Source organism: Phyllobates terribilis, unplaced genomic scaffold (assembly GCF_046119375.1).
Source record: "Phyllobates terribilis strain yellow unplaced genomic scaffold, ASM4611937v1 Scaffold_1__5_contigs__length_1240528914, whole genome shotgun sequence".
NCBI classification, from domain to species: domain Eukaryota; kingdom Metazoa; phylum Chordata; class Amphibia; order Anura; family Dendrobatidae; genus Phyllobates; species Phyllobates terribilis.
The window spans coordinates 486426002-486570180 of record NW_027362761.1 but is presented as its reverse complement, the minus strand read 5'-3'; positions in this window follow the sequence as shown (position 1 = coordinate 486570180).

Sequence of the window (144179 nt, the reverse complement as noted above, 5' to 3'; positions counted from 1 at the left end):
TGACACATGTCGCGCAGCCAAAGTTCTCTGGGTGCCGCTGCTACATTGCAGAGCACAAGTCAATGGGGTTACATTGCAACCCAAAGGGCACTGCGACTGAAACAAGTTGCAAAAAGACCAACCCTATTGACTGGTATTGTGGTGTGATGTCTAGCAAACTTTGGGCTAGAGTTACCTTGTAGCCCCAGCCTTACTGTAGGAGATTGCTGAAGGAGGTAATCTATCTCTAGATACACATACAATAGTTGCCATCTTTTAAAATTCTTTGAGGGAGATGAAACATAAGAAATGTTTGCTGTACATATGCCATGTCTCCACATGATGGGCATAGCCTTATGACATCCCAGTGCTCTAATACACAGTGCCACCAAGTAATGAGATATGAAGCACCAATAAGACTCTGATGACATGCACTTTTCCCTTCCATTGCCTTGGAAATGTTTTATTAGATCAAAATTGCAAACTCTCCTGGAGTGTCCTAGTGACTCGCAAAAAAAATAAAAAGAGAAATCTTCCAGACCCTCAGAGGAGCCATCAGATCCCTTTAAATCTCTCTAGTGCTGCACATACTTGCCTCTCCCACTTGCCTCTCAATATTTCTGCACCTCTATCCCATCCCACCCCATCCCAGACACCTCCACTGGCAACATCCTGCTGGTGACCACTAGCATGGGAACATTGCTTGCAGTGGCAACTAGGACTGAAAAAGCATAGAAATGGTTAGCAGAGAGTATCTGAAAGTTTGATATGAGCTCTTTAAAGTAACCACTTGACCCTCCCCCCCAGTGCACAGATCCCAGATGACAAATCCCAGACCAGACCTTCACACATTAAAAAACATTGATCAGTACATCATAGCATAAAATAACTGCACAGATTCAGGCTCTTCTACCTATATTGCAGTAACAAAAACATTTGTTGGCTGAGCTGAGTGCTCATGTATATGGGGTAGGCAGGAAAAATAGCTGTCTGCTAAACTAAAGGTCCATTTACACAGCAAGATTAGGAATGTAGAATACAAAAGTGTGGAAATGTGGTAGACTATAGGTAACTTACTAATATTTTACTCATTTGAAGTTCTGGGCTCTTCTCTCAGTCTTGAAAGTGATGTCTTTTCCCCCATCAGCAATGGCAGGAGATGGAAAGTCATGTGATAAAATGTGTCCACCAATAATAGTTTGTATTTAATTGTCTGTAAAAGCAATTTTTACAATATGTCCAAACACCATATTTACATCCAATCCTACGTCCGATGTGTTTAGAAATAGGCTATGGCATTCTTTCATATAAATTATTAAAGGAGTTGTCTGGGAATAGAAAAAAATGAAATAACAAAAAGAAATCTCATTATAAATAAATTCCTAAATGCATTTAATTAGCAAATCACAAGAGTTTTGTCAAGGGAGGTCATCCCTTTAGAATTAAAATGGCCTCCACCTTGTTTCACTGAGAGAAACCTGTCCTAGACTGTAACGACAGTTGCCAGTGAGCATGTGCAGCAGGAAGCTCCACCCTTACCTCTCCCTGTGCCTCCACAGCAGCAATGGTCTCTTCCGTGTCCTCTGACTCTGACGTCTCAGGTCAGAGGGCACGGTGAAGTCTTTCCACTGCGCCCTCTCCTGAGCTGTCACAGGCAACGAAGAGCGGGAAAACACCGGCAACGCTGGAGTCCAGAGCAGCGGCAGCAGGTTAAGAGAAGTGAGGTGAGTATTTGATTTTTTTTTTTAATGTATGGAGGCATGGAGCATTATATGGGGGGGAAGTGACATCCTGCATGAGGCATTATAAGGGAGGGGGGGTGACATTCTGCATGGGGCATTAAAAGGGGGGGAAGTGACATCCTACATGGGGCATTATAAGGGAGGGAAGTGACATCATGCATGGGGCATTAAAAGGAGGGGTGTGTGATATCCTACATGGGGCATTAAATGGGGGGGAGGTGACATTCTGCATGGGGCATTATATGGGGGGAGAGGTGACATCCTGCATGGGGCATTATATGGGGGGGGTAATGACATCCTGCATGGGGCATTATATGTGGGGGAGAGGTGACATCCTGCATGGGAAATTATATGGGGGGGGAGTGACATCCTGCATGGGGCATTATATGGGGGAGAGAGGTGACATCCTGCATGGGGCATTAAAAGGGGGGGAAGTGACATCCTGCATGGGGCATTATATGGGGGGAAGTGACATCCTGCATGGGGCATTATAAGGGGAGGGGGTGACATCCTGCATGGGGCATTATAAGGGGGGTGACATAATGCATGGGGCATTATAAGGGGGGGTGACATAATGCATGGGGCATTATAAGAGGGGTGACATCCTGCATGGGGCATTATATGGATGGAGCAGCCTGCATGGGGCATTATAAGGGGGGAACAGCCTGCATGGGGAATTATGTGGGGGGAACAGCCTGCATGAGGCATTATGTGGGGGGAACACCCTGCATGGAGCATTATGTGGGGTCACAGCCTGCATAGAGCGTTATATGGGGGTCAGTATTCTGTATGGAGCGTTATATGGGGGCCAGTATCCTGTATGGAGCATTTTATGGGGACCGGTATCCTGTATGGAGTGCTATATGGGGGCCAATATCCTGTATGGAGCGTTATATGGGGGCCAGTATTCTGCATGGAGCATTGTATGGGGTCCATTATTCTGTATGGAGCAATATATGGGGCCCATAATACTGTATGCAGGACTATACTGTCCGGTCTGCACTGTGTGCTGTGAGGACTCGCGGGTTTCTGAGCTATTGTAGAATTTACAATAGATATCACTCATGTAATGTAAGAAGTGAAATCTTTGGCCTTGTACTACACACTATACACTGCTCAAAAAAATAAAGGGAACACTTAAACAACAGAATATAACTCCAAGTAAATCAAACTTCTGTGAAATCAAACTGTCCACTTAGGAAGCAACACTGATTGACAATCAATTTCACATGCTGTTGTGCAAATGGAATAGACAATAGATGGAAATTATTGGCGATTATCAAGACACACTCAATAAAGGAGTGGTTCTGCAGGTGGGGACCACAGACCACATCTCAGTACCAATGCTTTCTGGCTGATGTTTTGGTCACTTTTGAATGTCGGTTGTGCTTTCACACTTGTAGCATGAGACGGACTCTACAACCCAAAGAAGTTGCTCAGGCAGTGCAGCTCATCCAGGATGGCACATCAATGCGAGCTGTGGCAAGAAGGTTTGCTGTGTTTGTCAGCGTAGTGTCCAGAGGCTGGAGGCGCTACCAGGAGACAGGCCAGTACACCAGGAGACGTGGAGGGGGCGGTAGGAGGGCCACAAATGTGCATGTGTCTGCACAAACGGTTAGAAACCGACTCCATGAGGGTGGTACGAGGGCCCGACGTCCACAGATGGGGGTTGTGCTCACAGCCCAACACCGTGCAGGACGCTTGGCATTTGCCACAGAACACCAGGATTGGAAAAGTCGCCACTGGCGCCCTGTGCTCTTCACAGATGAAAGCAGGTTCACACTGAGCACATGTGACAGACGTGATAGAGTCTGGAGACGCCATGGAGAGCGATCGGCTGCCTGCAACATCCTTCAGCATGACCGGTTTGGCAGTGGGTCAGTAATGGTGTGGGGTGGCATTTCTTTGGAGGGCTGCACAGCCCTCCATGTGCTCATCAGAGGTAGCCTGACTGCCATTAGGTACCGAGATGAGATCCTCAGACCCCTTGTGAGACCATATGCTCGTGCGGTTGGCCCTGGGTTCCTCCTAATGCAGGACAATGCCAGACCTCATGTGGCTGGAGTGTGTCAGCAGTTCCTGCAAGATGAAGGAATTGAAGCTATGGACTGGCCCGCCCGTTCCCCAGACCTGAATCCGATTGAGCACATCTGGGACATCATGTCTCGCTCCATCCACCAACGTCATGTTGCACCACAGACTGTCCAGGAGTTGGCGGATGCTTTAGTCTAGGTCTGGGAGGAGATTCCACAGGAGACCATCCGCAACCTCATCAGGAGCATGCCCAGGCATTGTAGGGAGGTCATACAGGCACGTGGAGGCCACACACAATACTGAGCCTCATTTTGACTTGTTTTAAGGACATTACATTAAAGTTGGATCAGCCTGTAGTGTGTTTTTCCACTCCAAATACAGGCCTCCATTGGTTAATAAATTTGATTTCCATTGATGATTTTTGTGTGATTTTGTTGTCAGCACATTCAACTTTGTACAGAACAAAGTATTCAATGAGAATATTTCATTCATTCAGATCTAGGATGTTTAATTTGAGTGTTCCCTTTATTTTTTTGAGCAGTGTATATATTTCTCTGCTGTATCTGTGCATCATGAATGATGGTATGTGTTAAAGGGGCCCACTGAGACTCTTTCGCCCGGGGCCCGCGAAAACCTGGAGCCAGCCCTGCTCTTAGTGTGACATTTTAATTCTGCAATGATGACCTCTTGAGACAAAACAATTGGGATTTGCTTATTAAATGTATTTATGAAATTATGCATAATGACATTTCCTTTAGTTATTTATTTTTTTCTATATCCGGAGAACGCTTTTAAAGGTAGAACGTGGCACTCCCAAAGGAGAGTCCAGGTGCACGAATAAAATACTAACCCTTAGACATTTATCAAAAAGACTCATCAGCAATCAACTTTCACTAGATTTGTTTGTTGATGTACAATCCAAAAATATGTGATATTTCGATCATGGCAGGTGAGCTTCGTCAGACATCAGATTATAGAGAACACTTTAGTCTGGTATGGCAAGCACAGTGCCAAGTCCTTTTTGATGAGTCAGATAAATTTAAAAATAATTGTAATTTTCACACAATAGCAGATTTAGCAAGTAACAAGTCATTTCAAAATCTCATAATTGCTGTATATAAATTATCTCCTTCACACAGATGGTACTTTGCTCCTACAGGTTTGCATCGACCATGGGAGTGGGAAATAATCCAAATATCTGAGAGAGGTGAGTGCAGAATTCCTCTGACCCATACTGTAATTACAAAGCCTCAAAAAGCAAAGTTCTGTCAAGTTCTCAACACTTAATAGGCCTCCATTAACTATGACAGCTATGGAAAATTATACGTAACTATGGCATTTTATAACTCACTTTGATGATCACCGAGTGAGATTATTATACCCAACTGATTATATATTTCTAAACACCAAAGTCATAAGACTGTAAAAACAATCATAACAAAAACAATCATAAAAATATAGAACATTTCTATCTACTTTCTGACTTTCATGTTTTTTAAAAGGGGCCCCAAATTTTTGTACAATGCTCTAAAATATATTGGAAAAATCCTCTTGAACTATCGTACATTGAACTCTACATTGAAATGTAACCAGTCCTAGAAACCACCAGTACTCCTCATTCTAATCCATTTCTTAATGCAAGATTTAAGGTAATTTCTTAGTTAATGATGTGTTAAAACAACAAACTATTTGCCAGTATGGTACATTTTTACTGTGAGATATACCAAAAATATTTGAGATGCCTGAAAACAATGTTCCTGTGACCTCCATTGCACTGTTAAACTTGCACGCCATGGCAGCAAGGGAGAGGAGAAGCCGGAGAGAGAGAGCTGCCAATGTTCTATATGAATAATGGAAAAAGTCAAGCTAGTGGAGATATCCATTTAGCTCCTGCTTCTCCTATCTGCCCTGGTTTCAGTGGCCAAGTTGCAGCTCAACTGGGGTCACTGGACCTTACAGTCTTCTTTATATTTTGGAGTTTCAGATATTATACTTCCATGTACCATTTTACACCCAAAAATAATACCTAACTTGAAAATAAGCCCTAGCATGAATTTTCAGAATTTTTGAGGATGCTTGATATATAAGCCCTACTCTAAAAATAAGCCCTATTACAATTCATTAAAAAGTCAATTCAAATAAAAGACCCCATGAAACCCAAAACAATAAGGATTGACAAGTGCCGGGCTCTCGCACAGAAATCAGGTAATTTCTCTAGCGTCACTCCACTCCCAAGTCCTTTATACTAGAGCGTTGTGGCTGCTTCTGGTCACCCGGTGGAGCCAAGTGTAGCAGTCTAACGTGGAAGAGAACAGCTGGAATGCCAAGGGACCTGACAGCACAAAGACAGGAGTGACGCATTATTGTTTAGGGTCTCGTGGATTCTTTTGAGTGAGATTTTTTTGGGGGTGTCTTCTTTTCTTGGTGAATGTCTATCCACCATTTACTATTGTACAGTACTATATGTAAACATATGAACAAGAAATATACTGTACTGGTATTTTGATCCCCAGACAATATAAGTGCAAAAAGAAAGCGCTATTCCGTCAAGGAAATAAGGCATCCCCTGAAAATATGCCCTAACACATCTTTTTGAGCAAAAATTAAGACCCGGTCTTATTTTAGGAAAACAGGGTATCAGACTTTTGTGACACTTGCTATGTCTGACTAACAAATAAAGATGCACTCTGTAACGCTATAGTATGCAAACATTATGACATTATGACATATACGAAATTGGAATTGCATTACTGCTCTTGAAAATAGGTTAAAATGAAGATACTTAGCACATAAATTGGCCAATTTATATGTGCCCAGTAGCCTACGACAAGGTGATTCTCTTTGCTGGGAACCTAACCTAATATGATACCTCTCCTGGGCTGCTAGTCCACAATTATATAGGTAGGTATGATTAAAACCACCATAGGCTGATGGGTGGAGTGGAACGGATCAGGTGATCTTACATCATAATTAATATGCTTATTGACCATAACCGGTCATTATTGATGGAATTGAAGGAGGATATCAAGTGTCGAGAATCCAAATTAAAGACATTTTATCCTGAGATGATAATTTACAATTTCAACAGCTACTTCAGGACATTATAGATCACTTTGAAAAAGACATTATTAGAGGCAAACAACAAAAATTATATTGGGATAAAATGGACTATGAAGATAAGAGGGTCTATAAGTGGTCACACTCAGGTAATAAGAGATCCAACAGACGGATTAACAAAGGCACAGATGTAGCCTCAGCCCCATTTGAACTTTTATCTAGCGATTTTATTGTCTTTAGAAATCAGCGACCACGAAAACCCACCAGGAAGGGAAAACGCAAATCCACAAAATCCAAGAAAACGCAATAGACCTTACAAAGAATGGTCACCATTTTACAACCGGGAGATGAGACACAACAAAAAACGATAGGAACAGCTCAGGAGCATCGTTCACAACCAAGTAATCCAAAAATGATCAGTTTATCTACATCTTTTTTTCTGATATAGATCATATCCAAAGGTCTTTCATTTTCATCAATGAACATTCTGGACAAATTTGAATTAACAAAGGATTTATACCTTTCTGCAGGCAACTTACATTTTAGCTTCTTAACACCAACCCTCCATAATTGATACCTTACCTTTGGATTACAGACAGGCTTTTCGGGACTAATTGAAATTATTGCAAGAGAATATGGATGAAGGAGGTAAGAAGACACCATTTACACAGAGATTACAATCACAAGCAACTCCCTCCTTTACACTTTTTCCAGTTGTTAAAATTACCTATGACACAACATGTCGGAATATTCAGTGAATGAGATTAGACACCAACAAACATGACAACATGAGTACCGAAGATTGAAAAGTACTGATGACACTCAAGAAGAATGACACTTTTCTAATAAAGGAGGCCAACAATGGGGAAATGTAGTACTCTGGCATGTTGACATGTACACCAAGGAAGCCAAAAGACAACTTGGGAACATTGATTGTTATTAGGCTTTACCTTCTGACCCAACAAAGAAAGGCATTAAACAACAAAGTAGATAGGCTTTTAACAACAGCATATGAATATTTAAGTACAAAACACTACTCCAAAAGCATATATGGTGCATATTAGCTAGAGATAAATATATCATATCTCCCCATGTAATCAACATAGGCAAAACTATGCAGTGGATCCCCAATCATAACACCTAAGCTTGGAATAATTCCAAATACCACTTGCAAATGTATAATAACATTCTTTATTGAAAAATAATAATTAAAAAATCATTGTTAGATGATCACAAAGTTTAAAAGAGATTTTTAGAGGAAAAAGGATGAATCAAAAAAATCATCAAGCACATATGGACAATGATGAATTCCCAGTGGACTCTAATTCCTATGGGTAAGTATTTATAGAAAAAGAACTATGTAGAGTAATAGTAATAACTAGTGTTGAGCGAACATGCTCGACACTGCTCGGTACTCGCCCGAGCATCACGCTACTCGGGATGTTCGGCGAGCACCGAGCATTTCCGGGTTACTCGGGTGGGAGCTCGGGTCTCCGCCCTGCATGTTTGGCGCTCTTTACAGAGCCAATGAACATGCAGGGATTGCCAGCCAGTCACTGTAATGCCGCAGCCATGTTGTTTGTGGGCATTACAGTGATTGGCTGGCCGCACAGCGTCACCTCGAGTATTTAAAACCGGGCGCCGCTATCTTGGACACAGTCGCTCCGGATCAGACAGTGTAGGGACAGCGCTGCTGATTTAGGGAGAGATATATCCTGCAAAATAGTTAGTGTAGGGTCTGTAAAGGCTGCCAGATCAAACAAACAGTCCTTCTCAGGACTAATATCCATCCCAGGTATATCAGGCAGGCAGGCAAGCTGTATAGGAGACGCAGTGGTTATACCAGCAAACGCTGCATTACAGTCCTGTGTGCTGCTCCTGTTGCTGAAATTGCTGGACTTAGCTCGAGGTCCCTGGGGCCAGGAAAAATCCTTTTAATGTACAAATACCCATCTTATTAACCTTTTGGTGCCCCCCCCCCCCCCCCACAAAAAAAAAGTGTGCCTCTGATTTTTCAGACACACATATATCTGTTGAAAATAGTCTGGTGTAGTCCAGAGAAATAGAAGTGTGGTTTTGCAGTTCTATGGGCCATTTGTATCTAAAAAAAACAGTTTGAATGTGTCGCTCACTGTTCAGCCGCAAATATATATATATTTTAAAAAGCCTGGTATACACCAGTAAATTATTACTGTGGTTTTGATGTTCCACGGTAAAACATCTCTATTATCCTGTTTTTGGCATTTTTTGCTGTATAAAAATAATAAGTGTCTCCCTGATTTTTCAGACACAAATATATCTGTTGAAAATAGTCTGGTGTAGGCCAGAGAGACAGAAGTGTGCTTTTGCTGTTCAACAGTAAAAAATCTCTATTATCCTGCTTTTTGCATTTTTTGCTGTAAAAAAAAAAAATAATAATAATGTCTCCCTGATTTTTCCGACACAAATATATCTGTTGAAAATAGTCTGGTGTAGGCCCGAGAAATACAAGTGTGGTATTGCAGTTCCACGGTACAAACCTCTGTATTATCCACTTTTGGGCCATTTGTATCTAAAAAAAACTGTTTGAGTGTGTCGCTCACTGTTCAGCCGCAAATATATATATATTTTAAAAAGCCTGGTATACACCAGTAAATTATAACTGTGGTTTTGCTGTTCCACGGTAAAAAATCTCTATTATTCAGGTTTTGGTAGTTTTTTCCGTAAAGGAAAACAGTAGTGTCTCCTGACTGTTGTGACACAAAAATATATCTGTTGAAAATAGTCTTGCGTAGGCCCGACATCCCAGTGTGGTTTCGCAGTTCCACGGGTCAAATCGCTGTACTATCCAGTTTTGGGCCTTTGGTATCTAAAAAAAAAGCAGTTTGAGTGTGTCGCTCACTGTTCAGCCGCAAATATCTCTATTTAAAAAAGTGTGGAATACCCCAGTAAACAATAACTGTGGTTTTCCTCTTCCACGGTTCTAATCTACTCTTTATTACCCTTTTTCCATTGATAGTGCAAGTGTAAGCTATTTTACTTCATTTACAATGGGCAAGGCGCGTGGCAAGGGATGTGGAAGTGGACGTTCTGGTGATGGTTCGTGCAGAGGACGGGGCCGTGGCCAAGGTGAAAATGTGCCACAACCAACAGCCACATCTTCTCGCTCCCACTTCTTGACCGAATTACTAGGGAAGCACAGAACAACACCAGTATTGAGAACTGATCAGTGTGAACAGGTTATTAATTGGATAGCAGACAATACTTCCAGTTACCTGGGCACCACCACCTCCGGTCTGTCTTCCACACGGTCAACTCTTAGTAGCCGTGAGTCTCGACCGCATACTCCTCCTCACCCTGATGCTCCTTCCTCCCACCATGCCGAGTGTCGTCAGACAGCAAGTGATCCCACACTTGGACACTCTGAAGAGCTGTTCACTGGTCGATTTCCATATTTGGGCCCCTCGCCTGATACGCTTGAAGTGGTGGAAGAGGAGATCCCATGTTGCGATGCCCAAATATTTGAACAGCCACGGCCACAGGAAGTCGACGTTGGCAATCTGTCACAAGAGGTGGACGATGACGAGACACAATTGCCAGGAAGTGAGGAGGAGGATCGTGGTGCGCAAGTGGAAGAGGAGGAGGTGGTGGATGATCTAGTAACTGACCCAACGTGGAAGGAGGACATGCAGAGTGAGGCCAGCAGCACACAGGGGGAGGGAGGCAGAGTACCCCAACAGGCAGGAAGAAGCAGTGTGGTGGCCGCAGACAGAAGGCAGGCAACTGTTCCCCGTAACACCAACACGAGGGACATTGCCAGTACAAGCGGTAGGTGTTCCAGAGTCTGGAATTTTTTTAAAGACTCTGCTGATAACCCCAAAAAGGCCATATGTTCCACCTGCCATGCCAGCATCAGCAGGGGTGACAAAACTACCAGCCTGACCACCACAAGCATAATCAGGCTCATGGCAGCAAAGCACCCGACTTTGTGGGGCGAAACCCAGGGTCCACGACCAGTGTCAGCGGGTGTCACCACTGCTTCTTCCACTGTTGTGCATGCAATAGAACCCCCTGTTGTGTGTGCAAGGCAATCCCCTGTCCATACTGCATGTAAAGATGCCCCCTCCTCTCAGTCTTTACTTGTTATGGCAGTTTCTCAAGAAACAGCATCAACGTCCACGTCCACGTCCCACCGCAGCGTTCAGTTGTCCATATCACAGACCTTTGAACGAAAGCGGAAATTCGCAGCCAACGCCCCACAGGCTACAGTCCTAAATTCGCACATTTCACGACTGCTTGCATTGGAAATGCTGCCTTTTAGGCTGGTGGAGACGGAATCCTTCCGCAATCTTATGGCGGTGGCCGTCCCTCGGTACTCGGTCCCCAGCCGACAATATTTTGCCCGGTGTGCCATCCCCGCACTACACAAGCACGTGTCCCAAAGCATCTGCCGTGCCCTCAACAACGCAGTTACTGGGAGAGTCCACCTGACAACGGACACGTGGACAAGTGCTTGTGGCCAGGGACGGTACATCTCTCTGACGGCACACTGGGTAAACATAGTGGAAGCCGGGACCCAGTCGGACCTTGGGACGGAACACATCCTCCCCACACCGAGGATTGCGGGCCCTATGTCAGTCAGAGTTGCCCCCACAGTGTACAGCTCCTGCGCATCCTCCTCCTCCTCCTCATGTTCAGCCTCCATCTCAAATATCACCACATCAGTTACAAGCTTGAAGCATTGCAGTACTGCCTCCGCCAAGCGGCAACAGGCTGTGCTGAAACTCATAAGCTTAGGTGATAAACCTCACACTGCTTGTGAGTTGTGGACAGCTGTGAAAGAGCAGGCAGATCTGTGGCTGAGACCGCTGAACCTACATCCCGGCATGGTCGTGTGTGACAATGGCCGTAACCTGGTGGCGGCTCTGAGGCGAGGTTCAGCGGTTTCTTAAATCGTACCCCGAGTTGCCAGATCTGCTCGTGAAAGTACGCCGCCTGTCAGCTCATTTTCGCAAGTCGGCTACAGCTTCCGCCGCCCTTGCTGTGTTGCAGCAGCGTTTGCAGCTTCCGGCACACCGACTGGTGTGTGATGTCCCCACACGTTGGAACTCTACCCTCCACATGTTGCAAAGGACTTGTGAGCAGAAGAGAGCAGCTGTGGAGTACCAGCTGCAACAAGGCCGTCGATATTCAGGTCAGACTCCACACATAAGACCTCAGGAGTGGACCTGGATGTCTGACATATGTACCATCCTGACAAACTTTGAGGAGGCCACCAAGATGGTGAGTGGCGATGACGCCATCATTAGTGTCAGCATCCCACTTGTCTGTCTTTTGCAACGCTCTCTGCACAGAATTAAAGAGGAGGCATTGCAGCCAGAGTATGATGAGATGGATCAAGAAGCCGTAGCGGGCGATTACACACAGCCCAGCCTCATCTCATCCCAACGTGCATTGGGGGACAATGAGGGAGAGGAGGAGGAGGAGGAGGAAGAACAGGAGCTGCTATCATGCGTTGTAGACGGTAGTACCTGTACAAGTGTCATACCGTCGGTTCAGCGTGGGTGGCCTGAGGACAGGGGGGAGGAGGAAGAGGAGGAGGAGAGCATGGTCAGTCGTCATCTTGGTGAGGACACGGAAATCTTGCCCGTTACCAGTCTGGCATGCATGGCTGACTTTATGTTACGCTGCCTTAACCGTGATCCTCGCGTTGTCAAAATGTTGGGTGACAGTCATTACTGGTTGGTGACACTTGTAGACCCCCGCTACAAGGAGAACTTTCACTCTCTTATTCCTGAGGTGGAGAGGTCTACAAAAATGGGGCAATACCAGAAGGCCCTTGCTGCAGAACTATTAAAAAAATTCCCATCTGAACACGCTAGCGGCAGAGGTCACAGTTCGTTGCCCAACCAAGGCATACAGGCGAGAGAGATGCAACTCCAATCCAGCAGAGGCAGGGGAACACTGTCAACGTTCTGGGACAGTTTTCTGACACCCGCCCAGCTTACAGGCCCTGAGGCGCGGGGTACTCTCACAAGGAGTGGAAAGTTTCAAAAGATGGTGAGGGAGTACCTTGCCGATCGTACCAGCGTCCTCCGTGATTCCACTGTGCCTTTTAATTATTGCGTATCCAAGCTGGACACTTGGAATGAACTCGCTCTGTACGCCTTGGAGGTCCTGGCCTGCCCTGCCGCTAGCGTGTTATCGGAGCGTGTTTTTAGTGCCGCTGGGGGAATTATAACTGATAAGCGCACTCGCCTGTCAACTGACAAAGCTGACAAGCTGACCCTTATCAAAATGAACAAGGGCTGGATTGGGCCAGACTTCTCATCACCAACAAATGACAGCAGAGTAACATAAAGTCAAATCCACTGTGTTATTTCGGGAAGTGTATTCACATGCACCGCTTCACACCCACACATGGGTATACGCTTCCTCGTTTCGGCTGTTTAATCTTCTTCTCCTTATCCTCAGCCTCCACCATCACTATACCACCAGGGTGCCAGCATTGCAAGTTCCTCCGTCCTAATTTTTGGCAGCTTTTGCTGGGAAAGCATAAGCAGATACCATGGGACACCCACTCCCCAATAATGGGACTTATGTTTGTAATATGCTGTACTGCATGGCTCTTGTAAGGGGCATTGCAAGTTGCTCCGTCCTAATTTTTGGCAGCTTTTGCTGGGAAAGCATAAGCAAATACTATGGGAGACCCACTCCCCAATAATGGGACTTATGTTTGTAATATGCTGTACTGCATGGCTCTTGTAAGGGGCATTGCAAGTTGCTCCGTCCTAATTTTTGGCAGCTTTTGCTGGGAAAGCATAAGCAAATACCATGGGACACCCACTCCCCAATAATGGGACTTATGTTTGTAATATGCTGTACTGCATGGCTCTTGTAAGGGGCATTGCAAGTTGCTCCGTTCTAATTTTTGGCAGCTTTTGCTGGGAAAGCATAAGCAAATACTATGGGAGACCCACTCCCCAATAATGGGACTTATGTTTGTAATATGCTGTACTGCATGGCTCTTGTAAGGGGCATTGCAAGTTGCTCCGTCCTAATTTTTGGCAGCTTTTGCTGGGAAAGCATAAGCAAATACCATGGGACACCCACTCCCCAATAATGGGACTTATGTTTGTAATATGCTGTACTGCATGGCTCTTGTAAGGGGCATTGCAAGTTGCTCCGTCCTAATTTTTGGCAGCTTTTGCTGGGAAAGCATAAGCAAATACTATGGGAGACCCACTCCCCAATAATGGGACTTATGTTTGTAATATGCTGTACTGCATGGCTCTTGTAAGGGGCATTGCAAGTTGCTCCGTCCTAATTTTTTGGCAGCTTTTGCTGGGAAAGCATAAGCAAATACTATGGGAGACCCACTCCCCAATAATGGGACTTATGTTTGTAATATGCTGTACTGCATGGCTCTTGTAAGGGGCATTGCAAGTTGCTCCGTCCTAATTTTTGGCAGCTTTTGCTTGCAAGGCATAAGCAAATACTATGGGACACCCACTCCCCAATAATGGGACTTATGTTTGTAATATGCTGTACTGCATGTGACGCGCCCCCTGGGCCGTGTGTACACGTGTGTGGGATACCCGGTGCCGGGTCTCTGGGGTCTGTAGTAGTGTTGAGCCACCCCCGTAGTGTTCGGGTTCGGTTCGGTTCGTCGAACACCGGGATGTTCGAGGAACTGTTCGTCGAACTGTTCGTCGAACACCTTAGAACACCGTCGAACACCGTTAAAACCAATGGCAGGCAAACAAAAACACATAGAAACACATAGAAAACACCTGCAAAGGTGTCCAAAAGCTGACAAACTGCTCAGAAGACACTCTCTTTAAAAAAGCCGGCCGGCAAATTCAGCAGCGGCATACACCGGTACCCGACAATTTAGACAAGAAGGAATAGAGCATCACACATAGATTAGATAGATAGAAACATGTCAGTCACACATATAAGAAGCACAGTGACAGTGTTGGTTACTGCACTTGTCATTTAGTGTAAAGGATTTATTAAAAAAAATATTAGTGTTTTCATGCACCGTCTCTTTAAAAAAGCCGGCCGGCAATTCAGCATCTGTACCCGACAATTTAGAACAGAAAGAATAGAGCTTCACACATAGATTAGATAGATAGAAACATGTCAGTCACATATATATGAAGTACAGTGATAGTGTTGCTTACTGTACTTGTCATTTAGTATTAAAATAAAGGATTTATTATTAAAAAAATTGGCGTGGGGTTCCCCTTAATTTTAGGCTCTAGCGGAGGTTAAGCAGTAGAGATGAGCGGTGTTCGACTAGAACTGTTCGCCAATCTCAAATTCGAGCTGTTTTGGGCGGTGTTCGAGTTGTTCGACGAACCCGAACGATTTGCAAAAAATTCGGCTGTTCGAGGTTATGTTCGATAACTGTTCGTGCACCAAAAGCGTGTCCTGCATGTCTGGCGCTATTTAGAGCACCAATCATGCAGGGATTGTCTGCCACTCACTGTAATGCCACAGCCATGGTGGTTGTGGCATTACAGTGATTGCCCAAATCGATGGGAACAGTGCCAACAGTGAAACATGAAAAGCCGGCAATTCAGCAGCGGCATACACCTGTACCCGACAATTTAGAACCGAAAGAATAGAGCTTCACACATAGATTAGATAGATATAAACATGTCAGCCACATATATACGAAGTACAGTGACAGTGTTGCTTACTGTACTTGTCATTTAGCGTAAAGGATTTATCAAAAAAAATAATAGTGTTTTCATGCACTGTCTCTTTAAAAAAGCCGGCCGGCAATTCAGCAGCGGTACCCGACAATTTATAACAGACAGAATAGAGCTTCACACATAGATTAGATAGATAGAAACATGTCAGTCACATATATATGAAGTACAGTGATAGTGTTGGTTACTGTACTTGTCATTTAGTATTAAAATAAAGGATTTATTATTAAAAAAATTGGCGTGGGGTTCCCCTTAATTTTAGGCTCTAGCGGAGGTTAAGCAGACGGCTGGGGCAGATGTTTGAAGCCTGGGAAGGGGGTAATACCCACGGAGCTTCCCAGGCTACTAATATCAGCCCCCAGCTGAATACATAGCCTTTACTAGCTATTAAAATGGGGGACACCCCCAAAAAAATGACGTGGGGTCCCCCCTAATTTAATAGCTAGCAAAGGCTAGGCAGACAGCTGGGGGCTGATATTAATAGCCCAGGAAGGGAGCCATGAATATTGGCCCCCTCCCAGGCTAGAAACACCAGCCGTCAGCCGCCCCAGAAATGGCGCATTCATAGGATGCGCCAATTCTGGCACTTAGCCTCGCTCTTCCACGCTGCCCTGGTGCAGTGGCAGGGGGTAATAGGGTTGGGGTTGATGTCAGCTTATAATGCCAGCTGACATCAAGCCCAGGTTAGTAATGGAGAGGCGTCTATAAGACACCCCCATTACTAACCCCATAGTCAAAGTTAAAAAAAACACAAACACCCAGAATAAAGTCCTTTAATTGAAATAAAGACACAATCCTTTATTGTTCTAAATTAAACCATACTTACTGTCACGCCCATTCCAGCTGAAGCCAACGATCTCCTGCAATAAAAGAAAAATAATAAAGCAACCTCATCCTTACCTTTCCATGGTTCCCACGACAGCTTCAGCTCTGCTACATCGAGATGACAGGCTGGACCGCAGCAGAACGCTGCCATCCAGCCTCTCATCCTGCAGACACTGAGAAGCGCAGGCTTGCTTGCGCTGCTCAGCGTCTCTCTGTGACGACATCCAGATGAGCCGAGTTCATGTCCAATGAACTCGGCTCACCTCATGCACGTCACTGACAGCGTGGGAAAATTCTCACGCTGAAGCGGTGAGTGCAGGAGAATTCTCCCACGCTGTCAGTGACGTGCATAAGGTGAGCTCATGTCCAATGAACTCAGCTCACCTCCTGCACGTCACTGACAGCGTGGGAGAATTCTCCTGCACTCAGCGCTTCAGCGTGAGAATTCTCCCACGCTGAAGCGCTGAGTGCAGGAGAATTTTCCCACGCTGTCAGTGACGTGCATAAGGTGAGCTCATGTCCAATGAACTCAGCTCACCTCCTGCACGTCACTGACAGCGTGGGAGAATTCTCCTGCACTCAGCGCTTCAGTGTGAGAATTCTCCCACGCTGAAGCGCTGAGTGCAGGAGAATTTTCCCACGCTGTCAGTGACGTGCATGAGGTGAGCCGAGTTCATTGGACATTAACTCGGCTCATCTGGATGCCCTCACAGAGAGACACTGTGGAGCGCAAGCAAGCCTGCGCTTCTCAGTGTCTGCGGGATGAGAGGCTGGATGGCAGCGTTCTGCTGCGGTCCAGCCTGTCATCTCGATGTAGCAGAGCTGAAGCTGTCATGGGAACCATGGAAAGGTAAGGATGATGTTGCTTTATTATTTTTCTTTTATTTCAGGAGATCGTTGGCTTCAGCTGGAATGGGCGTGATGGTAAGTATGGTTTAATTTAGAACAATAAAGAATTGTGTGTTTATTTCAATTAAAGGACTTTTCTGGGTGTTGTGTTTTTTTTAAATACTTTACTAGAAATTCATGGTGGTCATGTCTAATATTGGCGTGACCCCATGAATTTCGGGCTTAGGGCCAGCTGATAATGCCAAGCTGGCCCTAACCCCTTTATTACCCAGTGAGCCACCGCATCAGGGCCCTGGATGAGTTGGGTACAGCGCCAGAAGATGGCGCTTCTATGAACGCGCCATTTTCCGGGGTGGCTGCGGACTGCAATTTGCAGCGGGGGTGGCCCAGAAAGCTTGGGCCTCCCTGCGCTGCGGATTCCAGCCCCCAGCTGCCTAGTTGTACCTGGCTGGACACAAAAACAGGGCGAAGCCCCACGTCAATTTTCTTTAAATTATTTCATGAAATAATTAAGAAAAAAAGGGCTTCCCTATATTGTTGTGTCCGGCCAGGTACAAATAGGCAGCTGGTGGTTGGGGGCAGCCCGTTCCTGCCTGCTGTACCTGGCTGGACACAAATATAGTGCGAAGCCCCACGTCAATTTTTTTTAAATTATTTCATGAATTTCCTGAAATAATTTAAAAAAATTGAAGTGGGGCTTCGCACTATATTTGTGTCCAGCCAGGTACAGCAGGCAGGAACGGGCTGCCCCCATCCACCAGCTGCCTATTTGTACCTGGCCGGACACAACAATATAGGGAAGCCCTTTTTTTCTTAATTATTTCATGAATTTCATGAAATAATTAAAAAAAATTGAAGTGGGGCTTCGCACTATATTTGTGTCCAGCCAGGTACAGCAGGCAGGAACGGGCTGCCCCCAACCACCAGCTGCCTATTTGTACCTGGCCGGACACAACAATATAGGGAAGGCCTTTTTTTCTTAATTATTTCATGAATTTCATGAAATAATTAAAAAAAAAGTACGTGGGGCTTCGCCCTATTTTTGTGTCCAGCCAGGTACAACTAGGCAGCTGGGGGCTGGAATCTGCAGCGCAGGGAGAACCAAGCTTTCTGGGCCCCCCCCCGCTACAAATTGCAGTCCGCAGCCACCCCGGAAAATGGCGCGTTCATAGAAGCGCCATCTTCTGGCGCTGTACCCAACTCATCCAGGGCCCTGGTGCGGTGGCTCACTGGGTAATAAAGGGGTTAGGGCCAGCTTGGTATTATCAGCTGGCCCCAAGCCCAAAATTCATGGGGTCACTCCAGTATTAGACATGACCGCCATGAATTTCTAGTAAAGTATTTAAAAAAAACACAACACCCAGAATAAAGTCCTTTAATTGAAATAAAGACACAATTCTTTATTGTTCTAAATTAAACCATACTTACCATCACACCCATTCCAGCTGAAGCCAACGATCTCCTGCAATAAAAGAAAAATAATAAACCAACCTCATCCTTACCTTTCCATGGTTCCCACGACAGCTTCAGCTCTGCTACATCGAGATGACTGGCTGGACCGCAGCAGAACGCTGCCATCCAGTCTGTCATCCCGCAGACACTGAGAAGCGCAGGCATGCTTGCGCTCCTCACTGTCTCGCTGTGACGGCATCCAGATGAGCCGAGGTCATGTCCAATGAACTCGGCTCACCTCATGCACGTCACTGACAGCGTGGGAAAATTCTCACGCTGAAGTGCTGAGTGCAGGAGAATTCTCCCACGCTGTCAGTGATGTGCATGAGGTGAGCTCATGTCCAATGAACTCAGCTCACCTCCTGCACGTCACTGACAGCGTGGGAAAATTCTCCTGCAATCAGCGCTTCAGCGTGAGAATTTTCCCACGCTGTCAGTGACGTGCATGAGGTGAGCCGAGTTCATTGGACATGAACTCGGCTCATCTGGATGTCGTCACAAAGAGACGCTGAGCAGCGCAAGCAAGCCTGCGCTTCTCAGTGTCTGCGGGATGACAGGCTGGATGGCAGCGTTCTGCTGCGGTCCAGCCTGTCATCTCGATGTAGCAGAGCTGAAGCTGTCGTGGGAACCATGGAAAGGTAAGGATGAGGTTGCTTTATTATTTTTCTTTTATTGCAGGAGATCGTTGGCTTCAGCTGGAATGGGCGTGATGGTAAGTATGGTTTAATTTAGAACAATAAAGGATTGTGTCTTTATTTCAATTAAAGGACTTTATTCTGGGTGTTTGTGTTTTTTTTAACTTTGACTATGGGGTTAGTAATGGGGGTGTCTTATAGACGCCTCTCCATTACTAACCTGGGCTTGATGTCAGCTGGCATTATAAGCTGACATCAACCCCAACCCTATTACCCCCTGCCACCGCACCAGGGCAGCGTGGAAGAGCGAGGCTAAGTGCCAGAATTGGCGCATCCTATGAATGCGCCATTTCTGGGGCGGCTGACGGCTGGTGTTTCTAGCCTGGGAGGGGGCCAATATTCATGGCTCCCTTCCTGGGCTATTAATATCAGCCCCCAGCTGTCTGCCTAGCCTTTGCTAGCTATTAAATTAGGGGGGACCCCACGTCATTTTTTTTGGGGGGTCCCCCATTTTAATAGCTAGTAAAGGCTATGTATTCAGCTGGGGGCTGATATTAGTAGCCTGGGAAGCTCCGTGGGTATTACCCCCTTCCCAGGCTTCAAACATCTGCCCCAGCCGTCTGCTTAATAGTGTTGAGCCACCCCCGTAGTGTTCGGGTTCGGTTCGTCGAACACCGGGATGTTCGAGGAGCTGTTCGTCGAACTGTTCGTCGAACACCTTAGAACACCGTCGAACACCGTTAAAACCAATGGCAGGCAAACAAAAACACATAGTAACACATAGAAAACACCTGCAAAGGTGTCCAAAAGCTGACAAACTGCTCAGAAGACACTCTCTTTAAAAAATCCGGCCGGCAAATTCAGCAGCGGCATACACCGGTACCCGACAATTTAGACAAGAAGGAATAGAGCATCACACATAGATTAGATAGATAGAAACATGTCAGTCACACATATAAGAAGCACAGTGACAGTGTTGGTTACTGCACTTGTCATTTAGTGTAAAGGATTTATTAAAAAAAAATTAGTGTTTTCATGCACCGTCTCTTTAAAAAAGCCGGCCGGCAATTCAGCATCTGTACCCGACAATTTAGAACAGAAAGAATAGAGCTTCACACATAGATTAGATAGATAGAAACATGTCAGTCACATATATAATAAGTACAGTGATAGTGTTGCTTACTGTACTTGTCATTTAGTGTAAAGGATTTATTTAAAAAAATAATAGTGTTTTCATGCACTGTCTCTTTAAAAAAGCCGGCCGGCAATTCAGCAGCGGTACCCGACAATTTAGAACAGAAAGATAGAGCATCACACATAGATTAGATAGATAGAAACATGTCAGTCACATATATATGAAGTACAGTGATAGTGTTGGTTACTGTACTTGTCATTTAGTATTAAAATAAAGGATTTATTATTAAAAAAATTGGCGTGGGGTTCCCCTTAATTTTAGGCTCTAGCGGAGGTTAAGCAGACGGCTGGGGCAGATGTTTGAAGCCTGGGAAGGGGGTAATACCCACGGAGCTTCCCAGGCTACTAATATCAGCCCCCAGCTGAATACATAGCCTTTACTAGCTATTAAAATGGGGGACCCCCCAAAAAAAATGACGTGGGGTCCCCCCTAATTTAATAGCTAGCAAAGGCTAGGCAGACAGCTGGGGGCTGATATTAATAGCCCAGGAAGGGAGCCATGAATATTGGCCCCCTCCCAGGCTAGAAACACCAGCCGTCAGCCGCCCCAGAAATGGCGCATTCATAGGATGCGCCAATTCTGGCACTTAGCCTCGCTCTTCCACGCTGCCCTGGTGCGGTGGCAGGGGGTAATAGGGTTGGGGTTGATGTCAGCTTATAATGCCAGCTGACATCAAGCCCAGGTTAGTAATGGAGAGGCGTCTATAAGACACCCCCATTACTAACCCCATAGTCAAAGTTAAAAAAAACACAAACACCCAGAATAAAGTCCTTTAATTGAAATAAAGACACAATCCTTTATTGTTCTAAATTAAACCATACTTACCATCACGCCCATTCCAGCTGAAGCCAACGATCTCCTGCAATAAAAGAAAAATAATAAAGCAACCTCATCCTTACCTTTCCATGGTTCCCACGACAGCTTCAGCTCTGCTACATCGAGATGACAGGCTGGACCGCAGCAGAACGCTGCCATCCAGCCTGTCATCCCGCAGACACTGAGAAGCGCAGGCTTGCTTGCGCTGCTCAGCGTCTCTCTGTGACGACATCCAGATGAGCCGAGTTCATGTCCAATGAACTCGGCTCACCTCATGCACGTCACTGACAGCGTGGGAAAATTCTCACGCTGAAGCGCTGATTGCAGGAGAATTTTCCCACGCTGTCAGTGACGTGCAGGAGGTGAGCTGAGTTCATTGGACATGAGCTCACCTCATGCACATCACTGACAGCGTGGGAGAATTCTCCTGCACTCAGCACTTCAGCGTGAGAATTTTCCCACGCTGTCAGTGACGTGCATGAGGTGAGCCGAGTTCATTGGACATGACCTCGGCTCATCTGGATGCCGTCACAGCGAGACAGTGAGGAGCGCAAGCATGCCTGCGCTTCTCAGTGTCTGCGGGATGACAGACTGGATGGCAGCGTTCTGCTGCGGTCCAGCCAGTCATCTCGATGTAGCAGAGCTGAAGCTGTCGTGGGAACCATGGAAAGGTAAGGATGAGGTTGGTTTATTATTTTTCTTTTATTGCAGGAGATCGTTGGCTTCAGCTGCAATGGGTGTGATGGTAAGTATGGTTTAATTTAGAACAATAAAGAATTGTGTCTTTATTTCAATTAAAGGACTTTATTCTGGGTGTTGTGTTTTTTTTAAATACTTTACTAGAAATTCATGGCGGTCATGTCTAATACTGGAGTGACCCCATGAATTTTGGGCTTGGGGCCAGCTGATAATACCAAGCTGGCCCTAACCCCTTTATTACCCAGTGAGCCACCGCACCAGGGCCCTGGATGAGTTGGGTACAGCGCCAGAAGATGGCGCTTCTATGAACGCGCCATTTTCCGGGGTGGCTGCGGACTGCAATTTGTAGCGGGGGGGGGCCCAGAAAGCTTGGTTCTCCCTGCGCTGCAGATTCCAGCCCCCAGCTGCCTAGTTGTACCTGGCTGGACACAAAAATAGGGCGAAGCCCCACGTACTTTTTTTTTAATTATTTCATGAAATTCATGAAATAATTAAGAAAAAAAGGCCTTCCCTATATTGTTGTGTCCGGCCAGGTACAAATAGGCAGCTGGTGGTTGGGGGCAGCCCGTTCCTGCCTGCTGTACCTGGCTGGACACAAATATAGTGCGAAGCCCCACTTCAATTTTTTTTAATTATTTCATGAAATTCATGAAATAATTAAGAAAAAAAGGGCTTCCCTATATTGTTGTGTCCGGCCAGGTACAAATAGGCAGCTGGTGGATGGGGGCAGCCCGTTCCTGCCTGCTGTACCTGGCTGGACACAAATATAGTGCGAAGCCCCACTTCAATTTTTTTAAATTATTTCAGGAAATTCATGAAATAATTTAAAAAAAATTGACGTGGGGCTTCGCACTATATTTGTGTCCAGCCAGGTACAGCAGGCAGGAACGGGCTGCCCCCAACCACCAGCTGCCTATTTGTACCTGGCCGGACACAACAATATAGGGAAGCCCTTTTTTTCTTAATTATTTCATGAAATAATTTAAAGAAAATTGACGTGGGGCTTCGCCCTGTTTTTGTGTCCAGCCAGGTACAACTAGGCAGCTGGGGGCTGGAATCCGCAGCGCAGGGAGGCCCAAGCTTTCTGGGCCACCCCCGCTGCAAATTGCAGTCCGCAGCCACCCCGGAAAATGGCGCGTTCATAGAAGCGCTATCTTCTGGCGCTGTACCCAACTCATCCAGGGCCCTGATGCGGTGGCTCACTGGGTAATAAAGGGGTTAGGGCCAGCTTGGCATTATCAGCTGGCCCTAAGCCCGAAATTCATGGGGTCACGCCAATATTAGACATGACCACCATGAATTTCTAGTAAAGTATTTAAAAAAAACACAACACCCAGAAAAAAGTCCTTTAATTGAAATAAACACACAATTCTTTATTGTTCTAAATTAAACTATACTTACCATCACGCCCATTCCAGCTGAAGCCAACGATCTCCTGAAATAAAAGAAAAATAATAAAGCAACATCATCCTTACCTTTCCATGGTTCCCATGACAGCTTCAGCTCTGCTACATCGAGATGACAGGCTGGACCGCAGCAGAACGCTGCCATCCAGCCTCTCATCCCGCAGACACTGAGAAGCGCAGGCTTGCTTGCGCTCCACAGTGTCTCTCTGTGAGGGCATCCAGATGAGCCGAGTTAATGTCCAATGAACTCGGCTCACCTCATGCACGTCACTGACAGCGTGGGAAAATTCTCCTGCACTCAGCGCTTCAGCGTGGGAGAATTCTCACACTGAAGCGCTGAGTGCAGGAGAATTCTCCCACGCTGTCAGTGACGTGCAGGAGGTGAGCTGAGTTCATTGGACATGAGCTCACCTTATGCACGTCACTGACAGCGTGGGAGAATTCTCCTGCACTCACCGCTTCAGCGTGAGAATTTTCCCACGCTGTCAGTGACGTGCATGAGGTGAGCCGAGTTCATTGGACATGAACTCGGCTCATCTGGATGTCGTCACAGAGAGACGCTGAGCAGCGCAAGCAAGCCTGCGCTTCTCAGTGTCTGCGGGATGAGAGGCTGGATGGCAGCGTTCTGCTGCGGTCCAGCCTGTCATCTCGATGTAGCAGAGCTGAAGCTGTCGTGGGAACCATGGAAAGGTAAGGATGAGGTTGCTTTATTATTTTTCTTTTATTGCAGGAGATCGTTGGCTTCAGCTGGAATGGGCGTGACAGTAAGTATGGTTTAATTTAGAACAATAAAGGATTGTGTCTTTATTTCAATTAAAGGACTTTATTCTGGGTGTTTGTGTTTTTTTTAACTTTGACTATGGGGTTAGTAATGGGGGTGTCTTATAGACGCCTCTCCATTACTAACCTGGGCTTGATGTCAGCTGGCATTATAAGCTGACATCAACCCCAACCCTATTACCCCCTGCCACCGCACCAGGGCAGCGTGGAAGAGCGAGGCTAAGTGCCAGAATTGGCGCATCCTATGAATGCGCCATTTCTGGGGCGGCTGACGGCTGGTGTTTCTAGCCTGGGAGGGGGCCAATATTCATGGCTCCCTTCCTGGGCTATTAATATCAGCCCCCAGCTGTCTGCCTAGCCTTTGCTAGCTATTAAATTAGGGGGGACCCCACGTCATTTTTTTTGGGGTGTCCCCCATTTTAATAGCTAGTAAAGGCTATGTATTCAGCTGGGGGCTGAAATAAGTAGCCTGGGAAGCTCCGTGGGTATTACCCCCTTCCCAGGCTTCAAACATCTGCCCCAGCCGTCTGCTTAACCTCCGCTAGAGCCTAAAATTAAGGGGAACCCCACGCCAATTTTTTTAATAATAAATCCTTTATTTTAATACTAAATGACAAGTACAGTAACCAACACTATCACTGTACTTCATATATATGTGACTGACATGTTTCTATCTATCTAATCTATGTGTGAAGCTCTATTCTGTCTGTTATAAATTGTCGGGTACCGCTGCTGAATTGCCGGCCGGCTTTTTTAAAGAGACAGTGCATGAAAACACTATTATTTTTTTTGATAAATCCTTTACGCTAAATGACAAGTACAGTAAGCAACACTGTCACTGTACTTCGTATATATGTGGCTGACATGTTTCTATCTATCTAATCTATGTGTGAAGCTCTATTCTGTCTGTTATAAATTGTCGGGTACCGCTGCTGAATTGCCGGCCGGCTTTTTTAAAGAGACGGTGCATGAAAACACTATTATTTTTTTTGATAAATCCTTTACGCTAAATGACAAGTACAGTAAGCAGCACTTTCACTGTACTTCGTATATATGTGGCTGACATGTTTATATCTATCTAATCTATGTGTGAAGCTCTATTCTTTCGGTTCTAAATTGTCGGGTACAGGTGTATGCCGCTGCTGAATTGCCGGCTTTTCATGTTTCACTGTTGGCACTGTTCCCATCGATTTGGGCAATCACTGTAATGCCACAACAACCATGGCTGTGGCATTACAGTGAGTGGCAGACAATCCCTGCATGATTGGTGCTCTAAATAGCGCCAGACATGCAGGACACGCTTTTGGTGCACGAACAGTTATCGAACATAACCTCGAACAGCCGAATTTTTTGCAAATCGTTCGGGTTCGTCGAACAACTCGAACACCGCCCAAAACAGCTCGAATTTGAGATTGGCAAACAGTTCTAGTCGAACACCGCTCATCTCTAGTCTGTAGTCTCCGTGGCAGTGACCCGGTCCCGTGGCTCAGGCTGGTCAAACCAGTGGCAGTCTTTCTTAGGTTTTGAGGTTAATTGTCCGACTGCGCCACCCGTGGATTGCGGTCAGGGAGTACCACCGCTGCGAGGCAGACCGCTGAGGCTGGTGTTGTGTGCGCAGCATAGAATGGGATAACTCCCCTCGGGAGGAGTATAGCCTCAGGGCAGTGAGTGTGGATGATGGGGGTGATGGTGCAACAGCGCAGCAGGAACGACTCAGAGTCTTTGCAATGCAGTTCAGGGTCTTTACTGATGATTATAAGGTAGACCCTCCCGGGAGTACTGGCTAGCATAAGAGGCCTGGTTAGTCTGTGAGCAAGCAGGAGTTCCCCTGGCCAGGTGGAGTTGTAGGCCTCCCCGTCTGTCTGCACTCTTCCTGGCTACCTTGCTGTAAGCGGGTAGAAGTAGCCCACGTCCCTGAGTGTACCGTGTAGTGCTCACCCGTATGGCTGGTGACTTGGGGCCTTCTGTTAGCCTCCGCTCCACGACGGCGGTGCTGGTCCCTTGCTTGTGACTGAGCCTCCGGGCTTCTATGGCCAGAGGACCTGAAATCCCCTGCCGGCTGGTTTCTGCTGCTGGATATATAAGTCCTCACAGCTTCGGACTCCTGTGTCCGGTTCCTATTGTCTTCTGCCAGGGCGAGCTCTGCTCAGCTTCCAGCCCCTGGTCTTTAGCTCCTAGCTCCTACAGAGCTCCTTGCTGTTACTTTCCCTTGCTCTCACTCTGACTCTGACTGTTCTCTGACTCACTCAACCCCGCCCCAGATCCAGTTTATAAGGGCAGAATTCTCCCCTCCCAGGACTGGGGCAGGAGGATGTTGCATGTTTAAGGGATCCTGACCAGGAAACCTCCCACTTGCTCTCCGACGTAATATCTCTATTACTGTGGTGACCAGACCCCTGGGGTGGCACACATGGCTCTTGTAAGGGGCATTGCAGTTCCTCATAATTTTTGGAAAGCCTTCCATTCACTGCTTAGGCCAACAGTGCATGGGAGACCCAGTTGCTATAAATCGAAAAAAAGGTTTAGTTAACGCCCTCTGACCTCCATGTTCTTTCCAAGGGGCATTGGAGTGGCTCGAAATTTTTGGTAGGCATTGCACTCACTGTATGCCCTATAACTGTGTAGCCGAACCGCTCCTTTTGTTACAGAAACATATCCTACAAGACATATCTGGTTGACTGGCCTGATATTGATGTGAATGGTCCCTGTTCCTCCTGCTCTTTCTCCTTTGCCACCACCTCATCCATCATTTATCACCTGAAGCTTTGTTTTAACGGGAGTCATAGAACTGGGATCGTAGCAGGAAAACATCCAGCAATCCTCGGAGGAGGTCGGATATGCGCCAAAACGCGGACCACCTCAGGCCTAGCCGCTACTACATACATGCGCTTGTGTAGCACCCCGAGGACTCGGCTGCTACAGGGGTATTGCACCTCAAACCAGAGGTGTGGTATTCCACTCCCGGGTAAGGATGGAGTGTGGACCAGGACTCAGTAAGCTGCATGCACCACACACACCCCATTTCCGAGGGACAGCTTAACGGTGCTCCCACTAGACAGAAGTGCAGGCACGACAGCATCTGTCCCTGGCTGGAGTGGGGCGGGGGGAGGAATACCCAGTGGTGTAGGAGCAGATAGGGGTGGGTCTCTGGGCATAGGTAGGAGCCCATTGGTTGCTAGTCACCTGGGCTCGGGTGTCAGAAGGAGGTATAAAAGGTGGGCACCATCTTAGAACAGAGTTCAGTCCAGCCAGTTCAGAGAGGAGGAGAAGAAGACAGGAGTTCAGCCAGAGAGGGCTGACAGGGAGCTGTGGCTCAGTCTGGGCCCAGCTCCAGAGGCAGGCCTGGAGTGGAGGCCAGAAACAGCAGAAAGAGAGAGGAGAAGGAGCGGAAAGGAAAGTAAGAAAGGAACTGGAACAGAGGAGAAAAGAAGCAAGGAACACAGAGAAAGGCCCAGAGACACGACGACCGAAGGAACCCCATATGCCCAGAGGAGATACAGGGTGAAGGGTTGGCAGAACAGGGTACCTGAACCCAAATTGGTGGAGGCAACAGATTCCTCAGCCAAAGACCGGAGGTTGTTACCACATCTTGGTGCGACCCCTCACTACATCCACCAGAAAGGCATACCGTATAGGGTCAGGGAAACCGGGAGAGGTTTCGCCAACAGAAGGCCCGAGGAAGCTGGACAAAGGTGGGTCACTGGTGGGGACGGCCAGAGAAAGGTAGAGAAGGGAGCTCTGAACCACACTCTGGAATTACCTGGGAGTTGACCGAGTCCCTTGCCTGGTGGACGCAGCACGGCTCGGGCAGTCATCGCCTGCAGCATTGACATGAACAACAACTGTGAGTAAAGCATTGAAAACTGCAACCGCACGTCTCTGTGGTTCCTCGCCGCACCAGCACCATTAGCACTGGGACGCTCACACCATCACTCCCATCATCTCTCACATTAGCTGCCCTGAGGCAATACTTCTCCCGTGGGGAGTTATCCCATACTCAGCTGCTCAAACAACATCAGCCTCAGCTGTCTGCAGCGCGGCGGCGGTCCCCACTGACCGCAATCCACGGGTGCTGTAGTCGGACAATTACAATACAAATAGACTGCCACTGGTTTGACCGCCCTGGGCACGGACCGGGTCACCGCCACACTGAGACTACAACCCCCAGTGATCCGGCTCCGGGTATCCCCTGCACAACACAGGCCCAGGGGGCGCGTCAACTTTGGCGTAGTCGGCAGGATCATTACCAACCCGCCACAAGCGGGTATTGCGTGCCTGGAGAAAACTGCACATGTACCTTAAAAAGAAGTCTCCCACCATTTCCAGAAGTTTCCCGCCGTCCGGAGTCGTTTCCCGCCATCCGGAGCCGATTCCCGCCATCGGACTCCATCTTGGACCGTTTCCCGCCGTCTTCATCCGTTTTTCCCGCCCTGGCAGAGCGGACGCCATTATGTGCGCACCAAAAGACAGCAGGAAGCCACCTCCCATCGTGGGCCAGGTCCCAGAATGGCACCAAAGAAGGAGCCCGCCCCCACCAGTCATGAGTGCAGCAGTGGAGATGTCCATCAACGTGGGGGGGCTGCCCCTGAGGGTGATTGTCAGCAGATGCCCCCAAGACCAACCCCCATGGGGGCGGATAGGAAAGAAAACTGAGGGGCTGGGTGCGGCCTTGATCAGTCTGGACCTGCTGCACCCGGAGATGGAAGGAGCAGAGAATTCCACCAGCACCCTGGCCCGCAGCCTGCTGCAAGCTGAGCCACCCTGCAGCCTGACTGAGTTGCTGGCCCAGCTGCCTAGAGACCCGGACAGTGCGCGCGCAGCGCTGGAAGACCTAAACAGAAGAATGGTCCGGGCGCAGCGAGATGTGTTTGCCGGGTGGAAGGAGGAGATGACCCGGCAGCACGAAGGCAGCCAGCGGAGGACCCCGCCGGGACCGGCAGCTGCAGATGACGCCGCGGAGGAGGCCATGGAGACCAAGGCAGGTAATGGGGACGCCACCACCCCAAGCCCTGGGAACACCAGCCTGCCCTCACCCCCCTGTTGCGGGACCCAAAACCCCGAGGACCGTACCTGACACCACGCCTCCACCGCCGCCAGCTAGGCCTCAGGCAGCGAGAACCGTCATCACGCCCCGCCCCGCGCTGTGCCCTCTGAACCCGGGCGCCGTAACGCGGGAGACGTCACAGGCCAGGACGCAAGGCCCAGCACACCTGGGCGCCGCTGCCTCACCAGCACCCCCTACCTTGGCGGTGCCACCCCCGGGCGCGACCAACAAGCGACCACCGGCCTGGTCGCAAGGCCGAGTGCCCCCGGGCGCTGCCACACATCCGAAGCCCGCGGTGCCGCCCCTGGGTGCGGACCTGTGCGCCCAACATACCAGCCCGGACGGGCTGCCCCTTGAGTGGCCACCAGAGTTTGACAACCCCCGTCTCCGGGGAGAACAACCCCTGAGTGAGCCTCTGATCCCGGTCCCGGAGCCCGCCAACATCGCTCCACCCCCGCTGGAGGATGCCCAGTTTGCATGGGACCCCACCGGCGAGAGTCTCATGGGGTTCACCCAGGAGACCCGGGCGGAAGCAGCCCAGCGCCTGGATTGCTGCCGTCAGCAGCTGGCCACCTATGAAAGAGAGTGGCGGCAGAGGCGCATCAGGGAGGAGCGACTCCAGGCCAGGAGCGCGGAACAGAAGAGGAGGGCCCGACAAGACACCCACGGCATCCGCGGTCCCAGAGCCACCGGGACCGTAGTCAAGTTCCAGCTAGAGCATGGCTGGGGCTTCATCAGAGACCCGGAGGCTGACACCGACGTCTTCATTACTAGAAGGGACGTTGAAAGCCACCTGCCAGAGGGACATCACGGCCGTGACCTGTACCCCGGTGACTTGGTCACCTACACCCGGCACAAGGGCGCAAAGGGACTGTACGCCCTCCACGTTCACCGGCTCACGGAGGAGGAACTGCAGTACCGCCCAGACACGGAGTACACTGAGGGTCCGGACGGACCAGAAGATTACCCGGAAGAGCAAGGAGCATCAGGAGGACACCGTTACCAGTAAACGATAAAGTGGAACTGTACATAGTTACCCGTCAGGTTACAAGAACTGTTATGAGAACTTGCTGAAACTGTTGCTGATTGAAGTGTGGTCCCCGTTGGGACTAGTGTGGAATAGTTAGAGGACTGTTACCCGTGTGCAAGTTAACCCCCACAATCCCTAACCAGGCTGAGGACTGTGAACAGCCATTCCCCTATCCCCACTGGCCGAGGACTGAGAGCGGCCACCCCTGTAAATAGTTGCGCTTCCTAAAGCGCCCCCTACTGGTTTTATACAAAAACCGCAACGTCTACCTCAAGGCAGATTAAACGGACTGTTGCACCTTTACCTGGTCACAAGTTGCACAGCGGCCAGAGCTCAAGAATCTGTTTGAAAATGTTTTACTTGAAAATGTCTTAAATTGAAAAGTTTAAAATGCTGCTAAAATAGTAATGCCAAAGTTTTATATAGTATTTTATAAAAGAGTTCCGGTGGTATTAGTAAAATGTTTTATACCAGTAACGTTAAAAAGAGAAGAAAACCTCCCATAAAGGGATGGGTGAAAAGTTAATGTCTTATAAGCGAATGCATTCCAAAAATTTGTATGTTTTAAATTGTTTTATTCTTTTCCAGCCCGAGGACGTGCTGTGATTTACCAGGGGGGAATGTAGCACCCCGAGGACTCGGCTGCTACAGGGGTATTGCACCTCAAACCAGAGGTGTGGTATTCCACTCCCGGGTAAGGATGGAGTGTGGACCAGGACTCAGTAAGCTGCATGCACCACACACACCCCATTTCCGAGGGACAGCTCAACGGTGCTCCCACTAGACAGAAGTGCAGGCACGACAGCATCTGTCCCTGGCTGGAGTGGGGTGGGGGGAGGAATACCCAGTGGTGTAGGAGCAGATAGGGGTGGGTCTCTGGGCATAGGTAGGAGCCCATTGGTTGCTAGTCACCTGGGCTCGGGTGTCAGAAGGAGGTATAAAAAGTGGGCACCATCTTAGAACAGAGTTCAGTCCAGCCAGTTCAGAGAGGAGGAGAAGAAGACAGGAGTTCAGCCAGAGAGAGCTGACAGGGAGCTGTGGCTCAGTCTGGGCCCAGGTCCAGAGGCAGGCCTGGAGTGGAGGCCAGAAACAGCAGAAAGAGAGAGGAGAAGGAGCGGAAAGGAAAGTAAGAAAGGAACTGGAACAGAGGAGAAAGGAAGCAAGGAACACAGAGAAAGGCCCAGAGACACGAGGACCGAAGGAACCCCATATGCCCAGAGGAGATACAGGGTGAAGGGTTGGCAGAACAGGGTACCGGAACCCAAATTGGTGGAGGCAACAGATTCCTCAGCCAAAGACCGGAGGTTGTTACCACATCTTGGTGCGACCCCTCACTACATCCACCAGAAAGGCATACCGTATAGGGTCAGGGAAACCGGGAGAGGTTTCGCCAACAGAAGGCCCGAGGAAGCTGGACAAAGGTGGGTCACTGGTGGGGACGGCCAGAGAAAGGTAGAGAAGGGAGCTGTGAACCACACTCTGGAATTACCTGGGAGTTGACCGAGTCCCTTGCCTGGTGGACGCAGCACGGCTCGGGCAGTCATCGCCTGCAGCATTGACATGAACAACAACTGTGAGTAAAGCATTGAAAACTGCAACCGCACGTCTCTGTGGTTCCTCGCCGCACCAGCACCATTAGCACTGGGACGCTCACACCATCACTCCCATCATCTCTCACATTAGCTGCCCTGAGGCAATACTTCTCCCGTGGGGAGTTATCCCATACTCAGCTGCGCAAACAATATCAGCCTCAGCTGTCTGCAGCGCGGCGGCGGTCCCCACTGACCGCAATCCACGGGTGGCGTAGTCGGACAATTACAATACAAATAGACTGCCACTGGTTTGACCGCCCTGGGCACGGACCGGGTCACCGCCACACTGAGACTACAACCCCCAGCGATCCGGCTCCGGGTATCCCCTGCACAACACAGGCCCAGGGGGCGCGTCACTTGCATTCCAAGAAAACAAAGCAGATGCTAACTTCTATCATCATCATCATGCTCCTCACCTAGGCACTCTCAACTCCCCTGATGGAGAAGCCAGGGCCCACCGGAGGAGTCTGGTTCTCTGGTGGGCTCGTCCAATGCTGCCCTAAAGCAGGCCCGGCTAAGAAAAGTGTGGGGGAAGGTGACAGGAGAAATCAGGGCGGCTGGGGACCGAGTATGGACACCTGGCCGCCACCTGGCGGCTGGGGACCGAGCGTGGACACCCGGCCGCCGGGCGGCTGGGAACAGAGTATGGATACCTCGCTGCCGAAGCGGCCATGAGGTAGTGGCCAGCTTCGGCCTCCTCCAAACTAAAAGGCCCCATTTCAAGTGAAAGCTAGCAGTATGGTATTGCAGCCTGCGGGTGGGTGGGTGGTTGGCTGCATATTTTCGCTTGCATTGCAAGGAATGGGGGAGGTACAATTGAACACTGCCCTGGGACAAGGACTTGCACGGGGATAGTTGCAAGTCTGCATCTTCTGATGCAGCAAGGATCACTTCTGATGGGCACACTTTTAGACAGTGACCTGGGGGTCAGAGATGCTTCCAGGGGTCTTCCCCATGCTGATCCCTTGTCTTTTCAGCACTGTATGCATGTGTCACACAGCACATGGCCAGATAAGGTTGTAAAATGTTAAAATGACATTTCCCGGTGAACGCATTTGTCACGGTTGAAAGCAATACAAAAGTGCAAAAACGCATGAAAAATGCTACTTGTGAACATAGCCCAAGGTGTGGAGGAGTATTTTTGTTTTTGGTTATTTATTTTACCTTATACACAAGTTTTTACCCTGGAAAGGAAATTCCTTAACATATTTCACAGGAAAACCGTTTCAGTTTCGTTTTTGAACGTTTTATTGTGAGCCCGCAAAAGTGGCTTAATACCTCTGACCACGTTGTTGACAGCAGTGACCTGGGGGTCAGAAATGCTTCCAGGGGCGATCCCAATGCTGCCCCCATGTCTTTTGAGCACTGTCACTATCGTTTTGGGCACTTTTTAGGCTTTCTACAGACTGCCGGGGGTGCTGCCGCAAAAATGCTCGGGTCCCTCATAGATTAACATTGGGCTCGTTGCTCGGGTCGAACACCCGAGTATCACGGTAAGCTCGGCCCGAGCTTCGAGCACCCGAGCATTTTAGTGATCGCTCAACACTATCAGTCGTCATCTTGGTGAGGACACGGAAGTCTTGCCCGTTACAGTCTGGCACCCATGGCTGACTTTATGTTACGCTGCCTTAACCGTGACCCTCGCATTGTCAAAATGTTGGGTGACAGTCATTACTGGTTGATGACACTTTTAGACCCCCTCTACAAGGAGAACTTTCACTCTCTTATTCCTGAGTTGGAGAGGTCTACAAAAATGGGGCAGTACCAGAAGGCCCTTTCTGCAGAACTATTAAAAAAATTCCAATCTGAACACGGTAGCGGCAGAGGTCACAGTTCGCTGCCCAACTAAGGCATACAGGCGAGAGAGACGCAACTCCAATCCAGCAGAGGCAGGGGAACACTGTCAATGTTCTAGGACAGTTTTCTGAGACCTGCCCAGCTTACAGGCCCTGAGGCACAGGGTACTCTCACAAAGAGTGGAAAGTTTCAAAAGATGGTGAGGGAGTACCAGCGTCCTCCGTGATTCCTCTGTGCCTTTTAATTATTGGGTATCGAAGCTGGACACTTGGAATGAACTCACTCTGTATGCCTTGGAGGTCCTGGCCTGCCCTGCCGCTAGCGTGTTATCGGAGCGTGTTTTTAGTGCCGCTGGGAATATTATAACTGATAAGCGCACTCACCTGTCAACTGACAATGCTGACAAGCTGACCCTTATCAAAATGAACAAGGGCTGGATTGGGCCAGACTTCTCATCACCACCAAATGACAGCAGAGTAACATAAAGTCAAATCCACTGTGTTATTTCGGGAGGTGTATTCCCATGCATCGCTTCACACCCACACATGGGTATACGCTTCCTCATTTTGGCTGTTTTTTGCTCTTCTCCTTATCCTCAGCCTCCACGACCACTATACCACCAGGGTGAACGTGGTCCATGTTGCCAGCATTGCAAGTTCCTCTGTCCTAATTTTTGGCAGCTTTTGCTTGGAAGGCATAGGCAAAGACTATGGGAGACCCACTCCCCAATAATGGGAATAATGTTTTTAATATGCTGTACTGCATGGCTCTTGTAAGGGACATTGCAAGTTCCCCCTTCCTAATTTTTGGCAGCTTTTGCTTGGAAGGCATAGGCAAAGACTATGGGAGACCCACTCCCCAATAATGGGAATAATGTTTTTAATATGCTGTACTGCATGGCTCTTGTAAGGGGCATTAAAATCGTCTTGTTAAGCTACTGTGACCTCCACGTCTCTTCCAAGGGTCGTTAATATTGTCTTTTTATTCCACTGCGACCTCCACCACTCTTCCAAGGGGCATTAAAAGCGTCTTGTTAAGCTACTGTGACCTCCACGTCTCTTCCACAGGGCGTTGATGTTGTCTTTTTATTCCACTGTAACCTCCACCACTCTTCCAAGGGGCATTGATATTGTCTTTTTATTCCACTGCGACCTCCACCACTCTTCCAAGGGGCAATAAAACCGTCTTGTTAAGCTACTGTGACCTCCACGTCTCTTCCACGGGGCATTGATATTGTCTTTTTATTCCACTGTAACCTCCACCACTCTTCCAAGAGGCATTAAAACTGTCTTGTTAAACCACTCTGAACTCCACGTCTCTTCCAAGGGGCATTAAAACCATCTTGTTAAGCTACTGTGACCTCCACATCTCTTCCAAGGGGCATTAAAACTGTCTTGTTAAACCACTCTGAACTCCACGTCTCTTCTAAGGGGCATTAAAACCGTCTTGTTAAACCACTCTGAACTCCACAGCTCTTCCAAGGGGCATTGACGTGTTGTTTTTAATTACCTCTAACCTCCACGACTCTTGCAACGGGCATTGCATTTCCTCCTAATTTTTGTCTGCTTTTGCTGTTCAATGCATAGGCGAACACTAAGGGAGACCCACTCCCCAATAATGGGTAGAAGGTTTTTAATACGCTGTAATCCACGTCTGTTTCAAGGGGCATTGCAGTGCCTAATAATTTTTGGAAAGCCTTCCATTCCCTGCTTAGGCCAACAGTGTACAGGAGACCCAGTTGCTATAAATGGAAAAAACGGTTTAGTTAAGGCCCTCTGACCTCCATGTCACTTCCAAGGGGCATTGGAGTGCCTCGAAATTTTTGGTAGGCATTGCATTCACTGTATGCCTTATAACTGTGTAGCTGAACCGCTCCTTTTGGTACAGAAACATATCCTACAAGACATGTGTGGTTGGCTGGCCTGATATTGATGTGAATGGTCCTTGTTCCTCCTGCTCTTTCTCCTTTGCCACCACCTCATCCATCATTCATCACCTGAAGCTTTGTTTTAACGGGAGTCATAGAACTGGGATAGTAGCAGGAAAACATCCAGCAATCCTCGAAGGAGGTAGAATATGCGCCAAAACGCTGACCACCTCAGGCCTAGCTGCTACTACATACATGCGCTTGCATTCCAAGGAACAGAAAGCTAAGGAGGTGGATGGCCTCATGATCATGAATGATTTACTCGTTGTGTAGGAGGCCAACCACTGCTGCTGTCTACCTTCTGAACTCTGTGTTGAAGCCTGATTGACCCAGGACCCGCAATCCTCTATGTCTGGAGGACGTGTTGCATCCCAGTGTCCAACTGTGTCCCGGCTTCCACAATATTAACCCAGTGTGAAGGCGTCAGTGAGATGGACCATTCCTGGCCACATTCACTTGTCCACGTGTTTGTGGTTAGGCTGTCCTTCCCACTAAATGCACTGGGGAGGGCACAGGTAATGTTTTGGTATGCGCGCTTGTGTATAAGGCGCACCGGGACAAATAGGGGCGGCTGGGGACCGTTTATGGACACCTGGCCACCCCCAAGCGGCTGGGGACTGTGTGCGGGCACCCGGCCGCGGGGCGGCCGGGGACTGAGTATGGACACCCGGCCGCCCCCTGGCGGCTGGGGACCAAGCGTGGACACCCGGCCGCCGGGCGGCTGGGGACTGAGTATCAATACCAGGCTACCGATGCAGCCATGACGTGGTGGCCAGATTCCACCTCCACATGCCTAAAAGGCCCAATTTCAAGTGCAAGCAAGCTAGCAGTATGGTATTGCAGCCTTGGGGTGGGTGGGTGGCAGGCTGCATACTTGGCTTGTATTGCAAGTTATGGGAGAGGTACAATTGAACACTGGCCTGGGACAAGGACTTGCACGGGGATAGTTGCAAGTCTGCATCTTCTGATGCGGCAAGGATCACTTCTGATGGGCACACTTTTAGGCAGTGACCTGGGTGTCAGAGATGCTTCCAGGGGTCTTCCCCATGCTGTTCCCATGTCTTTTTAGCACTGTATGCATGTGTCACACAGCACATGGCCAGATAAGGTTGTAAAATGTTAAAATGACATTTCCCGGTGAATGCATTTGTTACGGTTGAAAGCAATACAAACGTGCAAAAACGCATAAAAAATGCTACTTGTGAACATAGCCCAAGGTGTGGAGGAGTATTTTTGTTTTTGGTTATTTATTTTACCTTATACACAAGTCTTTACCCTGGAAAGGATGTTCTTTAACCCCTTTCCGACCTGGTCGGTAATAGTACGCACCAGGTCGGGAAGGCCGGTTCAGCGGGGGCTCCGGCGGTAAGCCCGCACTGAAGCGAGCACATGTCAGCTGATTATTGGAATCGCAATCCACCCGCGGCTGTTAACATGTTAAATCTCTGACACTGGCATTTAACTCGCGCTTCCGGGAGTCCTAAGCCCTGCCCATCAGTGACCCCATCACGTGATCTCGGGTCACCAATGGGTGGGCATGACAACTCAGGGTCTGCAACAGACGCCTGTGGTTGTCATGTCTCAATTGCTATGAGCGCCACCTAGTGGTCAGCGCTCATAGCAAGTGAGCATTTCTCCTGCATACAAGCGATCTGCTCATCGCTTGTATGCAGTAGAAGCAATCAGACAACTGCTGCTTCTAGTCTCCTCTGGAGGCTATAGAAGCAAGCAGAAAGTGTAAAAAAAAGGTTTTTAAAAAAATAAAAAAAATAAAAAATATATAAAAGTTTAAGTCACCCCCCTTTCGCCCCATTCAAAATAAAATATATTTATCTAAAAAAAAAAACACATACACATATTTGGTATCGCCGCGTTCAGAATTGCCCGATCTATCAATATAAAAGAAGAATTAATACAATCAGTAAACGGCGTAACGAGAAAAAAATTTTAAACGCCAGAATTAAGTTTTTTTGGTCGCTACAACTTTGCAATAAAATGCAATAACGGGCGATAAAAACATCGGATCTACCCCAAAATGGTATCAATAAAAACGTCAGCCCGGCACACAAAAAATAAGCCCTCACCTGGCCCCAGATCCCGAAAAATGGAGAAGCTAAGGGTCTCGGAAAATGGCGTCATTTTTTTTTTGTTTTTTTAGCAAGCTTTGGATTTTTTTTTCACTACTTAAATAAAAAAGAACCTATACATGTTTGGTGTCTATGAACTCGTAACGATCTGGAAAATAATGATGGCAGGTCAGTTTTAGCAATCTATGAACGTGGTAAAAAAAGGACCCAAAAAACAACTGTGGAATTGCATTTTTTTGCAGTTTCACTGCACTTGGAATTTTTTTCCCATTTTCCAGCACACGATATGGTAAAACCAGTGATGGTGTTTAAAAGTACAACTCGTCCCGCAAAAAATAAGCCCTCACATGGCCATATTGAACGAAAATTAAAAAAGTTCTGGCTCTGGGAAGAAGGGGAGCAAAAAAGGAAAACACAAAAACAGAAAGACCCATAGTCGTTAAGGGGTTAACATATTTCACAGGAAAGCACTTTCACTTTCATTTTTGAACGTTTTATTGTGAGCCTGTAAAAGTGGCTTAATACCTCTGACCACGTTGTTGACAGCAGTGACCTGGGGGTCAGAAATGCTTCCAGGGGCGATCCCCATGCTGTCCCCATGTCATTTGAGCACTGTCACTATCGTTTTGGGCACTTTTTAGGCTTTCTACAGACTGCCGGGGGAGCCGCCGCAAAAATGTTCGGGTCTCCCATAGACTAACATTGGGCTCGTTGCTCGGGTCGAGCACCCGAGTATCACAGTGAGCTCGGTCCGAGCTTCGAGCCCCCGAGCATTTTAGTGCTCGCTCAACACTAGTAATAACCTCTCCCATACCAACTAGTAATATACTCAAAAATGTGGCCATACAAATTGAATCATAGGTCATATGCCGTATTGGTGAAGGCCCTAAGGTTGAATACAATAGTATGGCACAAAAAAAAGGATCTATATGGAGAAAAAGGCAGAATGATGCTTGCCCTAAGGGCAGCACCAACCCAGGTCATTTAACTTGCCCATCACGAATATCGCTGCGTGCAGTCCCGTGCCAAAAATAATGCCCCAACACGCGTTTCACACACCCAGTGCTTTCTCAAGGGGAGTGTGTAGTAAGAAAGTGCATGCCTCGCCGTATTTATACACGGCCTCATCTAATGTCCGCCAGTCAATGTGCCGCATGTCGGCGCTGCTACAGACAATCCGGAAGTGCGAGGTCCGGCTCTCCCTTCCGGCACGCACTAGGGGAAGTCCCCATCCTGACGTCGGATTGCGATTTCCCCTAGTGCGTGCCGGAAGGGAGAGTCGGACCTCGCACTTCCGGATTGTCTGTAGCAGCGCTGACATCCGAGACATTGACTGGCGGACATTAGATGAGGCCGTGTATAAATACGGCGAGGCATGCACTTTCTTATTACACACTCCCCTTGAGAAAGCACTTGGTGTGCGAAACGCGCGTTGGGGCATTATTTTTGGCACAGGACTGCACGCAGCGATATTCCTGATGGGTAAGTTAAATGACCTGGGTTGGTGCTGCCCTTAGGGCTAGCATCATTCTGCCTTTTTCTCCATATAGATCCTTTTTTTTTGTGCCATACTATTGTATTCAACCTTAGGACCTTCACCAATACGGCATATGACCTATGATTCTATTTGTATGGCCACATTTTTGAGTATATTACTATCTGGTATGGGAGATGTTATTACTATTACTCTACATAGTTCTTTTTCTATAAATACTTACCCATAGGAATTAGAGTCCACTGGGAATTCATCATTGTCCATATGTGCTTGATGATTTTTTTGTTTCATCCTTTTTCCTCTAAAAATCTCTTTTAAACTTTGTGATCATCTAACAATGATTTTTTAATTATTATTTTTCAATAAAGAATGTTATTATATATTTGCAAGTGGTATTTGGAATTATTCCAAGCTTAGGTGTTTAGCATATGAATATTGTATTACCAAAAAAGAGCGTGATTTTATCACAACACCGCATCCAGTGATTCCCACATTTCATATGCTTCCGAAGGTACACAAATCTGTACAGGAACCCCCAGGCATGCCAATTGTCTCAGGCATTGGTAGCCTGTATGATCATCCATGCATCTATTTGGATTACTATTTACAGTCTTTGGTTCTTTCATTATTCTCCTATGTACAAGATTCATCTTATCTGATTGAATAGCTTGATGGCCTTCTCATTCCCCTGAACACCTTCCTGGTAACAATGGAAGTGGAATCCTTTTTTACCTGCATGAACCATAATATGGGACTCAGGGCGGTGTGTTACTTCTTGGATTCAAGAACTACAACTGATAGAATACACAACCTTCATTTTGGATCTTGTCCAACTTTTTAGAGGGTCGACACAAGCCCTGAGAAGGTGTTCAAGGCTGGTAGGCTCTTATCCTTGCGTCTATAACATTTGCCCATTTAATGTTGCAGATAAAAGTATTACTATCTCTATTTTTCCTAAATAGATAATCACACAATTTTATTCAAATTGTCATTCAAGGAATGCAGTGTATGTTCTTATCTGCAACTGCCCAAAGATCTATGTTTGACAGACCACCCAGGTGCTTTGACGGAGGAGTCAACAACATTTCTCCAACACTGCATGAGCCCGTAAGGATAAGCTACAAGGTCATTACCACTTTGGAGACAAATTTTTTTGAGTCACCTAATGGATCAGCAAGATTGTTACAGGTTATGGTAGTGGACTAGGCACATGCAACCATTAGGGGATCCAACAGGTGATCTCTTATGACGTGAATCCAGATGGATTTATCATCTTAATAGTCTGGCCCCACATTGTCTCACCAAGGAGGTTTTGTTTACTAGTGTCAATAAAAAGTAAGAAACAAAACTATTAAAGGATAGAAACTGAATAAAGGAGGTATTTTAAGGCTATGTCCCCATGTAGCAGATTTGATGCAGAGCGTTTTTGCCTCTCTCTGGCAGAAAAAAATGCATGCAGATTTACATGCATTTTTTCTGCCAGAGAGAAGCGTTTTATCAGCGTTTTTACATGCATTTTCGCATGCGTTTTTTCAAGCACTTTTCCAAGCGATTTTGAGCATCACTTGGAAAAGTGCTGGACAAGTTGATCACACAATATAAATCCATGCAACCGGCATGGATTTATAATGTGTGTACATCTTAGATGCTTTAAATGCAGCATCTACTGTATAGTAAAAAAAAAGAATTAAAACGTTAAAAATAAAAAAAAAACTCATATTCACTTCTCCGGCGGCCCCCGGTCTGCTCTCCGGTCTCCTCCAGTCTGCTCCCAGCCGCGTCTTCTCTCTTCAGCGTCCCGCAGTGTACTGTCAGGACCTGCGGTGACATCATTTAGTCAGCTGATGGTCACGCGACCATCACCTGACCGCCTACGTCAGCAGTCGCGTGACCATCAGGTGACTAAATGACGTCACCGCAGGTCCTGACAGTACACTGCGGGACGCTGAAGAGAGAAGACGCGGCCAGGAGCTGACTGGAGGAGACCGGAGAGGTGAATATACAGGTTTTGTTTATTTTTAACTTTTTTATTTCTTTTTTTCACCGCGTGGTAGCCGGGATGAAGAGGAGTTGTAGTCTCCTCTTCATCCCAGGTACCACACGCACCGCGATTACGCTGCAAATTCGCGGCCATTGAATTTAATTGAAACGCAGCAAATCCACATATACCTGCGGGTTTGCTGCATTTCAATGTTCCTCAATGGCCGCGAATTTGCAGCGTAATCGCAGTAGAAGTGGTCATGCTGCGTTTTGCAACGCAATGCGAATTCGGCGGGCAAATTAGCGCATCATGTGCACAGCACATCCGAATTCACATTGCTTTGCATGGCAGACTGTTTTACAAGCGTTTTCGCGGCCGTAAAAATGCCGCAAAAACGCTACAAAAACGCTACGTGGGCACATAGCCTAAAGGGGAGAAATTTAGAAAAAGGAGACATGGATAAGTTTATTACATCAATAGGGTGGAATCATATGTTCTGCAATGGTCCATTTTGCATGGGAGATTTCATGTTTTTTCCCTTCATATTTCACGCTAATCTTATGTTGCATTTAGCACATTCACATATATGGATGCCTATATGAATCAAATTTGACCAACTCAGGCATGGAGTATCACAATATATTTTTTCACCAATTTATTGTAATTGACTTTTGTCATCTTTTTCACAAGTCAAGTTTCACTTTGTATGATTGTTGCAAGCTTTGAATCTTATTCTCAATCACCGACTGGAGTTTTTCCTCCCCTCTTTCTCCTTTTTTTTTTTTGATACCCATTGTTTTTTCATCAATCACTTCACCTTCTAGCTGATGATGTTTTTTTGCTTCATTGTGGCTCTGCATGAGCTTAGCTTCTGGTTTTGAACCGACTGTGTTTTTCCAACTGCATGGGTGCAGTATATTTAATTACATCTTTGACTGCACAGGCTCATTGTGTCACAACTCTACGCATGCGACAAAATATTTCCTGTCATTTGCATATGCGCATCTCTTTGATAATATTTTCTGTTGATTAATTTCCACCATGCATGTGGCAGAAGTTCCGGTCTCAAACTGCGTCATACATACTATCGTGCAAGCGCAGTACGTTACAGTTTACCGCATGCACAACTTGCACGTATACATCGCGCATGCACCAAGTCCTGTATGGGAATCATGTGGATGCTTTGATTGCGCGGTGGGATCTTGGACGGTATGATAGCACAACTGTGGCTGCGCACTTCTTGTGTGCAGCAAACTTCATTCATACCGTCTGATTGCTCTTGCGTAGGATACATATCCGGACGCAAAAAGAAGCAATTACCCTTTCTTCTATCTCATTCCCATCTGGTAATGTTTAATTCAGTTTATTATCATATTATTATGTGTATATAAGGGACACATTCAGATCATTTGACTCATTCCTACCCCTGATGAAGCCACACATCGAGTGGCAATATGCGTGGGGTTCTTTCCTCCTCTATTACATCTTGTCCCTATTTGCATGTTCCCCTTTCTTTGCATCTTTGTATTTTTTCACAGTTTTATGGTCAAATGACTATGTGTGATGCTATTGTGCATTCTTAAATCTTGGTACTTATCAGGTGGATATGTATCGTGCAGCACAGGTTCGTATGGCCTGCTAATCTTGGATTCACTTTACTTCAGGAATTGATCCGTTCAGGTTATCTGTTGGTACATGGATATTCGGCATCATCATATGCCGTGCATATACTGACAAAAAGGTTTATTTACATTATTCAATATCTGCATATATTCTTTTTCTAGGACTCATTACCATCTCTATGCAATTAGAATTCACATTCTCTACTGTGTTTTATTTTTTCATATGGGGTTCTCTGTTAATTGTTTGGACATAGGAGGAGAGGTGACAGTCTTATTATGGACACACTCAGGGTACCATTGTGTAGCTTTATGACTTTTTTTAAATTGCATGTTTGGAATTGTTCATGCACTTTAATAAAGACTATTTTACTATTTGGTGATCCCGACATTTTTGCATACTTCTTGGTTGGTTTTTAAGTATGCATTTGACTGATCCCAACTAAATAATTGGTGCCTTCAGACCTTTTCTGTTATGTCTCACACTGGTAATGCCCCATTTCATTTTAAATAAGCTCTTGAGGCAGATTCTCGGGGAGATCTCTGTCCTGTACATAGATCTTAACAGCTCATTTACATGTTAAGAAAAATGTAGATTTCACTGGAATAAAACATCAGATAACTGATGTCAAGGTATCATTTTATTCAGCTTTCTATGACCTACATGCCCATATAGACGACTCAGGATGGTTGATCCTACTGACAGATTCCCTTTAATGCATTCACTAATGAATTGAATGGGGTGCTGTTACAATATGCAGATAATGATCAACCACATCATGTTGAAGAAAGGAAAAGGCTTTAGTTACTGAAAACGCAACACTAATAAAGAATTTAACACTGAAAAGTATCAGCAAATGTTTGCATAGCTATAGACTTCCCTCTTTTTATCCCACAAAGGAAATAACAGTTTGATCTAGCGATGGGTCTATAACTAAGCAACAATATTACAAAATATTTGGAAACACTAAGAAAACATAGGGGGTTATCACAAGACCAGAGAGTACATTTCTTAAATACAGATAAGAAGAGTGATTTAATAGTATGTGATTCATCAGATGTTGAACAAGTTCTCGACAATCATGTGAATAGTAACGTTGATTTTTCTAAGTGGGAGAAACAAAATAATAATCTGGTAGTTATGATACCTTTTAATGGCTAACGAAAATAAAATAAGTGATGTTACAAAGCAAGCTTTCAAGACTACTTAGGTCTCTTCATCAGAGACCTAAAAAATATACACAAAAGCAGAGACATGATATAATCAATGGACATTTAAAAAAAAAAAAAAAAAAAACAGCTCAGAGAATGAATCCTTCATTAGCTTTGATAAGTGATGTAAAAGTTTTATTGTCCCGGACCTGGTGCCCTCAGTGTCTCTGGAGCAGATTCCTCAGATTCTGTAGTACATCATAAATCCTTGTGATAGATTTAGTCCTGTGTGGAGGGTATCAAAAACTGCCATTAATTTTCATTCACAGACCCATTGGCGTTTTTGTGATTTGAAGTTGCCTTTTAATATAACAACTTTCATATTGTTTATTTTGTGTCCTGGACCACAGAAATGTTTAGCTACAGGTTGAAAAATATTTAGATTTGAGAGTCCTCAGTGGCTGATACCTTTAAATGGCTAACTGAAAAGATGGTAACAAGTTGCAAGCTTTCAAGACAACTCGGGTCTCTTCATCAGGCATAGAATAACACAAAATCTGAAGAGTCACATATTTATACACAATAGGACACAGACTACACTAGCCTGATGAAGAGACCTGAGTAGTCTCGAAAGCTTGCAACTTGTTACCATCTTTTCAGTTAGTCATTAAAAGGTATCAACCACTGAGGACTCTCAAATCTAAATATTTTTCTATCTACTGGCTAACACGGTATAAAAATAAAAATATATATTTTTCCCTGTAGCTACAGGTTCACTTTTTTTTGTCTGTAATCGTATTCTACTTGGGGTCTTTACGTGGAGAAACAGGACAAACTGAGAGCAAGGATGAGATTTCATTGTCCCACGATTACAATATATTTTTTCTGTTGCATACTTGTAGGACTCTGGCAACCTGTTGTCTTCGAGACTTCTGCCATGCCTCTCCTCCAATTTTATCACTCTCACACTCACTCTTATTCACTTTAAAGGATTATCCTGGGGTCACTCATTGGCATTGGTTGGTGAACAGCCTTGATGATCTCATTTAACAGATACCTGTCATGTGTGCAAGTCTTGTACACCTGTCCAAATTCTAATAATGGCAGATATCAGTGAAAGTGACATTACTGACGCCACACACCACATGATGCAGAAGTGAGTAGGGTTAGAATAACTTACATCTTCCACATACAAACACTCTACAAATACCGGACTATAAGACGCACCGGACCATAAGACGCACCCCAAACTTTGGGGAGGAAAATAGGAAAACATTTTTTTTCATAAAATGGTGGTGCTTCTTATAGTCCGCTTTTACGGTAGCATACCAGGGGTGGGCAGTTGTGGGGTCCCAGGAGGCAGCGTTGCTGCTGCAGGAAGATGGTGGCAGTGGCAGGTGTGAGGCGATCCTACGGGCCCCGGGCTGTGAGGAGGGGGTGTTTGACTGTGCAAGGTTGCCGTGGGATCCGGGCTTTTACAAAATGTCAGGAGTCCCAGCGCTTCACTTTTTTTCACTGCAGTGGTCTTCGGGAAAATGGCTACAGGAGGCAACGCATGTGCAGATTGAGATCTCGGGAGCTTCGCACAGCGGACACCCTCAGGGCCCGCAGCATCGCCCCACTCCTGCCGCTTTCGCCACCAGCTTCCTGCACCAGCAACCCTGCCTCCTGGGACCCTGCTCCACCGAACCCAACCACCCCGGTAAGCTACATTCGGATTACAAGACGCACCCCCATTTTCCCCCCACATTTGGCTGCATCTAATAATCCTGTTACGCGATTATCCTATTATAGTGCGATTACTATAGAAAAGTGTGCACCTAACCTATTTAGAATGTAAACTGATCTAAGAGCGTGCTTACGCTGTGCTACATGCAGCGTTCTACTATTGCAGAAACATGTTTGATGAGGTTGTCTAATAGAAAAAAGGAAAAGAGAAATCATCAGCTCACCAAAAAACATTCAAATAAATGCAAATGATCTACAGGATGATGCTCAAATATAGCGGGGTCAGTATCCCCAGTAAGGACTCAGAAAAAGAAGAAATACAGCACCAAAATTGTGAATGCTCATTCAGTATACCTGTGAGTAAGGACATGAATGTCCAAAACGTGTAAGGTTTCTGTGGGTTCCCCCCTTCTTTGTTTAATAATTTTTTGTTTTTTAATATTTTTTGGCTACTAATACCTTTTTAATGGATTAAAATAAATTAAAGTCTTTATTTTTCATAATTTTGATACGAGGTTGTCTAATAGCCTGTTTACACCGGCAGACTGCACTTCAGATGCCCATGGAATGATCTTTTAATAGATCTCTCAGTGCACATCGCCTGCCATTGTTCTAGGCAGCACAGATCCTGTTTGCACAGGACAATGTGCTGCCGAGAACCATGATCTTATGGCCAAGCAAAAAATAACTTTTCACCTGATGATTAACAAGTGTTTTGTTCGTTCATTGGGTGATCAGTAGCCTGTAAGATTATTATGCAGTTGAAATGCACCTTATGATGGTTTTCCATTTTTGGATAACCCCTGTTTTCAGCTGCGGTTTGTTTAACAAAAAAAAACAAGTTGTTATGTTATCACCCTCCCCTGGGTACATAGCATGGAGTCACTGCTCCACTATGATGCCTGGTGTCTGTTATTGTCTGCACCGTTGGCGTCACTTCAATAGCACTGCAGCCAATCAGTGAGCTCAGCAACTCTGAATAACATGTCATTAGCGCTGTCCACAATAGGAGACACTGGGAGCAGGGCAGAGACTCGTCACTAGACCCAGGAAAAACAAAAAAAAACCTTTAAGACCAAAGATATAATAGTCTCCAGAAGTCACATTTTGAAGACAATTATTGAGGATTTCTCACCAATAGTTCAAAAAACTAAGAAGGCAGAGGATAAGATATTTATGCCTTGGATGATATATAGATAGAACTAATGGCTTCCCTATTTACTGCATAGTTCTTTTCAATTTCGAACTGAACAAAACAAACATTTTTACCAAAGATAAAGCAGAAAATTAAAAGTAAATATGTTATTATAAGTAATAACATAGTATCGAGGAGATTAAATACATTCTATATGATATCTTATCAGAGCATGCCTTCTTTTCCTCATCTTTGTGTTTTATCTCCAGCATGAGGAAATGCAGAAATACTGTGTTAGTACAAGATAGACCAATAATCCAGTTAGCTGAGATAAGAGAACTTTGAAGCAGGGAGGTGTGAACTTATGTAACACCTGTCACATTTCCATTTTGCCAAAAACTCAGCTGTTGTAAGAAAGCAGATTGTAGATTAGTTGTTGACTGCAAATGTTGTGTTTCCTGATTTATTCAAAGGAAATGTATAACATTAATTGCCTACTATGTGTGTAAGACAGAACACAACTCACTTTACTGTCAAGAAATGGGAAAATGATACTGATTATTGGTTTGTTTGTTATTCTTAAAGCAGATCTGTCACCAGTCACCCCACTTTACAATAAAAGCTGCATGCATTATTACTTAGACTTGATGAGCTTGGTGTACTTACTTTGGAAATACATGTCAGAGTAACTCTGTAAACCTCAAATTAAAATGGGCAGCTGAATAAGGCATTTTCAAATAAGGCCATTACAACTTTCACAAAGTTGCAGTTATTGTCCTATGGATTTTTTCAAAGTAAGTACACCAGCCTCATCAGACATCAATTTAATAATATATTTACTTTATACTGTTAAATCTGGTGAAAGATCCACTTTAGACTTTAACGGTTCTCCCTTCATTTACTGTATAGAAATGAAATGCATGTCTGAGTCCACTATGCTTATATATATATATATATATATATATATATATATATATATATATATATATATAGATCACTCACGGTCAATCAGTCTACATGAGAATTATAATGAATGTCTATCTTTGAACACCGTGTTTGTGGGAGTTTTTTTTACGCTAGGTTCAGCATTCTGTGCTGATTCATTTCCCATCACAAATGTTTTAGTAAAAATGAGTGAATTGGTTTAATACTAATCAAATTTGTGTCAAATCCTATAAAATTTGCAGGTTCTTGCAAAATCAAACAATATGCGTTTCAATTTGCACAAATCGACCAAAAATGCCCACCTACTTTTTTTTCATATAGCAGAAGATTGCATCAGCCACCGAAAGCTGATATTAACTCAGGCATAACCATAAGAGTTTCCCCATAATGCCTTGCAACTATCACATCACATGGTATAGAACAGCCAATCAGGAAGGGCTATCATAACTTGTATAAAAGCCGAGGCAAGAAATGCAGCAACTATTTTAGGATGATTTAGGCTAGTGAGAGACTGTCAGAGCTCACACCTCAGCGGTAGAGATTGGAAGGGAAGGCCCAAAAACACTGGAGAAAAACTCCAGACAATAATGTGTTGAATAACTGCAGCAGTAAACAAGATGAGAGTAGTAATCTTTGAATAAGAGCAGGTGCAGATGAGAGTATTTTTTCTCATCCGAGAAAATTAGGTCAATTATGCTAATCACACTTTGATCAGACTCTAATAAGAGTTTAATCAGAGTATGGTCAAAAAAAATTCTCTATCTCTCCATTATGTCCGTGGATGCCATCCGAGTGCAGTCTGATGGTTCCCACTGACTCATTGTCTTGCATGGGCAAGCGGATTTGAATATCGGATCAAACTTGAGAATGCAGCAATTCTTTCCTCGGACCTGCTGGGTCCAAGGAAAAAATGTGACGTGCACGACCGCATAGACTAACATTGGTACTAGCACGATACAATCTTTTGGCGGATCACACTCAAACCGAAAATACGCTCATCTGCATCTGCCCCAATACAGATACTCAGTTGATAGGGCAGAGAGAAATAGGAGAAGTACCAACAACAGTGCCAGGCTCAGTTTGATTAATCAGTGATCTAGTGTAGCTGGTATCTGTTCTGCTGCATTTGAATTACAATTACACATTTATTTTCTTCATTTATAATGTACTAGAAAGCAAAAGCAAGGCTGCATAATGTTTTTTAAAGAAAAAAAAAAATGAAAATCAATGCCAGCCAGAGATGATGAACTTGCTTGCTAGTCCCAAGTGATTGTATTGAGATTTTGCATTCTTTGTGCAATCCTGTTTGTGAAGGGTGCAATAATTGATTTTTTTTCAAATACAGAACAAAATAACCCTCCAAGTTTCAAGGGGTAAGTTTGAGAGTGACATGCCAGGTCTGGCATGCCAGTATGAGGAGGCTTAAACACCTTGCATGCTCCTCTGGGAAATTAAATATGCAAATTCTCTCTTCAGAGAGGAAGAAGACTTGAACTCTAGTGACAACTATTGGAAGTAGTAGGATTGCTACTTCAAATAGGTGGCACTAGAGTTCAAGTCCTCTTTCTTTCTGAAGAGACAATTTGCATATCCAAATTCTAGACATTTATTTATGACTGCATACTTCACAAAGTGTGTAAGTTGCATGCAATTTCTTTTTGCACATCTGTTTTAGTAATCAAATTTTACATGTGTGCACACCACCCCAATAGAGTGCCCTGTTGCAGGTGCTGGGTTTTTGGTGATGTATCTACATAGCATTTCTTATCACATAAGTTTGGAAATGGAGATACAATTAGTTTAAAAAAATGTTTAAAGTGCACCTGTCAGCAGAATTGTGCTCCGTAAACTACATACACTGTCAGGCACACTGTGCTTTCACTGACCTGCCTCCTATTTTACATAATGCATCTAGTAGTGTGGGGCTAGGTAAAATAGGAGGCAGGTCAGTGAAGACACAGTGACCTGTCATAAGAGAATACAGATGAATATGTAAGCTGAGCACCAGATAGAGAGCCCCCCACAGGCCGCCCCGAGCAAGAGCATATCATTATCTCCAAACTGAAAGTAAACATTACACAAGAATGACAGGATGGATTTCATCAACTAAGGTATCATTTTAGTAAGTGTAATGTCACCCACCTGACAGTGTATGTAGTTTACTGAGCACAATCCTGCTGACAGGTGCACTTTAAGAAATATAGACATTTATTGTTGTCTGTTTTTGCAGACCTATTTCAATAGTCCAACTTGACAACCATAGACACTATACATACTGCCGCCTGTTGCCACATTTTGTTTTCTGTACATGTACCTGTCATTTCCTGTACCTGTACTTCCTGGATTTGATCCTTTGAGTTTGTGTTCTATGGTCAGCTTCTCTTTCTGCCGAGCCATAGGAAACACACCTTTTCGCTGGGTGTATGGGTTCTTCTTTTCTGGCTTCAGTATGCTCAGCTTAACACAGGTGTTTTCATGTGTGTGCCTATCACCTTTTGGGTGCAGCTTTATATTCTACCTACTAAGGTTCCGGCACTCTAAACAATGATAGAAAGTCAATGGATGTGTTTCAAAAAGGTGGATGCTTTAATAGATTCTCCAAAACAAGGGTTGCTCATAAAGTTGCCCAAAGTTTCAACCCTTACTCCCAATCTGGGAATTCTTCACACTACATTACTGAGAGCATACTGTATCATAATTGCCGGTTTACACCATGCTATAATCCAGGATCCTGCAAAACGGAACATACGAGATTCTACCATATAGCTTATTTGAAGCCCCTGATGAAAACCCCGGTGGGGTTGAAACGTTTGGCAACTTTATGAGCAACCCTTGTTTTGGAGAGTCTATTAAAGCATCCACCTTTTTGAAACACATCCATTGACTTTCTATCATTGTTTAGAGTGCCGGTACCTTAGTAGGTATTATACAGTGTAGTTGAGTTCCTGGCACCTTCCCTTTAATAGTTGAGCCTGGACTTTATATTTTTGTGCTTCAGCTTTATATTCTGTCCCTCTGCGGTAGTTTCATGCTGGTTATATTTTCATTTGGATGTTCTTACATTCTATTGATGTTTGGAGCCAGTCTGTGAAATTCCAGCTAAGAGTTTTTGCTTTGCTGTTTGTTTGCTTAACTTTGCACCTATATATTGTTTATCATTGGAAGTAGGCAGTATATTTGTTAACAGTACTTGCTTTATTCTTTGTTTGGCATTTCATTATTTACTTTACTCACTTTTGGATATTTCCTTCTCTTCTTGTAGGTAATTCACACTCTGCTCTGCCCTCTGGTTCTTTAGGAGGAACGTGAAGCAACTCGTCGGCCTCTTAGGTAGTTTAGGCCAGAGTTGCCATCTCCTAGTCTGTGGTAGATCTATATCTATTACCACTTGGAACTGTGGAGTCAGGATATCTAATCTGTACAGGAACCGACAGGGTTAGAAGTAGTTTTTAGTGTATAACCTATTTTCCCTAGTGAGTTACTTCACGGGCAAAGCTGTAGTAGAAGATGTTAGGAGCATTCATGGTGAGACGCCATTGAGTGCGGGCGCCATTGCGTTATCTTAGGGTGCCAGTCTCTGCTATCAGGTAGGGACAGACCAGGGTCAGAATAGGGCTTTTACCAGTCTGAACAGGGATCTGTCAGGTTCAGGTATTTGTTCCCCTGGTTTGTATGCTACCCATGTGCTTGTGATGTCATAATAGTACCTATCTACTTAAAATTTTTAGTTAAATCCTGAATAGCAATGAAAAAATTGCCAAAAATTAATTAATGGAGAGAAAATGGAGCGGATTATGGAATGCATGGCACATCACTTATCTCAGTCACATCAAAATGTTGTTACCTCTGATAGCGACACTGTCAGTTTAAATCAGTGTTCTGCAAAGAACAGTCTGTTTAATCACAAATGACCAAAAGGATAATTTTTGGTTCATTTTTTTCATTTAAGAAAAACATGAAAAGTCTGCCAGTGCTCTGTTATTAAATGTACTACCAGGATACCATCACTTTCTATGGTGATTGTGTTAAAGGGCTTGAATGGGGTTGGATACAGTCCTAGAACACATCAGAGCATTACACACATCTTTTTAGGGCAATTGGAGGATTTGCAGGGTTGTAATTTAAAAAAATGTCAAAAAGTGGCAAATTAAAATTTCAAAAGGTTCAATCATCTCTATTTTTTAACTCCTTTGTAACTCCTTTTTAACAGAGATTCAAAAGCATGAATATACAAAGTTCAATGAGAATTTTTTGGCTGCTTGAAACCATCATTAGGGGGAGGCTTCATTGTCTTATAATGTATTTATATTTTATTAAAGAAAATATACTAGTAGTCATAAAACATATTATATGAAAGATAATAAATGAAAAGGGGTGAAAAAAGATGGCGTATTTGGTGAGTATTGTTTGGAAGCCCAAATACTACGTGTAAAGAGACAAGGGGAGAAGTTAGGTATAATAATTAATGTATCTTAATAATATCATATAGATGGCATAATAGTCATAGAGATCGAATAAGTAAATAGAGAATCATTATACATAATAAATAAAGTGCACTAAAAATCTATAGATCAAACCATAATGAAATATAGTAACAAGGACATGGTAATTAGTCCATTGAAATATAAGGTACTGATTAGGGAAATGTAATGGAAGTCTCAATAAAGGTACAATGTAAATAGTCATGATTAATCAAAAAGTGCTATTCAGTATGAGGTACTTGATGTCATGGTAAAAAAGTGATAACATACTATTAGTACCCAGAGAAAGGAGCCTCAACACACATTTCGTTGTATCACTCCTGATTAGTGTTGAGCATTCCGATACTGAAATATCGGGTATCGGCCGATATTCGCGGTATCGGAATTCCGATACTTAATTCCGATACTTTTACAATATCGAATACCGGAATCGGAAGTTCCCATAATGCCTGCGCTCTGCAGTGTCTCTGAAGGATGACAAGCTGGATGGCAGCGCTCAGCTGAGATCCAGCCTGTCATCAGAATGCCATCCCAGCGTGGGAGAATTCTCCTGATTGTTTAAAAGCCGGCGCGCGGTAAAAAGCCGCCGGCTTTTAAACAATCACACAGCCCCATACTGCTTCCCCGCAGCCTCCCACTCCGATCCTCCGCTCCCCTCGCCACCTCCCATCCCGATCGTAAGTTAGGACCGGGCGGGGAGCGCAGCACCAAGGAGCGGGGAGCGAAGAACCCGGGCGGGGAAGCCGGCAGTGAAAAGACTTTCCCGTTCTGTGCTGCGCTTTCCCGCCGGTTATTTCAAATGAACAGCTGAGGTATCAGGTGATGCCGATCAGCTGTTCATTTGAAGTCGCCGCGGTGCCCTCAGAGGGTTCATGTTAGTTCATGCTTGACTGCATTGCATGAACTCACATGAACTTTCCCACGGCCGCACAGGTTAGCCTCACCTCCCAGACCGGTCATGATTGGTGTGTGTGGGTGTCTGTGCGGGTGTGCGCGGTGTGTGGGGTGTCTGTGCGGTGTCTGTGCGGTGTCTGTGCGATGTCTGCGGTGTCTGTGCGATGTCTGCGAGTGTGTGCAGTGTCTGTGCGATGTCTGCGAGTGTGTGCGGTGTCTGTGCGATGTCTGCGAGTGTGTGCGGTGTCTGTGCGATGTCTGCGGGTGTGTGCGGTGTCTGTGCGATGTCTGCGGGTGTGTGCGTGCAGGCAGACATAGGCCGATGTGACACTACTACTCCCATCGGCCTATGTCTGTCCCCCGTCCACTCGTGCCAGCAGGATCAGCTCGATGGGAGCAGTAGTTCCCATCAGCCTGATCCTGCTATTTAAATTGCCCTACTGTGTCCCCAATAAATTTTAAATACATGTCATTGGTGGCCAGTGGTTACCTACAATAAATTAGTTCATACATTACCTGTCCCCGCCGATCGCCACCTAAAATAAAGTAAAAAATAAAAAAATACACCTATACTCACCTAGACACCTAATTCCCCGAAGCCATCGATCTCCTGTAATAAAATATAAAATAATAAACCACAACCTTATCCTTACCCCTCCGTAGTAGTCCACGAGTGTCCCACGATGATCTCCAGTTCAGAGCAGCCACATAGAATGTGACCGCTCTGAACCGCTGCCGCCGCTAGAATGATGGGACCGTAAAGCAGCCCCGTCATTGCATAAGCGGGTTCGCCGGAGTTCAGGCAGCGCTGCTCCGGTCAGCTCCTTTACGGCCCTGCTGTATCGTGAGAAATTCCCACGGTACAGCAGTGCCGTAAAGGAGGTCTCCGGAGCTGCGCTGCCTGAATGCACTCCGGTGACCTCAGTCAGTGGCTCCCGCTGCCGGGAGCGGACGTGTTCCCGGCAGCGTGAGCTTACAGCAGCCATGCACAGCTGTCACCATATCCAGATGTGACAGCTGTGCATGGGAGATCAGCGCAGGAACGTGGACAGGTAACTATTTTTTTTAGTAAACTAAGAATTAAATAAAATGGCGTGTTTTATTTCAAATAAATTATTTTTTTCTGGGTGTAGTGTGTGTTTTCTTTTTAACACTTTGTAGGTTAGTAATGGGGGTGTCTTATAGACGCCCATCAATACTAACCTGGGCTTCATGGCAGCTGGCGCTGACATGAACCCCAGCCCCATTACCCCCTGCCACCGCACCAGGGCAACGTGGAAGAGCGAGGCTAAGTGCCAGAATTGGCGCATCCTATGGATGCGCCATTTCTGGGGTGGCTGACGGCTGGTGTTTCTAGCCTGGGAGGGGGCCAATATTCATGGCACCCTTCCTGGGCTATTAATATCAGCCCCCAGCTGTCTGCCTAGCCTTTGCTAGCTATTAAAATAGGGGGGACCCCACGTCATTTTTTTTGGGTGGTCCCCCATTTTAATAGCTAGTAAAGGCTAGGTATTCAGCTGGGGGCTGATATTAGTAGTCTGGGAATTTTCTCACGCTGTCAGTGACGTGCATGAGGTGAGCTGAGTTCATTGGACATGACCTCACCTCATGCACGTCACTGACAGCGTGGGAAAATTCTCACGCTGAAGCGCTGAGTGCAGGAGAATTCTCCCACGCTGTCAGTGACGTGCATGAGGTGAGCTGAGTTCATTGTCGGCTCATCTGGATGCCGTCACAGAGAGACACAGGAGCGCAAGCATGCCTGCGCTTCTCAGTGTCTGCGGGATGACAGGCTGGATGGCAGCTTTCTCCTGCGGTCCAGCCTGTCATCTCGATGTAGCAGAGCTGGAGCCATCGTGGGAACCATGGAAAGGTAAGGATGAGGTTGCTTTATTATTTTTCTTTTATTGCAGGAGATCATTGGCTTCAGCTGGAATGGGCGTGACGGTAAGTATGGTTTAATTTAGAACAATAAAGAATTGTGTGTTTATTTCAATTAAAGGACTTTATTCTGGGTGTTTGTGGTTTTTTTTTTAACTTTGACTATGGGGTTAGTAATGGAGGTGTCTTATAGACGCCTCTCCATTACTAACCTGGGCTTGATGTCAGCTGGCATTATAAGCTGACATCAACCCCAACCCTATTACCCCACTGCCACCGCTACAGGGCAGTGGGAAGAGCGAGGCTAAGTGCCAGAGTTGGCGCATCCTATGGATGCGCCATTTCTGGGGCGGCTGACGGCTGGTGTTTCTAGCCTGGGAGGGGGCCAATATTCATGGCACCCTTCCTGGGCTATTAATATCAGCCCCCAGCTGTCTGCCTAGCCTTTGCTAGCTATTAAATTAGGGGGAACCCCACGTCATTTTTTGGGGGGGGTCCCCCATTTTAATAGCTAGTAAAGGCTACGTATTCCGCTGGGGGCTGATATTAGCAGCCTGGGAAGCTCCGTGGGTATTACCCCCTTCCCAGGCTTCAAACATCTGCCCCAGCTGTCTGCTTAACCTCCGCTAGAGACTAAAATTAAGGGGAACCCCACGCCAATTTTTTTTTAAATAAATCCTTTATTTTAACACTAAATGACAAGTACAGTAAGCAACACTGTCACTGTACTTCATATATATGTGACTGACATGTTTCTATCTATCTAATCTATGTATGATTCTCTATTCCTTCTATTCTAAATTGTCGGGTACAGATGCTGAATTGCCGGCCGGCTTTCTTAAAGAGACGGTGCATTAAAACACTATTATTTTTTTAAATAAATCCTTTACACTAAATGACAAGTACAGTAAGCAACACTGTCACTGTACTTCATATATATGTGACTGACATGTTTCTATCTATCTAATCTATGTGTGAAGCTCTATTCTGTCTGTTATAAATTGTCGGGTACCGCTGCTGAATTGCCGGCCGGCTTTTTTAAAGAGACGGTGCACGAAAACACTAATATTTTTTTTAATAAATCCTTTGCACTAAATGACAAGTACATTAAGCAACACTGTCACTGTACTTCATATATATGTGACTGACATGTTTCTATCTATCTAATCTATGTGTGAAGCTCTATTCTTTCTGTTGTAAATTGTCGGGTACCGGTGTATGCGCTGATGAATTGCCGGATTTTCGCATAATACATTGTAGATTATTCGTAGTTGTTTTACTTCATGTAGAATTAACCTACAAGGAAAGAAAGGGTTTATTTTCATTCCGATATTTCTGTCCCATTGACTTGCATTGGTTTCCGGTATCGGAATCGGCGATATCCGATACTTTTTGAGTATCGGTCCGATCCAATCCGATACGATATTTCCTGATATCGGAAGGTATCGCTCAACACTACTCCTGATGAATCAGTGTGATACGGAGAAACGCACGTTGAGGCTCTTTTGTCTGGGTGCAGATAGTACGATGTGGGCAATCATGCGAGCAAGTTGTTTTTGCCACCGCAAATTTCAGGAAATGTGCTTAACACTCAATCCATCATGGATTGATCCACTCATCTCTAGTTGTAACACTATTGGCACTGCTCATTTCCAATGTGTAAGTGAGCAGCTATTTATGGTGCATTATAGCCCTTTTTAATGGATTGTCTCTTTAATAAAACTCATTTAAATATATGGCCCTTTAGGACATTATAGTCTAATAGACAGGATTTCACTGTTTAGGATCTTCATTTCTCTGCCAGAGTGGAGAGAGCTTGCAGAGAATATCTCTCTCTCTGGTGGACATTTCCTGTCCTTCATTATACAAACTATCCATTTCAGTAGGTACCATAAATGCTTTTTTTCTCTGTGGATGGATGTAATATAGGGAAATCAAACTCTTGCTGACAGCTTTACCCCAGATCCCATTTGATCCTTGAAGTTCCCACAGAGACAATCCTTATAAACAAGTGATTCTGTTAGAGCAGGGACAGGGAACCTCAGGCCCGTGGGCCATTTACGGACCGCGATGACCTTTTCTTCGGCCCCCAGGCAGATTCCTGGGGTCCACATTGCTTGGGCCGGTAGCTGTGTTTTGATGGCCACCGGCCTATTAATATATTCTGGGTCTGTGAGCACGCTCAAGCAGAATTCACTACTGAATGCTGAGGTATGTTCAATGAAAGATTGGACAATGACAACAGTGCCACGACTTACTCTGTGGGCGGAGGTAGTGCACAATTTGTACGACCCCCGAAGGATGGTATAAATATCCAAATGGCCCTGGGCAGAATGAAGGTTCCCCGCCCCTTTTTTCAATTAGCTCATCAATATACAATTAAATTTGCTAATTTATTCGTTCTGTGGTGATTAGTGATGATCGAACACTAAAATGTTTGAGTGCTCAGTACTTGAATCGAGCAGGTCGGACGCTCGGACAAGCTTGACTCAAGTAACAAGTATAATGGAAGTCAATGGGAAAGCCCTAACTGGAGGGCTGGGTGGGCAAGAAAATCACTGAAATGGATGGAGACAGCAATCAAATGGAATGAGAACAGCATGGGGAAGACGCCTGGACTCATCTCTGACTCCCAGGTTGCTGCTGGTAACAATGTTGTCAGAGTATTACTCCACTTTTATGGACTGACAATAAAACATACAAAACCGAAGATAAGGTGGATTTTACAGGAAAAAATGTTAGGAAACATTCTTTTCTGTATAATGACCTGTATATAAGACAAAATGAAAAAGAAAAAAACCCGCCTCCTCCACCCCTTAACGACTTTGAACCTATAAGTACATCCAAGGTTGCATGCCCATCTTTGGTATGGGCTCCAGCAATGAGCCTGCACCTTTCCAGGCACATGACAGCTGATCTGAGCAGCTGATATGTGCCCCTAACAGCCGCGGGTGGAATCTCGATCCACCCATGGCTGTCAACATGTTAAATGTCGCTGACAAACTCCGACAGCGGAATTTAACATGGTCGCTCCGGAAGTGTGTCACAAACCACGACCATCGGTGCGCCTGTCACATGATTGCGGGCCGGCGATGGGTTGGCATGACAAGAAGACCCCTATGGCTGTCATAGCCGATCTGCTATGAGCCGATCTCATAGTAGATGAGCATTTTAATTACACATAGCAGGGCTCAAGCGCTGCTATGTGTAACACGGGCGATCTAATGAGTGCAGCTTCTAGTCTCCCATGGAGACTATTAAAGCATGTGAAACGTAAAAAAAAAAGTTTTTTAAAATATTTAAAAAAAATTAAAAATATAAAAGTTAAAATCACCCCCCCTTCTTATAGAGTGACTTATGTACAGATTGGCACATGCCGAGAAAGCTCCCTTAAAAGTCAATAAAGATCTATAAAGTTTATTATTTCCTATAATTCATGTGGCTCCTGTAAAAGAACATCTGTAAATGTTAACAGCAGCTGAGTCAAGATGGCCAATAGGTGATACCTAGATGACATGTTCACATAATGAAAATAACTGTGGAACAAGGAAAACTTAATAGGGTGTTATGTAAATTAATGAAGCAATCAGAGGCGGTTCCGCTCACCTGATGGGGTTGTGTGAGACACAACTCTGAAATGACAATTACCCACCCTCCAATGGTGGCTGGGTATTGTGGGGTGTCTGGCCTGTGGGTGTACATATGGTATAGTCAGCCCGCCTGATGTAATAGTAGGGGCTTTGATAATAGGCTGTTATACGGACAGAGGTGCATCTCACGTAATGGTGTGAATGGCACCCTATGCAAGCCTGTTTGCATTTTGAATACTAGGCAGCCACCACACGGATGTTTGGTGGGTTAGAAAGTCGTTGTTTTATTAGTATACCTGCTCTTCCCCTGCTTTTATCATGGGGGACTTGCTGCATCCTTTTGTGCATTTGTGTCTGGACATGGTATTGTAAGTATGGCTGCTATTTTTTATTTTTCAGTGACAACTGTGAAAAGGTATCAAATATGCTCCTTCTGTTGTAGCCCCTTTGGCTGGTAGATCCAACATTGTATTTTAAGTGGTAAAGAGATAGCGGGTAATCTGCGCTGCTGGTGTACAACTGATCAAGGAATAAGGATGAAGCGAAGATATTGACAGTGCACTTATTCTCAATGCGTTTAGGAGTATTACAACTTCTTCTTCAGGAGAATCTCAAAGATCATGTGATTAGTGAATCTTCTGAAGAAGTAGTAATACTTCAAAATGTGGTGAGAATGAACCGCACTGTCAATATATTCGCTTGATCCTGACTCCTTGATCAGTTGTATACCAGTAGGGCAGATTACCTGCTATCTTCTCACCACTTACGTTCCCATGATGGACATCTTCATATAACATTAAATAACAATAGTGCAATACTGTAGCAACTTTCCTTTTCGTATGGCTTTTTGCTTTTTCTTTTTAATGCCTCCTGGGGAAAGAAAATTACAAATATGTATTTTGATTGTCTAAGAGTGTATTCCTAAGCTGTCTGATACTGTCCAACCAGTACTGACAATACTGGTGGACATATCATAGTAAGAAAACAAGCTGACACCCAATTGTTATTTTTTATACATTTCCAGGACTAATCACAGAGGAACGACACAATGTAAGGTTCTAAGATGCACAAAAATGTCAATATTATGGCATTTTTGTTTTAAGTATTTACTAAAACTGTAATTTTAGGAAAGAATACAAGTTCCCTTTAACTTTTTTATCTCATTTGGTGTCACAGGTTTACCATGACTGAGAGGAGCCAGAAGACTGAAGTGTCTGAGTTCACGTACTCCTGCATTGAATAGAAGCACTTCTCCCTATTATTAAATGGTGCTGGTTTCTTTCAGCAGTGCAGGAGTTAAACTACTCAGCATTGAGTCTCTGTAGCTTCATTCTTGGAAGTTATCAGGCGTGCAGTATCAGCCACTCCCCTCTTGTATGTAGTCTATGCTCTGGCAATCAGGATTGCCAGTGTTAAGTCTTGTACTGCCTGGTGAGGAGTGGAGGATTCGGTGTTCGGTAGAGTCATTTAAGGAAAGTTGTTCTGTGACTGTTGCTTGGTGTTTTGCCTGTATACATAGTCTCTTCCTCTTCAAATTTTGTTTATTTCCTACTCCCTTAAGTGTTTTCCCTTTGTTGTCTGTTAGGGCATATTTTATATGTTTGGTATAATCAAGTATCCCTGTACGTCCTTTCCTTGTTTGTCTAGTTTATGTATTTACATACACTATTCCTCCACACTTCCCTTGGTGGGGGAGGGGAAAGATAAGGGCTGATTCAGGAGAACAGCAAGGTACGTGGCCCCAGTATCTTCACTATCAGAAGTAACCTGGGGAGCAGAGATAAGATGTCCCAACCACAGACGATGTCTCTTCATTTCAAGGTATCCCGGTAAGCGAGTATCTACGTGCCAGACAGAATTGTTCTGATGAGGCCACTTTTCTAACTTTGGTAGATTTACGGCGAGGGGATATCCTAAACAGGTCCTCCATAAGGCCTTTAATAGAGCAAAAAAGATCGATAGCGATCAGCTTTTGAGTGCAAGGATGACTAAACCCGTAAACAACAGAGTGCGTTGTATTGGTATGTATGATGATCAGACGAATACTGTATATAAGATCACACGGAATTACTGGCCTCCAGATTTGAGGGAGATTGTTGGTGCACATCCGGAGATCACTTTCCGCAGGGAGAAAAATTTGAGAGACCATCTCTCACATAGCCACTTCAGGAGAAATGGGGTGGTTAGTTCCCTAAAGGATGTATCTGGATCTCGGGGTGGCTACAGCCCATGTGGTGGCTGTTCTTTTTGTAGATATTTGATTCGAAGTACGGCTTTTGTGAACTCAGCAGATGGACGTGAATATTATATAAAGGATCGGATAGATTGTAAGTCCAAGGGTGTTATATACATGGCAAAATGCCCGTGTCTGAAATTATATGTAGGAAAGACAATTCAGGAATTTAGGAGAAGGATCTCCAAACACCTGAGTTCCATTAATAGACACAGACACCCCCCTCTCGAGACATACGAGGAGCCAACATATAGAAAGACTGCTTGATCTTATTTTTGTGGGCATCCGTAAAATAGAATTGGGCCCAAGGAAAGGCAACTTGGATCAACTTACCTTGGAAGCAAGGTGGATTTACAAGTAAAATTCACGGAGCCCTATAGGATTGAACGAAGGGTTTAGCTATAGTGCTTTTTGTAATAAGGGTTGATTATTAAAATCAGGTATATTGTTGAGTGTTTAATACAGTTTAAAATAGCCTACTCATTGACTTGCAAATGTGTTACAGATGATTTTGATGGTATTTGCTGACCTTATGGCCAACATGGTTATTAAATGAGTACAATATAAGTACATGTCCATTTAGATGTATGTGAAGATATGTAGTAATCTTTAAAGAAAATAGTGGACTAGTTATGAGACTGTTACGGGTTGTATGTCTTATGATAGGGGTCCCTTATTAATCCTGAGGAAGAATTAATTTGACATAAAAACAAGTAAAAGATAGTAAGTGTAGACTCTCCTATTTAGTCATTGTGACTGCTGACATGCGCAGTGCCTCCGATTCAGGTCCCAGAGCCTAAGGTATAAAGGGGGAGTAATGCGCATGCGCGCGGCGATAGTGCCTATAATGGATGGGCTTATGAGTATGGAAGTATTACATGACGTTTTCCAAATAGGCGGCGATACATGGCGATCCGGGATTGGTGGTGTGAGTAACCAATGGCGGTGATAGCAGCAGGTCACGTGACGTTGCCCTATCAGGAAGTGATACACGGTGATCTGTGACTGGTGGCCGCGGCTAACCAGTTACGGAGGTTGAAAACATTATGACGCTACACAGGAGCGGTTAAGGATTGGTGAGTACAACCCTATCATATGTACTCATGTTGAAAGGTGAGGATATGGCGTCTGACGCAGCAATGACCAATAGGTCTGTAAAAAATGAGGAGATGGGAAAGATATTTATAATGATGTTTATTGGACCAAGGGATCTTTTGAGATATGAGTTATGCTTGAGATTGGTTGAGAGATATTAGGCTGTGACTGGACACTGATTGCCCTATGGCAGATGAGCAAAGAATTTAAAAGGGTCAGCGCTTTTGTTTGTGACTCACTATAGCCCCAACTCCCTGAGGAAGCCATTGTGGTGAAACTAGTTGGGGTGGCTATGTGGTGATTGTTTTAAGATGCCCTAAAAGTGTCAGTGATTAGTAGTACCAGTGATCAAATGAATAGAGTAGCGATCCATGATGATCTTTATATAGGGAAATCCAAATGTGAATCTCTGGTGTTAGATCTGTATAGACAGTGTTACAAGTCCGGGTGGTGGAACCTCTGTGCTTCGGTGCAAGGAGGGACCAGAGGGGCGTGACTAAGTGTCTACTCGGCCCGACCAAGGTCACATAGTGGCTTAGTCGACTCCATGAACCAGGGAGGAACTGGGCAGGTGGACCAGGTGCCACTCTGTGACTGACCTTGTGTGAGAGCAGGTGACTCCAACGGGTCAGATGGCAGGAACTGACCGGTACAGCGAATGAGCACGGCAGGAATGCTGACGGGGGGACCAGGTAGATAAGCAGGCTGGTTCGCCAGATAGCCAGACTGGTGCTCCGGGTAGGCGAGCAGTCGGGCACGGCAGGTAACTGGCAGGTGCTCCGGGTAGACTGGCTGGCGGGCACGACAGGTAACAGGCAGGTGCTCCAGTTAGGCAGACTGGCGGGCACGGCAGGTTACAGACAGGTGCTCCAGGTAAGCAGGCAGGTGGGCACAACTGTAGACAGACTGGAGAACAGAACTGTTAGACAGGTTGGCGGGCTGGACTGACAGACAGACTGGCAGGCAGGACTGACAGGCAGCGGGACCTGAGGGCTGGAGCAAGTGTTAAGCACACGGAACAACAACCTTGCACAGGCACCTCCATTTTGGAGGAGGTGCCTTATATAGGGGAAGTCCTTCAGCCATTGACCGGGGACTCTATAGGACGGCACGCGCGGCCCCTTTAAGAGGAAGGGAGCGCGCGTGCACACGCCCTAAGCACAGTGCCTGGGAAGCTGCACGCGGTGCACGCCACAGCAGCAGGGGAGCGGGAAGACGCTGGACCTGGACTGTGGCGGTAAAGGGAAAGGCGTCTTTGCCCGGCAGGAGGTAGAGACGCTGATGCTACAGACAGGATAAGATAGGAAAAACGCTGACACTAAAGTGTGTTTTTAAAGGCAATTATTGTTACCATAATTTTAATAGATTATTAAATAAAAGTCAAGTTTTAACATGTCCCTAAAGTTGAGTTTAGTTGTTCTTTGTGGGCAATATGGTAATTGATTTCATTTATCCCTATGGGGGTGTGAACACCTTTGGTTAAGATGCACATATAATAACACAATTTAAGTGATTGCTGCACTTAAGACATTAAAGGCTTAGTCAGAAACCCAAAAGTAAATTTCAATTAATAAATCTTTAAAATCTAATAACTTTTGTAATTTAAGTCATGGTAAAATTCCCTACCATCACTCTGTCCTGCAACTTAGAGTTCTGTTTGTATTACCCATTTCCTATGATGATTCGTTTAAGAATCCCAGTCATTGATGTGATATTCAAACAAATTGTCGTCCACTGGCTGAAATCAGTCACTCCCCTTTCTGCCATGAAACGAAGCGACAACTCGGGGGTTGGGACGTCCTGACTGTAAGGCTATGTGCCCACGATGCAGAAATGCTCAAGATTTTTTCCTGAGCGTTTCTGCATCTCCCTGGCAGAAAAAACGCATGCGGATTGTACATGCGGATTGTACATGCGGATTGTACATGGGTTTTTCCTGCCAGGGACAAGCGGATGTGAAGCGTTCTTCACTTGCATTTCCGCATGCGGGTTGACAAGCGCTTTCCAAGCGATTTTAGCATCACTTGGAAAGTGCTTGACAACTTGGTCACACTATATAAATCCATGCAAATGGCATGAATTTATATAGTGTGAGCTTAAAGAATGTTTAAAAATAAAAAAATAAATCTATACTTATCTTCCGATGGCCCCCGGAGTCTTGATTCGCTCCGTCCTGGCTTGCCGGCAGCTCGCGGTACACTGAAGGACCTGCCGTCACATGATTATGACGTCAGCGCAGGTCCTTAAGTCCATCGCGAGCTGCCGGCAAGGGAGGAGGAGCTCAGCGGGGGCCGTCAGAAGGTAAATATGATATTTATTTTTTATTTTATTCTTTTCTTTACAGGTTCTATGGTACCCGGGTCCGGAGGAGAGTCTCCTCTCCTCCACACCCGAGTACCATCTGGGCATTGAAATGCATGGAATGCGCATCTACAGATGCAGTGATGCGTAATCCATGCGATTCAATGCAAGTCAATGGCGGCGAAAACGCAGCGCTTCCGCAAAATAATTGGTAGTGCTGCGTTTTTTTCCGCAATGACAATCCGCAGCGGAAATTTCTGCAGCATGTGCACAGCACATGCGGATTATCATTGGGGTCCTTCTACCATGCGGTTTTTAAGCGTTTCTGCAGCATTTTTGCCGCTGCGAAAATGCTTAAAAAACGCATTGTGGGCACACAGAGTAAGCTGTGTGGACATTGCTGCTTTATCAGCCTCCGGCCAACAGAGGTCCCTGTTGCCTCTAAAGGAAAGGAACTTTTTGGTGAACTTGTTAGTGTGAGTCAGCAAAAAGAGGAGCTAGAGGAGAGAGAGGAGAGAGATGGTGGAGCTGCACTCCAAGAGCTTGTGTGCAGCATGCAGAGATCGTGATAGAGCTTTGCCTGAAGGAGAAGCTTTTCCTGTGACTCTGGCCAGAGAGAGGGAGCTACCTTGAAGGGACAACTGTTATTGGAGACAGAGCTGGATTCCTCCCCCGGGCATTTGAGAGACATGAAAGACCCTCTGCTAGCCTTACAGGCTGAAACCGTGCTCCTGTGACAAGTGCAGGACCCTCTCCTCAGACTCCAGCTTCATCAGAGAGCTGTTACTGGCTGTTAAGATCTGAGCTCAGATATCACCACAGGATCCTGTTGGTACAAGCAAATAGCAGGAATAGTTTGGCACCAAACACCAGTTCTCAAAGACATTGATTGTAGATAGGTCTTGGGCAAACCTTAGTTAGAGACTCCCCCCTGTGGTGAGATGGTGTATAGTTAGTATAACTGTATTGCAAACATAGAGATTAGTTAAGTTTGTTAACTCTTGCGCTACACCACTGTCTTGTGCACCCATCCGTTTACATCATTCCTCTGGGTAATACTCGGTTACTGTATTAGGCGGAACCACTGGGTAGGCAAATTATAGTTCCGGTTGTGTTGCGCAAGGGTACCAGCTATATTCAGCTAGGTGTGTGTGAGATTTATTGTTGTTCCTTATTTGCATTGCCGGGTCAACCCAGTTGCAGTCTTTAGTAAAAAGGAGTTACCCCAGCATATTGACTCTAGTATCCTTTTTCCTCGGTCCGCTGTGCTCTGTGAGAGACCCCCTCGGTACATGGCGTACAATGACACTCCCCTTGCTTTGTTTGCTGCACTGAAACAAATCGTCATCAGTGGCGCTCATTTCAGGGGCTGGTCCCTGCTCTGTCCCTCAGTGTCCCCCTTGTGCAGTGACTCCCCCATGCTCAGTCTCCCCCATTGCTCTGTGTAATGAGTGCAGCGTCTGTCGTCTGCTTAGATGAATAGTAATAAGCCGGGATCAGAGCGGTGTCACTATGCCCGATGTGCAGGAGGACTAGCGCTGCACCCGCAGGTGACATCACTGGTCTCTGCCAGGTAGTGACACCAATCTGCTGTCGCCATATTACTATTGATCTAAGCAGACAGCAGACTGGACCCTGCACTCATCGCACAGAGCACTGAGGGAGACTGTGACAAGGGAGACACAAGGAAGACACTCAGGGACAGAGGAGGGACCAGCCACTGAAATGAGCGTCACTGATGATGCTTTGCTTCAGGAAGGGGGCAGCGACTGTCACAGTGACCACAGACTCTGCCTCCCTATTGATGCTTCATGTGAGTATCCCAGCATGCACTGGTGATACTCAAGCGAATCGTCATCAGACAGGAAATAAAAAAAAAAAAATACAAAAGCAGTTAGATAGTGTAGTTAGGAACGTTAGGAAATTTTTAAAGCAAATATATTAGAAAATAGCTTGGATTATGGGACTAAATATATAAGGAGTTAGGAGAAAAATGCTTTGCCTTTGGACCACTCCTTTAAATGTTTTATTTCCATTATTACATTGTATTTTAATTCATTTATTTATTATTATTGGTTTATTTATTTCATTTTATAGTTCAGTTTTTTATGTAAATAGAAAAAACTTGTAGCTTCTGGGATTCGACACAAAATCAGGTATCAGAAGTCTCCTCACCTATCAAGTGTGATCTACTGTATTGCCGGCTAGTGCTACTTCTAGGCTGTGCACTCTGGTGAGGTAAGAGTTAAAACAACAAACTAATGAAGTCAACCAGCCAAATAACAGCTATTAATGTCTGCAGGGTTATATTTTCATCAGGTCCAGACAGAACTGTTGTATGTGAATAACAGCAGACCTTTTCATCAGTGTTCTGAATCATATTTTCATTAGTGTTTTGTCAGTATGTCCAGTTTTACCATGAGAATTTCATCCATTTTTACATCTTTAAAATTTTTACAAATTTTATAAGCTTCTACTTTTTGTTATACAGTAAGATACAGATAACATTCAGATGACACACACATGGTATTTCTGTGCTCTCTGTTTTTTTTTCATGGACCCATTGATTTAAATTGGCAAATTTTATCTGTGACTCATATAAAAGATGGTTATACTTCTGTTTTTTTCTTTGCAGGAAAACGGTTCACAAAAAAAAAACCCAGACATGTGAACAGTCCTCTAGAATATAATGTGTCTGGGTTCTTCCATGAAAAATACAAGCAGATCAAGTACATGAAAAACGAACGTCTAAAAGAAACCAAAAGGTGAACTTGTCCTGACTAGGGATGAGCCGACCCGTGGAAGTTTGGGTTCTGGTACGCGACCCGAACTTTATTCAAAAGTTCTGTTCCAGAACTGTACCCGTTCTTGAACCAGAACCTGCACGCTATTGAAGACAATGAGGACCTGAACCCGAACTTTTGAGTTGGAAAATGCTTCTCTCACTTCCCTGGGAACTCCGAACATTGCAACAGACTTCCGGGAGAAGTCCGTGTCCGGCATTTAGCACCGTTACTAACTGTCCGGTACAAACCCCAAACTTTTAAGTTCGGGTCCGCTCATCTCTAGTCCTGACCACTCATTCAAATGGTTATTATTTACTTTCTTGCCAATTGTTCAGGGATTTCTCGGGACACCTAGTCCAGAGGGGTCAGGGACTATGTAAAACGTGACCAAAACTGGGCACTCCCGGATTGACCGGGGGCGCTCCTGGGAGATGCAGGGGGGCATTTAGGGATCAAGAATTAATCATCACAGGAAATGTTGACAACTATATATTTTTATATTTTTAATTTCCATGTTGCACCTGAAAAATGGGGGATCTGGATGTTGTGTCCATAACTATGCTAAAATATGGCTGTGTTATAGCTTCCCAAATGCTGCACTGAAGAGCTAATATGAGAACAGGCGTGAAATATGGGAAATCATAAACCTGTAACACCTTGATATCTAATGTTTACTGAGTTTCCTAACGTGCATGTGTACTATATCTGTTTGCTAGGATTAACGTTCTAATATTAATCATTTTCTCTTTGTATACTCTTTGTTTTACCAGCACAACTGAATCCACAGCATAAACAAATATATGCACCTGCTAAACTAGATGCAAATAATATGGAAATCATCTCAACCTCCTGCTCCGTCGTGTATCATACTGAACATTATTTCTGATGGAACGCCACAGCTATTACTACAGTAGAGTATATAAATACATGGGTGGGCTGCATACTCCCCCATCTGCTGTGAAACCCCCAGCTGGGTTCTAAACGTGGTTTATGTTATTTGTTACTCACATTCTCCATAATATCCTGTATTTAAACTCCACAAGTTTCCATGTTTTTAGTGATCTGTAAAAATATATCAGCATGTCCTAACAAAGCCATCTGCAGGATCATTATATCTGCGTGCCGGGGAGTTCCCAGCTCATTTTTATGATTCCGCATTTGCGGACCTTCCGTGTCAAATCCAACTTTTCATTATGGATTCATTAAAGGGTGAATCATACCCGAGGACACACTAGAGGCTAAGAGGGCACAGTGGTTGTGAAGGGTTAAATGACGGGACCATTTTCTTGACTTTATTATGCAGCACGGTATATTTCATCGATCTGATGAGTCTGACTACATTTGAAATTTAGATGAGTCTAATTATCCAAAATTGTAAGCCATGATTTAGATAAAAAATCCCCAGGAAACATGACCTGATAATAACAGCTCATTAGCATCTAAAGGTCTAAATTAGGAGATCTGATCACACATTTATGAGATGTCAAAGATTTAGCAATTAAGAAGATCACTAAAAACTCACAGAATGCTGAATTGGTCCTTTTTTTTTGCAAGAGGTTATTTTTCTTCTTCCAGGGAAATCAGAAGCAGCAAGAACTGCTACAGATCTCTATGGAGAAATGATGCAAAGGGTGATATTTTCTGTGAACTCTGGCAAGCACGGTACCTCTGCATGCTGCCAATTGTATATTGAGGCATACTAAGGCTGTTTCTAACAACTACATACAGAAATTGAGAAAAAAAGAAAACCATGACATGCTCTATTGGGAGGCCATATTGCAGTGCAGTACAGAGGCATCATACAGCCGCAGTACCGAGCCTCCATGTGAACCATAACACAGATGTAAAATGCATCAAATCTGCACTACATGACCAAGGCTTATGTCTCTCTAACACTCAGGGGCATTGCAAAGGTCTTAAAATCCGGTGGAATATAATGGCGCTATAAGTAAGAGAAATAAATATATACACAATCCCTCTACAGAACAACACACAACTATGCAAAAAAAACAATAATTTAACTACACACCTACCACTACAGAGCAACAGAGGTGAGTATCCTGCAACAGGTCCGGGAGAGCGTGATTAAAAAAAAAAAAAAATATTATGAATTCATTAAAAGGCAAAAAATAAAAAAAAAATGGGACTGTCTCCGGTGACTGTACCCAGTTACTCCAGTAGATCTGACGCGTTTCGAACTAGGTAGTTCTTATTCATAGTTTGGCATGTTTTTAATCATGCTCTCCCGAACCTGTAGCTGGATACTCACCTCTATTGCTTCGTCCTACTGCTGACACAGCTGAATCCTTGCACTGCCGGAAGGCTCCTTTCACCTTGGTGAGCTGGCAAAAAAACTTTTTTTTTTACCACCACTACAGAGTGACTGAATTGCATGACAAAACTGTTACTAAATTAAAATAAAAAATACTATGAAAAGACCAATATTACCACATGCAAACCATGATTACAGTAAAAGAGTGACTTACAGGAGTTCTCTCTGATAGAAGTCATTCACTTTTCTCAACCCTCCAACTGGCTCAAACGACCATGGCATTTTACTGCCAACTTTTATCTGCAGAGGTTGTCATATTTCTCATATTTCCTGCGCCATCTCTGCTCCCAATCTGCAAAAACCTCCCATTCCTCTGCTACCCCTAATTTTGTGGCTCGAATAATAATGTCCTTTAAATACACCCCTTCAATAATAATGTCCCCAGAGTGCCGTTGCTAATAATAATTCCACCCAGAGTATGACTAGCCCAGGGGAAGATGGGGGATAACTCGGTACCCGGGCCTGTAGCCTGGCCTTTTAGGGATGTTGCGGTGGTCGGCTCCCGGGCCCGTACCCTGGGCCTCTCTTTAAAAAGGGGGTTGATATTTGTAAAATTTATGAAAGAAAGAGTTTGTGACGCCACCTGTGGCTTCTGGTGAGGATCACCAGCGCTGCGCAGTCCACTGAGGCCGATGATAAGGCAGCTAGATGGTATAGCTCTCCACAGGTAGAGCTGGGCCTCAGGGCGGTATAGGAACGGGGATGCAGGACAAAGAGACTACGCCGGGCGAGAACAAGAACAGGGACGGACACGATAGTCACTTCAGTACCTTTTACTGGTGGAATTTCAGGCACTCCCCGGAGCACTGTAGGGTGAAGGGTGTATGTCCGGATCCTCCCCAATGAGCAGGTTTTGGGCCTCCTGGTTCTTGCTGCTGCGTAGTAAGTGTCTGACCTGCCTGGAGCTAGACCTAACTTTGTCTCTGTCCTGCGCTGGCTGACCTTGTGGTAGGGCCTTCTCTTGGAGTGCACGCTCCCGACTCACGGGGCCTATGTGTCTCCTGGCTCTGGTACGTATCAGCACTTTAGCGATCCTGGGACCTGTAGTTCTCCAGGGATTCCGGTTTATCTTACTGGGTCGTGGAGATCCCGGCAAGCTTCGGACCCGGTGTCCGGTAACTACTTCTTCTTCTGGGGTGAGCTAGTTAAGCTCCTCTGCCCCCTATGTACTAACTCTCTACTCCTTCGCCTTCGGCCTACTCGAGCCCTCAATAGGCCACTCACACAAACGGCAGCGTGCCGCGGTTCACCGATCTTATGGCGCCGACACACCTAAAGCTCACCTCACTGAGCTGCAACTGAGTCTAGAACTGGATAAGCTGCACTGCAGGATTGCAATTGCAGGAGCTGGCACAGGCTTTTGTCCTCTGAGGTAACACGTCTCAAACTGCACTGGACTCACTGCTAATCCAGCCTCACACAGACTTAGACTGACGGCTGCATGGCTCCACCTTCCCTTATATATCTCCCTAAGGAGCTCCCTCTGGTGGTCTGAGGTGGAAGGTGGAGGTGTGTGAAAGGGTTATGGGGGCCTCTTGTGGAGGAATCCTTCAATACACCCTTCTGGGTCTGTGATGCCAAGCACAGCTGGGCTTCACATTCCCCCCTAGTTAAACTCAGCACTCCCGGGATGAAGTACATTTTATAACAACAGTATGAAACATAAGCAATACTTGAACATTCTTCCCTTTATGGGAGGCACGAATCTTAAACGTTGCATAACCATAACAATTACAGAGTGTCCTCAGAATCCAAGTCTCTTAAGGTGAGGTTCCCATACAGGATGTCCATCTCACAAGGTAGAGTACTTTGGTGGTTTTGAGGGACCTGTCCTAAACCCTCTACGTAGGCCCTGGGGTGGCTGCAGGGCATGAAGATCCCGTGTTGGACCTCCACACGTGCCACTCCAGACAGGTTTTCCTTCTGAGGTCACCTAAAGGGGCACTCCAGGGAGCGCAACTATATACATTAAGAGTTTTTGGGCTGCACACAGTCCTCAGCCACGTAGTTCATTATGTAAATAAAGAATTAGTAGGAAAAAGCACAAATTAATAAGCATGCATGAAAACAAACAATTATGCAGTACATTACAATTTAATACTCAATACCCCAGGGGTAACTATCTACACTCCCAGAAATTGTACTATTTTAGTCAGTGTACCTAGCAGGAGGTTTACCTCTTGTGCTGCGTACTGATCTGCGTAGTGCTGTGGTTGGTGGAGTGTCAGTGTCTATTTCCTCAGTTACTCTACCAGTTCTACGTGTATCCATGTTGTAAAAACTGCCTTAACCTCTCTCTTGGACTGGCAAGTCTACCATTGGCTGGGCCCTCTTGCTCCGCTCCTGCCGGGGATCCTTCATCCGGGGATACTTCTTGGGCTGGCTCTTCTACAGCACTTACAGGTTCAACTTGCTGTTGAGGGTTCTCTGGCTGTTCATAGAATTGGAGTACTGGAATGATTACTGCACCTCCTATCTGAGGCCAATCCGCTGGGAAGTCTCCTAGTCCAGTGTGGATCACTGTTTCTTTAGGTTCTTCCTGGGTTGTAAGAGGCACTTCATCTTGGGGTTTTAGTACATCTGGACACAACTTTAAGTGGTCCCTAGACACTGTAGCAGATGTTTTTCCTCCATCACGACTAATTATGCATGTCTTTTTGTTGTCAAATTTTGATGGTAACACAGTGTAGGGGTCTTTTTCCCACTGGTCGTCGAGTTTGTGGTTACGTCTTTTCCTTTTTAGTACTGTTTCACCAGGTGTGACAGGTTCTGCGGGTGCGTTCTTGTTGTATTGAATTTCCTGTTTTTCTCTCACCCGAGTAAGACTGTCCTTGACACAAGCTTGTACTCTTCTGTACTGCTCTTGTCTGGTGGTGTCCCAGTCCTCAGTGGTCATATCAGCTTCAGGTTCTACAACACCAAGCTCCAAGTCCATGGGCAGCTTTCCTGGCCTTGCCCGCATGAGATATGCCGGAGTGCAGTTGGTGGAACTGACTGGTATATGATTATACAGATCCACTAAATCAGGTAGTAGGTCTGGCCACTGGTTTCTCTCCTCAAGTGGTATGGTCTTCAGTAGATCGATGATGATGTTGTTCATCTTTTCGCAGACACCGTTTGTTTGTGGGTGATACGGTGTAGTTCTGATCTTTTTACACCCGTAGAGATGGCAGAACTCTTTGAACAATTCAGCCTCAAAGGCCGGGCCTTGGTCAGTCAATACCTGCTCAGGGTATCCATGGGGTCTGCAGAAGTATGCTTGGAACGTCTTCGCTGCTGTCTCTGCTGTCAGGTCTTTGACAGGGGCGACCACCAGGAAACGTGAGTAGTGATCCACCATGGTGAGAGCATAGGAGTACCCTGACCGGCTGGGGGACAGCTTGACATGGTTCCGGGCCACGATCTCCAGAGGTCGAGTCATCTTGATAGGTTGCAGGGGTGCCGTCTGGCTGCTGAAGTCTTTCCTTTTTAGGCCGCAGGGTCCACAGTCCCGGCACCACCTTTCGATGGAGCTGCGCATTCCTACCCAGTAGAATCGACACTTCAGCAGGGTCTCTAGCTTTTTCCAGCCAAAGTGCCCCGCTTGATGGTGGTAAGCTTCAAATACCATATGGATGTCTGTCTTCGGGACCACTATCTGCCATACCATCTCATGAGTTTTTGGATTGACGTACCTCCGGCACAGCTTCTCACGGTAGATAAACAGCCGGCTCCTCTCATTCCACAGCTGCTTTGCTTGGAGAGACGCATCCTTCTCCAGGGAGGCACCTTCTTGGGTTATCAGCTGTTTAATGCGGCTGACAACCGGGTCGCTGCCCTGGGTCTCTTTCCAGCTGTGGTGAGGAAGGGGGTTTAACGTCTTTCCATGCTGCTTGTTGGAGACTCTCTGCTCATGGATCATCCCATTCCGGTGAAAGGCAGGTAGCTCAATCTCTTCCAAGTCATCCGCTTCTTTCTCCGTGTCTGACTGGTGAGGCATCCTAGACAGGGCATTGGCGTTGACGTTCTTGCGGCCCGCCCGGTATTTGATTGTAAATTGGTAGTTTGACAGCCGAGCCATCCATCGCTGTTCCAGAGCCCCCAACTTAGCTGTTTCAAGATGGGTCAAGCGGTTGTTATCAGTAAAGGCAGTGAACTTGATGGAAGCCAGATAATGCTTGAACCTTTCCGTGATGGCCCAAACTAAGGCCAGGAACTCCAACTTAAAGCTGCTATAGTTCTCTGGGTTCCTCTCAGTCGGGCGGAGCTTCCTGCTTGCGTACGCGATGATTTTCTCTTGCCCATTCTGCTTCTGACTCAAGACAGCTCCCAGACCTTCGTTGCTGGCATCTGTATACAGCAGGAACGGTTGGCTGTAGTCAGGGTAGGCTAGGATTTCATCACCTGTCAGGATCTCCTTCATCTCTTGATATGATTCAGCCTGTTCTTTACCCCAGTGGAAAGGAGGGTTTTTGCCTTTGGGGGACTGCCCTACCAGGAGGTCTTGCAGAGGAGCTGCCTTCTTAGTGTAGTCCTTTACGAACCTCCGGTAGTATCCGACTAGTCCCAAGAACTGACGCACCTCCTTCAGGTTCTTTGGCTCCGGCCACTTCTGGATGGCAGTGACCTTCTCCGGGTCTGGTGCTACCCCTTCCGGACTGACAATGTGTCTCAGGTACTGTACCTTCCTCTTGAGCAGGTGGCACTTTGAGGGTTTCAACTTCATCCCGTACCGGGACAGTGACTCAAATACCTCTGCCAGGTGTTTCAAGTGGTCCTCGTACGTTCTGGAGTACACAATTACGTCATCCAGGTAAAGTAACACAGTCTCAAAATTGCGGTGTCCCAGGCAGCACTCCATCAATCTTTGGAACGTTCCGGGGGCATAGCAGAGTCCAAACGGCATGCTATTGAACTCGCAGAGTCCCATCGGGGTGGTGAAGGCCGTCTTCTCCCGATCCTCCTCAGCCACAGCGACTTGCCAGTACCCACTAGTGAGGTCAAGGGTAGAAAAGTAATTTGCAGACTTTAAGGCAGCTAGGGACTCCTCTATGCGTGGTAAAGGGTATGCATCTTTATGTGTAATGCAATTTACTTGACGGTAATCTACACACATTCTCATGCTCCCCTCCTTTTTCCTAACCAGCACTAGGGGAGCCGCCCAGGGACTACAACTATCCCTAATCACTCCCGCCTTCCTCATGTCATGCATTTCTTTTGCCTTCTGGTAGTGAGCTGGGGGTATAGGCCTATAGCGTTCTTTAATTGGGGAATGGTTGCCTGTGGGGATATGATGTTGAACCCCCTTAACCCTCCCGAAGTCTAGTGGATGTTTGTTGAACACCTGCGAGTACTCTTGAACTACCCGGTGTACACCCTGTTTCTGATGGGCAGGAGTGGTGTCTGTCCCAACATGGAGCTGCTGACACCAGTCCTCCACCTGGGTTGCAGGGTCATTATCCTCCACTTCTTCTGGTGAAGTTAAGGACTCCGCCTCATGGATACAGTTGTTGTTGACAGCATGTAGTTTAGCAACAGTGGCATAACGTGGCAGTTTAACCTCATCCTCCCCTATGTTAAGAAGACGGACAGGCACCCTCCCATTACATACATCTACCACTCCCCTGGCAGTTAAGAGCGTGGGTCTGTGCTCAGAGCAAAGGGGTTCTACTACCGCCTGGTAGCTCTGTCCTCTAAGACCTATGGCAGCTCTACACCAGATGAGCATTTCACTCATTGGGGGAACAACAATGGGTATAGGGTCTGTTACCCTCATGTTACCGATTTCACCATCTGTCAACTGTACTTGCTGTTGATACATCAGGACGCGGATCTCTCTCTTCAGGTCCCTCCTCTGTCTCGGTCTGGCAGTGTCAGCGATCTGTTGGAGCAAGAACACAACCTCTCCCAAACAGTTACCAACATTAGTGCCTAGTACCATATATGGGTTGCTGTCATCAGGGTTAGTCTCCACTACAATAAGTCCCTGGTCCTTCAGCTCCACTCTCCCCACCTTTACAGTCACGTTCTTAACCCCGAATAGGTTAAGGGGGAGTCCATTTGAAGCATATACAGACAAATTTGGAGCTGGCGGACGCAGATCGTCCATGGACCAGTACCTCTTGTAGAGGACTTCAGGCATGATGGTTACCTGAGATCCTGTGTCCAGCAGGACATGCGTCGGGATCCACCACAATGGACAGGAAAGGTCTTCCTCCGACTAACCTGTTGTACCAGTCTGATGGGCCTGGTGAGTCTACTCCTATGTGGCGGCCCTCGGACCGAGGGTTTTCCCGTTTAAAGGACAATTCTGAGCGATGTGTCCGGTCTTACGGCATCGGTAGCAGATTGGTTCCCTTGGTGGACGGCGTTGGTCACTGGTCCTCGGCGAGGGCGGTGTTGGCCTCCTCCTCCTCCACATCCAGGGGACATCCTCAGGGCTGTTGGCTAGCAGGATTTCCCCTCCTTCCTCAGGCTCCGTCCGCAGCTGCAGAGCACTCAGCACAGTGGTCAGGGTTTTGCTCAACTGACGCACCTCAGAGTGCAGGCTGTCCAGCTCTCCAGGGGACGTTGCTGGGACTTTAGCTTCAGCAGTCACTGGGGAAAAGGTGGGTGTTGCAGGCTCTGGGGTAGCCCCACCCTGGTAGCGTTAGATGGCATTTGCTTCCAGGGGCTGCAGTCCTTTTATAGCCATGTCCTTGAGATTGTCAAAGGTGGCATCTGGATGATCCAGGGACCACCAACGCACAGTCCTGCTCTCCTCTGGAGACCTCAGTCCCCAGACAAACTGTTCCTTCATCATTCTGTTCTCATTCTCAAAGCTGGTCGGACTAACCTGGTTCAGAGCCCGCAGGGCCCCTTGGAGACGCCAGGCGTAGTCCCGAACATTGTCCTCTGGTTGTTGGGAGCAGCTGTAGAACCTCATCCGGAGGTCCGCCTCAGTAAGGTCCTCAAAGGCAGTCTGTAATTTTTGGAATATTGCGGACACTGTCTCCCGGTCTGCGGCCGACCATGTTTCCACTTCCCGTTCTGCAGCACCGGTCAGTTGTCCTAATACAACGGCAGCTCTTCGTTTGCCGGTCATAGAGTACATGTCCAAAATACCACATATCTTCCGCTTAAATCCAGACAGGGTATCTGGTTTGCCGTTGTACTGAGGGAGCCACTTTGCTCCAGGAATGTACGGTAAAGTCATAGGAATGACAGGTGTTACAGGCGCTGCTGGTGGAGCGGCGGCTTCGGCCTGCCCATTATCGGGTGCGGGCTGAACTTCAGGGACGTTGACCGGCAGGTCGGCGTTCTGCTGTTCGACGGACATCTTAGCGCCCCCCTAGTTAACCGTGGCCTACCTTCTGGTTTTTCATCCGGTAGGCCGCAGCTCCGCTGGTGACGGTTATCTTCAGGACCTTGCGTCCTACGTCAGAGCGTTCAGCGATGCTCCTTTCAGGACCTGGCGCTTCCTGATTTGACGTTGAGGCGTGGGGCCTGTCCGGGACTTTGCGCTCTTTTGCAGGTACACCCCTTATTTTCCCGCGGTTGCGCCCTTCTTCTCGCTCAACGGCCCAACAATGGCGGCTATCTTCACCACAACTTTACGTACACAGTTCAAAATAAAGGCGCACAGTACCCGGTGGCAACGGGCAAAACACTTCGTCGTTGCAGCGGGCACGCAATCCTGTTCATGACGCCAGAAAAGAGATGACTAGCCCAGGGGAAGATGGGGGATAACTCGGTACCCGGGCCTTTAGCCTGGCCTTTTAGGGTTGTCGCGGTGGTCGGCTCCCGGGCCCGTACCCTGGGCCTCTCTTTAAAAAGGTGGTTGATGTTTGTAAAATTTATGAAAGAAAGAGTTCGTGACGCCACCTGTGGCTTCTGGTGAGGATCACCAGCGCTGCGCAGTCCACTGAGGCCGATGATAAGGCAGCTAGATGGTATAGCTCTCCACAGGTAGAGCTGGGCCTCAGGGCGGTATAGGAACGGGGATGCAGGACAAAGAGACTACGTCGGGCCAGAGCAAGAACAGGGACGGACACGATAGTCACTTCAGTACCTTTTACTGGTGGAATTTCAGGCACTCCCCGGAGCACTGTAGGGTGAAGGGTGTATGTCCGGATCCTCCCCAATGAGCAGGTTTTGGGCCTCCTGGTTATTGCTGCTGCGTATTAAGTGTCAGACCTGCCTGGAGCTAGGCCTAACTTTGTCTCTGTCCTGCGCTGGCTGACCTTGTGGTAGGGCCTTCTCTTGTAGTGCACGCTCCCGACTTACGGGGCCTATGTGTCTCCTGGCTCTGGTACGTATCAGCACTTTAGCGATCCTGGGACCTGTAGTTCTCCAGGGATTCCGGTTTATCTTACTGGGTCGTGGAGATCCCGGCAGGCTTCGGACCCGGTGTCCGGTAACTACTTCTTCTTCTGGGGTGAGCTAGTTAAGCTCCTCTGCCCCCTATGTACTAACTCTCTACTCCTTCGCCTTCAGCCTACTCGAGCCCTCAATAGGCCACTCACACAAACGGCAGCGTGCCGCGGTTCTCCAATCTTATGGCGCCGGCACACCTAAAGCTCACCTCACTGAGCTGCAACTGAGTCTAGAACTGGATAAGCTCCACTGCAGGATAGCAATTGCAGGAGCTGGCACAGGCTTTTGTCCTTTGAGGTAACACGTCTCAGACTGCACTGGACTCACTGCTAATCCAGCCTCACACAGACTTAGACTGATGGCTGCCTGGCTCCACCTTCCCTTATATATCTCCCTAAGGAGCTCCCTCTGCTGGTCTGAGGTGGAAGGTGGAGATGTGTGAATGGTTATGGGGGCCTCTTGTGGAGGAATCCTTCAATACACCCTTCTGGGTCTGTGATGCCAAGCACAGCTGGGCTTCACAAGTACACCCTTTAGTAATAATGTCTCCAAGTAAAAATCCACCCAATGTACCCAGTCTAGTACACAGTCTAGTAATAATGACCCCACATCAAAAATACCCCCAATGTGTTCCCTCCGGTAATAATGCCCACACAGTAAAAATCCCCCAAATACGCCCCTTCCAGTAATAATGCCCCCACAGAAAAAAATATACTTCTGAAATAACATATTTTGTGATCTTGACCCCACCACAAAAATAAAGTTCATACTCACCTAATCTGGTCCTCTTCTACCTTGCACTCAAGAGCCTAGTGGCACTGGCGGCATAATACAGAGATGTCATTGTGTGGCGCCCAGGTCTATAGCATCACAAAATGCCTGTGATATAATTCATATTTATTGCCAGTTATGGTGAGGGTAAGTGTCACGGGTGTGTCAGAAGTGACAGACAGTCGCCTGGCATTTGGTTGCAGGAGATCTCTACGTTTGGCATTACAGACATCTTCTTAATGGCTGTCTCTAGGACCTAGCGGCTACCTTCCTCTGGCTAATTAACTCACTGGTCTGGGTGTATAAATACCTGCTGTGTACAGAGGGAGGTGCCGGCGGTATTCATTACTCCTTGTGAGACTTCAGCAAGAGCAGTGCTTCCTCCTCTCTGGTGTTTGAGGACATGTGCGCATTTGTCTGGAGTCGTCTAAAAGCTAAGCAATTCCCCGTTTGTCCTTCCTTTTTGTTTTTCGAGTTAAGTGGAGATCAACTAGTGCTCACCTCCTCCCTTCTCTAGCCTGAGTCTAACACCAGTGAAAGGCAGGGTGAGGAACACATGCAGCAATTGGTTAAGAGCCAATATAGGGTCGATAGTTGAGACAGGGTGATACTAGACCAGACTAGGAGGTCTCCACTCCCCCCTTTCCCTAGTCCTGGGCTCCCTTTCCCTCTTCCCTCTGTATTGCACTAAGTCTTTCCCACACATTGTGTGACAGTAAGTTCTCTGCTGTTTTCATTACATACACATATTGTTACCCGATCCCTTACTGGAGGATTGTGCACTTTTGTCCAAACCAGTAAGTTGAGCATGCTCCCTCAGAGAGGAGAGGAGGTGCTTCAGAAGTAGTAGTTTTTATGAGGAAAGTTGTAGCATCATGGAGGGTCCTGGTGCAAGGAAGAGAAGCGTGCTCCCTCTGCAAGGACAAGCTGCACGAAGCCGGGTCTCAGTCCCGAGAGCATAGAGACTTCCAGGGTCCATGCTAAACTGAAAGACTGCTCAGTCTTTATGACTGGCAGAAGAGTGCTTTTTCCTAGGGGCTCAGTGGTGCTTAGAGTCAGGAACACTACTACAGGAGAAAGTAGATGTTTTCCACAGGATTCAAGCTGCCTGCTTGCTAGAAGGGATCACGGATCCAGGAACTGTTTACTTTGGACCCCTGAGGATCCAAGGAATCGTCTAACAGAGGTATAATGAGCAGCAGGAAGGCTACACAACCTCACAGCAGAGAATCTGAACCCTCACCGTGCAGGTCTGACCAAAACCCTGTATGTGAATGGTATGGAAGCTTCTGGAACTGTTTGCAAAACTTCAATAAAAGGTACAAACTGGTTATTACCCTGTCTCAAGCTGATTATTTTCTGCTGCGCCATTCCTGCTCTAACTCCCCTGGGAGCCAGCCCTGGCTGGGAAGGGTTAATCATCTGGCACAGCTCATCACCACTTATTCTCCAGGGGCCCTCATCAGTGCCCGGCCATATCAGGCTGAACATCCCAACTGGCGTCATGACCCCTTTTTATTATTAACCCCCACAATTAGGGGACTGGTGTGCGCCCCCGGTCGGACCATACCAGCACTCGGACCGCCGTGCACCAGTACCTTGACCACAGTGGCCCGGCCGGGGCAACACAATTATGATGCCTCGTGCATTCAACCCTACTGCTCTTAGCCATCGAACCACAGTTTGGTGACTCATTTTGACTCCATATTCTTCGTTCATTTTGTGCGAAATCTGTACAGCACTTTTATGGACATCAGATATTGACTTTTTCTTAATATTGTGATCAACTCTGGAGGAAGTTTTCCATGGTCGTCCACTTCTAGGTTTGTCAGCTGTTCCATAACCTTCTTTTTCTTTCTTTAATATACGTGACACTTGACTCTGATAACAGATGAATTCCATAGCTACCTCTTTTTGGCTTTTATATAAAAGTTTCCCAAAATCATATTAAACTAGGGCACATCAACATTCTTATGCAAAAATATGACAAAGTCTTTATTAAATACACATGTATACATATTAGCAAAATGACAATATAGATAAAAACAATGTGCATAAGGGCCAGTGTCAGGAAAAAAAAACCCCTAGGGGAAAACCAGTCAGAGATTGTATGTAACTCTGTGCAAGGTATAGGCCGGGAAAAGCGGAGTGTTTTAGGCTAGTGGTAACAGGTTGACCCAGGTAATCTATATAGGGCAAGTAATGAGAGTATAAGCACACAGTGTGCCACTAAAATGCGAACTCCCAGGGCCACCATCAACAAATGTATAAGTATCAGAATACTGGACCAAAAAGCCTATGACCGCTTACCCTAAATTGTAGTATCCCAAGGACCCTCAGACCGGTGGCTAGGGTGGATTAGCGTCTTCCCTCTGTTTGGCTTTTGCCTGACTTCACTCTCAGAATAATAAGCTTCCTGACATCTGATGATAAATTTGGCTTTGTCTTTGCCATGTTTTAACCTAAAAACACACACATGAAAAAAAAATAATAATTTTAGGCAAAATTCGACTACCTATGACATAATATGCAAAACATTTGGCCCAGCAATTGTTGAAAACTAACACTTTAAGGGATAAAAAAAAATGTCAAACACAATTTTTGTCCTTATAGCTGACAACCATTTTGTTCCGGTTTATTAGAATCACCAGGAAAATGGCATCACAACAACCAGACAGAAGTAATCACACTTTTAAAAAAAATGCTAAACTTTTGGTCGCCACTATATGTCCCGTTCTGCCTCTGCAAAAAAAAAAAAAAATCTTCTCATCTCCAATCCCACAACGTGCAGTGTCCTCTTTTGTAACAGTGGCTGCTATGATGACGCCAATGCCTGGCACGTGGACGTCAGCTGGCAGCCTCTGATTGGCTGGCGGTGTGTATTGCTGCGCAGGAGGATGGAGGGTCTCTGCACTGCAATACACTTCAGTTGGATGTACAGTATGTCCTCCGATGTACATTCAGCTGAAATAGTCACTGGCATCGGCGGGCCCTCTTCCCGCACAGGCCATCTGCGACCATGATTGTTATGCCCCTGATTAATACATTACAAATTATTCTGCAGCAAATCCTGATGGAAAATCCACAGCATATCTGCCAGATGTAAACATGCTGTAAGACTTCGATGGCTGTTTTTCAATATGAATCTATAAATGCCCTGCATTCTTGTTAGGTTGTATTGGTATCATTATATATCTGGACCATGTTGCCATGTAGGTTTTTCATTTAACTTTTCGGTATTAACCTGTTGAGCCCCATGATCTTTTTAATCTTCCCTGCTTTGTCTTTAGACCCATTTAATGATCTATTGTAATTTGGAGTCTTCAGAGCATCATCAATGAATTAAAAATTCCCTGCAATTCTGCCTCTTATTGTCCTGCAGCTAAAGGGAACACATCCAATGGTAAAGTAGAAATGTATTTTAGAACTGGTTCCAAGTTGGGTCAGCACTTTGCGGACATCTTTAAGTCTGTAAAGAGAATGACCGGGTAAGAATCTTCCTTATATCTGGAAGGACATAATTACTTTAGCTTTTACGGCTCGGTGGACTATAATTAACAACAGGCTCCGGGTTTTTTGCATAACGGTATCACTTGACAGGAAGTGTTTAACACAGAGGAGGATGAGACTTTTATTGTTCCCATAAAGGCTGATTTTATTTCAGCCCATAGAGACGTATTGTATTTAACCTCGTATTCCTGTTAGTATCGAATTCTTCTTTTGGGAGGTCCTCCCTATGGAGTCTGGGCTTTTTCAAAGCTAACCGGCAATTTACAAGGCCGTCATACGACATAACCAGATTTTAAAGCCTGTATTAATTAGATCAAAGCACCTTTTGCAGCTGGATGACACCTGTATGGGGATTCACATTTATCCTATGTATATAATATAATTCTATAATAATATAGAATATTGTCAGGCTTTAGAATATTAGCGCTCATGGATCTACTATCTCCAAACCAGTTATGCATGTGAAACTCAGCTCTGTAAAACTTAGCATCGCCTCTGTTGATGAATCGCATGAGCTGCTTTTAAAAGGCATCATAAAATGAAGAAGGCCTAGAAATATTGCACACATTAATTTCATTATCTACCCATCTTCCATCCTGAAGGTAATAATAAAGGGCATTACTCCCAGGCAAGCTCATCTCGTAGCTATAAAAGGACCCGGACATTAGGCAATAATTTGGAACTAAATGATATAAGCCGAAGAAATACTTGTATGCAAGCACTTGTCGAGATCTGCTGTGTTAAGTGAACCAATGTTTAGTTTGAAGAAATTGTAACTATTCAATGTATCCAATATCATAATCAAATTGAGGCTTTTGATTTCTTTTCTTGGTCACATTTTATTTTTATATCCCTGCTGATAGTTATGTACTAGTGTTTAGGAAAGTTTAGAAAACTACCAAATAAAATAAAATCACTTTGAGAGCTGGAAAATTGATATGTGCTCACTGTGGGCCAAAAAATGTGAAGGGTATCTGACTCGCCCCCTGGGCCGTGGGGCACTTGGATCCGGACAGAAGGGGAACGATAGGAGTAGTAGTGGCAAACCGGTTCCGTGGCTCAGGGTGGTCAGGCCAGTGGTAGTCCGTTATGCGCTGATGATTATGTCCGACTACGCCACCCGTGGATTGCGGTTATTAGGAACCGCCGCTGCATGCAGACCGCTGGGGCTGATGAGGTGTGCAGCTAGGGTAGTGTGACTCCCCATGGGAAGAGTGCGGCCCCAGGGCAGTATAATGGATGGTGGGAGTGATGGTGGTGAGAGTACCAGTACCGGTAGTGCTGGAGGCGCGAAGGAGCACACAGACAACAGGTTGCAGTCCAGGGCCTTTACTAAAACAGGTAAACTGACCCATAAACAGTCCCGGCTAGGAGGGGACCTGGATGTCTGAGAGCAATGGGGAAATTGACCCTGGTCAGGGTGAGGGTATAGGCCTACCGTGCTTTCTGTGCTCCTTCTGGCTATCTCCTCCTTATAGGGTAACAGCCCACATTTCCGAGCTTTCCGTGTACTCTCGCCTGTATGGCCTGCGACGTGGGTTCCTTTCTGCTCCCGGCCTGGTACGGCTTTACTGGTCCCTTCTGTTGTGGCAGAGCCTCCAGGTTTCTTAGGCCAAGGAACATACAGTCCCCTGCGGACTGGTTATCTGCTGTAGGATGTGGAATCCTCCCAGCCTCAGACACCAAAGTCTGGTAAATTAAGTCCTTTATCTGCCAAGACAGGCTCACTTCGCCTCTTGTCTCTGGCTTGTGGCTCTCCTCCTGCCACACCTCCTCTTAGGTGCAATACAACTTTCTGTCCCTGCTCTGCTCCGGGACACGTCTCAGTACTGAGACAGGTCATCCAGTTCTCTCTAACCCTGCCCCCAGTACCAGCTTTTATAGGGGCAGCCTGCTCCCCCTACTGGCCTGAGACAGGAGGTACTGCATGCTAATGTTCCCCTGACCAGAGAACCTCCCCCTTGCTCTCAGACACAGCTTTATTACATTTTGTGGCATCCAGGCCAGGGTGACACATATCTATCACCAGGTTTTTGGCTATATATTCTGAGAGCAGCATGATATAGGAGCAGAGACCCTGATTTCAGCAATTTGCTGTTATTATTATTATGCTTTTGCTTATATAGAGGCATTATATTTCGCAGCGTTTTGCAAAAGTTATCATTGCTGTCCCTATTGGGGCTCACAATCTTGATCCCCTATCAGTATGTCTTTGGAATGTGGGAGGAAACTGGAGAACCCGGAGGAAACCCACGCAAACACGGGGAGAACATGCAAACTCCTCGCAGATGTTGTCCTTGGTGGGATTTGAACCCAGGACCCCAGCGCTGCAGTGCTAATTACTGAGCCATCATGCTGCCCATAGATGTGTCACTTATGTTGTTGCTTACTGCAGTTTTGACTAAAAACTGTTTTATTTGCTGCAGATCTACCAGTTTTCTGAATGCTAAGCTCCACCCACACCATTGATTGGCAGCTTTCTGTGTACACTGCGCATAGAGAGGAAGCTGCCAATCAGTGGTGGGGGCTGGGTTACAGTGGTGGAGGCTGAGTTATAGTGGTTGGGGCTGGGTTTTAAGAAAACTACACAAAGTAGTCCAGTAAGTGTCACATCGCTGGAATCAGGGTCTCTGTCCTTACATCATGCTGCTCTCAGAATAGATGCTGTAGCAAAAACTTGGTGACAGATTTCTTTTAAAATGTTCACATCCCAATGATAAAAGCCTGAAGTTTATTTGCTGGTTCTGGCTAACAGAGAATGTGATTTTGCATTTGTGTTTCACTATGGTTCTGTTCTTTACATACAAAATGAATGCATTTAAAAAAATTAGACATAAAATTATGGAGGTCCCCTTCATGTCACTTGGTTAGATTGAGATCTGGGGAATGTGGAGAAAATTCATCAACCTTGAACTCTTTGTTGTGTTCCTTAAACCATTCTTGACCAACTTCTGCAGTGTAGAAGAAGCATTATTGTTATGCATCTGCCTCGATAGGGCTTCATCACCTTCCCCTATGGCCGTTGCCTCTTCTCTGCTCCATGCCAGGTTTTACAAGTGGCCCAGCATGTTCCCATGACATCATCTGCCTAGGTCTATATAAGGCCAACTAAAACACACACCTGGGTCTTAGTCTTAAGACTCTTGGTTCTGTTTGTTTTGCTTGTCTTGGGCTTTTCTGTGTCCTGTTTGCCTGCAGCCTCCAGCGCTTCAAGTCCTCACTTCATATGTGCCATCCTACTGCTATATCAACACCCAGGATCCATGTGCCTACCTTGGACTGGCCTTAAAGGATGCACATCACAAGGTGAGCTCTAACAATGATCTTGTTGAAAGATGCTACTGCCATTAGGAAAAACTTGGTCTGCATCTGTTAAGCTGTGTGCACACTGTGGGTTTTTGGTGCGTTTTCGCTGTGTTTTTTCCACTCGGAAATGGGCCAAAAATGCTAGGGAATTCTTGTGCCAGCTAATGCAATGACAATCCTGAAGTGCTGAGCACATGATCAGGAATTTTCATGTCAGGATTGTCATTGCATTTAATTCTGCAGCATGTCAATTCTTTGTGCGTTTTTGCAGCGTTTTTTACCCATTGACTTCAATTGAGTCAGTCAAATCCGGAGCAAAAACGTAGGTATAAAAATATTTGCGGATTTGCTGCGTATTTTTGCTGCATATTTGACTGACTCGATTCAAGTCATTGAGTCAAAAATGCGGCAAAAACGTACATAGAATTGACCGCGGGAGACTAATCCTCGTATCAGCCTACGGCCACTACCACTGATAACAGCGAGAGCAGGCGCCGCTGAGGGAAGAAGTGGTCTCTTCAGCCGGCGTCTGTGCTCAGTGTAAAAGAAAAACGTAAAATAAATCGATATTGAAATGAAAACACCATATACTCAGCTATCTGCCATAATCCCGATATCCCACGGCGATCCGATCACCCAGCAGGACTCTATACACTGATGGGAGCGCGAAGGCTCCAGACAGTGTATAGCGCTGAGCTGCCGGGAGTGAGATCACTGGAGTTTAATCAGCTGATGATCACCTGACGAGCTCCGGTGACCTCACTTACTGCACCGCTGAGTGAGAATTTTCTCATGCAGCATTGGTGCAGTAAGTGAGGTCACAGGAGCTTATCAGCTGATCATCAGCTGATTGAACGCCAGTGACCTCACTCTTGGCAGTTCAGCGCTATACACTGACAGGAGCGATTACACTCCTGTCACTGTATAGAGTGCTGTCTTCTAGAACACTCACACCAGTGATTGCTGATGTGACTGCTCTAGAAGTGACCCAGATTTTCGTTGGACACTGTGGATTATGTCATCACGTCGGACCTGTGAGGGATATGGTTGTTTTTTATTTTTGTTTTTTACAGGTGACAATGGCTTCAGCGGAATGGGTGTTAGGTGAGTTTACAGTGTTTTTTATTTGTAAATAAATTATTAAAACCATGTGGAATTTTATTTAAAATAAAAGACTTTATTCTGGTTGTGTCTTTATTTCCAAACCTTTACTACAGGGTTAGTAATGGGGGCATCTTATAGACATCCTCCATTACTAACCTTCATGTCAGCTGCCAATACAAGACTGACATGAACCCCAACCCCATTACCCAAATGCCACCGCACCAGGGTAAGTAGGAAGCGCCGAGGCTAAGCGCCATATTTGGCGCATCTTATGGATGATCCATTTTTGGGGCCACTGAGAGCTGATATTATTGGTCTCTGAGGGGGCCAAGATCCATGGCCCATTCCCTTGCTATTAATATTAGCTCGCAGCTGTCTGCCTAGCATTTGCTGGTTAGATTTTATAGGGGGACCCTACGTCAATTTTTTTCTGGGGTCCTCCTATAATCTAGCCAGTAAAGGCTAAGCAAACAGCTATGAGCTGTTATTTATAGCCAGGGAACTTTTTGGGCTAATGGCCCCTTCCCCAGCTAGTAATATCAGCCCCCAGTGGTTGGCTTTCCCTCTGCTGGTTATGAAAATGATGCGAGAGCCCATGCCATTTTTTTTATTTTAGGCTATGTGCCCATGATCTGGATGTTGCAGCTCTTTGGACACAGCATATTTTTGCTGTGTCTAAAACGCTGCGTTCTTTTGAACACAGGTAAATCTGCATGTGTTCACTGAAACATGCGGATTTACCGCATTCAATACATTCTAGTGGTCAAATTTCTGTTGCAGAGACTAGCGACTCCGCAAGAGAAATTGACATGCTGCAATCCTCAAAGGCATGTCAGTGTCCACGGGTGATCCGCAGCCTCAGATGCATACATAGTGGACATGGGATTTCTAGAAATACCATCCACTATGCTGTAACATCTGGCTGCTGCAGGTTTGATGCTGCATAAATATGCAGCGTCAAACCAGCAGCATTTCCTGATCATGGGCACATACCCAAACTCACCCGCAGCATATACATTTCTGTAGTGGAGACGCTAGTCTCCGCTGCAGTTTTTAACTGATTGAAATGTCATTACATGTGGTGGATCCGCATGTACTGACAAAACAAGTGCGGAATTAGGAGTAATGGGATTAGGGTTAATGGGATTAGGTGTCGCTGACACCTAACCCTAGCTTTAGTAATGAAGAGGTGTCAGACAGACACCCTCATTACTAAGCCTGTAAGTAAAGAGTTAAATAAACACACAAACTGAGAATAAAACACTTTATTTGAAATAAAACGGACACATTCTTTAATCATTTAAATTAACCAATATACTCACCCCAGGTCCGACATTAATCCAAGGGTTAATGCAATGTCCCACATTTCTTTTTTCAAATATCTATATTTAGCTCCAAAAAGCATTCATTGCTGTACAAAAACGCACCAAAATCGCGGCAAAATGTACATTTTTGCTGCAGCGTTTTTGCTGCCAAAAGATGCAGAAACCATGTAGAAATTTCTGCAACAAAGTAACATCCACATAAATATCAACACCCAAGAATTCCCAGAAAAACACTACTCCGTTTACAAAACTGTCTTGGACGGGCTAATTTTCGCTTCCAAAGTGCGTCAATTAGCACTCCACAAGACCTGCCGTTTTAGAGATCCCTCAGTCTGACCCAGTCGTCTAGCCAGCACAATTGCCCCTGTCATAGATCTTTATATTTGACTGTTTTTCTGCTTCCAACACATAACCTTGAAAAACTGACAATTCTCTTTGTTGCCTAATTCAGTACATGCTAAATCCTGACAAGTGTCAAATTAAGAAATTAATCCCCTATTTAGATAAAATAAATAAAGTTCGCAATCATGGAGGTCATTTTCTTCTTTTGTGGTCTTTATCTTATAACCTATGAAATAATTTGATAATAATTTGTTATTTGCTTACATATATAACCTTCATGTGCTTAGCACATTTTCAAATCTGGATTCTATTAACCACACAGTATATCAAGGAGGCTTTTCATCTTGCTCCTGTCCCATAAATTTCATTCATTTGCCATGACCAATCTCTATTTAATAAGAGAGCTCTTTCTGTTCTGGCTTTTTTACTATAGGTCAAGCATCCCATTTCATGCTCACTTGTGCTTTAAAGTCGTCCAATTTTCCTTCTTTTCATAGCTGATATTAGGTTTCTTGCTGTTTTTTGCCTGCCTACTTGTGTACATTATTTTTAGTGGTCTACAAACAGGGCAGAGATGAAGTGACAATGAATTTAAAGAATCTTGCTTAATTTCTGAAGTTTATATTAGCAATACAAGATACTCTATGAGGGGCAAACTGTGTGTTTGCATCAGTTCGGACCATATATTAGTTTTTATTGCTCTTTCAGTCACAGGTTATATATTGGCCATTTAGTGGAAAATGTAAATGAATGGCTTTTGAAAAGTACTAACGCCCAACAGCATTCATCCTACTGCTCAGTCTATTGCCATGCATTGATATGTTCGGTTGTATTCGTTTTTATGCTTATATACAACACTTGGCATAAATAAGTACACCCATTTTGAAAAGTAAGATTGATTTTAATCAATATCTTACTGAACACGGGAACAATTTCCAAAATTCTGACAAAACTGAGTTTCATGGAACATTTTTTTTAACTCATAATTAGTGTTGAGCGATACCTTCCGATATCGGGAAATATCGGATCGGATTTGATCGGACCGATACCGAAAAAGTATATGATATCGCCGATTCCGATACCGGAAACCAATGCAAGTCAATGGGACAGAAATATCGGAATGAAAATAAACCCTTTCTTTCCTTGTAGGTTAATTCTACATGAAGGAAAACAACTAAGAATAATGTAGAATGTATTGGGGGAGGTGGGGGAGACAATAAAGGCATAGAGGTTTAGCCCAATCAAATGGAATAGCAGGAATTAATATATTTTTTAAGACGTTCTGAGTTACGGAAATATTGACTATGTTAAGTATTTTTATATTTTGTCAGATATTTATGTTTCACTACTTCCATGCTCTTCACCTTCTTTTTTACTTCTCCCACACTTTCTCCTTCATCATCCTCAGCATCTTTTTCATCCACTTCTTCTTCACCTTCTTCATCTTTTTCTTCTTCACCTTCTTCGTATTATTCTTTTTTTTTACATTCTTCATATTCTACTTCTTCATCTTCTTCATATTCTTCTTCTTCATCATATTCTTATTTGTGACAGGCATTCCTGTAGTTATCTATAAAAGGTTGGACATTACACCTTTCGTTCTGCCCGTCACAAAAGATTTACAACAGGATTTGTCCGCGTTCAGTTTGGCCTGCAGCAGCAGGTTTTTTCCAGGGGCACCACGAGGAGGAACGGACTCACCCCCAAACACTGCTTAGTCATCTTCTGCTTATAATTTAGATATTATCTTTTGCTCTGATTTTTAGTCTTATGCTTAATGTTCTTCTGCTTTTTGTTCTGCAGCTTCTTGTATTTCTGCTTCTTGGTTTTCTGTCTCTTGTTCTTCTGTATCTTGGTGCTTGTCTTCTCTTCTTTGTCCTCTTGGTCAACTTCTTCAGGGTCATCTTCTTGGTCTTCTTCGGGGTGGTCTTCAGGGTTGTCGTCTTCGGGGGTCCTCGTCTTCGGGGTCCTCGTCTTCTTCGGGTTGGTCTTCTGGGTCCTCGTCTTCAGGGTCCTCGTCTTCTTCGGGGTAGTCTTCAGGGTCCTCGTCTTCTTCGGGGTGGTCTTCAGGGTCCTCGTCTTCAGGGTCGTCGTCTTCGGGGTCCTCGTCTTCTTCGGGTTGGTCTTCAGGGTCCTCATCTTCAGGGTCCTCGTCAGGGAGATCCAGAGTGATTACCAAGAACCATTTCAAAAAGCTTGAACTTGGAAATGTAGCAGAAGGTACAAGAAGGCTGAGGAACTACCGAGGACCAGCTGACGGTACTGGAACCCGGATGGGTAGCAGAAGGTACAAGAGCCAATGGAACTACCGAGGACCAGCTGATGGCACTGGAACTCGGTTACTGAGCAGGAGGTACCTGTGCCAGAAAGCACTACCAAGGACCAGCAGACGTTGGTGGAACTTGGATACCGAGAAGCAGGCACCTAATCCAAAGGCACTGCCGAGAACCAGCTGACGGTACTGGAACCCGGATGGGTAGCAGAAGGTACAAGAGCCAATGGAACTGCCGAAGACCAGCTGACGGTACTGGAACTCGGTTACTAAGCAGGAGGTACCTGTGCCAGAAAGCACTACCAAGGACCAGCAGACATTGGTGGAACTTGGATACCGAGAAGGAGGCACCTAATCCAAAGGCACTGCCGAGAACCAGCTGACGGTACTGGAACCCGGATGGGTAGCAGAAGGTACCCATGTAAAAAAAAGTTTCAAGGCCGCGAGCCGGCCGCAGTTACCAAAACCCACAGTCCTACAGGGGGTGCTTGTCCTATTGGCACTATGGAACCAGCCTTCATTGCCAGATCCCGCAGCCCACATAGGAGTCACCTAAACTGCAGGCACCATAGAGACGGCTAACCCGACTGCAACACGACAGGACAACGCATTGGAGGCAAAGTGACGTTGACACTACCCGGAAACAGCTGGCGTGCAGGAACCAGGCTGGGCAGGAGGGAGTACCTGTGAAAAAGACACTGCCGAGAACCAGCTGACGGTACTGGAACCCGGATGGGTAGTGGGAGGTACAAGAGCAAATGGAACTACCTCGGACCAGCTGACGGTACTGGAACCCGGATGGGTAGCAGAAAGTACAAGAGCCAATGGAACTGCCGAAGACCAGCTGACGGTACAGGAACTCGGTTACGAAGCAGGAGGTACCTGTGCCAGAAAGCACTACCAAGGACCAGCAGACGTTGGTGGAACTTGGATACCGAGAAGGAGGCACCTAATCCAAAGGCACTGCCGAGAACCAGCTGACGGTACTGGAACCCGGATGGGTAGCAGAAGGTACCCATGTAAAAAAAAGTTTCAAGGCCGCGAGCCGGCCGCAGTTACCAAAACCCACAGTCCTACAGGGGGTGCTTGTCCTATTGGCACTATGGAACCAGCCTTCATTGCCAGATCCCGCAGCCCACATAGGAGTCACCTAAACTGCAGGCACCATAGAGTCGGCTAACCCGACCGCAACACGACAGGACAACGCATTGGAGGCAAAGTGACGTTGACACTACCCGGAAACAGCTGGCGTGCTGGAACCAGGCTGGGCAGGAGGGAGTACCCGTGCCAAAGACACTGCTAGGAAACAGCTGGCGGTGCTGGAACCCAGGGTAAATACTAAAAACAGAGTGGAGCCAGAGGCGTAATTGGAGCAACTTTAAAATCTGTAGTAGTGTGAATGTGGACAGAGCAGGAGAATTTGCCGAACACACAGCTGGGGAACAGCTGACATTACTGAACCCCAATAACACTGGAGCAAGCGTTGACTGTGCAGACGGCACTTCTGAGCAGCAACTAGCGGTATTGGAGCCCAGGGTAAATACTAAAAACAGAGGAACCAGAGGTGTAATTGGAGCAAGTTTTAAATCAGTAGTACAGTGGATGTGGACAAAGCAGGAGAATTTGCCGGACACACAGCTGGGGAACAGCTGACGTTACTGAACCCCAATAACACTGGAGCAAGCGTTGACTGTGCAGACGGCACTTCTGAGCAGCAACTAGCGGTATTGGAGCCCAGGGTAAATACTAAAAACAGAGGAACCAGAGGTGTAATTGGAGCAAGTTTTAAATCAGTAGTACAGTGGATGTGGACAAAGCAGGAGAATTTGCTGGACACACAGCTGGGGAACAGCTGACGTTACTGAACCCCAATAACACTGGAGCAAGCGTTGACTGTGCAGACGGCACTTCTGAGCAGCAACTAGCGGTATTGGAGCCCAGGGTAAATACTAAAAACAGAGGAACCAGAGGTGTAATTGGAGCAAGTTTTAAATCAGTAGTACAGTGGATGTTGTCAAAGCAGGAGAATTTGCCGGACACACAGCTGGAGAACAGCTGACGTTACTGAACCCCAATAACACTGGAGCAAGCGTTGACTGTGCAGACGGCACTTCTGAGCAGCAACTAGCGGTATTGGAGCCCAGGGTAAATACTAAAAACAGAGGAACCAGAGGTGTAATTGGAGCAAGTTTTAAATCAGTAGTACAGTGGATGTGGACAAAGCAGGAGAATTTGCCGGACAAACAGCTGGGGAACAGCTGACGTTACTGAACCCCAATAACACTGGAGCAAGCGTTGACTGTGCAGACGGCACTTCTGAGCAGCAACTAGCGGTATTGGAGCCCAGGGTAAATACTAAAAACAGAGGAACCAGAGGTGCAATTGGAGCTAGTTTTAAATCAGTAGTACAGTGGATGTGGACAAAGCAGGAGAATTTGCCGGACACACAGCTGGGGAACAGCTGACGTTACTGAACCCCAATAACACTGGCGCAAGCGTTGACTGTGCAGACGGCACTTCTGAGCAGCAACTAGCGGTATTGGAGCCCAGGGTAAATACTAAAAACAGAGGAACCAGAGGTGTAATTGGAGCAAGTTTTAAATCAGTAGTACAGTGGATGTGGACAAAGCAGGAGAATTTGCCGGACACACAGCTGGGGAACAGCTGACGTTACTGAACCCCAATAACACTGGAGCAAGCGTTGACTGTGCAGACGGCACTTCTGAGCAGCAACTAGCGGTATTGGAGCCCAGGGTAAATACTAAAAACAGAGGAACCAGAGGTGTAATTGGAGCAAGTTTTAAATCAGTAGTACAGTGGATGTGGACAAAGCAGGAGAATTTGCCGGACACACAGCTGGGGAACAGTTAACGTTACTGAACCCCAATAACACGGCATCAAGTGTTGACTGTGCAGACGGCACTTCCGAGCGCCAACTGGCGGTGTTGGAGCTCAGGGATAATACTGAAAACAGAGGAGCCAGAGGTTTAATTGGAGCAACTTTAAAATCTGTAGTAGTGAGAATGTGGACAGAGCAGGAGAAATTGCCGTCTGCACAGCAGGGGAACAGCTGACGTTACTGAACCCCAATAACACGGCAGCAAGTGTTGACTGTGCAGACGGCACTTCCGAGCGCCAACTGGCGGTGTTGGAGCTCAAGGCTAATACTGAAAACAGAGGAGCCAGAGGTGTAATTGGAGCAACTTTAAAATCTGTAGTAGTGAGAATGTGGACAGAGCAGGAGAAATTGCCGTCCGCACGGCAGGGGAACAGCTGACGTTACTGAAACCCAATAACACGGCAGCAAGTGTTGACTGTGCAGACGGCACTTCCGAGCGCCAACTGGCGGTGTTGGAGCTCAGGGATAATACTGAAAACAGAGGAGCCAGAGGTGTAATTGGAGCAATTTTAAAATCTGTAGTAGTGAGAATGTGGACAGAGCAGGAGAAATTGCCGTCCGCACAGCAGGGGAACAGCTGACGTTACTGAACCCCAATAACACGGCAGCAAGTGTTGACTTTGCAGACGGCACTTCCGAGCGCCAACTGGCGTTGTTGGAGCTCAGTGATAATACTGAAAACAGAGGAGCCAGAGGTGTAATTGGAGCAACTTTAAAATCTGTAGTAGTGAGAATGTGGACCGAGCAGGAGAAATTGCCGTCCGCACAGCAGGGGAACAGCTGACGTTACTGAACCCCAATAACACGGCAGCAAGTGTTGACTGTGCAGACGCACTTCCGAGCGCCAACTGGCAGTGTTGGAGCTCAGGGATAATACTGAAAACAGAGGAGCCAGAGGTGTAATTGGAGCAACTTTAAAATCTGTAGTAGTGAGAATGTGGACAGAGCAGGAGAAATTGCCGTCCGCACAGCAGGGAAACAGCTGACGTTACTGAACCCCAATAACACGGCAGCAAGTGTTGACTGTGCAGACGGCACTTCCGAGCGCCAACTGGCGGTGTTGGAGCTCAGGGATTACAGTTCAGGTGGTAGAAACATGAACACAACAGGAGACCTGGATACTGTTGCCAACCAATTATTTATTCTGGAAGAGGACTGGCAAATTCATGAGAGATCCAGGCCTTGTTCATTTTGAGAAAAGTAAGCCGGTCAACGTTATCGGAGGATAGTCGCATGCGACGGTCTGTTAGTACACCACCTGCGGCACTAAAGACGCGTTCCGATATTACACTAGCAGCAGAGCAAGCTAGCACCTCCAATGCATACTGACTAAGCTCTGGCCATGTATCCAGCTTACAGACCCAAAACTTGAAGGGAGAAGAGCCGTCTGGGAGTACACTAAGAGGGCAAGACCTGTAGTCTGTCACCATCTGACGGAAACATTGCCTCCTGCTGACTGGAGCCGTCTGTGATGGTGTAGACATTTTTGGCGACGGGGACACAAAACTTTGCCACATTTCGGCCATACTGGTCTTGCCTTGTGCTGAGGCGCTGCTTCTGCTCCCTCTTTGTGCAGAGCTTCCTCCACTGCCTCGACGCACTGAGCTGCTTTGTAAAGCACTAGCAGCACTGCTCTCGGTTGGAATGGAGAACATGATGGAATGCACCAGTGCGTCTTGGTACTCCCGCATTTTACGCTCCCGGTTCAACGGTGTTATGAGGCTTTATAAGTTGTCCCGGTAGCGAGGATCTAGGAGGGTGGACACCCAATAATCAGCCGTGTTGAGAATGTGGGCGATGCGGCGGTTGTTTCTCAGGCACTGCATCTTGAAATCAACCATGTGCTGCAGACTGGCAACTGGCCAAGAAACGCTGTCCCCTGCTTGAGGCGTGATCTCTGCCTGCTCTGCATCACCCCACCCTCGCTCTAGATACTGACTACTAGAGCATTATGTACCTCCCTCCTCTGGACAGATGTCTTCCTCATCCATTGACTCCTCCTCATCCTCCTCACAAAGTGTCCCCTGCCTAGGCCTTTGTGAGGAACCACGTTGCGCAGACTGTAGAGAAGCAGATGGCATTTGTGACTCCTCATCCTCCACCTCTTCCAAAACCTCGTCCCTTAGTGCTTGCAGTGTTTTTTCAAGCAGGCAGATAAGGGGGATAGTCATGCTGACTAGTGCATCATATGCACTCGCCATCCGCGTGGAATAATCGAAGGCACGCAAAACGTGGCAAATGTTCTTCATAGAGGCCCACTCAGTGGTGGTGAAGTGTGAACGGCGCGCACTGCGACTTGTTTGCGCCTGCTGCAGCTGGTACTCCATTACTACTGCCTGCTGCTCACACAACCTCTCCAACATATGTAACGTTGAATTCCACCTGGTGGGTAGGTCACATATGATGCGATGTTCCGGAAGACGTAATCGGGGCTGCAGAGCTGCAATGCGTGATCTTGCGTTGCTGGAACGCCACAAGTGAGCGCACTCTATGCGGACCTTGTGAAGAAGTGCATCAAGATCCGGATAGTCCCTCAAAAAACTCTGCATGACCAAGTTGAGCACATGTGCCAGACATGGGATGTGAGTGAGGTTGCCTAGGCCCAGAGCTTCCACCAGATTTCGGCCATTGTCACACACTACCATGCCTGGCTGGAGATTCCCTGGCACAAACCACACGTCGCTCTGCTGCTTGATGGCATTCCAGAGCTCCTGCGCTGTGTGGCTTCGATTCCCCAAAGAAAGTAATTTTAATACGGCCTGTTGACGTTTGGCCACGGCTGTGCTCATATCGGTCATCATAACAGGTAACCGTTCACGGGTCGATGTGGAGGTAGACCGTGACGGCTCCTGCAGCGCTGATTCAGAGGAACTTGAGTATGAGGAGGAGTCAATGTGTACAGACTGGATTCCTGCAATCCTTGGAGTTGGCAGAACACGTACAGCGCCACTCTCAAGATCTGTACCCGGCTCCACAACATTTACCCAATGGGCAGTGAGGGAAAGGTATCGTCCCTGTCCATGCTTACTGGTCCACGCATCGGTGGTCAGGTGGACCTTGCTACTGACGGCGTTTTGTAGCGCATGTTTAATTTTTCCCTCCACATGATGTTGCAGGGCAGGGACGGCTTGCCTGCTGAAATAAAAGCGGCTGGGCACGTTGTATTGTGGGACTGCCAATGCCATAAAGTTACGGAATGTGTCAGTCTCCACCAGCCTGAATGATAGCATTTCAAGGGCCAGTAGTTTAGCAATGCCAGCATTCAGAGCCTGTGCTCGGGGGTGGTTTGCCGAGTATGGGCGCCTTTTCTCCCATGCCTGTGCTAACGATGGCTGTAGACTGGCCTGGGAGTGTGAGGATGACTGGGAAAGTGGTGCTGTGGGTGGAATTACACCGTGTCTCTGTACAACAGTGCCAGAGATTCTTCCATGGCGATCCTGTGAGGAAGCCGAACCAGCTGTGTGTGAGCTGGAGGAAGAGGCTACAACACGAGCTGAAGAGGTGGTAGGTGGCGCTGTAGGTTGGCCTAGGTCTTCAGTGTGTTTTTGTAACTCCACCACGTGCTTGGTCCGCACATGTTTCCACATATTTGTGGTATTGAGGTTGCTGACACTTTTCCCTCTTTTCACCTTCTGATTACACAGCTTGCATTTGACAAAGCAAATGTCATCTGCAACTGTGTCAAAAAAGGACCAGGCACTGCAAGTCTTGGGAGCGCCCGCTTTGGATTTTGGAAGAGCCATGCTCCTAATGGGTGCCAAAGTGGAGGCTACAGGCAACCAAGTCTGCCCCCTCCCTCTCCCTCCTTTTTGGGCTGTTCGGGGAATCTCTTCCTCAGAGCTGCTCCTACCACCTTCCTGTCCCTCACGCCATGATGGGTCAAGGACCTCATCATCTACACCACCCTCTTCAAACAAACTGCTTCTCCTGGGTAGTCTCGACAGCACAGTACGCACCAGAAAGTGGCACCTGAGTCTCATCATCAGATGCGTACTGAGGTGTGCTGCTGACCATAGGCACTGGCCCACCCGCCTCTTCAGATTCAGAGAGACAAAACGGTTGCGCATCACTGCATACTACCTCTTCTTCAAATTCTCGAATTCTGCTTGGCTGGCCCCCTCTTTCCAAGCCAAGAGATTCAGAGAACAGAAGTAGATATGGCTCCTGTCCAGGGCTCTCTGACTGCCTGGGCAATTTGGCAGGTGGTGAAGAGACAGATGGGTGCTCTTCAGTGCTCAGGACCTGAGAGGATCTGTAACTAATTGAAGTCGATGCGTTAGCTGCCATCCATCCGACAACGGCTTCAATTTGGTCCTCCCACAGCAGTGGGGTACGGCTAGCTCCTACAAAGCTGCGCATAAAGGACTGTTCCCTGGTAAAACTGGGGGATGCTGAGTCACTGGTGCCCGCAGCAGGCACAGAATCCCCACGTCCTCTCCCTGCAGACACAGAATCCTCACATCCTCTCCCTGCAGAAACTCCACGCCCACACCCACGACCACATGCCTTACTCCCTGCCTTCTTCATCTTGGTAGACTGATAAAGATAGGCAGAAAAGTACTAAGGGCTTAGTGTGCTTATTCCTGAACAGCTGCTAACAGGTATAAGAAACACTAATTTTATAAAGTGTGGACTAGACTTTAATATGAGCTATTGTGGCCTACACAACTGTAAAGTGGAGTGTTTGGTGAACTTTATTTAGGTTTTTTTTGTTACAAAAAGACACTGGATGTGCCTAAAGATGTAATACCGATAGTATCACAAACTTTTTGTAGCTATTACAATGTAGGAAGGTAACCTACAATGCTATAGATGAGGCTACAAAAAATAGGTTAATACTAATCTGGCTGGGGCTGCAGGGCCCAATGCTGCAGAAAGGCTCCTCTAACTACTCCTATATAGTGTGTTTGGAACCAATTTAGCTGAATACGGATGGAACCACCACACTAATAGGAGAAATCAGGAAAAATTATGAGTTGGCAAAAAAGGACAATGTATGAGGCAGTGACACACACTGAGTGCACTACAACCAGATGTGGCTGAAGCACACACTACAGGGTGAGCTGCACTCACACACACAGACCTTGCAGACAGCGGTGAACAGTACAGATGCAGAGCACTGTGCACTAGCGCTGCAAGACCAAAAAAATTTCTCTATCTACTCCTATATAGTGTGTTTGGAACCAATTTAGCTGAATACGGATGGAACCACCACACTAATAGGAGATATCAGGAAAAATTATGAATTGGCAAAAAAGGACAATGTATGAGGCAGTGACACACACTGAGTGCACTACAACCAGACGTGGTTGAAGCACACACTACAGGGTGAGCTGCACTCACACACACAGACCTTGCAGAAAGCGGTGAATAGCACAGAGAACTGTGCACTAGCGCTGCAAGGCACAGCGATTTATAAAGTAGCTTGGGTAAAGCAGAATAGACCAAATAGGTAGCTAAAACTGTCCCTCAGAACAACAGCGTCCTATCCCTAACTGAATTCACAGCAGAGTGAGCTCAAAATGGCGGCGGCGGCTTTTATAGTGCATCATGACATCATTTCAGCAGCCAATCACAGCCATGCCATTAGTTAAGATGCCTACATGCCTAACAGGATGTGCCCACACTTCTTAGGATCCTCATTGGCTGAATAAAATGAAAATGGCTCATTGCATTATGGGAACTTCCGATTCCGGTATACGATATTGCAAAAGTATCGGAATTAAGTATCGGAATTCCGATACCGCGAATATCGGCCGATACCCGATATTTCAGAATCGGAATGCTCAACACTACTCATAATATGAAAGTAAGGTTAATTATAACTTTCATTACAAAATCATCAGTTTTGCTCAAAATAATTAATTAATTTAAAGATGAATAAATCCCACATCAAAAACTACTACATCTAGTATTGTCTACAAAAGACAAAAATATATCTCATACCCTACCATCATTATATATAAATGTAAAGCAAAGTTGCATAATAAATATAGGGTACTTAGTGAACTATTTTTGATCAAAAAAAGTATACAAGCCATCCCACCAGCGGCAAGGTGACCCTAAATTGGGACAGTACCTATACTGTCTATATTAAAAACCTTACTGTATATCAAAGTTGAAGTAATGCATATAAAAGGGTAGACAAATAGGACCGGGTCCCAACTCCAGACCACCTAGGCCCGTGGTAAGCTACATATATACTAATCAGCTCAACAAAGGGGATGCCACACCCTTAAATTGCACAGAATGCAAACAAGACAAAAAACCAAGCAATGTGAACTGAGGTCTAAGATGGTAGACATGCAAGAAATAGGAGCATGTTCACACTAGCAAAAAGAAGCAAAACCTACAAAAGACAAAAATATATCTCATACCCTACCATCATTATATATAAATGTAAAGCAAAGTTGCATAATAAATATAGGGTACTTAGTGAACTATTTTTGATCAAAAAAAGTATACAAGCCAACCCACCAGCGGCAAGGTGACCCTAAATTGGGACGGTACCTATACTGTCTATATTAAAAACCTTACTGTATATCAAAGTTGAAGTAATGCATATAAAAGGGTAGACAAATAGGACCGGGTCCCAACTCCAGACCACCTAGGCCCGTGGTAAGCTACATATATACTAATCAGCTCAACAAAGGGGATGCCACACCCTTAAATTGCACAGAATGCAAACAAGACAAAAAACCAAGCAATGTGAACTGAGGTCTAAGATGGTAGACATGCAAGAAATAGGAGCATGTTCACACTAGCAAAAAGAAGCAAAACCTACAAAAGACAAAAATATATCTCATACCCTACCATCATTATATATAAATGTAAAGCAAAGTTGCATAATAAATATAGGGTACTTAGTGAACTATTTTTGATCAAAAAAAGTATACAAGCCAACCCACCAGCGGCAAGGTGACCCTAAATTGGGACGGTACCTATACTGTCTATATTAAAAACCTTACTGTATATCAAAGTTGAAGTAATGCATATAAAAGGGTAGACAAATAGGACCGGGTCCCAACTCCAGACCACCTAGGCCCGTGGTAAGCTACATATATACTAATCAGCTCAACAAAGGGGATGCCACACCCTTAAATTGCACAGAATGCAAACAAGACAAAAAACCAAGCAATGTGAACTGAGGTCTAAGATGGTAGACATGCAAGAAATAGGAGCATGTTCACACTAGCAAAAAGAAGCAAAACCTACAAAAGACAAAAATATATCTCATACCCTACCATCATTATATATAAATGTAAAGCAAAGTTGCATAATAAATATAGGGTACTTAGTGAACTATTTTTGATCAAAAAAAGTATACAAGCCATCCCACCAGCGGCAAGGTGACCCTAAATTGGGACGGTACCTATACTGTCTATATTAAAAACCTTACTGTATATCAAAGTTGAAGTAATGCATATAAAAGGGTAGACAAAGTTGCATTACTTCAACTTTGATATACAGTAAGGTTTTTAATATAGACAGTATAGGTACCGTCCCAATTTAGGGTCACCTTGCCGCTGGTGGGATGGCTTGTATACTTTTTTTGATCAAAAATAGTTCACTAAGTACCCTATATTTATTATGCAACTTTGCTTTACATTTATATATAATGATGGTAGGGTATGAGATATATTTTTGTCTTTTGTAGGTTTTGCTTCTTTTTGCTAGTGTGAACATGCTCCTATTTCTTGCATGTCTACCATCTTAGACCTCAGTTCACATTGCTTGGTGTTTTACATCTAGTATTGTGTATGACCTCCATGATTTTTAAGGACAGCACCAAGAATTCTAGACATGGAATGAAGAAGTTGGCGACATAATGCAATATCTATCTTTTTCCATTCTTCCAGAACAACCTCTTTTAGAGCCTGGATGCTGGATGGAGAGTGACGCTCAACTTGTCTCTTCAGAATTCCCCATAGGTGTTCGACTGGGTTCAGACCAGGAGACATACTTGGCCACTGATTCACTTTCACCCTGTTCTTCTTCAGGATACAACAGTGGCCTTAGATCTGTGTTTTAGATAATTGTCATGGTGGAAAAGTGCACATCTAGCAAGCGCATGAAGTGATGATGGAATCTTCTCTTTCAACATAAAGCAGTACATCTGTGAATCAATGATTCCATCAATGAAATGTAGGTCCCCAACACCAGCAGTGCACATGCAGTTCCACATAAGAACACTGCCACCACCATGTTTCACTGTAGGCACAATGCATTTTTCTTTGCACTCCTCACCTTTGCCACACTATACATTTTTGAAGCCATCAGTTCCAAAAACATTTATCTTGGTCCCATCACTCCAGAATATAGAGTCCCAGTAGTCATCATGTTTTCAGCATGGGCTCTGACAAATTGTAAATGGGCTTTTTGTACATGGGCTTTAGGATAGGCTTCCTTCATGAATAACACACATGCATGCCATTCCTCTGCAGTGTACTCCAGGTTATTTCACTCAAAACACTCACTCTGGTTTGATTTTCTACTTCTTTAGCTAACTGCAGTGAACTTTTATGTTGATTTTCTCATCAGAAGATGCTCCTGCTTAAGTGTTAACTTCTGGGGTCGGCCTGGACGTTTTTGTGACATGGTTGAAGTTCCATCTTTGTTTAATTTTTGTAATGCTTTTGCAACATTATTCTGACCTGACTGATAAGTAAAGCTTTGCTGATCTTCTCAGCCTTATCCTTTCTTGCTTAAAGAAATTATATTCTTTCTCAGTTCTTGAGACATTTCTCATCCATGTGGTGCCATTGCTGACAGCATGAAATGGGAAAGGGTTTTATTACTTAAGTAATGCCCTTTTATAGTCAATTTTCTTCTGGACACCTGTTTAATGAATAAATAAACTTACCTATGGTTTTGTTAATTAGAATTTTGTGGTCTACACTTTAGTTTTGCTCCTAAAACTTTCATTGTGATGTACTAATTTTTGATAATTAATTTGTTAGGAATATTACTTTTTTGGTTGTTTAACCCCTTAACCCCCGAGGGTGGTTTGGACGTTAATGACCAGGCCAATTTTTACAATTCTGACCACTGTCACTTTATGAGGTAATTACTCTGGAACGCTTCAACGGATCCCCCTGATTCTGAGACTGTTTTATCGTGACATATTGTACTTCATGATTGTGGTAAAATTTCTTCGATATCACTTGCGTTTATTTGTGAAAAAAATGGAAATTTGGCAAAAATTTTGAAAATTTTGCAATTTTCAAAATTTGAATTTCTATGCCCTTAAATCAGAGAGATATGTCACACAAAAGAGTTAATAAATAACATTTCCCACATGTCTACTTTACGTCAGCACAATTTTGGAACCAAAATTTTTTTTTGTTAGGTAGCTATAAGGGTTAAAAGTTGACCAGCGATTTCTCATTTTTCCAACAAAATTTACAAAGCCATTTTTTTAGGGACCACATCACATTTGAAGTCACTTTGAGGGGTCTTTATGACAGAAAATACCCAAAAGTGACACCATTCTAAAAACTGCACCCCTCAAGGTGCTCAAAACCACATTCAATAAGTTTATTAACCCTTCAGGTGCTTCACAGGAATTTTTGGAATGTGGAAGAAAAAAATGAACATTTAACTTTTTTCACAAAAATGTTACTTTAGACCCAATTTTTTTTATTTTCACAGGGGTAACAAGAAAAATGGACCCCAAAATTTGTTGTGCAATTTCGCCTGTGCATGCAGATACCCCATATGTTGGGAAAAACACTGTTTGGGCGCACGGCAGGGCTCGGAAGGGAAGGAGCGCCATTTGACTTTTTGATTGTAAAATGTGCTTGAATAATTAGTGGACGCCATGTTGCGTTTGGAGAGCCCCTGAGTGCCCAAACATTGGAGCTCCCCCACAAGTGACCCCATTTTGGAAACTAGACCCCCCAAGGCACCTATCTAGATGCATAGTGAGCACTTGGAACCCCCAGGTGCTTCACAAATTGATTCGTAAAAATGAAAAAGTGTTTTTTTTTTCACTTTTTCATTTTTACGAATCAATTTGTGAAGCACCTAGGGGTTCCAAGTGCTCACTATGCATCTAGATAGGTGCCTTGGGGGGTCTAGTTTCCAAAATGGGGTCACTTGTGGGGGAGCTACAATGTTTGGGCACACAGGGACTCTCCAAATGCAACATGGCTTCCGCTAACAATTTGAGCCGATTTTCCATTCAATTTGTTAGCGGACACCATGTCGCATTTGGAGAGCCCCTGATGTGCCTAAACAGTGGAGCTCCCCCACAAGTGACCCCAGTTTGAAAACTATACCCCTCAAGGATTTTATTAAGGTGTATAGTGAACATTTTTAACCCAGAGGTACGACACAGAATTTGATAACATTAGGTCATCATATTGAATAAGTTGTCATTAGTCTTGAGCGCATGTGCTCGCTACTTGAGTTTGCATCAGGTACTCAGGTATGCACCATGTACTGCTTGTGCTCGAGTGACATGCTCGAGTCCCCGCCCGGATGTTTCACGGTTATTAGACACCCAAAAAAAAACATGCGGGGATCGCTCGTGCATGGCAGGCAATCCCCGCAAAGTTTTTTGGGCCGTGAAGCATATGGGGCGGAGACTCGAGCATGTCACTCAAATACCCACGATACTCAATGCATACCAGAACACCCGATGCAAGCTCAAGTAGCGAGCACTTGCGCTCAACACTAGTCGCCATATTGTCATCTTTTTTTCTTACTTTTGAAAAAAATCCCAATCCCATCACAACCCCAACCTCAGCCCTAACCCTAACACAACCCTAACCGTAGCACAACCCTAACCCTAGCACAACCCTAACCCTAGCACAACCCTAACCCTAGCACAACCCTAACCTGAGAGTTTATTTTTTACTCCGTTCCTCATGCGGTATAAGTGATTAGACGACCTTATTCTTCGGGTCGGTGAGACTACAGTGATACCAGAATCATATGGGGTTTTTATGACTGACAGCTGTCACACACTAAAAGACGCATTTTTTGTAAAATTTAGTTTTTGCATCGCCATATTTTGAGAGCTATAATTTTTCCAGATTTTGGCAGACAGTCATTTGACGGCTTTTTTTTTGCGGGATGAGTTGACGTTGTTATTGGTGCCATTTTCATGCACGTGACATTTTTTGATCGCTTTCTATTCCGATTTTTGGGAGGCAGAATTTTTTTTATTCTGTTCCGCGTGTGGTAAAATTGAAAAGGCAGCTTTATTCTTCGGGTCAGTACGTTTACAGCAGTACCACATTTATATCGTATTTCTATGTTTTGCACTTTTACATAATAAAAGCAATTTTATAGAAAAAAATATTTTTTAGCATAACTTTATTCTGAGAGCTATAACTTTTTTATTTTTCGGCTGATGGAGCTTTATGGTGGCTTGTTTTTTGCGGGACGAGATGACGTTTTCAGCGGTACCATTTTTATTTATATTTGTCTTTTTGATCGCGTGTTATTCCATTTTTTGTTTGGCGGTATGGTGATAAAGCATTGTTTTTGCTTCGGTTTTTTTTTTTTTTTTTTACCGTGTTCACTGAAGGGGTTAACTAGTGGGACAGTTTTATAGGTCAGGTTGTTCCGGACGCGGCGATACCAAATATGTGTACTTTTATTGTTTTTTCTGTTTTTTTTATAATAATATTTATTGATGGATACATTATATTTTTATTTTTGCTGAATTATTATTATTTTTTTTTTTTTTAATATTTTTACATTATTTTTTTTTTTTCACTTTCTGATAGTTTTTATACTTTATTACTTTGTCCCACTATGGGACTTTCACTTTTTTTTCTCTGATCGCCTGCATGGCACAGGAATGCAGCACCATCCCTGTGTCATGCAGGCTGTCAGCGCTGGACAGGGAGAAGATTGTTTGGAGATGCACTGCGCATGTCCAAAAAATCTTCCTGCTGTCTGGTGACCCGGATGTTGTCATGACGACATCGGGTCGTCATGGCAACATCCTGGAAGCCACGGCAGACAGCGCTGGAAGCCGGAAGAGGAGGTGAGTATCTGCGATCACCTCCCCTTGCCTCCGCAATGCTGCGATCGACTTTGATCGCAGCATCGCGGGGGTTAATGTGCTGAGAGCAGTGCGGGACCGCTCCCTGCACATAGTACCGGGTGTCAGCTGTGACAATCAGCTGACACCCGGCGGCGATCGCGCCCGCACAGCCTGTGTGCGCGCGCGATCGCCATGATGTACTAATACGGGTCTGGCTCTTAAGTCCCAGGGCACAGACGCGTATTAGTACGTCAAATGTTGTTAAAGGGTTAAAATAACAAATTTTGTTTGCAATGAATGGACCACATTTGTGGGAGTATTTTGTAGTATGGTATCCCATAGAAAATGTGAAACTAAGCTAAAGGTTTTAGGACAAATCTGTTCGGGTGTACTCATTTATGCTGAACACTATATGACTCTAAAATAGTGAATCTTGGACCTCATTTTATAAATACACATAATAAAATGCATGATAAGTGTTCTTTCATTATGAGACTTTCACATACTGACTCACAAGGGAAAACAGCTGTATGTAATGTTTGGTTGTCCTGTGTGTTACATACAAAGGTGGAAAGGCTAGAAGGGTGAAGAGTAGGCCACTTATGTATGAAGCATAGCTTAGCTCTATAGATCGAGCAAGATTCAGTGCAGCGACCGGCGTTGTCTGGACTCCTGAACTTGCCTAGCGTGGATCAGGTCTTCGGGTCCTGAACAGCGGCGTTTTCTGGAATTCACTTGGCGCCGCCCGGGTTCTGCTTACAGGCACGCCACAGCCCACTGCCTCAAGCCTTTTGCCATGGTATATCACCTCGGCCTCAGTGTCTTCCTTGATACACATCCTGCCCATTCTTTTACTTGGTGCCAAATCTCCTCCTGTTTTGGCACACTGGCCTTTTATATCGGGGAACTGCATCATCAAGGTCACCTGACCCGGTACCCCATTCAAACTCTTTCTCCCTTAAACTCTCTCTCCTTTGGTTGGTTCCACAGGGTCTCATTTAGAAAGAAGATGGCGGTCTTCTTGCTCAATGCCGCACGCTGGGAATCCTTGTCTCTTATGTCGCACCTTCTTACACAACAATGAAGCATGGGGGAAGTTCCTTGCAAATTTGGAGCCACATTTCAGCAAAAGTAGTGGGAAATTTAGTCAAGATTAATGGAGTCCTCAATGCTGAGAAATACAAGCAGATACTTATCCATCATGGAATACCATTAAGGACGCATTTGATTGTCTCCAAATTTAATCTGCAACAGGACATGTACCCCGAACATACAGCCAATGTTATTAAGAACTATCTCTAGTGTAAAGAAGAACAAAGAGTCCTGGAAGTGATGAGATCTCAGAGCCCTGATCTGAACATCATCGAGTCTGTATGTAATTACATGAAGAGACACGAGGTTTTGCACAAGCCTAGATCCATATATATATATATGTACATATGTGTGTGTTTGTGTACGTATATTCAGTCATGGCCAACAGTGTGGGCACCCTTGAAATTGTTCCAGAAGATGAAGTATTTCTCCCAGAAAATTATTGCATTTACACTTGTTTTGTTATAAAGATGTTTACTTCCTTTATGTGTATTGGAACAAAAAAAAAGCAAAAGGAAAAAAGCATATTGGACATAATTTTACACAAGTCCAAAAATGGTCTGGAAAAAATTGTTGACACCCTCAACTAAATATTTAATTGCACACCCTTTGGAATAAATAATGGCAATCAATCGCTCCCTATAACCATCAACAAGTTTCTTACACATTCTTTGCAGGAATTTTGGACCACTCTTCTTTTGCAAACTGCTACAGGTCTGTCATATTTGAAGGATGCCTTCTCCCAACAGCAATTTTAACATCTTTCCAAAGGTTTTCAATGGGATTTAGATTTGAATTCATACCTGGACACATCAGGACTCTCCAGCGCTTTGTTTCCATCCATTTCAGGGTGCTTCTTGAAGTATTTTGGGGTTCATTATCCTGCTGGAAGACTCATGAACTAGGACATAAACCCAGCTTTCTGACAATGGGCACTACATTGTGACCCAAAATCCTTTAGTAATCTTCAGATTTCATGAGGCCTTGCACACAGTCAAGGTACCCAGTGCCAGAGGCAGTAAAGCAACCCCAAATCATCTTTAAACCTCCACAATATTTGACTGTAGGTACTGGGCTCTTTTCTTTGTAGGCCTCATTCCATTTTTGGCAAACAGTAGAATGATGTGTTTTGCCAAAAAGCTCTGTCTTGATCTCATCTGTCCACAAGATGCTTTCCCAGGAGGATTTTGGCTTACTCATGTACATTTTGGCAAACTACAGTCTAGCTTTTCTATGTCTCTATGTCAGCAGTGGGTACTCCTAGGTCTCCTGCCATTGCGTAAAAGCATTTCACTTTTCATTCAAATGTTGACGGATAGTTGGTGCTGACACTGATGCACACTGGACAGGACAGCTTGAATTTCTTTGCAACTTGATTGGGCTGCTTATCCATCATCCAGACTATCCTTCGTTTCAACCTTTCATAAATTTTTCTCCGCAGTCCACGATCAGGCAGATTAACCTACAGTGACACGAGTTGTAAACTTCTTGATTGGTTCTTCTTGGTTGCGCACCATGGACAAAGGAACATCAAGATCTTTGGAGATGGACTTGTAACCTTCAGATTGTTGATATTTTTCAACAATTTTGGTTCTCAAGTCGTCAGACAGTTCTCTTCTCATCTTTCTGTTCTCCATGCCTAGTGTGGCACACACAGACACACAACGCAAAGATTGAGTCAACTTCTCCCCTTTTTATCTGGTTTCAGGTGTGATTTTCATATTGTCCACACCTGTTACTTGCCACAGGTGAGTTTGAATGTTGTTTACCCACAATTTTGGAAAGGTGCCAACAATTTCGTTTGGACCATTTTAGAGATTTTGTGTTCAAATTGTCTCTTCAGAAAGGAAGAGGACTAGAACTCTAGTGCCATCTACAAGAAGTAGCAATCCTAGAAGTCAATAGTGACCCTTTAACAAGCCTTATCACATGACTTAGGATAAAAAGCCAAGACCAGAAACTCAATTTGCAGACACTGTGTTTCGGGGTACTACTCCTCGTCAGTGCAAAGTGTGAGTTCTAGTTTGGCTGGATGAGAGGCGTCAGACCGGTATCTAGGGGTAATATTTCTCCTTGCGGAGAGTGACGTGTTAAACACGTCAGGTGAGGAGACTTTTAAAGCCGCAATGCTCCTCTGGGAAATATGCAAATTGTCTCATCAGAGAGGAAGAGGACTAGAACTCTAGTGCCACCTACAGGAAGTAGCAATCCTAGAAGTCAATAGTGACCCTTTAACGAGCCTTACCACATGACTTAGGATAAAAAGCCAGAACCAGAAACTCAATTTGCAGACATTGTGTTTCGGGGTACTGCCCCTCGTCAGTGCAAAGTGTGAGTTCTAGTTTGGCTGGATGAGAGGCGTCAGAGGGATTTTGTGTGAAATTATTTCTTTTTTTGTGTCGTTCCAATGCACACAAAGAAAATAAACATGTGTATAGCAAAACGTGTACTTGCAATAATTTTCAGGGAGAAATACTTCATTTTCTGGGACAATTTCAAGGGTGCCGACATTTTCAGCTATGATTGTATATGTGGGTATGTGTGTGTATACAGTGAAGGAAATAATTGTTTGATCCCATGCTGTTTTTGTAAGTTTGCCCACTGACAAAGACAGAAACAGTCTATAATTTTAAGGGTAGGTTAATTTTAAAATTGAGAGATAGAATATCCCAAAAAAATCAAGAAAATCACATTGTATAAATTAGATACATTTATTTGCATTTTGCAGTGAGAAATAAGTATTTGATCCCTCTGGCAAACAACACTTAATACATGGTGGCAAAACCCTTGTTGGCAAGCACAGCAGTCAGACATTTTTTGTAGTTGATAATGAGGTTTGCGCACATGTCAGGAGGAACTTTGGTCCACTCCTCTTTGCAGATCATCTCTAAATCATTAAGATTTTGAGGCTGTCGCTTGGCAACTCGGATTTTCAACTCCCTCCATAACTTTTCTATGGGATTAAGGTCTGGAGACTGGCTAGGCCACTCCATGACCTTATTGTGCTTCTTTTTGAGCCTCTCCTTTGTTGCCTTGGCTATATGTTTTGGGTCATTGTCTTGCTGAAAGACCCAGCCATGACCCACTTTTAATGTCCTGGCGTAGGGAAGGAGGTTGTCACTCAGGATTTTACGGTACATGTCTCCATCCATTCTCCCATTGATGCGGTGAAGTAGTCCTGTGCCCTTAGCAGAGAAACACCCCCAAAACATAATGTTTCCACCTCCATGCCTGACAGTGGGGACGGTGTTCTTAGGGGTGTACTCATCCTTCTTCTTCCTCAAAACACGGCGAGTTGAATTAATGCCAAAGAGCTCAATTTTTGTCTCATCTGACCAGAGCACCTTCTCCCAATAACTCACAGAATCATCCAGGTTTTTATTGGCAAACTTCAGATGGGCCAGCACATGTGCCTTCTTGAGCAGGGGGACCTTGTGGGCACTGCAGGATTTTAAACCTTTAAGGCGTAATGTGTTACCAATGGTTTTCTTGGTGACTGTGGTCCCAACTGCCTTGAGCTCATTAACAAGTTCCCCCCGTGTGGTTTTAGGCTGATCTCTCACCTTCCTCATGATCAAGGATACCCCAAGAGTGAGATTTTGCATGGTGCCCCAGATCGATGTCGATTGACAGTTATTTTGTATTTCTTCCATTTTCTTACTATTGCACCAACAGTTGTCTCCTTCTCACCCAGTGTCTTTTGTAGCCCATTCCAGCTTTGTGCAGGTCTATGATCTTGTCCCTGACATCCTTAGAAAGCTCTTTGGTCTTGCCCATGTTGTAGAGGTTAGAGTCTGACTGATTAATTGAGTCTGTGGACAGGAGTCTTTTATACAGGTGACTATGTAAGACAGCTGTCTTTAATGCAGGTAACGAGTTGATTAGGAGCCAGAACTCATAATGGTTTGTAGGGGATCAAATACTTATTTCTCACTGCAAAATGCAAATAAATTTATCTAATTTATACAATGTGATTTTCTTGATTTTTTTAGGGGGATATTCTATCTCTCAATGTTAAAATTAACCTACCCTTATAATCATAGACTGTTCATGTCTTTGTCAGTGGGCAAACTTACAAAAACAGCAAGAGATCAAATAATTATTTCCTTCACTGTATATGTTGTATTACTTCTTGAGGAAGAAGGACAGATATTATCATAGATCCTTTCAATGCCCATGGCACCCATGAATCTGAGCAACATGCTGGTGTTGTAACCCAGGCCCCAATGCTGACCTAAGTTTCTTAGGTCTCTGGTTACTCCCCTGGTGTTCCATCTAAGCTGCATCTAAACTCACCCATGTGAGTCCTGAACTTCACCACACGCACTGGTTATACCATCTATCATTTTATCTTTGTAACATGGCACCATAGCAAGGCCTAGTAATCAGGAGAAAATAGGCCTAGCATGCATTTTTTGAAATACATTACTTTACAATACATTTTGATTTCTACCAGTGTTCGAACAGTAATATTTGCAATAGAGATTCTCATCTAGGAGAGGGGGTGTGTGGTGTTAGGGGGGACAGGGCATCATTGGCCCATGTTCTTTTCCTATGAATTCCAGAGAATTCCAATGGAGGAATTTTAGTCCCAGTCCAGCTCTGGATCTATGCTATAACTTCCAGGAGAGTTAATTCTACAAAAAAAGCTGTTGGTAAGGCTTGTATTAGGGTATGTGCACACGATGCAGAAATGAAGCAGAACATTTCTGCATCATTTCTGCATCTCCCTGGCAGAAAAAACACATGCAGATTGTGCATGCGTTTTTCCTGCGGAATACATGCGGATTCACATGCGTTTCCACATGCATTTCCGCATGCGGATTGACAAGCGCTTTCCAGGCGATTTTAGCATCACCTGGAAAGTGCTTGACAACTAGGTCACCCTATATAAATCCATGCAACCAGCATGGATTTATATAGTGTGACCCGAGAGAGTGGTAAAAATAAAAAATAAATATATACTTACCCTCTGATGGCCCGCGCTGTCCCGCTCACTCCGTTCTCCCTCGCCGGCAACTTTGAATTGAAAGACCGGCCGACGTCAGCGTCACGTGACCCGTCACATGACTCTGACGTCAGCGCAGGTCCTTCAACTCACTGCAAAGTGCCAGGAACCAAGCAGGAGCGGTTCGCGGGCCGACAGAAGGTAAATATACATTTATTTTTTATTTTATTCTTTTTTTACAGCTATTTTAATGGTACCTGGGTGTGGATGAGACTCTCCTCTCCTCCACACCCGGGTACCATCCGCACATTAGAACGCGCCAATAACGCAAGTACAAATGCAGTCTTGCGGAATTGGCGCATTCTAATGCAAGTCAATGGCGGCAAAAACGCCGCGTTTACGCAAAATTAATTGACATGCTGCGGATTTTTGAGCGCAGCGTTTACGCTGCGGAAAAATCCGCATCATGGGCACAGCACATGCGGATTTCAATTGGGGAACATTGCTGCCCTTCTACCATGCGTTTTTAATGCGTTTCCGCGGCGTTTACGCAACTGCAAAAACGCCGCGGAAACGCATTAAAAACGCATCGTGTGAACTCAGCCTAAGTGTTGACTTCCCTCCTTCCTATTGTTTCTAGAATATGCAGCATTGCAGATGTAGTATAAAATTTAGAGTGATAAAGCAATCACAACTAAATTTGGGATCCAATAAGCCATAAATAATTATGCAGATTGAAGACAAGGAGTTTTCCAGTGTAGGCAGCAAATAGCCAAGTGCAGCTCTTAATAGGAGAAAGGGGTTGTTATTTTTCAGTGAGGCCCTTTATGCATAATGCTATACATGCCCTTGGTGTTGGGTATCCATTTTATTGTGCTGATGGTAATTGACCATTTATTAACATTTTGACATTTTGCAAAAAATAAATCCACTATCATTTAGCGAGAGGTTTTTAAACACTGAAAGGATTCAACTGAATAATCGTCTCCCCAAAGAAGACACAGCCAAAGATTTCATTCTGGAAAACGAAACCATTGTGTGGACTGTTTACATTAAAAGAACCATTAAATAATTCCCAGAGAACTTTTATACACAACACCAATAGGAAATAGCTGGAGAAATGCTGAAACAATATACAGCTTTAGTAGCAATGGGATTACACACTCAGTTTATATTCCCCTGCCGATTCCGGCGCTTTGGTTGTATTCAGTCTCTGGAAGACACAATGTCTAATCTCTCTATATGACACGTCAGACACAGAGCGTCATTCATAAAGAATTAGATGACCGAGGCATAAAAAGTAACTTGGTATAAATATAAAAGAAATTGTCTTAAAAGTCAATAACATGATGTAATAAAAATCATATTATTTATGGTAACATGTCACCAAGTCTTCACATTTAAGGCATATTCTCATCTTGTAATGTTACAGCATATAGCTAGGTAATCAGTGGGGCCTAATATCTTGAATACCTCTGGCACAATCCCATAAGAGGCGAAAAGGGAGAAACCAAAGATCAGGCGGGAGCGTGATAGGCTGCATGGTTTCAATATTGGTGATCTTGTTTGGTTTTAAAGTATAATAAAAATGAATTGTTTTTAAAAGTTGATGTGGTTTTATAGTATGTCCAATTGCGTTTGTAGTCCATAGCATTTGTTACAGGAGGTTCTGGGACTTCCCAGGCCCATCTTCTTGATGTACTACAAGAATCAGAAAAGTAATGCCCCCCCAAAAAAGGGGTAATGGCATCCCATCAGTGAGTAAATATATACAGGTGCTTCTCACTAAACTAGAATATCATCAAAAAGTTAATTTATTTCAGTTCTTAAGTTCAAAAAGTGAAACTCATATATTATACAGAGTCATTACAAACAGAGTGATCTATTTCAACTGTTTATTTCTGTTAATGTTGATGATTGGCTTACAGCCAATGAAAACACAAAAGTCATTATCTCAGTAAATTAGAATAATTAACAAAGAACACATGCAAAGGCTTTAGAAGCATTTAAAAAGGTCCTTTAGTCTGTTTCAGTAGGCTCCACAATCATGGGGAAGACTGCTGAATTGTAGTGTTGAGCCACACCGTCGAACACCGTTAAAAACAATGGCAGGCAAACAAAAACACATAGAAACACATAGAAAACACATAGAAAACACCTTCAAAGGTGGAGGAGTAAAAGGAGGAGGAGACACCGTTCAATTCACAATTCAGCAGCGGCATACACCGGTACCCGACAATTTAGAACAGAAAGAAAAGAGCATCACACATAGATTAGATAGATAGAAACATGTCAGTCACATATATAATAAGTACAGTGTCAGTGTTGGTTACTGTACTTGTCATTTAGTGTTAAAATAAAGGATTTATTAAAAAAAAAAATTATCGTGGGGTTCCCCGTAATTTTAGTCTCTAGCGGAGGTTAAGCAGATGCCTGGGGCAGATGTTTGAAGTCTGGGAAGGGGGTAATACCCACGGAGCTTCCCAGGCTACTAATATCAGCCCCCAGCTGAATACCTAGCCTTTACTAGCTATTAAAATGGGGGACCCCCCAAAAAAATGACATGGGGTCCCCCCTATTTTAATAGCTAGCAAAGGCTAGGCAGACAGCTGGAGGCTGATATTAATAGCCCAGGAAGGGTGCCATGAATATTGGCCCCCTCCCAGGCTAGAAACACCAGCCGTCAGCCGCCCCAGAAATAGCGCATCCATAGGATGTGCCAATTCTGGCACTTAGCCTTGCTCTTCCCACTGCCCTGTAGCGGTGGCAGTGGGGTAATAGGGTTGGGGTTGATGTCAGCTTATAATGCCAGCTGACATTAAGCCCAGGTTAGTAATGGAGAGGCGTCTATAAGACACCCCCATTACTAACCCCATAGTCAAAGTTAAAAAACCCCACAAACACCCAGAATAAAGTAATTAAATTGAAATAAAGACACATTCCTTTAATGTTCTAAATTAAACCCTACTTACCGTATCGCCCATTCCAGCTGAAGACAATGTCTTCTGCAATAAAAGTAAAATAATAAACCAACCTCATCCTTACCTTTCCATGGTTCCCAGGACAGCTTCAGCTCTGCTACATTGACATGACAGGCTGGATCTTAGCAGAACGCTGCCATCCAGCTTGCCATGTCACTGACAGCGTGGGAGAATTCTCCTGCGCATGCGGTGACGGCAAATGACGTCACCGCTTGAGCAGTAGAATTTTCCCACTCTCGGACGGCATTGAGATGGCTGGCTGAATGGTAGCAGAATGCTGCCATCCAGCATGCCATCCTTCAGAGACACTGCAGAACGCAGGCATGCTTGCTCTCTGCAGTGTCTCTGAAGTGCTACCTGCAGTGTCTCTGAAGCGCTGGATCGCAGCAGAGCGCTACCATCCAGCTTGTCATCCTTCAGAGACACTGCAGAGCACAAGCATGCCTGCGCTCTGCAGTGTCTCTGAAGGATGGCATGCTGGATGACAGCGTTCTGCTACCATCCAGCCTGCCATCTCAATGCTGTCCCAGCGTGGGAAAATTCTCCTGCTCAAGCGGTGACGTCATTTGCCGTCACCGCATGCGCAGGAGAATTCTCCCACGCTGTCAGTGACATGGCAAGCTGGATGGCAGTGTTCTGCTAACATCCAGCCTGTCATGACAATGTAGGAGAGCTGAAGCCGTCCTGGGAACCATGGAAAGGTAAGGATGAGGTTGGTTTATTATTTTATTTTTATTGCAGAAGACATTGGCTTCAGCTGGAATGGGCGATACGGTAAGTAGGGTTTAATTTAGAACATTAAAGGAATGTGTCTTTATTTCAATTAAAGGACTTTATTCTGGGTGTTTGTGTTTTTTTTAACTTTGACTATGGGGTTAGTAATGGGAGTGTCTTATAAACATCTCTCCATTACTAACCTGGGCTTGATGTCAGCTGGCATTATAAGCTGACATCAACCCCAACCCTATTACCCCACTGCCACCGCTACAGGGCAGTGGGAAGAGCGAGGTTAAGTGCCAGAATTGGCGCATCCTATGGATGCGCCATTTCTGGGGCGGCTGAGGACTGGTGTTTCTAGCCTGGGAGGGGGCCAATATTCATGGCACCCTTCCTGGGCTATTAATATAAGCCCCCAGCTGTCTGCCTAGCCTTTGCTAGCTATTAAAATAGGGGGGACCCCACGTCATTTTTTTTTTGGGTCCCCCATTCTAATAGCTAGTAAAGGCTAGGTATTCAGCTGGGGGCTGATATTAGTAGCCTGGGAAGCTCCGTGGGTATTACCTCCTTCCCAGGCTTCAAACATCTGCCCCAGCCGTATGCTTAACCTCTGCTAGAGACTAAAATTACGGGGAACCCCATGCCAATTTTTTTTTAATAAATCATTTATTTTAACACTAAATGACAAGTACAGTAACCAACACTGTCACTGTACTTATTATATATGTGACTGACATGCTTCTATGTGTGATGCTCTATTCTTTCTGTTCTAAATTGTCAGTACCGGTGTATGCCGCTGCTGAATTGCCGGCTTTTCATGTTTCACTGTGAGCACTGTTCCCATCGATTTGGGCAACCACTGTAATGCCACAACCACCATGGCTGTAGCATTACAGTGAGTGGCAGACAATCCGTGCATGATTGGTGCTCTAAATATCGCCAGACATGCAGGACGGTGACCCGAGCTCCCGCCAGAGCATCTCGAGTACTGAGATACTCGAGCGAGTACCGAGCAGTGGCGAGCATGCTCGCTCATCACTATTGATTAACAGTATTACTGTGAAAAAATCCAGTTACGCTTTTCGTGCACGAACAGTTATCGAACATAACCTCAAACAGCCAAATTTTTTGCAAATCATTCGAGTTCGTCGAACGACTCGAACACCGCCCAAAACAGCTCGAATTTGAGATTGGCGAACAGTTCGAGTCGAACACCGCTCATCTCTACTGACTTGACAGATGTCCAGAAGGCAGTGATTGACACACTCCACAAGGAGATTAAGCCACAAAAGGATATTGCTAAAGAAGCTGGCTGCTCACAGAATGCTGTATCCAAGCAAATTTATGGAAAGTTGAGTGGAAGGAGAAAGTGTGGTATAAAAAGGTGCACAAGCAACCGGGATAACCGCAGCCTTAAAAGGATTGTTAAGAAAAGGCCATTCAAAATTTTGGGGGAGATTCACAAGGAGTGGACTGCTGCTGGAGTCATTGCTTCAAGAGCTACCACACACAGACATATCCAGAACATGGGCTACAAGTGTCGCATTCCCTGTGTCAAGCCACTCATGACTAATAGACAATGCCAGAAGCGTCTTACCTGGGCCAAGGAGAAAAAGTCCTGGACTGTTGCTCAGTGGTCCAAGGTGTTGTTTTCAGATGAAAGTAAAGTTTGCATTTCATTTAGAAATCAAGGTCCCAGAGTCTGGAGGAAGAGTGGAGAGCACACAATCCAAGCTGCTTGAGGTCTAGTGTGAAGTTTCCACAATCAATGATGGTTTGGGGAGCCATGTCATCTGCTGCTGTAGGTCCACTGTGTTTTATCAAGACCAAAGTCAGCGCAGCCGTCTACCAGGACATTTTAGAGCACTTCATGCTTCCCTCTGCCGACAAGCTTTTTGGAGATGGGAATTTCATTCTCCAGCAGAACTTGGCACCTGTCCGCACTGCCAAAAGTACCAATACCTGGTTTAAAAACAACAGTATCACTGTCCTTGATTGGCCAGCAAACTCGCCTGACCTTAACCTCATAGAGAATCTATGGGGTATTGTCAAGAGGAAAGCAACCTGGGCTTCCATAGCACCTCAGCAGTGCCACAGGCTGATCGCCTCCATGCCACGCCACATTGATGCAGTAATTGATGCAAAAGGAGCCCCGACCAAGTATTGAGTGCCTTTACTGAACATACATTTCAGTAGGCCAACATTTCAGATGTTAAAAACATTTTTCAAGCTGTTGTTATAAAGTATTCTAATTTACTGAGATAATGCCGTTTGTGTTTTCATTGGCTGTATGCCATAATCATCAATATTAACAGAAATAAACACTTGGAATAGATCACTCTGTAATGACTCTATAATATATGAGTTTCACTTTTTGTATTGAAGAACTGAAATAAATTAACATTTTGATGATATTCTAATTTTGTGAGAAGCACCTGTATATGAGCAAGGATAGGAAATGTGTAGGATCATAAACCCTAACTTTAATTAGTCAAATAAAATGGAGGCTCAGCCTATATAATCACAAAAGTGACATATTATAAAAAATAATAGATATAAGGGAGGTTAAATTAAGGACACTTCTAGTGGGACAGGACCTCACTGTTATGATCTGCAACAAGAACTAAGGAAAAAAGGGGAAAGCTTTCCCTACAGTAAGAATAAGCTGACTCCCTACAATGTAGCGGGCAGCCTGTTCCTAGTGAACAGACCCACCTTAGTCCTATGATAGTCTGAACGAAGACCTATAGAATAAAGGGAAGGGGTCCCTAAAAGATAATCTGACAAAAAGGTACGAGAGGTCCCAAGGGACCAAGCGAACTGAGAGATAGGCACCGAAGCACCTGGCTAGCCAAACAGTGAAACAACACTGAAGTCCAGCACTGCTAAAAAGGCGGAGCTGGAATATAAAGGCAGATGGTCACGTGACCGCAAAACACAAGGTGGAAAAAACAAACAGGAGGGTTCTAACAGTACCCCCTCTTTTAAGAGGATCCTCCGGATCCTCCACGCCCAGGCCTATCCGGAAACCTCTTGTGGAAAGCTCTAAAAAGCCTAGGAGCAAAGACATCATCCGCCCTTACCCAGGAGTTATCTTCGGGACCGAAACCCTTCCAGGAGACGAGATACTGTACTCTCCCTCTATGCCATCTAGAATTCAAGATACGTGAAATTTCATATTCGCCGTCTTCCACCACAGGAGGAACTGAGACAGTGGCATCCCTATCAGATACATCCGCCTTTTTCAGCAAGGAAACATGAAACACAGGATTAATCTTCCAGGAAGTAGGAACATCCAACCTAACCGCAGACGGGTTAACAACCTGAAGCACTTTAAATGGACCCACAAACTTAGGACCCAGTTTTTTAGAGGGAATCCTCAACAGCAGGTTCCTTGAGGACAACCAAACCATGTCACCCACAGTAAACAAAACCTCCTTTTGTTTCCTGTCAAAATACTTCTTGGACTTCTTGTTAGCCTCTTGAAGGTTGCAACGTACATTAGTCCAAACTGTCTCCAAATCACCGGAAAAATTCTCCTCCTCCGGCACCGCCGACCCCAATTTGGAGAACGAACCAAAAGACGGATGTCTCCCAGTGCAACAAAAAAATGAGAACACCCAGCTGAGGAGGATGTATGATTGTTAAGAGTAAATTCTGCGAGAGGCAGAAACTCAGACCACACCTCTTGATTGTCCGCCACAAAACATCGCAAAAACTGTTCTACAGCCTGGTTCTTTCTTTCAGTCTGTCCATTGCACTCAGGATGATACCCAGACGAAAATGACAAATGGACTCCCAACCTGTCACAAAAAGCATGCCAAAATCGAGCCAAAAACTGAGGTCCTCTATCAGAAACAATATCCGTGGGAACGCCATGAAGCTTGACAATCTCCCTAACAAACACTTTAGCAAGTGTCTTGGTGCAGGGCAACTTAATGAATGGAACCAAATGACACATCTTACTAAAACGGTCCACGACCACCCAGATGACAGTAAAACCCTCGGACACGGGCAGATCAGTAATAAAATCCATTGTGAGATGCGTCCTAGGCGCACTAGGAACCTCCAGAGGGCAAAGCAACCCCGCAGCAGGAGTATGTGAAGCCTTTGGCCTAGCACACACCGTACATTGACGCACCCACTTGATGACTTCTTTCTGACATCCAGGCCACCAAAAACTGCGACTGATAAGTCTCTTAGTCTCAGAAATTCCTGGATGATCTGCCAACCGAGACTCATGACACTCCACAAAAAAGTCTCTCCTAAAGGTTCTAGGCACGAACAACCTCCCATGGAGAGTGTTAGATGGAGCATCATGTTGAGCTTTTAGAATCCCATTCTCTAAAACGGAGTCCAATGCCACCACAACTCCTTTCTGTAAAATGTTCTCCCCCTCCTCGGCACCGACCGCAGGAGAGAAGCTGCGAGATAAAGCATTGGCTTTAACATTCTTAGAACCATGGATATAGGTAACAGAAAAATGAAACCGAGAAAAAAAAAAGTGACCACCTAGCTTAACGGGCATTCAAGCGCTTGGCAGCATCCAGATAGATCAAATTCTTATAATCTGTGAAAACCTGAATAGGAAATCTAGCGCCCTCCAAAAAATGACGCCAATGTTCAAACGTGAGTTTAATAGCCAGCAACTCCCGATTTCCAACATCATAATTCAATTTGGTTTCCGAAATTTTTTTCTAAAAGAAGGCACAAGGATGTACTCAATCCCTGTTCTCCTGAGACAAAACTGCTCCAACCCCCACCCATGAAGCATCGACCTCGAACAAAAAAGGCTTGGTCTTATCAGGCTGCATAAGAATAGGGGCTGAACTGAACCTCTCTTTGAGATACTTAAACGCTTCAATGGCCTCAGTAGTCCATTGGACCGTATTCGCACCTTTCCTGGTGAGATCAGTTAGAGGCTTAACAATTACAGAAAAATTCTTAATGAATTTCCTGTAATAATTGGCAAAACCCAAAAATCTCTGTATAGATTTCAAATCAATAGGCCTAGGCCATTGCTGCACAGCCTGAACCTTCACCGGGTCCATCTCAAAGCCCTCGCTGGAGACAATGTAGCCCAAAAAACTAATTTTCTGCACAGCGAACTCACATTTCTCCAGCTTAGCAAAGAATTAATTATCACTCAATAACTGCAAAACTTCATGTACACTCTGCCAATGGGACTCCAGATCTGGCGAATAAATCAAAATGTCATCCAAATACACAACCACATTCTTACTAATCAAAGTTCTCAAGATGTCATTAATAAGGTTCTGAAAAAATGCAGGTGCATTGGTAAGACCGAAAGGCATCATCAGCTTCTCAAAATGACCTACCGGAGTGTTAAAAGCAGTTTTCCACTCATCACCCTCCTTCACTCGTAACAAATTGTAAGCCCCCCGGAGATCAATCTTAGAGAACCACTTCTGCCCCCACTAACTGGTTAAACAAGTCAGGAATTAATGGCAATGGGTAGGAATTGCGTATGGTAATCTTATTAATTTCACGAAAATCCAGAAACGGACGCAAACCCCCATCCTTTTTTTTAACGAAGAAAAATCCAACTGCCACAGGTGACTTAGAAGGTCTAATGTGACCAGTAGCCAAGCTAGTCTGTATGTAGTCCTCCAAGGCCTTTCTTTCAGGGATAGTTAGATTAAACAAGCGACTCTTGGGAAGAGTAGATCCCGGAATAAACTCAATGGTGCAATCATAATCTCTATGAGGAGGTAAAACTTGTGACTCCTCCTCCGAAAAAACCCTCCAAAAATCTTGAATAGGTACAGGTAATTCCCCTTTTCCCACAGCCACAATGCGAACATTACAACATTTATCATAGCATTTCGGACTGCAAAACTTAATCATATTAGTAGACCAGTCCAGAAAAGGATTGTGCAGTTTTAACCAAGGCAATCCTAGAACCACCGGAGAGGGTAAATTATTTAATACAACCAAGTCCAAAATTTCTTGGTGAAGACCATTGATAGTGAGGGGAAATGCAGCAACCTTGTGAGTAATACATTTCAAGGGAGTGTTATCAATTGCAATCACAGAAATAGGTGATGACAAAGGTTTGGATTTCAATTTAAGTTTTTCCAAACACCCTTTATCAATCACATTAAGTGTTGAACCACAATCCACAAATACCTGAAATTCAATCAAATTTTCCTGCAAAATAGTACTCCCTGAAAGAAATACTCCTGCAGAGCGTAACAAGCTATACTGGGGTACATGACCTTTTTTTTTTCTTTAAGTAAACGAAGCTCACAATACTTAATCAAATTGTCAGCTTTACCACAATAAAAACACAATCCCTCGGCGAACCTCCGGTCTCTTTCCTGAGAGCGGAGCGACATCGCCTCAACCTCCATTGGTTCTCCGCCGTCTGAGCAGATTTTCTGGGGACTAGGACCTGGCATTACAGGAGTCTTTACCTCATTCTGCCTAGATCTCAGCCTCCTATCCACACGAACAGCTAATTGCATGGCATCCTGCAGTCTCAGGTGCAGGGAATGCAATTAGCAAATTCTAAACCCTAGCACTCAAACCAGCAAGAAATAGACATTTCAGAGCAGGATCATTCCATCTGACTTCAGAAGCCCACCTTCTGAAGTGTGTGCGATAAATTTCAGCATCATCTGACCCCTGATTCAAACGCCTGAGTTCTGCCTCAGCAGATGAGATTCGATCAGGATCGTCATATAATAGACCCATAGCAGAAAAAACTCTTCTACCGACCTCAAACATGGATCATTAGGTTGAAGAGAAAAGGCCCACCCTTGTGGTTCATTGCGCAAAAGTGACATAAAACTAATGCACTGTGATTCATTTCCAGAGGACCTTGGTCTCAAACTAAAATATAACAAACAAGCATTTTAAAGGAAAAAAAATCTTGCTGTTTACCATAAAAAACGTCCGGCAGTCCTACCTTGGGTTCCACAAAATGCGCTCTGGAACAGCTACTCACGTGTTGCTGGAGCTCGGCCACCTCCAGAGTCAACCCCTGCAAGCGTTGAGCCAAATCCTGGATGGAAGCCATAATGATCCCTGTATTAATATTTCCTTAATTTTTTTTGGGGGGGGGCTGGACTTACTGTTATGATCTGCAACAAGAACTAAGGAAAGAAGGGGAAAGCTTTCCCTACAGTAAGACTAAGCTGAATCCCTACGATGTAGCGGGCAGCCTGTTCCTAGCGAACAGACCCACCTTAGTCCTAGGATAGTCTGAACGAAGACCTATAGAATAAAGGGAAGGGAAGAACTAAGGACTGGAACAAAAAGGGACACCTCCTGAACAGAGAAAGTTGTTGCAGAAAAACAAAAGATAAACTGACAAAAAGGTACTAGAGGTCCCAAGGGACCCAGCGAACTGAGAGATAGGCACCGAAGCACCAGGCTAGCAAAACAGTGAAACAACACTGAAGTCCAGCACAGCCAAAAAATAAACAGGAAGGTTCTAACACTCACTTGGGTACTGGCCTTGTCTGTCAGGACTGGAGATCTCACATGGGGAACGACATGAACTTTTAGTGCTCCTACATGGTCATGGTCTCCTTCTGAATCCATGAACGGCTTCCTCTGGCTACATTTCGGTTGAGACCAAACCAAAAAAATTTCTTCATTTCACTGGTACATCTGGGCACCTTATATGTGTTATTTGTTATTATATGTTATGTTTGTGATTATATAGGTTGAGCCTCCATTCTAATTGACTAATTCAGGTTTTATGATCGTATACATATCCTATCCTTGCTGATATGTACTACAGGAATGAGCAACACTGAAAATGGCTGAGTGAAGAAACAACCAGGTGGATTTGTGTGGATTTAAAGAAATTTTTTTATTGCTTTTACAAAGTAATGGCATTACATATTTATATGCCATCATCACTTTCCACCATGGCAGTAGTTCTTTAAGACCTTCTAAATGCTTTTTCGTAGTCTTCGTTGGCAACAGTACCAATTCATGTATCTAGACATCTAGAACAAGATTGGTAGAGGTGCTAACACTGCTAAGAGAAACCAGTCAGACCAGTAGCAGGTGAACACTTTTTCATTCATTCACATTAGCTCGGGGTCAGATGAGCGTATGAGAATTGTTCAATTTTCATGCAGAAAACTCAGACGATTTCCATTCATATTGTTTTCCATGTTACATCCATGTGTCTTGTTTTTTTACATACGTATGACATCCGTATTTATACATCAATATTTTAAAATGTACCTGATCAAATACTGATCCCTATGTCAATAATGTATGGGATAAAAAATTTTAGGGCACCCATACACTTGAAAGGGCGAGTATCATCCAATATATGGAACAGAATAGTGCATGCAGAGATTTTTTTTCATATGGACATTTGGTCTGTGTTCAAAACCTGTCATCTGAACAGTCATATTGAATTACATTGATCAGGGTGCTGTCTGATTTTTCCGTGGACAGCACATGTCTGTATAATATGCTTGTCTGAACAAGCCCTTAAATGGGTTGTCCACTACTTTAGACTACCCCCCCCAATGTATCCCCCCAGGGGCCCTAAGACTTTTTGTAAATACCTTCCGTTGCAGATAATGCCTATGAGGGGCGCTATCGGTGGCCGCTCACAGTCATCATGTGACCCCACGCTGACGTCACAACAAGTGAGCCGTGACTCAGCGCTGGGGACCCCGCGGTGGCTGTTGAGTTGTGGGCGGGGTTACCCCGTGTTACACCCAGCATCCACCACTCGCTTTCCCAATGAATGGGGAGAGGCAGAGCGCGTGGTGGATGCTGGGTATGACGTGTGGGGTAACCCCGCCCACAGCCTGGCATCCACCGTGGAACCAGGAAGAAAAAGACCCCCGGATGCTGCCAGCACTTGTCGTAACATCAGCGGATGTCAGAGCCGGCAGCAGCCGGGGGTCACGTGCTGCCTGTGAGCGGCCAGTGATCGCGCCGCTCACAGGCATTATCTGCAACGGAAGGTATTTACAAAAAGTCTCAGGGCCCCCGGGGGGATACATTGGGGGGGTAGTCTGAAGTACTGGACAACCCCTTTAAGCAAGGACATTAGATTTGCTTATTTCATTGCAGTTTTGAGACTTTTAGGAATACACCACATTGGGATGTAGTTATAATATTCAGAGCCTGAGGCCACATCACACGTTCAGTATTTGGTCAGTATTTTACATCAGTATTTGTATTTCAATAATTTTTAAGATAAATATGGGGAGTGGAAAAAGAGGGAGGAAAAAATAAGGAATAAAGGGAAAAATATTTATTAAGAGGGAATAAGGAAAAATAAGGAAAATAGGGCACGAAATAAAGAAGGGAGAACTTGGTTTATACCGTTGAGATAATTACAGTTAATGTAGTACATCAGCATTTATAAGCCAAAACCAGGAGTGGGTGATAAATACAGAAGTGGTGACATGTTTCTATTATACTTATCCTCTGATTGTTCCACTCCTGGTTTTGGCTTACAAATACTGATGTAAAATACTGACCAAATACTGAATGTATGAACGTAGCCTTGCAGTCACAAACGATATGATAAGCTCAAAAAGGATTCAGAAAGATTTAAAAATAATAATTTTTCTTCTTCAAATTTTTTTTTATATAATTAGGGGTTATCAAGTTTTGCTGTTATGTTTAGTTTTTTTTTGTGTTGTTTTTTCTTTGTTTTGTTTTTTTTATAAAAGACAGTGCATGCTTTGAAATAATATAACTAATTCTAATACGCCTGCTGCCTGATCACATGGTGTCCAATCAAATGACCACTGTGGCCAATCACTGACCTCAGAGGTATCACCCCAGTGGTCACAAAAATAATTCATGATCATCTTCCCGAAAAGTAAGCAAAGGCCAGCCAAGACTTGAGTGGAAGTGTTGGAGTGACAAGGGGGATTAAATGGGAGCCCAAAAAAAAAAAGTTGCAAATTTTAAAACCAAAGAAGAAACAGAACTGAACTTACCTTTCTCTCTGGTGATAGAGGTGTCCTTGATATTGTAGCAGTCACAATCCGCACTACTAATTAAGATTATTGGGCACAGATTGGAGCCTATTTATTATTAAAAGGCTTCTCTCAAGTTCCTATGTTCAGGAGCGCACCGCACCCCCCAGCTTTTGAGCTTTTTTTCGGTTTGCCTGGGGGGGGCTGTTCATTCTTGAATATTGACAATTGGGTTGGCAGCATGGCTGAGCCACACCCTGTCCACTCTCCGAAACAGCATTGGACGAGCATAGAGGAATTGAAGAGCTGTTTTTTATTTTAGATTTGAATAAAATAAAAAAAGAATATATACTTTTTGGGGCAATAGAAAAAACACCAATTGATTTAAAACCTCTCTTGCATATAGCAATAGAAGAGTCTTGAATGTTTACAGCTAAAAATTAACATTGTAAAATCCAACTTCCCCCTACTTACAAAAAACGTAATGTCTGTGCATTATTGATACAACACAATGCACAGTGAGTGGCACCATAGTAAATCGTGTCTATTTTAGAGGATTGCGTAGCATGCCTTATTGAGAGCAAGGTGGCAAAAGATGTCAAGAACACGGTGCATGAAATCACTGTACTCAGAATGGTTGTAATACCCTGACCCTACGAACAACATGAATGTTTGCAGCCGTATCAAATTGCTTTAGTTGAATTTTCCAGTAAGGATATTGATCATAAAGGTCTCAGCTGGTTCTACCATCTGCTTTTCATCTACTAAAAAGTATAGTTGACTGTAAAACATGATGTGCTGTTCTGGAGCCATTTGCTGAAATTGTTAATATTTCTCGAGGACAAAGTATTGGCACAGTCAATCAGCCGAACTTCCCACCAACCATTTTATTGTCCTCAAGGAGAAGACAGCAGACCGAGAGCAATATAAAAAGTATAAATCTGAATCACAGGATAACAAAACGGGATCACATAAATGAAGCTTTATTGTTGGCTCTAAGAAATACAGATCGTGTGATGGAATGATTTTCACCTTGCCCAATTTACTCCACCACATATGATGCAGTACTGTATATTACCCAGAGACAAAATCTCAAGTTTCTATAAAAATCTGTAACACAATCCTCAACTAGTATGTATTATACTACAGGGTAAACTGTGGCCCACGGACCAAAACAGGCAAAGGGATGGAAACAGTGGTGAACTGCAGCCATCTTCCACTGCCCAAAGTCTTAATTTCAATTGTAAGTGCATCTTCAGGATGCAGAAACAGTGGTGTGAAAAAGTGTTTGCCCCCTTTCTGATTTCTTATTCTTTTGCTTGTTTATCACAATTAAATGTTTCAGATCACAAAACAAATTTAGAAGTTTAGATATTAAACAAAGATAACACAAGTTTTTAAATGAAAGTCTTTATTATTAAGGGAAAAAATCCAAACCTACAGGGCCTGTGAGAAAAAGTGATTGTCCCCCCCCCTTAAAACATAAATTAACTGTGGTTTATCATATCTATGAGAAGCTGAGTTCTTTTCAGCGGTGAACCTTCCCAAGAGTGGTCGACCGAGCAAAATTACCCCAAAAGAGCAGAGATGACTCATCCAAGATGTCACAAAAGACCCAACAGCCAAAGAACTGTAGGCTTCACTTGCCTCAGTTAAAGTCAGTGTTCATGACTAGAGATGAGCGTTGTTCTACTCAAACTGTTCGCCAATCTCAAATTCGAGCTGTTTTGGGCGGTGTTCGAGCCGGTCGGCGAACACGAACAATTTGAGAAAAATTCGGCTGTTCGAGGTTATGTTCGATAACTGTTCGTGCACCAAAATCATAACTGGATTTTTTCTCAGTAATGATGAAAATTAATGTTAATACGCAGTTTGAGTGTACAGCGGGGTGGGGGGAGGGGCAGGGGATGGATCTCTGCAGGAACAATGAAGATCTCCATTTTTTTTTCTCTTTCCCGCATTTACAGTGGGGAGGTGCAATCTGTCAGCCTATCAGCAGCGCACACACGGAGCGAAGTGCTTTTTTTCACACAAGCAAGGGCATGTGTGATTGGCAGTGTATGTCACATGTCCTTGCCCTATAAGACCAAGCCATTTTCCCCGTCGCCACCATTTTCTCACTGCTGCAGCTGCGTGTTAGACGGCACCGCTGTTGCTGTGTGCGCTATACCTTGTTAATTTCAAGCCAATTTTCGCACAAATATACAGATAGCTTGGGAGTAGGGAATAGTTGTGATTGCAGTCCTTTTAAGGACTAGGTTACAGCATTTCCTACGACTTTTATCAGGCAGGTCTGTGCTCTTAAATAGATAGATTGTGGGAGTAAAGACTAATTGTAATTGGAGTCCTTTTCAGGACTAGGTTACATCAGTTCCTATCAGTTTTTGCCAGGCAGGTCTGTGCCAGTGCTGTGCAAGTTTTTTTCACAGCATTTGGCTGAATCTAGCAAAGCTAATCCTTTTTGGCCTATTGCAGAGTGTGTTAGTCAGTGGAGTAGCCTATCTGTGTTGCAAGATATACCACCTGTGTATAGAATACCAATTTTTTTACTGCACCTAGTGAAGTAAAATCTTTTGGGCATAGCATCATTCTATTAGTCCATCTATACTGACCTCCATCAGGTTGCAAACTGAATATAATTTTTTTCTGCATCTAGCTCTGAAAAAATATTTGGGCTTCTAGCAGTGTGTGGGACTTGGTCTATTAGTCCATCTATACTGACCTCCATCAGGTTGCAAATTAAAAATAATTTTTTTCTTCATTTAGCTCTGAAAAAATATTTGGGCTTCTAGCAGTGTGTGGGACTTGTTCTATTAGTCCTTCTATACTGACCTCCAGCAGGTTGCAAATTGAATATAATTTTTTTCTGCATCTAGCTCTGAAAAAATATTTGGGCTTCTAGCGGTGTGTGGGACTTGGTCTATTAGTCCATCTATACTGACCTCCATCAGGTTGCAAATTAAAAATAATTTTTTTCTGCATCTAGCTCTGAAAAAATATTTGGGCTTCTAGCAGTGTGTGGGACTTGGTCTATTAGTCCATCTATACTGACCTCCATCAGGTTGCAAATTAAAAATAATTTTTTTCTTCATTTATCTCTGAAAAAATATTTGGGCTTCTAGCAGCGTGTGGGACTTGTTCTATTAGTCCATCTATACTGACCTCCATCAGGTTGCAAATTAAAAATAATTTTTTTCTGCATCTAGCTCTGAAAAAATATTTGGGCTTCTAGCAGTGTGTGGGACTTGGTCTATTAGTCCATCTATACTGACCTCCATCAGGTTGCAAATTAAAAATAATTTTTTTCTGCATCTAGCTCTGAAAAAATATTTGGGCTTCTAGCAGTGTGTGGGACTTGGTCTATTAGTCCATCTATACTGACCTCCATCAGGTTGCAAATTGAATAAAAAAAATTTCTGCATCTAGCTCTGAAAAAATATTTGGGCTTCTAGCGGTGTGTGGGACTTGGTCTATTAGTCCATCTATACTGACCTCCATCAGGTTGCAAATTAAAAATAATTTTTTTCTGCATCTAGCTCTGAAAAAATATTTGGGCTTCTAGCAGTGTGTGGGACTTGGTCTATTAGTCCATCTATACTGACCTCCATCAGGTTGCAAATTAAAAATAATTTTTTTCTTCATTTAGCTCTGAAAAAATATTTGGGCTTCTAGCAGTGTGTGGGACTTGTTCTATTAGTCCTTCTATACTGACGTCCAGCAGGTTGCAAATTGAATATAATTTTTTTCTGCATCTAGCTCTGAAAAAATATTTGGGCTTCTAGCAGTGTGTGGGACTTGGTCTATTAGTCCATCTATACTGACCTCCATCAGGTTGCAAATTAAAAATATTTTTTTTCTGCATCTAACCCAGCCAATAGTTTTGGCCTAATACCACAGTTTGGCCACTCAGCTCTGCTCGGTTACCATCCATTGTTTTTTTGTACAAACAACTCCAGAGTTGTGAATTAGTTAACCACCAAAATGAGTGGAAAAAGGCCTACTGCTGGTGGAAAGGGGAATAGGCGTGTTGGGAAGGGGAAAAAAGGTTGTGTCCGTGGGGTAGGTGCAGAAGAAAGACCATCTTCCAGCCAAACTAAAATGTCTACTTTTTTTAGCGGACAATGTGATAAGATCCCTTTCTTACGGCCACGCCAATCGCTACAAATTCCAGATGAGGCACAAAAACAGCAGGTGCTTCAACGGATATCAAGTGCTCCTTTAAGTGGGCTCTCCTCCACATCAACTTCAACATCACAAATACTCCAGTCCTCAAAGGTGTCACCCAAATCGCACTTGCTTCCTCACAGCTCCCAAATCTCCAGCTGCCCGTCTGAGTATGAGGTAGAACAGATGGTTGAGTCTGCAGAGCTGTTTACTCATACTATAGCCTGGGAATCAGAGGTCGACTCCAGCGCTTCTGTGAATCCAGACGAGGAAATGATCTGCACTGATGCCCAGAATCTTTATGAGTCGGATCCAGGACCAGACGCAGAAGGTTCTGACCATAATGTAGACCCTCATTCCCAAACTGTAACTCCTGTTGGTGGAGATAATGAGGAAGACGATGATAAGACTCAAATACCTGATTGGAGCGACAACTTTAGTTTTTTGTCAGGGCAGGAACAGGTTGGCTCTGAGGACGACGGGTGTGATAACGCACAGGGTGATGATGATGAGGTCGGAGATCCCACTTACTGTCAACCCACAGTCAGCCAAGAGATGAGGTCAGCAGAGGAGGTGGAGGAAGATGCTAGTGACGACGAGGTCAGGTTGCGCCTTCCTGGACAGAGACGTAGTACTGGAAGCACGTCAACAACTGCATCCTCAAACACAACTCTGCCTCTCACCACAAGTCGTGGTGGCTCTTCAGGTCGCATGGGTGCTAAGCCTTGCATAGCCTGGGCATTTTTTCAGATCGATAAAGATGACCCAACTCGTGTTATCTGTAACATTTGTCAGCAAAAGCTAAGTAGAGGCCAAAAAATACATAGTTTGAGTACTTCATGCATGAACCGGCACATGGACATGAAGCATAAGTTGCAGTGGGAAGCTCAGTGTGCTACAATGCGGTCTAGCCGGCCGGGCCAACCACCGTCTGCCATATCTTGTGCATCCGCGGCCTCTTCATCCTCTGTGACTGGGGGGACAGCAGTCACACCTGTTTTGGGGCGCAGACCTGCCACCTCTTTACCCGCAACAGCCAGCGTGATTGGCAGGTCATCATTTTCTTTGGAGGTGGTAACACCAGCTGGTCTTGAGCGCTGTCCGACATCGATAGCACCACCTTTGGATGAAGGCAACCTAACATGTCCGCCTGCATCTTCCTCACAGACCGGCAGTTTGCCGGGGACACGCTTATCAACCCCGTCTAAGCACAATACCCAGCCCTCGGTCCCTCAGATGTGGACAAGTAAAAGACCATTTCCTCCTAGCCATGAGAAAGCTAAGAGGTTGAATTTCACCATCTGCAAGCTCTTGGCTACAGAAATGCTGCCTTTCCGCCTGGTGGACACAGAGGATTTTCGAGACCTTATGTCCGTCGCAGTGCCCCAGTACCAGATGCCCAGTCGGCACTACTTCTCAGAGAAAGGTGCGCTCCACCAGCATGTCGCACACAACATCACCGCTTCTTTGAGAAACTCTGTGTGTGACAGGGTGCATTTCACCACAGACACTTGGACGAGTAGGCATGGACAGGGGCGTTACATGTCGCTGACTGGGCACTGGGTAACTATGGTGACAGCAGGACAAGGGGCTGCTGTCCAAGTCTTGCCGTCCCCACGAGTTGTGCGTCAATCCTCTTTATGTCATTTTTCCTCCACTGCTTCTGCCTCCTCAACCTCCTCTCGGTCTTCCACCTGCACCCAAAGCCTGTCTGGTCATGCCACAAGCTTTCTAACTGCGCAGAAGGGATCCTGCACACCTCCTTACTATGCTGGCAGTAGGGCTCAACGTCATCAGGCGGTTTTTACATTGAAATGTCTGGGAAATGTGAGTCACACAGCTGAGGAGTTGTGGTCAGCTCTGGAGAACCAATTTCATGAATGGTTGTCTCCACTGGACCTGAAACCAGGGAAGGCCGTGTGCGACAATGCTGCAAACCTGGGTGCGGCCCTTCGCCGGGGCAATGTCACACACGTGCCTTGTATGGCTCACGTGTTGAACCTGGTTGTCCAGCAATTTTTAGCCCACTATCCCAGACTAGATGGCCTTCTGCAGAGGGCACGGTCGCTGTGTGCTCACTTCCGCCGTTCGCATCCCGCAGCTCAGCGACTTACATCTCTACAGAAGTCGTTGGGCCTGCCACTTCACCGGCTAAAATGCGATGTGCCTACCCGGTGGAATTCAACTCTGCACATGTTGCAGCGACTGTGGCCGCACCGACAAGCCCTGGTGCAATACGTTCTGACGTATAGCCTGGGCCAACGAGATTCAGAGGTGGGGCAAATCACGCTGGAGGAGTGGTCTCAGATCAGGGACCTATGCACCCTTCTGCACAGTTTTGAAATGGCGACGAAGATGTTTAGTGCTGACGATGCCATTATCAGCATGACTATTCCGGTGATTTACATGCTGGAGCACATGTTAAACAGAATTCGGAGTCAGGTGGTGGCACAAGAGGAGGTGGAGGAAGTAGAGGAGGAGGAGTTGTATGCGGAAGGGCTAACATCTGCAAGGTCCAGACGGTCGGCAGCACCAGGGCGGCAGGCATGTGAGGGTGGGGGAGATGATTTTACCAGGGCGCATGGTAGCAGCCAAACTAGTGAGGAAGGTGCAGGAGCCCAGGAAGAAGTGGAGGACGAACTGATGGAAGACTCATCAGATGAGGGAGACCTTGATCACATTTCTGTTGTGCGAGGTTGGGGGGAGAGGACAGAGGAAGGAAGCATGATTGTTACCTCGCCACCAACACAACAGGGACTTGGTGCTCCTGGATGCGCAACACACATGAGTGCCTTCTTGCTGCACTACCTGCAAGATGACCCTCGAATTGTGAGAATTAGAAATAATCCTGACTACTGGGTTGCCACACTGTTAGATCCCCGGTACAAAAGTAAATTTGCAGAAATTATTCCTGCCATAGAAAGGGATGCACGCATGCAGGAGTATCAGCAGAGACTGTTGCAGAATCTTACATGTGCTTTTCCACAAAATACCAGTGGTGCACGTAGTGAATCTCACAGTTCCAACTTGCCAACCGTGGGACCGTCAAGTGTTCAGCACTCAAACCGTAACAGAACCACAGTATCTGCTGGTAACATCAATTTTGCGGAATCATTTCACCACTTTTTTAGCTCATCCTTTGCAAGGCCACAGGAGACAAGAAGTCTGACACATAGTCAACGCCTAGAGACGATGGTACAGGAGTATCTCCAAGTAAACATTGAAGCCACGACTGTGTCACTGGACCCTTGCTCTTTTTGGGCTTCCAATCTGGATAAATGGCCGGAGCTAGCCACTTACGCCTTGGAGATCTTGTCATGCCCCGCAGCCAGCGTTCTGTCTGAACGTGTGTTCAGCGCTGCTGGTGGTGTGCTGACAGATAAGCGCACGCGGCTCTCCACTGATAATGTAGACAGACTCACGTTCATAAAGATGAACAAATCATGGATCCGAAACGACTTTTCTACCCCTGTGTCATCCTGGGGAGAGTAAAAGCTTGATGATTGGTTAAAATCACCCTACCAACAGTTTTAAGCTTTCAAATTACTAATCATGTTTATCTGTATCTTGACTGGAAAATAATTTGGGCTTTGTAGCAGTGTGCAGCACTGATCCTATTAGGCCATCTATAATAAGCTTCACCAGATTTAAAATTAAAAATAATTTTTAGCTGCATCTAGCCCGGAAAATAATTTTGGGGCTCCGAGATGCGCAAGACACATAAGTGCCTTCTTGCTGCACTACCTGCAGCATGACCCTCATATTGTCAGAATTCGAAGTAATCATGACTACTGGGTTGCCACACTCTTAGATCCCCCAAACTTTTCGATCAACCTTTTCATTTTAATAAAGACCAAAAAAATGGTCATTTTTGAAATTATAAGCATTAGCAGGTTGTTAGAAACTGAAATCAAACAGTTTTCAACTCAAAACTTTATTCTAGGTGATGTTACATTTTCACATAGGACCCCTTGTTCGAAAGGAGCTTCTGAACTCTCTCGTCCATTGAATTTGTCAGGTTTTGGATGGTTTCTGCTTCAATTGTTTTGCATGAGGACAGAATACCCTCCCAGAGCTGTTGCTTAGATGTGAACTGCCTCCCGCCATCATAGACACTCCTTTTAATGATGCTCCAAAGGTTCTGAATGGGGTAGAGGTCAGGGGAGCATGGGGGTCACACCATAAGTTTGTCCCCTTTTATGCCCATATCAGCCAGAGATGCAGATGTTTTATGTGCAGCATGAGATGGTGCATTATCATGCAGAAAAATGATCTTGCTGTGAAATACACGGTTCTTCTTCTTGAACCATGGCAGGAAGTGCTGTTTGAGAAAATCCACATACATTATGGAGTTCATCTTTAGCGCCTTCAGGGATCCTAAAGGGGCCGACAATCTCTCTCCCCATGATTCCAGCCCAAAACATTACTCCACCTCCTCCTTGTTGGCGCTGTAGCCGTGTTTGCGTGGGGTGTCCATCAACCAGCCATCCTCCACTCCATTCATCTGGACCATCGAGCGCTGCACGGCACTCATCCGTGAACAAAACAGTTTTGAAATCAGTCTTCATGTAATGTTTGGCCCACTGGAGCCGTTTCTGCTTGTGTGAAGTGGATAGAGGAGGTCGACAGGATGGCGTATGCACAGCTGCAAACCTCTGAAGGACCCTGCATCTTGTTGTTCGGGGGACGTTGGAGGCACAAGCAGCTTCAAAAACTTGTCTGCTGCTATGACAAGGCTTTTTTGCCGCTGCTCTTTCAACCTGACGTAATTGCCTGTAGGAAAGAGTCCTCAATTTGCCCTTATCAGCACGCACACGTGTGTACTGTGAATCAGCTACATACTTCTTGATTGCCAAGACACTTCATCCTGATCATCGCACAATGTTGATTGTAGTCATGCCTTGACCTAAACACTCCACAATTTGTTGCTTCTCAGCAGCCGACACATCCTTTTTCTTTCCCATTTTGGCAGAAAATGTAGGCTGCTTAATAATGTGAGAGAGCCTTCTTAAGTAGTCTTGCCTTTCATTGGACACACCTGCCAAACTAATTAGCACAGGTGTCTGCAATTGCTTACAGTGATATAAAGAGCCCTGACACACATCACCATCAATGAGTTTAACTGACAAACAAACAAATTCTTCCCTTATCACTCCTAAACACTTTTTGCATAATAATTTGGAACGCGGTGTACATGTGCTTTTCCACAAAACACCAGTGGTTCACGTAGTGAATCTTACAGTTCTAACTTGCCAACCGTGGTCTGTATGGAATTGTTCAATAAAGGGCCCAAAATTAAGATAACATAGATGGGAGAGGTCTCTATGAATAGGAATTCCTAAGTATTTGATACCCTGTGAGGGCCAGGCAAAGGGAAAGTTGGACTGGATGGAATCCTATATGGATTTAGGGAGGGAGACATCGGTGGCCTCAGACTTCGCTGCATTGATTTTAAAATTTTACCATGTAACAAAGTGATCTATTTCAGCCATAACAGCAGGGATGGATATATGTGATTGAGTGATATATACTAGGACATCATCAGCAAATAGAGAGCACTTGTACTCGGTGCCTCCCACCTCAATCCACCTAATATTGGGGTTATGGCGAATTGATGAGAGCAGGTGCTCCGTCACTAGGATGTATAAGAGAGGGGACAGAGGACATCCCTGCCTTGTCCCATTGGTGATTGTGAAAGGTGATGAAAATGTTCTGACGCACCCCCTGGGCCTTGGGACACCCGGAGCCGGACCCTTTTTGGTGGATGCTGGTGGTTGTAGTCTTCGTGGCGGCGATCCGGTTCCGTGGCTCAGGGCGGTCAAACCAGTGGCGGAACTATTTATGTGGTTTTGATGTTTAAATGTCCGACTACGCCACCCGTGGATTGCGGTCAGAGTGAACCGCCGCTACAGGGCAGACCGCTAAGGCTGGTGTTGTGGGTGCAGCAGAGCGTAGCATAACTCCCCACGGGAGGAGTATAGCCTCAGGGCAGTGTATGCGGAGGATGGGGGTGATGGTGCAGGGCAGCAGCAGTAACGACACGGAGTCAGTGATGCAGTTCAGGGCCTTTACTCACAGTTCTTATTATCCAGACCACGTCTGCAGGTAACGGCTGCCCACGTCGTACTGTGCTCACCAGGTGAGGGGCTCAGACAACTCCCAGATAACTTTGGAGCACTTCACAGGACCCCCTTTGTGTGTCCTTTGTCTGGCCTTTCTTACCAACACTTCTGTCCGGCTGCCTCGGGCCTCCTCTTGGTAAACTTGGCGCCAGTTTCCCTGACCCTATGTGGTGCCTTCCTAGCGGGTGGAGCAAGGGGCTGCGCCACATAAAATGTCAGAGCCTCCGGTTTCTAGCTGAGGGTCGTTTCCTGCCTCCACTAGTTCGGGGACCGGTCTCCCCCTTTGGCCTGACCCCTCCACGCAGGTGGATTCGGGCGTGCGGTGGCGACTCGCCCGTCCGCACCCCTGGGATCCCTTCATTCCTCGTTCCTGGAGCCTTCTCCGCTCCTCTTCCTTCCTTCTCCCTCTTGCAGGCCTGGGCCTCTGTTACTAGGCCCGCCTCCGGAGCAGAGCTCATGCAGAGCCCCTGCTCCCTGCCACTTCTGCTCAGACTTCTCTGCACTGAACTAAGATGGTGCCCACCTTTTATACTCCCTTCTCAATGCACCCAGGAACTGCTTCCTCCCTGCTCCTGCACTACAGGGTTCCCCTTCCTCAGTGTTCCCTCCCCCCACTCCAGCCAGGGACAGGGACTGTCGTGCCCATCTCAGGGGCATATTGGTCGCCCTGCCCCACGGCAATGTGGTGTAATGCATGCAGGTGTCGGGTCCTGATCCACACTCCATCCTTATCTGAGAGTGAGATATCACACCTCTGGGTGAGGTGCAATACGTCTGTAGCAACCGAGCCCTCGGTGCTACAGTTCCATTGATCTTCAGCCTAGGTGACGTATTGTGATACAGGGCCGTGATTTTGGCTATAAAAGGGTCCCCTAGACCCCTACCCCAAGCTTTTTAAGAGAATCATATATGGCGTGCCAGGAGACTCTATGGAATGCTTTCTCAGCATCCAACGAGAGTATCTACTTACAAATTTTTAACTGCATCTAGCCCAGGAAATACTTTGTGCCTAGTAGCAGTGTCTGCTAGTCAGCGGATTATCCCGGCTGTTAAGCAAGCTACACCACCTGTAGTTTGGACACTTAATTTTTTCAAAGGAAATGCTTCGGGACCACGGGATACTTAGTGAAGAGCATCAGGAGGCACCCCAAGGCATAGGGGCTGGGACTGGCACTAGGATGCCTTGCGGTGGACAGCCGAGCTCGATCCTTATAAAAGCTTTTTAACTGCAGCAGCTTTAGTGGACGCTACTGGAGCTGGAATTACGCGGCTGCTGGCATGAGACTTGCCCTCCAATAGATCCTTGTAAATGGATTTAAAGTGTATTCAGTCAAATTAGAGGGACAATTTAAATTAAAAAGCTTAGAGCTGCCTCCACCACAGGGGGGCTCTCTCGACCCACCAGCGGACAGGCACCAGTATTGGGAGAGGGGGGCTGGCCGTCAGGGTTCACCGCGGCTCTGGCACAAACCCGGCGACACGGAGGTGGCACGGGCAGGAGCGGACTGGCCGTCTCGGCTTCTCACTTTTTGGATTTTAGAAGGGCATGACATGCCTATATCTGTGTCTCCCCCTCCTTTTACTCCTCCACCTCTTTTATTTTCGCATGACTATATGTACTTGTCACTTTTCCATGTGTTAGTTGTGTCTTCTGAGCAGTTTGTCAGCTTTTGGACACCTTTGAAGGTGTTTTCTATGTGTTTCTATGTGTTTTTGTTTGCCTGCCATTGGTTTTAACGGTGTTCGAAGGTGTTCGACGAACAGTTCGACGAACAGTTCGGCGAACACACGGGTGTTCGACGAACCGAACCGAACTCGAACACTACGGGGGTGGCTCAACACTATTCATGACTCCACCATAAGAAAGACACTGGGCAAAAATGGCATGCACGGCAGAGTTCCAAGACGAAAACCACTGCTGAGGAAAAAGAACATAAAGGCTCATCTCAGTTTTGCCAGAAAACATCTTGATGATCGCCAAGACTTTTGGGAGAACACTCTGTGGACTGACGAGACAAACGTTTAACTTTTTGGAAGGTTTATGTCTAGAGATGAGCGAATTTGTATGGCGAATGATTGCCAGTTTCAAATTCGGCACGAATATGGCACATTCGGATTCGTGTTCGGGTTACCGAGCTTTTGCACAAAAATCGGCAAGAGTCGGCCCGGAACACGAACATCCCTGCATGACAGCGTGGGAATCAGGGCCTGTGATCAGCGGTAATTACCGCCGATATCAGAGCTGCGGGAATCATACTGACAGCTGTCAGCGTGATCCCCGCAGCTGTAACAGTAGTAGCCCCATCAGCCGGCGCCTGCTGTCACAGTGCACACACTGCCCAAGCACCGCTGATGGGAGAAGTAATCTCTCATCAGCATGCTTGTGCTGTGAAAGTGAAAGTTAAAAAAAAGTGAAAATAAATATTTAAATAAAAATAATAAATACATATAATAAATTCATATACTCACCTACCTGCACCTTGACCCGATGTTCTCATCCCCTGTAAAAATGAAAAAAACACCATATACTCACCTTACACCTAGTCCCCAAAGCCCATGTTCACCTGGAATAAAGGTAAAATAACAAACCAACCTCATCCTCACCTGTCCGCCGCAGTACATATACCGAGTATCCCACGTCGATCTCAGTGATAGCACGGCCAGATTCGGACATGTGACCATGCTATCCGGCAGCCGACGATACACTGACAGGGGCATTAATGCCGTGTGGGAATTTTCCCACGCAGCATTTAATGCCGTAAAGTGAGATCACTGGAGCTCTTAGCTGATGATCAGCAGTTTGAACTCAAGTGACCTCACCCTGCAGTGATTACACTCCTGTCAGTGTATACATTGTGTCTTCTACAGCAGTGACATCAGTGATTGCTGATGTCACTGCTGTAGAAATGACCCGGATCGTCGTGGGACAATCGTGGACCACGTCATTGACGGCGGACAGGTGAGGGATATGCTTGCTTGTTATTTTACTTTTTTTTCAGAAGATCGATGGCTTCACAGACCGCGTACAATAAAAACTTTTTAAAAACCATGTGTTTTTTATTTCATTAAAATACTTTATTCTGGCCCTGTATTTTTTGAAAAAGCGCTGACAACTTTACTACGCGGTTAGTAATGGAGGCGTCTTATAGACGACCTCCATTACTAATATGGGCTTCACATCAGTCACCAATGCAAGGCTGACGTGAACCCCAACCCGATTACCCTGCTTGTCACCATTACAGGGCAGTGGGAAAAGCGGAGGCTAATAGCCAAATTTATCCTATGGATGCGCCATTTCTGGGACTGCTGAGGGCTGATATTATTTATAACAAGGAGAAAAATGGAGCCTTCAATAGCTTAGAACGATTATTCAAATTTTATTACATATAAAGATTAAAATCAGTAACAAAAAACACCCATATAACATTTATGCACAAAAATGTGATCCACACAGACCTCAAGCTGTGAGTAGCCAGTGGCGCCAATTACAATGTGGTATCATGAATAGTGACTATGCCACAAGGGCATTCCTATACATAGTACATACTGATAGTATCTAATGAGTTCATAAGTTAAACCCTGAGCCAAAGGGAAGGTATAGTACCTAGTACATCTTGGTAGTTATCAATAGGCTCAAGGGAGAATACATATTAAATAATTGGACTCATGAACATACCCAGCAGTTGGAGATGGACGCCAATGGGACCGTCAACCTGGTGAGAAGATTCCCCACCAAATGAGGGCTGATATTAATAGCCACAGAGGGGACTAGGATCCATGGCCTCTTCCCTGGCTATTAATATCAGCCCACAGCTATCTGTTTAGCCTTTGCTGGTTCGATTTTATAGGGGGGCCCCACATCAATTTTTTTTATGGGGTTCCGCTGTAATCTAGCCAGTTAAGGCTAAACAAACAGCTGTGGGCTGATATTAATAGCCAGGGAACATCTTTGGCTAATGGCCCCCTCCCCGGCTACTAATATCAGCCCCCAGCAGTCAGCTTTCCCTCTGCTGGTTATGAAAATGACGCGGGAGCCCACACCATTTTTTTTATTTAATTCTTCATTTTATTTCATTTATAAGAAATCCCATTCCCACTGTGCTTGTTTTTCACGCTGCGTAAACTCACCCGCAGCATGTCAATTTCTGTAGCGGAGACGCAACTCTCCGATGCAGATTTTGACCGATTAAAATGTCATTTTATGCACTGGATCCGCATGTACTAACAAAACAAGCGTGGCATTAGAGCGCAGAGTTTTGGACGCAGCGAAAATACAACCCCTGGCAAAAATTATGGAATCACCGGGCTCAGAGGATTTTCACTCAGTTGTTTAATGTTGTTGAAAAAAAGCAGATCACAGACATGGCACAAAACTAAAGTCATTTCAAATGGCAACTTTATGGCTTTAAGAAACACTAAAAGAAATCAAGAAAAAAAATGTGGTAATCAGTAAGGGTAATTTTTTTCAGACCAAGCAGAGGGAAAAAATTATGGAATCACAAAATTCTGAGGAAAAATTATGGAATCACCCTGTAAATTTTCATTTCCAAAACTAACACCTGCATCAAATTAGATCTGCTCGTTAGTCTGCATCTAAAAAGGAGTGATCACAGCTTGGAGAGCTGTTGCACCAAGTGGACTGACATGAATCATGGCTTCAACATGAGAGATATCAATTGAAACAAAGGAGAGGATTATCAAACTCTTAAAAGAAGGTAAATCATCACGCAATGTTGCAAAAGATATTGGTTGTTCACAGTCAGCTGTGTCCAAAATCTGGACCAAATACAAACAACATGGGAAGGTTGTTAAAGGCAAACATACTGGTAGACCAAGGAAGACATCAACGCGTCAAGACCGGAAACTTAAAGCAATATGTCTCCAAAACAGGAAATGTACAACAAAACAAATGAGGAACGAATGGGAGGAAACTGGAGTCAATGTCTGTGACCGAACTGTAAGAAACCGCCTAAAGGAAATGGGATTTACATACAGAAAAGCTAAACAAAAGCCATCATTAACACCTAAACAGAAAAAAAACAAGGTTACAATGGGCTAAGGAAAAGCATTTGTGGACTGTGGATGACTGGATGAAAGTCATATTCAGTGATGAATCGGGAATCTGCATTGGGCAAGGTGACGATGCTGGAACTTTGGTTTGGTACCGTTCCAATGAGATTTATAAAGATGACTGCATGAAGAGAACATGCAAATTTCCACAGTCATTGATGATATGGGGCTGCATGTCAGGTAAAGGCACTGTCATTACATCTTCAATAAATGCTCAAGTTTACATTGATATTTTGGACAGTTTTCTTATCCCATCAATTGAAAGGATGTTTGGGGATGATGACATCATTTTTCAAGATGATAATGCATCCTGCCATAGAGCAAAAACGGTGAAAACATTCCTTGAAAGAAGACACATAAGGTCAATGTCATGGCCTACAAATAGTCCGGATCTCAATCCAATTGAAAATCTTTGGTGGAAGTTGAAGAAAATGGTCCATGACAAGGCTCCAACCTGCAAAGCTGATCTGGCAACAGCAATCAGAGAAAGTTGGAGCCAGATTGATGAAGAGTACTGTTTGTCACTCATTAAGTCCATGCCTCAGAAACTGCAAGCTGTTATTAAAGCCAGAGGTGGTGCAACAAAATACTAGTGATGTATTGGAGTGTTCTTTTGTGTGTTTGTTTTTCATGAATCCATAATTTTTTCCTCAGAATTGAGTGATTCCATAATTTTTTCCCTCTGCTTGGTCTGAAAAAAATTACCCTTACTGAGTACCACATTTTTTTTCTTGATTTCTTTCAGTGTTTCTTAAAGCCAGTAAGTTGCCATTTGAAATGACTTTAGTTCTGTGCCATGTCTGTGATCTGCTTTTTTTCAACAACATTAAACAACTGAATGAACATCCTCCGAGCCCGGTGATTCCATAATTTTTGCCAGGGGTTTGTTGTACTCACCCTGGTCCGCCGGTAATCCAAGGGTTAGGGTATGTACACACGATCCAGACAAGCAGCACTTTGGACACAGTATACTTTATGCTGCGTCCAAAGCGCTGCGTTCTATTGAATTGAAGCGCATGTGTTCATTGAACCATGTGGATTCACCGCATTCAATACATTGTACATGTACAATACATTACATTGTACTGATCAGATTTCTTTTGCAGACACTAGCGACTCCACAAGAGAAATTGACATGGTGCGGTCTGGAAAGACATGCCGCATGTCCGTGTCCGCAGGTGATCTGCAGCCTCAGATGAACTCATAGTGGACATAGTATTTCTAGAGATTCCATCCATAAGCATGCAGCGTTAAACCCGCAGCACCTCTTGACCGTGTGCACATACCCTTAAAGCGATGTCCCACATTTCTATTTTCTATTTTCAAATATCTTTATTTAGCTCGAAAAAACATTCATTGCTGTACAAAAACACATGCAAAAATGCACCAAAAACTCTGCAGCAAAGTGAATGAGTAATGTGAAGTGTTATGCACATGTTGAGTATTTTTTGACTTGCAGATTTGGTGCAGAAAATAATCATCATCATGTCAATTCTCTGTGCTTTTTTTGCCGCGTTTTTGCCAGTGTTTTTTCAGTGCATTCAATGGGTGAAAAACGCAGGCAAAAAGCACCAAAAGCCAAAATATAAAATAATCTTCAGTATGTTAATTCTCTGTGCACTGAATGCACTGAAAAAGCGCATCAAAATCGTGTAAAAAATGCAATGTGTGAATATAGCCCTATTCTGCAAAAAAACATGCAAAGCACAAAATCCTGATGAAAAAAGCAAGATGTGTGCACGAGATTTCTGGAATCCCATAGACTTTGCTGCTACTGTAAAATGTGCATAAAAAAAGCATTTAAAAAACGCAAAAAAAAGCAATGCGTTTTTGCTGGGGGGGGGGGGTTCTGCAGCAAATCCTGATGTCTTACCAGGAAGGTTTGTCCAGGATTTTTCTTGCTTTTTTCTTTTGTTTTTGGTGCTGTTTTTTCACTGTCCTTTTGTCTCTTTATGCATGTACTGAGGGTACGTGCACATGATCAGTGTTCGCTGCGGATTGGATGCAGCGCAATTGCGCTGCGTGCAAACTGCAGCGGCCAGATGTTACTGCTTAGTGGATGGGATTTGTTCAAATCCCATGTCCACTATGCGTCTCTGTGCACCTGCGGAAACAGACATGTGGTGCGTCTTTCCAGACCGCAGCATGTCAATTTCTCCTGCGGGTCTGCATGCAGGCTTTCCCCATAGACCTAACCTCTATGAGGAAAATCCGCAGGTGAAAAAAAAAAGGCTCTTCTCATTTGCATAAAATGAGTGGAAGCCTCCGGTGGCTATTCTGCTGTGTCGGGGGCCGCAGGCGGCTCTAGACAGTGTGCAGATACCCTTAAAGTTCCCACATTGGGTTTTTTCAGCATTTTTTATGCTTTTTTATGCTAATTTTCTGCTGCATTTTACAGTCCCAGCAAAGTCTATGAGATTCCAGAAATCTCATGAACACACATCTTGGTTTCTTTTTATCAGGATTCTGTGCTTTGTATGGGTCAAGTGCACACAGTGCGTTTTTTCCATGTGGAAATGGGCCAAAAGCGAATTGCATACCATATCCCATGACTTCCTATGACATGCAAGTTCTGTGCACATGATCAGGAATTTTCCTGACTGGATTTCATGTGCGGAAAAAAACGCAGCATGTCGATTCTTTGTGCGTTTCCGCATGCATTTTTGCCTATACAATGCATTGAAAAAACGCATGGCATATCCGAAGGCAAAAAAGCACAAAAAAACGCATCAAAAACGCATGTTTGCTGCTAAGAGGTGTAGAAACACTGCAGAAATTTCTGCAAGCAATTCCTGAACATGTGCACATAACATGTTTTTTGGCAGAATAGGGCTATGTTAACACATTACATTTTTGCCGCAATTTTATGCATATTATTGCCTGTGTTTTTTCCGCAGTTTTGCCGCAATTTTGATGCATGTTATTGCCTATTTTTTTACACGGTTTTACTGCGATTTTGATGCATGTTACTGCCTGCAGTTTTGCCCTGATTTTGATGCGTTTTGCTGCGGTTTTACCGTGATTTTACCGTGATTTCGTTGCGTTTTACTGCCTGTGTTTTGGAGCGGGTTTACCGCGATTTTGATGCATGTTTTTGCCGCGGTTTTACCCCAATTTGATGTATGATATTGCCGCGATTTTTATGCATGTTATTGCTTGCAATTTTGGCAGCGGTTTTACCGCAATTTTGATGCATGTTATTGCCCGTGTTTTTATCGCGACTTTAGCGCGATTTTAATGCATGTTATTGCCTGTGGTTTTGCTACGGTTTTACCGTGATTTTGATGCATGTTATTGTAGCACCCTGAAGATTCGGCTGCTACAGGAGTATTGCACCTCAACCCAGAGGTGTGATATTCCACTCCCGGGTGAGGATGGAGTGTGGATCTGAGCTCGGTAGGCTGCATGCACTACACAAATCCCATTTCCGAGGAACAGACCAACGGTACTCCCACTTAGAAATGTGCAGGTACGACCGAGTCTGTTCCTGGCTGGAGTGGGAGGGGGGTGGAACATCCCAAGTAGTGTAGGGGCAGATAGGGGGAGCAGCCTGGGTAAAGATAGGAGCTCATTGGGTGCTGGTCACCTGAGCTCACACATAGAGGGTGTATATAAGGTGGGCACCAACTAAGATCAGGGTCAGATGCAGAGAACAAGTCAGTTGGAGACAGCAAGACAGCTGCAGAGGAGCAGACAGCAAGCAGAGAGGAAGTCAGCCTGCAGCAAGGGAGAAGAGAGACCCTGAGTGAGAGAGGAGCAGAGAAGGAGTACCCAGAGGGGAGAACAGAGAGGACCCAAGAACCCAAATTAAAACACCGGGTGAGGAGTCGGCACAGGGTACCGGATCCCAAGCTGGTGGGGGCAGAAAACACACCCTAGCCAGAGACCGGAGACCGTGGGCAGCGTTTGCCACGGTCACCCATCACATCCACCCCGAAGGCACTCCACATGAAGGGTCAGGGAACCCAGGGCCAAGGGTGTCCCAACAGAAGG